This window comes from Lissotriton vulgaris, chromosome 7 (assembly GCF_964263255.1).
Source record: "Lissotriton vulgaris chromosome 7, aLisVul1.2, whole genome shotgun sequence".
NCBI lineage: Eukaryota > Metazoa > Chordata > Amphibia > Caudata > Salamandridae > Lissotriton > Lissotriton vulgaris.
In genome coordinates this window covers 778,986,413-779,130,591 of record NC_141695.1, presented here as the reverse complement: position 1 = coordinate 779,130,591, position 144,179 = coordinate 778,986,413, and the positions used below count along the sequence as shown (strand labels likewise).

The following is a 144,179-nucleotide window of genomic DNA, read 5'->3' as shown; positions in this document are numbered from 1 at the left end:
CAGGAATACCAAATTTCTGCCGTATCTCACCAAAACTAAGGATAACGTCACCTGTCATAATGTCACCCAGACACCTTACCCTGCGCTCCCTCCAAACCGTGCAGTTCAAATCATGGCCCAGGTGAGGAAATAAGCTGGACTTCCAAAGATTAGTATTGGCATTTATTTTGGGGATCTTCGGAATTTTATTTAAATTGATAGTATTGAGAGGTTGGTGCAAGATGGCGGCCGCCTAGTTATGGCCGAGCGCAGCAGAGCAGTGAGGCTTTAGTAAATAGCCCCAGCAGAAACGCGGGGATGCTCCCCTTTCACTCCGGAGGTCCCTGACCCTCCTCGCATGAAGTAAACGGCAGAATCGGGAAAAAGTAAGAAAACCGGCGAAACGACAGAAAGCCAAACGGATGCTCTCCCCACTCACCTGCCGCGGTTCCGCAACACGGTTGCTACAGGAGTTGACCCGGATCACTCTCACTGTTTGTTTCCGCACCCGTTCGAGAGCAAAGGGGCGGGGCGCCGGCGAAACTCAGCGGTTTTCGCGGAGCAGAGCGGCATCTGAAGCGGAGTCGTTGCAGTCGGCAAGACGCAGCGGGGATTGCAGCAGCGGGGATTGCAGCGCCAAGAGGCTTTGGGCGGAGAAGAGACGGAGGGCAATGGCGCCAAAAGTTACCACTAGAGGAAAATCTGCAGCAGAGAAGAAAAAGAAGATTGGAGTAGAGACAGCACCGGGTGACATTGATGGCAGCCAAAAAAACACAGACACCCCCGGTAAGGAAGCAGATCGCGGCCAGAACAAGGCAGGCTAAAGCCACAGTCCAAATTGCAGATATCTTTACTAAGACTGGTAGAGAGAAGGGGTTAAAGAGGACTATGCTAGCGAGTGAGGGAGGCGAGGTTGGACTAGAGGCAGGGGTCGATGTCACCCCCTCAGGCTTGTTTGATTTGGCCGACCTCCCTCTACCCCCAAGTACTGCAGCACAAAGTATTCCGGAAAAAGTCAATATAGCAACGGCTCCTCCAGAGACCGGTAGCAATCCCCGGAGAAGAGTAGAAGGGGGCAATGGTGCCGACGTAGGGAAGGCTGAGCCTAATGCCCCAATCAATTTGGAAAGTGTGACTGTCAGCAATCATAAGCTGTACGAGATTGAACCAGGGGATATTAAAGCCGGGCTGGCTGCACGTGCCAATCAAGGGAGCTCAACTGGTATGGATGAAGCCATGACTAAGGCAGGAGACCAAGATGGGCAGGAATCCGATCAGGCTGACAGCGAGGCGATGAAGGCTTGTCAGGAGCGTGATCTGGAGGATGCGGTGGCCCGCCCAGAAGCCGACAAGGAAAAGGAGAAAGAAAAGGTTCTGAGTGAATGCTTTTTTTCAGTGTCGGAGGGAGGCGAGTGGTCAGAGGATGATGATGAAGAAGATCATAGCTCCAATCTGGTTTCAGACCTTGATTCAGAAAGCAATTCTGAGCCTGGTTCCCCGGCAACTGCTGTCAAACCCCAAATGGGGCTGAAAAACCGTGAGCCCCCCCCAGCTCGAGCTTAGTTGGGATCACTCTTCAGCAATGCCCCTGCAGGGGAGCCCGGGGGGGGGGTAGCTGCTCAGATGGCACTCCTGGAAATCATACATAAGGAGATTCTGGCCCACAGAGAGGAAACCCGGCAGGATCGTCGGAAGTCTCAAGCCGCTGTAAGGAAGATGCAGGGTGTTGTCAGGAAGCTGTCTAAGGCCTTTATTAACCTAGGAGACAGGGTCACTAACTTTGAGGATAGAGTAGTTTCTACGGAGATGGATGCAGCGGCCGCAATCAACAAGGTCGAAGCCCAAAGCTCCCAAGTCGTGGACATCCAGTGGAAACTGAAGGACATGGAGAACCGGCTCAGGCGGAATAATCTCCGGATTCTTGGGGTACCCGAGGGAGTGGAAGGGTCAAATGTTAGAGCTTATGTTATCAAGCTATTTGAGCAGCCATTACCGGAGCTCTCAAGTTAGAGTTGGGCAGCGGAGATCCAGCGAGCGCATCGCACCCAGTTCAAAATCAAAAGAGATACCAAGGAAGGGGCAATACTAATTTTCCTGGGCAATTTCGTGTTGAGGCAGGCAATCGTGGAGTAGGCAAGACCGGAGGCCAAGAGGAACACGGAGGGGGTCTCTTTCTTCGTCCGCCCGGATTTCTGCCATGCAACTGTGGAGAGACATTGGAGACTCAGGCAACTGATCAAACCGTTTCAGGAAAAAAAGATGCAGGCCTATCTGATTAATCCGGCCCAATTAAAAATAATCAATGAAGGAAGAACACTATATTTTGCCTCAGAAATTAAAGCCAAAGAGTATTTGGACTCTTATGGGAAGTAGAGATTTATATAATATTGGGTTTACTTGTTTTAGCTATTGAAGCACCATTTGGAGGGTCACCTGACTTCGGAGTATTGTTATTTAGAAGGATGTGATAATAGGAGGTTGATACGGATTGTTGTGTTTAGGTCTTCACTGCTCTCACTGTGACCATCACACGCACAGACCAGATCTGAGCACCTCTCGAGCAAGGGCGCAGGGGTGTTGGGAAGGGGAGGACAAGGGGGGGCAAAGGGGGGTGGGGGGTAAGGGGGCGGGGAAAAAAGCAAAAAAAGAGAAAATAAGGTGTTTTGAGGTAATTAATATTGATCCGATGGCTTCATTGAAGTTTGTAGTTGTAAATCAGGCTCGTCAGGAAAATTTAGTACAAGGACATGCCAGACATTAAGATTTGTACAGCTAACGTGGGTGGCCTGAATGATTGGAGGAAACGCCAAAGGGTGGGACACGTCTCTAAATATAATAATATTGATATTCTCTGTCTACAAGAGACTCCTCTCCCTTGGGCAAAAAGAAATATGATTAACTTCAAGGGGTTTGAGATTCTGGCCTGCTCACCCCAAACGTCGACAGTTAGGGGGGTTGCCATTCTCACAAAGCCCTATTTAGGGGGGCTAAGAGACACAAGGCCGATAGGGCAGGGCGATGGGCGATAGTGGAGTTCAATTTAGGCTATACCCTTTGTGTGATCTATGGGTCTAATCAGGATGAACCAGAAGTTTATGATATTTTGGAAGAGGAGCTAGCCAACTGGCCAACACCCATTATAGTCTGTGGGGAGCTAAACATCAGTTGATTGGAATAAGTCAGACGGTTATTCTGGGCGGAAATCTACAGTGTTTTGAGCTCTGGATGTCCTTATGAAGTCTCATGGGCTCAAGGATGTGTGGGGGGTTAAGGAAACCTTAGACCCGGGTTACACCTACTTCTCTAGCCCTAATCTGAGTTATTCGAAGTTAGACTACTTTCTGATCTCCTCTTCAAGGATAAATAAAGTCCATATTAAAAAACTTCCAAAGTCAATTTCGGATCATAATCCACTAATGCTGTTTTGTGAAGCATTTAAAACAGAGAGAAAACACACTAGCTGGTCGTTTGAAAGGAAACTTATCAGACGCTAGATTTGTGGAACATCTTAGAAAATGGGCGGGTGAGTTTTATGATGCTAACAGATATAGCACGTCTCGTAACGGTGTGTGGGAAGCTTTTAAAGCTTCTCTAAGGGGAGAAACGATAAGCTGTTCAGCCAGGCTAAGGAGAGATGACAAGAGAGATCGAGAATCTTATGGAGACGTTAGTAGTGGCAGAAGAGCAGCATATTAAGGACATTGGTCAAAGAGGGGACGGACAGGAGAGCTTAAAAAGAATAACTACCATTAAAGCGGATCTCCGGAAAATAGTGACACAGAAGGAAGTCAGTGAGTACCAGGCATCTAGGGCAAGACGCTATGAAACAGGGGAACAGGCGGGTAGGGCATTGGCATTGCGGATAAGGCAAGAGAGGACCAAGAATCTGATTCCTTGCATACAGGAAGAGGGCAAGGAGTACATGGAGCCTAAGGATATTTTAAGGGTTTTTCAGAACATTTATCAAAAACTGTATGATGAGGAGGGGGCGGTGCATGAGCAAGGTCTGGGTTATGAGGATGGTGGGCCTGGCATAGACGCGCAGTGCAGAGAAGAACTTGATAGAGACCTGGATATGATTGAGCTAACCAAGGCCCTACAGGAACTAGCTGCAGGTAAGGCTGCAAGCCCTGACGGAATTCCCCTTGAGGTTTACAAATGTTTAAAAAAGGAGATAGCTCCGATCCTATTGGATTTGTTTAACGGGATCTTTTGTTCAAGTATTATTTTGGATTCTTGTAAAGAGACCAATATCATTATCTTTCATAAAAAAGAGAAACCCAAGGAACTGCCAGGGTCTTATCGCCTAATATCATTAATTATCGCGGACACTAAGTTATATTCTAAGGTCTGGGCTAACAGGTTGGGGGGGATCATTGGCCGTCTCGTTTCACCGTGGCAGCATGGGTTTACTAATCATACCAGACGGGCAATAGGGCTATTCGATGCCCACGGTGCCACGGGGGGGGGGGGGGGGGCGGATAGATGGCCATGATCCTCCTTGATGCGGAGAAAGCGTTCGACCGTGTGGTCTGGGACTTTCTCTGGGGTATCTTGGCCGGTAGAGGCTTTGGCAGTAATTTTCAGAGAGCAATTAAAGCTATGTATCTCGATCCGGTGGCTCGGGTCCTTGTTACGAAAAACTAATTAAGAGGGGGACGTGCCAGGGTTGCCCCTGCTCCCCGATTTTGTTTTCCCTATATATTGATCCTTGTATACAAAGAATCTTGCCTCTCGTCAAGTCAGCCCAGTGGGGTTTAATGGCTTTACTACAAAACTGCTTGCCTATGCCGATGATTTGGCGATAACAACCTCGGATCCTCATCAAGCAATGCCTGTCTTGATAAAATTGGCCAATGAATTCGGGTATCGATCCGGTTATCGGCGGAACGAAGGGAAAATCCAGATTATTTGTAGTAAAAATATCACGAAGACTGATCATAGGTTTGTAGATGCAGCCGTAATTCTTGGGGTCAGAGTAAGCGCATTGGTTGAGAACATTGTTGCAGATAATTATCTTCCCCTCATTGATCCCTAGTGGAGAAGTGTGGCTCAGGGGTTAGAGGCGGCAGACCTGGAGCTTGAGTTCGGCCCTGGACCAGGGTTCAATCCCCCGCCTCGGCGGGTCTTGGGCTCAATAATTCCACGGACTCGTTAATTCTCGCTCCGGTGCCTTCTCGACTCACGGGTTCACACTCTGCGACTCTGGGCAATAGCTTGCTTAATCTCCACATCGGCCCCTCGCGGTGGGATGCCTGGCTTTCACCTTGTGGATACCCTGCCAGGGTTATCTCACAGGGGAATACCAGGACGGGTTCCCTAAGCAAGCGCGGAGATGCCCCAGGGTAAGTCATGCGCTATATAAGCTTCGTACATTTACATTTACATTTACATGATTCAATCGAAACCGATTTGAAAAGAATCGATGTGCTACACCTTACCCTGATTGGGAGGGTGAACGTTCTAAAAATGATCATGTTCCCCAAGGTATTATACCTGTTTAGGGCTATCCCACTGCTGCTAGGGTAAAGTATGATTAGGAAAATCGAAGCCGCATTTGTTAGGTTTGTCTGGCAGTATGGCAAGATCAGACGATCGATTAACCACCTGTCATTACCATTGGCTAGAGGAGGCCTGGCTATGCCGAACCTTAGACTTTATCACTTGGTATGCCTCCTCACGCAAATGAATATATTGCTTCAACCTGATCCCCTACCTTCGGAAAGCCAAATTGAGAGCCAGGACCCTCCTTCTATCTTCGAGCTATTATTGGGGAGGAAGGCCTATGGGTTGTTACAGTGTGAGGCTGATCGAAGGTATTATAGGAAAGCAAGGTATAAGATTATTGAAGGGGTCTGGGGGACCTGGAAGCCCATAAGTAAAATTCTGAAGATCCCCAAAATAAATGCCAATACTAATCTTTCAATGTATATATTCCAATGTCAAAAATGTTTCTCGCATCGCTGCAGTCTACGTCCACAATTGTCACGGCCCACTTCCGACACTGGCGCTACAACGTCCTGCATAGACACCACCGAAAATGTTCGGTACTCTCACTAACCCCCCCATCTATTTTGTGGCTGGTGGCCGCACTCCCGCCAACGCAGTCGTCGCCGACCTGGTGCCACTCATACTCCAGGAACTTTTGTATAGCCCCCTCCTACCTGATATTAACATTTATACTCCCTCCTTGAAATGCCACTCGGTGCCCACCCTTTCCGTCCCAGTTTAAAAGGACAGTAATCAATCTTCTCCCAAGTCCTGGCTGACTCCTTGGATCTCGCGGATGCCCGTGGGGTAGGTAACCGCACCCGAGTGACTTGAGGTATATCACCTACCTGAAAATGGGTACGGTATCTGTGGGCATTTAATGATTACACCTGCGCCTAACTCACGTCACTGTGATTACCAGTATAGCACAGTCCCCTCAGCTAGTGGGAGTAAGGGGGGACCGGGGTGAGTGTGTAGTCTACAAGAGAATGCACGCAGGACCATTGGATTGACCAGTACATTTCTGGAAGTGTGTCATGTTTAGTACAGCTGTGATTAAAGTTCTTTCTTGTAAGAGCAAGCCCTTGGCTGAAATTTAATATTGTTGTGTATGTTGGTTGATTGTTGAGTGTTGAGCTCAGGCACTCACACACTACCTCCCTAGGAAGCCTTTGATTGCTTGCCCTCACTATACTGAGAGTTAAATGCATTGTAGTTGATTCAGTATGCAGAGACCTAGCAGGAAGGGCTCTGGGAGATCAGTGGCACATGACTTTAGCCCCCTTGGTTTAGGCTCAATCCCTTTCCCTGCCCTTTGGCCCACCGAACGGGGTCTGGCATGGCAAGTGTGGGTACTTTTGTTAATTATTTTTTGAGTATTAATGGATGTATGTATTGGTGTGAGTATGAGTAGATGTGTGCTTGGAGGAGGACTGCTTGGGTATGGGCTGATAGATGTGCAGGTATTGGCACGTGTTTGTGGAGGGTGGATGAATGTCTTATGATGGAAGGGTCGGAATAAACAGACGAGTGCATGGATAGATGAGTGAGAGTAGAAGGGTGGTTGGACATAGAAGTATGGGCAGACATATGGGCATAAAGAGGAAGGTAATGTGATGCATGGATGTCATGGCATGGGAAAATGAACTAATTACTAACTACAATACTCTGCTAGTGAATAATATGTATATTGTGATCAAGAAACCCAAATGAGCCTTGACTCCAGGTTTGACACACAATCCTACTATGTGACTCCATGAACCCTGGCTGAACAGTATTCCATGCCTTATGTCTCATGGACTGATTCATCAGACTTTCAGCTTTGCCCAGCACACCTGAGCTGCTCCCTCTGTCGCTGGACAGAAGTGACATTTAGAAAAGTGCTAAAATGACTCCATTATATAAGGGTGATTGAAGATTTAGTATCTTCAGATGTCTTGTGACCCTTTGGAAAATAGAACTCACGAGCAGAGTTTATTATCCCAGTGCTATAGTTGGGTGGGGCCAGTTAGCTTTGCTGCACAAGAGATGTGTGTTCAACAGATTTGCCTTGTAGTAACATTTACATAATAGAACCATCCATTATTTTTAGGAGGGCCCCCTCTATGAGGGATTCTCTAGTTAGAAGTAGTCCTGAGGTTAAGAACAGCAAAATATGGGTTTCCAACAAGAAAAGGCTTTCATAAGTGCATCTCGTGCAAGGCGTGTGAGTTCGGGGTTAACACCTCTGAATTTAGATCCCCATTCAACCCCACTCCAATACCTATTAGGGAGCTATATACATGTCGCACTGATTTCGCGGTATATGTTTTAGAATGCTCCTGCGGGTTGAAATATGTGGGCAGCACCAAGTTGCAGGTTTTCAATAGAATACTGCAACATTTGAGAGCCATTGTTAATTCGGATGTTACTTATCCGGTTGCCCGCCACTTCGAACTAGTACATGCCAAAAATTTGAACCATCTGAAATATTTTTTAATCGATTCTATACCCAAGAACATACGAGGCGGGGATCGAGAAAAACTTTTAGGGCAGCTAGAGAGTAAATATATTGTACTCCTCGACACTAGGATACCGAATGGGTTAAACAGGGGGGAAGACTTACAGGTCTTCCTCTAAGATATCACCTGCAACCCACAACAGTGTTAACATCAGGCCAACATAGTGGCTAAGGTTTACTATTGGGGAATGAATATTTGATGAGTAATTCAAAGGGTCAAGTTTTGTACTACCAGAGTAATGTCCCGAATCCACCGTAAGAGTACTCGGTCATGTTAGTCTCAGGAAATTAGTTTTTTCCAAACTTTGAAAAACAAAAAACCCATTTTCCATTGAGAATGTCTTATTTATTGTACATCGTTTCTCACACACCGGATTGTGGTAATTGTCAATATGAATTTAGTGTACCACAGGACAATAAGTCACTATGGCTTTAGTCGGTTCCTAGCAACAGCAGTTATGCTTTGTGTTTATAACTGTGTATATATATGAAATATTCGCGCATGTACAGTTATTTAGATTTATTATCTGTGATTGACCACATTTTATGAAAGATTATCACTGTGTACATATTGCGCTTAATTTATGCACTTTTTCTAATTTTGAGCACTTTTAGGTGACATCTTAATTTCATGTGGTTTCTTATATTCAAAGACATAGGAAGACAGAATGGTCTATGTTATTTTCACTCTAAAGTGCACATGGTTGGATAGTAAACAACATGTGAATTCACTCGAGAGATGAATTGATTTGCAGTATTAGAACTTTTGTAGGCACTTGCTTTTTATTGCATTTTTGTACAAAATGTGGGCAGTATTCGCTCAATGTCATTATTAATCCCAGTACACTGTTCTAATCACTGTATATATCGTGATTTTGCACAAGTATTTCCTTTATGTCTATTACCCACATGGTTGATGTTATCTGTAATGAACACAGTATTTAAACATCCCCATTGGTAATTTGAGGCCATGTGATCAAGGCTGTTGTGACACAGCCGAAACGAGTCATGCTGATGGTGAGAGGAGAATAAAGACACGTTAATGCACAACTTTTGGTGTTTGAGAGATCTGTACCTGGAGAAGGAGAACGGCGTTGTGAGCCAAACTCACAGGACTTTGTTTGTATATATATATATGAATATATATATATGAAACGCGTCGTCGGATGGACACTTGTCCTTTATTTTAAAATAAAGAACTTTTTTCTGCTACCTATTCGAGGAGTTGTACCTTCTTTTGGATGATTCACGCGCTGCAAAAATGAGGTTGGTTGGAGGTCCGCACCTGGAGTGATTCAGTCTTCTATTGGCGGAACAGGATTGTTGGAGATAGATAGAGATATATATATATATATATCTCACAAGTACTGAACTAGCACGTCACAGGTTGGTGATGCTCTGTGGTATGAAGACCTGTGTGTACACAGCAGGTTGGAGGCTCCAAACACAGCAGGGACGGCCTTGAACTCCTTCACATTCGATGAAGGTAAAAGAGTTACGTTGCATCTCTTTGAGGCCCAGCTAAGTCTTGTGAGCTGTATGTAAAGATTTTTCATTATTCCAAAACAACATAAGAGTGTCAAGATTTTTTTTTAAAACCACTACTCCTCTATAAATCCCCCATAAACACAATTTTGCCAGGAGGAAAAAAAAGGGGGGGGGGGTGGGTGGTGAAAAAGCACAGCGGGGAGAGATGAGACCAGAGATGGGAAAAGAACCCTCACACACCAAACAAGTAGGTGTTTATTATCATCATTGGGTTCTTAAGTGTGAGAAAGAAAAAGAAGAAGGGCCAATCATTATGCCCACGATAGAAAGTGCAAGTTTAAAAGGAAGTATAGCAGTTCCTGGTATTGATTTAATAAAGGGATAGCCTACTTCCATTAAAATCAAGTGAAAATACAGACCTATTAAGGTAATAGCAATGAAAAACCTGATGTCCTTTATGAAAGAAATATAAATGTGGTCAACATGTTTCTGCTTAAATAGAGAATCGTTCACTCAAGCATTCGTCAGGACCAATGAGCAATATAAAAAGAAAAAAAATAGAATAAATATAGACAGACAAGCTCAGGCACACACTCTAACGTGTGCCCATTCCTTGCTGCCCTGAAGGGTGATTCACCCACTCACGGTACTTCTTCCATGAGTTTCCTTAGTCTTTATTAAGGTGCTTGTATCTGTGAAGAAAAAAACAGATTTCAAATACCATTTGGCCCAAGTATAGTGTAACATGGGTACATTCAGGATCCACCCATGTTATTAATGAATAACTCGCTGGGAACTCATTTTCAATTAAACATGTTCCTCATTCTTTAAAACCATACTTTGGTGTTCCCAAACTCTAAACCCAAGGGTCCCCCTTCCACAAAACATAAGTGCTCATTTTACTAATACCATGCTTATTCGACCACAGAGCAGTTCTCTGTGGTAATCCTGGAATCGCTACCAAAGTTAACAATTCCACTCCGGTATATGAATATAAAAAACCCAGTGTACATCACCTATGACACACTGGGGTCACTCCCACCTATTTGGCTGAGGAAATTACACTGCAAATACTCATTCCGATGCGGTGTAAACAAACAAATTTAAAAACATCACTGTGAATGTGAACGCTGCCATAGTCGCAACCATTCAGAAAATGAAGGACCGTTCTGATATATATGGATAAATTTAGTTTTAACTCATCTTACAAGTAATGCGAGAAAAACGTTTTTTTTTTACAAGTAATGCGAAGAAAAAGCTTTTATGCATGCACCACTTACTTTTCAAGCGTGGCATTAAAGCATCCTGGGTGCATGGCAGGGGTATTCTTCACGCCCGCTTACAGCTAAAAAGGGAGTAAGGGGAAATCTAAGGACATACCCTTAATAACGTTACCCCTTAGAGCCCCGTGTGTACAAATAGAGAAAAAAGGGAAACAACTTTCAGGCATCAGTATCCTGGTGTTAAAGACAGGGCGCCATGCCCTTTTAGAACAAGCATTAGAAATGCAATCGGGCTCGGATTTATTTGAGTTTGAGCTAATGGCATTATAAATGCCAATGTATTTTCGCCATGTGTTATGGAGTGTGTGCATGTGGTGTGTAGTGGAATTATGTGGGTTGGATTGTAATTTTACCAATGGTGGCATGCTGTGTTTTATATGAATATGTTTAAAAGTAAAGTGTACCATACTGCGATTGCTTGGTGGAAAAGTGCACTGCCGGCTGGAGGTGTGTGTGCCTGGTGGAAGGGTGCACTGACGGCTGGTGGGTGTGTGCTTGGTAAAAGCATGCACAGATGGCTGATGGTTGTTGGTGTTTGTGCATGGTGAAAGCATTCATTGACGGCTGGGGGTGTGTTGTATTCTGTGTACTGGTGAGTGTGTGGCGGTGAGTCTGTGGGGGTGAGCCTGGGGAGTGTGGTGGTGCGTGTGTTGTGTTGAGTGGTGACGAGTGTGTGGTGTTGAGAGACTGAGGTGTGTGGTTTCTGTGTGCCTTATGTGTGTGTGGTGTGTGTGTGGTGTATGGGTCTATGGTGTGTGTGTGTGCTATGTGTGTGTGGTGTATGTGTGTGTGGTGTTTTCTGCACAATCACACACTGCCCCTACACATTCACACACTGCTCACCCGCACCTCCTACTCGAGCTCGGCGGAGAAGGGTAGGTCTGACTACGCGGACACAGGAGTATGGAGCTAAACCCCTGGGCTCATCCCTGATGTTCTGTCCCGCCGACCCCTCATGTGGCATTTAATCCTTAACCATTAGGCATAGGAGTACCCACAGAGGTAACGAATGACACACATGACATTAGCATGTTTTCCCTTGCACTTTATTAAGGTCCTGATGAATCGCGGGTGACTAGACCCATAGCGAGAAACATGTCGACCAGCATCACCTTTAGTCTCATCTAGGGTCACCCGACCTAACCTGCTGACACCTAGTGAGCTAACCCCACTTTTTTAACTGCAGCCAGGGGACCCCCAGAATAAACTGAATTCCGGTACCCCTTGCTACATTTTAATATCCCTCACACCATTACACCTAGCCCAGCCCACACACCCCCACCTCACCATAAGGCTGTTCGAAAAAGATCTCCGCCAAAGAGCCCCTCTTTGAGGTGAGCCCGTCGGGGATTGCACCGCCTCCCCGACGAGGAGCAACCGCCGATGATGAAGCATGACATCCTTCAGGGTGTGTGTGGCAATTACATCCAACAAAATGGATGCCCCAGGATGTTACTCTAACATCTGTGGTCATGCCAGTTAACTCTTCCCTCACTCTCCATAGGAACAGTTCAGCAACCCCCCTTTTGTATTCCACCCTGCATAGTCACACACTGTTTATTCTGCACCTGCACTCACCGCCACTCTGCACTCACCGCCACTCTGCAGTCACTCTGCAGTCACCGCCACTCTGCACTCAGCGCCACTCTGCACTCAGCGCCACTCTGCACTCAGCGCCACTCTGCACTCAGCGCCACTCTGCACTCAGCGCCACTCTGCACTCAGCGCCACTCTGCACTCAGCGCCACTCGGCACTCAGCGCCACTCGGCACTCACCGCCACTCGGCACTCACCGCCACTCGGCACTCACCGCCACTCTGCAGTCACTCAGCACTCACCGCCACTCTGCACTCACCGCCACTCTGCACTCACCGCCACTCACCGCCCTCTGCAGTCACCGCCACTCTGCACTCACCGCCACTCTGCACTCACCGCCACTCTGCACTCACCGCCACTCTGCACTCGCCGCCACTCTGCACTCGCCGCCACTCTGCACTCGCCGCCACTCTGCAGTCACCGCCACTCTGCAGTCACCGCCACTCTGCAGTCACCGCCACTCTGCAGTCACCGCCACTCTGCAGTCACCGCCACTCTGCAGTAGCAGAGTTTAAATGGCTCACGTTTGCCACTTTAAATGCTATGTGGTTTTGCAAAGAAGGGTTCATGGCCAAGGTCCTCTTTAGGGTGTCTGGTATAACCTCCTGCCAATTTATTGCCAGTACCCAGGTTTCAACGGCCTCCCATAGGGGAAAACTTCTAAGTGTTAGCTGCCAGGGCATGAACCTTACCCTTCCTCTTAAGTGCTCAAATGATTATTAGAGTGACAAGAAAAATTGAAAACCTTTCTTGTTTTTGTAGCCCTTGCGTCTGTTCTCCATCTGTCCAGTTCTTTTCTCTTTCACGCATCGTGTGTCCTTTTTTTTCGCCCTGAACCTGGCAAAGAAAGAGTTCACCGACGCACGGTTCAACCTTTGGAATTGTTTGCATTTTTCATGCTGCAAATTGGCGGCCCGTCTCTGGCTGCGGGCTTCTTGGTTCCTTCTGCTGCGTCGGAGGCAGACACACTTGTATAATTATTTTGGCGCGGCAAACTCGGCCTGACAGATTTTATCTATGTGATGTAATTAACAACAGGAGAGCCAGGGATTTTCAACAAATGCCTGTTCACATTTTCCTCAGTGGGCCTCGGATAGTAAATGCTGCGTGCTGTGGCCTAAACTACCGCCATTTTATCACTTCGCCTTGACATCTTTCATATCCCCGCTCTCATTAAACAGCGGGAGCCAAGCTCGGACCAGGCTCACGAGATCAGCGTCATGGGCTGCTTCCGATGCCTGCCAATGGTCTTTTCCGCGTACACAGACCCCTAAAGACATTCAATGAAACAGGGGTACAATTCCGTCTCTGGAAATGGAAGGAAGAATTGCACTTTGAAACCTATTTTTCGTTTCTGCGTGGGGGGTATTTCCACTGTTGATAAACTGATATCCCCTGCACCCGAACAAAGTACCTGAGTCACAGAATCCTCTATAAATAAAAAATACACATAGCCGCAAACGCAGTTAGGCAGTTCATCAATGCCTGTGTGCACGTGAGGAGGACGCGCGCCCGACAAACTCACTGCTCTATGGTGAACGCGCGCACACCATCTGGAATGCATTACACGGCCAGCCTGACAGCTCCCCGCTCGTCACCTACAGAGTTCACATCCATGCCCCGGAAGGTAACTGGATGACTGGCTGGCTGACGTTTTGTAAAGTCAATGATTCCGATCACGTGATCGGGACTCTCTCGAGTCTTAAAGGGACATTACTCTCAATGAAGGTCAGAACTGGGGATTTTAACTAACTTAATTGAAAGTTCACGATAAATGGGCAAAAAAAGTGACTGGGCTCATGTTTTTATGCTAAATGAGTGTCTGCCTGAGATTCATGTTTCTGCCTTGATTAAATGGCACCCCGTTATATTAAAACTAGTCGTGAAACATCTAAAAAGAAGATGAGCATCTAAAAAGAAATCGGAATGTTCATGGGTTACAAAATGCTCTTTATCTATAAAGCTAATATTTATCCTTTTGATCTATTATTGAGGTGAAAGGCAAACACTACACACATTAATTTCAAGCACAATTCAAATATACAGCGTCAGTGTATTTGGTGCTGTATATGCCCTATTACCTTGGCAGTTCTAGATGTGTCTGGTTAGCAAGATGTCAACTCCATTACCATATATCATTCGTCATTTTTTGAGAATAGAACCCCAGGGTATCGCATCATTAAGCCCCGAATCAGGAGTGGACAAACGATATATCCACCTTTGTTCCTTTTCATATAATTGTGATTCTGAGCCATTTCTCAGCTGCTCAATGATTTTCCATCTTGTGTCGTTCGGGGTATGGTTGGCTTCCAAGAAATGTCTCGTTAGTTTTGTCGTATTCTTCCGGCACCGAATATTACTGCGGTGCTCTCCAATCCTCAGTTTAATTTTTCTAGTTGTCATACCCACATATTTCAATCCACATGGGCAGACTATGAGATAAATGACGTTGCTGGAGTTGCAGTTTGTATGGCATCTTTGCTCCCAAATTTTCCTGGCTTCCAAGGCCAGTGTTTTAGAACTGGCGGTCAGATGGCATACAGCGCAGTCGCCGCACGGAAAGTGTCCCGTGATTGGTGGGAGGCCCCAAGCCGACAGTACATTATGCTCGATGTTAGACGCTTGTTCTCTCGGCCTGGTATGTACTAGGGCATCATGTAGACTTCTTTCTCTTTTATATGAGAAAAGAGGCTTTTCCCAATCCTGTTGATTACTCGTCAGGATTTTCCAATGTTTCGTGATACAGCGACTAACTGCATTTGAAATACTACTGTAAGTAGTTACGCAGGTCAATGGGGGCTTCTCTACTTGATTCTTGGGGTAAGTCTCAAGGAGGGCCTCTCGATGTTGATTTTTTGCCCTCTTAAAACTCTTGATTAGCATGTTCTTAGGATAGCCACGTTTCTGCAATTTTGATGTCAGGGCCCCTGATAGTTTCTTAAAATCACTGAGGTTACTACAATTTCTCCGTATACGGAGGTATTGTCCAAAAGGTAGATTTTCGCGGAGGGAGCGAGGATGAAAACTCGCAAAGTGGAGTACGTTGTTCTTGGGGGTCGGCTTATAATAGGTCTTAGTTTGCAGATGGTTCGCCTCTCGTTATTATTACATCCAAAAACACAATGGTCTTGGCCGAATATTCATGGGTGAACCTCGGATGGGGGTCACACGTTTTGGCCCAATCAAAGAAGGCCTGCAAAGTTTCTTCTGAGCCCTTCCAAATGAGCAGCACATCGTCAATGTACCTTTGCCAGAGGATTACATTGTCATTGTATGGATTTGAGTCTCCAAGGATATGCGTGTACTGTATGTCAAGATGCCTCGTTCTGCGTCATATCCTGCCTCCCGTCTGTGGCTGTGACGGTGAACTCTGAGCACCACCCCCTCTATTTACCTCATATCCAGCCCTGTTTGCCCAGTCAGGCCTGAACCTTAAACCCTCTAAGGATCGTGGGAAATCTGATCGTACTGGTATGCCCTGACCCCTGGGGAGAGAGCTGCCCCTGGGCAGCAGGTCCGAGACAAACAGGCTGCCTGCGAGGCGGAGCACGCAAAGTGCAGACCCAGGGACATTCCTAGTAAAGGGCGTCAGCGCTGTATCTTGTGGGGAGATGATCCCTTCACCTCTCCGCTTCTGCTTAATCCATATCACGAGGGAGCAAGGATCTCATTTCAAGAGGCGGCGAGGAGGCGGGATGGACATTAGCTGGGAAGGACAGGAGAGGGTGAGGGCAGATAAGAAAGGCAGCAGGAGGCCGAAAGGTGAAGCCTGTCTTTCTCTCAGACGGACAACATCGGAGAAACTTGAAACCGAATCTTGTTAGTGACCTGCAAAGTGCATTTTCCATGCCACTGGCCTCGCGCACTGCGAGTGGTACATCGCACATGAATGTTAAATTAGTATTTGTTCACAGAGGTCCACAGAGAATACAGGGACATTTTACACCTGCAGTTTTGTATTTACACTGGTAACTGCAGTTTATATTTGAATATTGACTGGAATATTGTTGCAGCGCACGGTCAAAAGATAAGTCTAGTGCACCAGTGACGTGTATAGCAGCCAATGTAATATACTGTCATACATACCTACCTACCTATAGGGCTGTAAGAAGTAAGGATGGAAAGTGCCTGATGCGGAGAGAGGAATGCAGGAAGGAAAACTGGGGAAACAAGAATCGAGGCCCCAGGTTCTGTCTCCTGCCCCACACTGACACCCACAAAGTTTGGAACCCAGACAAACATGATCCCTGCATCCCCATTTCATGCTGTTGATGGTTGTGGGTGGGTAGCTCTGTGTGTGTGGGGGCTCTGTGTGTGGGTGGGTGGCTCTGTGTGTGGGTGGGTGGCTGTGTGGGTGGGTGGCTGGCTGTGTGTGTGTGGGTGGGTGACTGTGTGTGTGTGGGTGGGTGACTGTGTGTGTGGGTGGCTGTGTGTGTGGGTGGGTGGGTGGCTGTGTGTGTGGGTGGGTGGGTGGCTGTGTGTGTGGGTGGCTCTGTGTGGGTGGCTGTGTGTGTGGGTGGCTGTGTGTGTGTGGGTGGCTCTGTGTGTGTGTGGGTGGCTCTGTGTGTGTGTGTCTCTGTGTGTGTGTGTCTCTGTGTGTGTGTGTGTGGGTGGCTCTGTGTGTGTGTGTGGGTGGCTCTGTGTGGGTGTGGGTGGCTCTGTGTGTGTGTGGGTGGCTCTGTATGTGTGTGTGGGTGGCTCTGTATGTGTGTGTGGGTGGGTGGCTCTGTATGTGTGTGTGGGTGGCTTTGTGTGTGTGTGTGGCTCTGTGTGGGTGCAAATGCAATAGGTCTCGCATTTGCGAGCGATTAAGCTATTGGCATTGTAAATGACAATGCCATTTATGTTTTAAAAACAAAAACATAAATAAAAATAATGTCATGAGCAATGCCAATAGCTCTAACTTTAAGAATGCCGAGACCATTGCATTGTAAATGCTTGTTATGTTATTGCTTTGTTTTTACCTCCCAGGTTTTCTGCTGTTTTTATATAGTGTGAACTCCACCTGGAGATATTTAAATGCTTCACATGAACACTAGTTACATTATACAGGGTCACATTAATTTCTTTTAGTCACTGGAGATTTGCCCAGAATCAAACCTAGCTTGTTCACTTGCAAAGTTGGAAGCTCTCGCCGTAACGTCACATACGGAGTATGAGTACTGAGTAGATTGAGGGTGGCACTCAGAAGGTACATAATAGCTTGGCTTATTGGGGGCTCAAATTTCCAACAGGACCTCAAGCTGAGGCATGCTTAAAGGCTCAAGTCCGGATGAAGATTTCAGGCCAGCCTTCCTAGTGGGAAATGCCAAGGCTTAGGTATGGTAAAAGGGAGATCCTTAACCTTGAACTACTATTACAGTCTGCTAGGAATCCTGGTGCTGATGCTAAAGCCTAGCCTGCTGGAAATTATAAGAGTTGGGCTGTTGAGTACAGACATCCGCTCTTACTCTTAAATGACTCTAGATGCTCTGTATGCCTGTTTGGAAAAAAATATGAAGTTAACCTTGAGGTTGTAGGCTATCTTAAAGAATGTGGGGCGTGCATTCCCTAAAAATTAGGTGAGTGGAAACTACAAACAAAATTTCTTTTGCCTAAATAGTAATATGGCATCCAATAGGTTACGCAAATAGAATCATTGACCAGTAAAATGAGTTGGCAAATGAAATATAATACATATGTTGTGGATGTATTGTTACTATCTAAATTTTCTGTGTATTTATTCATATTTTTTCATATATTCGTCTACTAACACTGGGTGACCTTTGGACCATCATAACAGGCGAATCTTAGGTGATATTGTTTATTTCTTTTCACCATTATTCACTTTACGCAGTAGCAGAAACTAAGGTCCTGAGGAAGCAGTAGGAACCCAAAAAGGCTTCATATTCACTGCAGAAACATGTCGACCAAACATCAATTCTAGTAGTTATTGGTTTACACCACTATGCACTGTTTTTAGTTTTGGGAGTGGATAGGACTCTATTAAAATTGTTTTTCCATTTCCACTACCCAATTTTAACAACTTCTTGCACTTAGCACATATTATTTTCATCACATTTTGCACTGCTAGTCAGTTTACCCCCTGATGCTATAGTACACCACACTCACATTTGAGGCATTTTCATTAGACTAGGCTACGACCTGCCTAATCTACTGTGGGTAAAACCACTTTCCTTCAGGGTGAAGGATCCCAAATGATGTAGGGTGGTACAGGTTGGTAATCTGATGGGAACAATTATTTCACCACGATATACTCTCAGTGGATTTCGAGGTTGTACCCTTTAGATACAGAGATAGTTTATAGACACCGTATCTCACCTGACAGAGGCATCACAGACCAGGCGTTGTTCGACAAGGCAAACCGACCCACTTCTCGCCCCACCCGCTTCGCGGGTGCCGCTTCGCACAGGAGTGCGTGGGGCTACGTTATCCAAGGAAGAGGAACAGTAAGGCGGGGCGTGAGGCTTGGGCGTGAGGCTCGGCGGGGCTGCGAGCGTGCGGGGACTCCAGCAACCAGGAGTCCCTGCGAGACCGGTGAGCCAGCATCCGGTCCGCTCTCCCTGCTGGCCCGCCCTCCGCCCACCTGAGGCTTGTAAAGGCGCCCTCCACCTTCCCTTGTTGGGACACCGTATCTCACCTGACAGAGGCATCACAGACCAGGCGTTGTTTGACAAGGCAAACCGACCCACTTCTCGCCGCACCCGCTTCGCGGGTGCCGCTTCGCACAGGAGTGCGTGGGGCTACGTTATCCAAGGAAGAGGAACAGTAAGGCGTCGGTGGCTTGGGCGTGAGGCTCGGCGGGGCTGCGAGCGTGCGGGGACTCCAGCAACCAGGAGTCCCTGCGAGACCGGTGAGCCAGCATCCGGTCCGCTCTCCCTGCTGGCCCGCCCTCCGCCCACCTGAGGCTTGTAAAGGCGCCCTCTACCTTCCCTTGTTGGGACACCATATAGATAGTTTGCTCTTTGACCCATTGTTATCCCAGTTGTTGGTATCTTAAAGAACGGACAAAATTGGACACACATTGGCCCACCCAAACAAACCCTTGTCCCATCCAGACGAAAATTACTTGAAACAGGCCTGCTCTACACCCTATCAGAGGGAAAAGAACACAATCTATCCACCTCAAGCATTTCTTTCACCCTCATGCACACATCCTGAGTATTTAACTGAAAAACAAAATAAGTTTGTCTGCACAATGCTCTGCCCATTGAATATGATAACTATTATACAAAACCTATATTGACCGAAAAGGGTATATTATCTGAGCAATCAATGCACATTTTTAAGACTACAGTCCCACTAAGTATATGGGTCAGCTCTTTGCAATCCTGCTTTTTTACAAGATCTCAAATCACTTTCAGTAAGCACAGATTTCCTAAAGTGTATAATCTATAGAAAAACACAGTAGTTCCATTTCATATCAGACTCCATAACAAAAAATTACAGGTACATTTACTGTTAATTGGGATCAAACCAGACCGACATCTTTTATTGACATTCTAGCAAATATCCTCTGTTTCCAAAACATGCACCATAGTTTCTTCCCAAATAGCATATTTCGTAAAGGGCAGGGACCCTTATGACTACACAGCATATGCCAATAAATTATTGAAAACCCATGAATCCAACAACATACAGCTGACTTCAGCAGTCTGATCAGCAAAACGAGCTTAGGGCACAAATGGCTGGTCCAAACTAACAGTTGTGGCTTATACAGTTAACTATGATGCACCTGTTTAGTAAGTCAACCATAGGCAGTATGCTACCAAGTTGGGCCTGGGTCAAGAAAAGAATCTCTGGTAAATTAGAGGGTTTAATCAATAAATTAATCAGCTGAGTAAGAGACCCACAGGTGCGGACACAAAGTATGGGCACAAAACACAGTTGATGGACAGAATGTAGAACAATGTCATACATTCACCCCAGTACAAGGATCTGGGCCTAAATCCATAGTTTTTTTGCACTCCACACCACCCTGGGTTAGACACTGGCAATATGCAAATCAGCTCTGACCCTGTGCCTTGTGGGAACAGTCCAGTCCGAACTACCAAGCCATGTCTTTCCCAGACCGGAATCAAGCATCCAAGGACCGGTTTCTGGCTATCAGCCTTCATCAGCCTGGATAGCTTGACTCCTGGGTTGAATGTGTGACATTGATCCACATTCGGTCCATCACCTGTTTTGTTTGCAAATTCGCCATAAGTGCGCTGGGGATGCTCAGACGTGGGTCCCAGGCACTCCACACCACTGGAGTCAAGCTAGCCGGGCTGATGAGAGGTGTTACCTCGAAACCGGTCCGGTCCTCGGATGCTTGATTCCGTTCTGGGAAGGACATGGCTTTTGTAGTTCGGACTGGACAGTTCCCATGGGGCACAGGGTCAGAGCTGATTTGCATATCGCCATTGTCTAACCCAGGGTGGTGTGGAGTGCAAAAAAACGATGGATTTGGGCCCAGATCTTTGGACTGGGTTGAATGTGTGACATTGATCCACATTCGGTCCATCACCTGTTTTGTTTGCAAATTCGCCATAAGTGCGCTGGGGATGCTCAGACGTGGGTCCCAGGCACTCCACACCACTGGAGTCAAGCTAGCCGGGCTGATGAGAGGTGTTACCTCGAAACCAGTCCGGTCCTCGGATGCTTGATTCCGTTCTGGGAAGGACATGGCTTTTGTAGTTCGTTCTGGACTGTTCCCATGGGGCACAGGGTCAGAGCTGATTTGCATATCGCCATTGTCTAACCCAGGGTGGTGTGGAGTGCAAAAAAACGATGGATTTGGGCCCAGATCTTTGGACTGGGTTGAATGTGTGACATTGATCCACATTCGGTCCATCACCTGTTTTGTTTGCAAATTCGCCATAAGTGCGCTTGGGATGCTCAGACGTGGGTCCCAGGCACTCCACACCACTGGAGTCAAGCTAGCCGGGCTGATGAGAGGTGTTACCTCGAAACCGGTCCGGTCCTCGGATGCTTGATTCCGTTCTGGGAAGGACATGGCTTTTGTAGTTCGGACTGGACTGTTCCCATGGGGCACAGGGTCAGAGCTGATTTGCATATCGCCATTGTCTAACCCAGGGTGGTGTGAAGTGCAAAAACACGATGGATTTGGGCCCAGATCTTTGGACTGGGTTGAATGTGTGACATTGATCCACATTCGGTCCATCACCTGTTTTGTTTGCAAATTCGCCATAAGTGCGCTGGGGATGCTCAGACGTGGGTCCCAGGCACTCCACACCACTGGAGTCAAGCTAGCCGGGCTGATGAGAGGTGTTACCTCGAAACCAGTCCGGTCCTCGGATGCTTGATTCCGTTCTGGGAAGGACATGGCTTTTGTAGTTCGGACTGGACTGTTCCCATGGGGCACAGGGTCAGAGCTGATTTGCATATCGCCATTGTCTAACCCAGGGTGGTGTGGAGTGCAAAAAAAACGATGGATTTGGGCCCAGATCTTTGGACTGGGTTGAATGTGTGACATTGATCCACATTCGGTCCATCACCTGTTTTGTTTGCAAATTCGCCATAAGTGCGCTGGGGATGCTCAGACGTGGGTCCCAGGCACTCCACACCACTGGAGTCAAGCTAGCCGGGCTGATGAGAGGTGTTACCTCGAAACCGGTCCGGTCCTCGGATGCTTGATTCCGTTCTGGGAAGGACACGGCTTTTGTAGTTCGGACTGGACTGTTCCCATGGGGCAAAGGGTCAGAGCTGATTTGCATATCGCCATTGTCTAACCCAGGGTGGTGTGGAGTGTAAAAAAACGATGGATTTGGGCCCAGATCTTTGGACTGGGTTGAATGTGTGACATTGATCCACATTCGGTCCATCACCTGTTTTGTTTGCAAATTCGCCATAAGTGCGCTGGGGATGCTCAGACGTGGGTCCCAGGCACTCCACACCACAGGAGTCAAGCTAGCCGGGCTGATGAGAGGTGTTACCTCGAAACCGGTCCGGTCCTCGGATGCTTGATTCCGTTCTGGGAAGGACATGGCTTTTGTAGTTCGGACTGGACTGTTCCCATGGGGCACAGGGTCAGAGCTGATTTGCATATCGCCATTGTCTAACCCAGGGTGGTGTGGAGTGCAAAAAAACGATGGATTTGGGCCCAGATCTTTGGACTGGGTTGAATGTGTGACATTGATCCACATTCGGTCCATCACCTGTTTTGTTTGCAAATTCGCCATAAGTGCGCTGGGGATGCTCAGACGTGGGTCCCAGGCACTCCACACCACTGGAGTCAAGCTAGCCGGGCTGATGAGAGGTGTTACCTCGAAACCGGTCCGGTCCTCGGATGCTTGATTCCGTCCTGGGAAGGACATGGCTTTTGTAGTTCGGACTGGACTGTTCCCATGGGGCACAGGGTCAGAGCTGATTTGCATATCGCCATTGTCTAACCCAGGGTGGTGTGAAGTGCAAATAAACGATGGATTTGGGCCCAGATCTTTGGACTGGGTTGAATGTGTGACATTGATCCACATTTGGTCCATCACCTGTTTTGTTTACAAAGTATGGGCACAACATATTACATTTGGATGGCTCTGAAACATACTTCAAAATTGGGGACCTCTAATCCTTCCATGTCATATGCAAATTTCAAAGTTGACATACCCACATGAGCTCTTTAGCATGCCAAATAAGGTTTAATAATAATCCCCTAAAGGTATTCAATCCACTCTGGATCACAACAGCCTTTATTACAGCATTTCCCGTAACGGGCACAGGGAATTTAAGCCATAAATTCACTGGCACTCCACCCACTTAAATAGCCTTTCCACATTACAATTAAACAAATCAAATCCACTTTGTTAGCAGTGATCTGAATCTCAAGGAATCTGAAAGGAGTGCATCAAATACTGTAGTAAAGGTAGATCACTAATAGATCTGATCAAAGCAAATCAATCTGCTGCTCATTTTGCTAAAGCTGTAGTCCAGAAAGAACAATTGTTATTTACCTGTAAACAGGTGGTTCTCCAGTATTGGTGTCTTTCATAGATTCACATGCTTGAATATTCCCTGTCGTCGAAGTGGGAGTCCCACGGTAAATAAAATAGCAATAATGCTAAATATAAATATAGAAATATATATATAAATACATAATACCAGAAAAGAAGGAAATACATAGACAACCTCTAAAAACAAATCCTACATAGGAATGCATGGTAGAGAGAAAAAAACATTTGTAACACCTTAGTGTCATTATGTTAGTCCAAACTGCGGCCAATCAGGCGCCAGCACCCTCTAGAACCTTCTCCTCAAAAGCTCAAGCCCTCAGATTTTCGTAGCACAAGTAATAAAGAGCGCATGAGGAGAAAAGAGCCTCTGAGGGGAGGAGGGTGGGTCGCGTGTGAATCTATGAAAGACACCAATACTGGAGAACCACCTGTTTACAGGTAAGTAACAATTGTTCTTCTCCAGTATTAGGGGTGTCTTTCATAGCTTCACATGCTTGAATAGAATAGTAAGCAGTAACCTCCTAGAAAACTGAGATTGCTAAGCATAGAAGAAAAAATCAAGACAGTACTAGAATAATAATACAGTCATATAAGGCATCATAGCAATCACAGGAAAATACTAAGGAGGAGGGAACAGAGGCTCATCTTACTTGAAAAGATGGCAAAGCACTGCCTGTCCCACTGCGGTATCCGCTTCATTGATGGCATCCAAACAGTAATGTTTGGTGAAGGTGTGCCTGCTGGACCATGTCGCTGCACGGCAGATCTGATGAAGTGGCACACCAGCAAACAAGGCGGTGGAAGAAGACATCGCCCTCGTAGAATGAGCCCTCACTGAAGATTGCAATGGTTTGCCCGCTTGTTGGTGGCAGAAAGCAATGACTGAGGAAAGCCACCGGGCAATAGTCGGTTTAGAAATTGGATGTCCCTTGCGCAGTCGTCCGTAGGCAATGAAAAGTTGGTCGGACTTGCGGAAAGGGGCAGTTCTGGCAATGTAAAATTTAAGACATCGTTTGATGTCCAGAGAATGTAAGCGCTGCTCCGCCGGAGATTTTGGATCCGGAAAGAAAGTCTTGAGGAATACAGGCTCATTCAAATGAGAATCCGTAGGTACTTTAGGCATGAAAGAGGGGTTGGTCTGAAGTGCCACCCAGTCAGGTTTGAACTGTAGATAAGGCGGCTTGACAGTAAAAGTATGCGACGAGAGGAGGTCAAAGCCAGCAGAAGTGCAACCTTCCAAGTGATGAACTTGATATCCGCCCTGTGGATAGGCTCAAAAGGTGATTTCATAAGTTGAGATAGTACAACATTGAGGTGCCAAGCTGGAGGAGGGCGACGCACAGGTGGAAACTTGCGGAAAAGCCCTTCGAAGAATTGACGTATAATTCAGAAGGACGAAGAGCCATCATGTCGGAAACGAGATATAGCAGCTAAGAAAACTCTCAGTGTAGCATGAGAGAGACCAGACTGAGCGAGGCTCAAAAAGAATGGAAGGCGCTGCTCAGGAGTGGAACGGATGGGATGGATATTGGCCGTAGCGCACCAATGACTGAATCTCTTCCATTTAAGTTTGTAAGTCTTGATGGTAGACGGAGCTCTGGCATGAGCTAGGATGTCTCTGCACTCCTGGGATATGTTTAAACCAGTGAACTCAAGGTGCTCAGGTTCCAAGCCCACAATTGTAGCGTTGAGGGATCTGGATGACACACTAAGCCCTTGTCCTAGGTTAGAAGGTCCGGACGAGGACGTAGAGGAATGGGCTCGCACAGGGACAGTAGGAGTAGTTCCGAAAACCATGCCTGTCTGGGCCAACGAGGAGCAATCAGCAGGATGTGGCAGGGCTGCCCCCGCATCTTCCACAGTACCCGCGGTATCAATGGGAGCGGCGGAAAAGCGTAAGCGAATAGACCGTTCCAGTTGATCAAAAGAGCTTTCCCGCGGGACTTTGGGTGGGGATGCCAACTTGCATAAGACGGGCATTTCCGGTTCTCCGGTGTCGCAAAGAGATCCAGATCCGGGTGACCCCATTTGCGGATCACACGATCCAGAGTTGGTTGGTGCAGTTCCCATTAGTGTGTCGAGGAAGTGGACCTGCTTAGAGAGTCGGCCAGGAAGTTGGACACGCCCGGAAGGTGGACAGCTGTCAAGGTGATGTGATGGCGAAGAGCCCAATCCCAGATTGACTGGGCCAAGCGGGACAGAAGCGGAGACCTGGTCCCCCCCTGCTTGTTCACGTAGTGCATACTGGTGGTATTGTCCGTTTGGATTAGCACTGACTCCCCGTGAACAACTGGGAGGAAGGACTTGAGCGCCAGAAAAATCGCCATCAATTCCAGCCTGTTGATATGCCACGTGCGTTGCGTCGGCGACCACTTGCCCGTGATGGATAGGCCCTGAAGATGAGCGCCCCACCCCTCTAAGGAGGCGTCCGTCGTCAACGTAAGGTCTGGAGCATGATCGAGGAAGGACACACCCATTCCAGGCTGCGTCCACCAAAGCAGGTCTGTTTCATGCGAGCTGTGACGGCAACAAGGTCGTTGAAGGATCCGGAGACCTGACGCCACTGTAAGTCCAGTTCTTCCTGAATGGGACGGGCGCGCAACCTGCAATTTGGGATCAGTGCGATGCAAGATGAAGCCATTCCCAAGAATGATTTTAACGTCCGAACAGAAACGGACTGTTTTCTTCGAATAAGGGAGACTAGACGAAGAATCTTCAGACGTCGTTCGTCCGAGACGAACGCTTTTGAGAGCTGCGTGTCTAGGATTGCTCCCAGGAAAGATCTGATCCGCAGAGGTGCAAACTGACTTTTCTTTGTTGATGGTCAACCCTAGAGACCGAAACACTTTCTGGCAAAGGTGCGTGTCCCGATCCAGCTGATGGTGGCATTGAGACTTGAGAAGGCAATCGTCAAAGTAGGGAAAGATCTGAACTCCTTGTAGACGCAAGTGAGCCACCACCGGGGCCAGTACCTTCGTGAACACACGAGGAGCTGAACGCAGTCCGAAGGGAAGCACCTTGAACTGGAAATGTATTGGCCCCACTTTGAAACGCAGGTACTGACAATGTCGTTTGATTATTGGGACATGAAAGTATGCATCTTGAAGAAGATCTATGGTGGTCATAAAATCCTCGCTGGATAGAAGACGCAGGACCTCCAGTAGTGTCAGCATACGGAATGACTGAGACTTCAGGAACTGGTTGAGAGCCCTCAAATCCAGAATGGTTTGCCTATCTCCGTTCTTCTTGAGTATGAGGAAGAATCGAGAGTAAAAACCTCTCCATCTTTGATGTATTGGGACCACTTCGACTGCACCCTTTAACACAAGAAGACGGACCTGATGGAAGAGCTCCTCGAGATGTGGAGGAGGTGGGCCACGAGGTGGAGTGCAAGGAGGAATCTCTGTAAACTCCAGGGTGTGACCCCGTTTGACAATGTCCAATACCCAGCGGTTCGAGGTGATCGAGGACCATTGGGAATAAAACAGACAGATTCGCCCTCTAACAGTTTGAGAATGGCAAAAGTCGTTGGCGTTTCTGAGTGGTGCCACGATAGGAAGACTTTCCTCTGTAAGGTCTGGAGGGTTGCTGACGAGACTGCTGGTTGGACGTGTAACATTGGCCGCTCTGAGTGTAGGAGCGGTATTCTTGCCCTCCTCGAAAGTTGGAAGTAGTGCCACGTCCGCGCGCACCTCGAAAGGACTGTTTCCGAAATTGGAGCGTGCCCAAGGACTTCGCCGTATCGGTGTCCTTCTTGATGGACTCAAGGGCATCATCGATATGGGATCCTGTTGGACAGGCCTCGTGGCATGCCCGACCCCTCCCCGCATGGCGGGTCCCGGACTACTGCTACCCCTGTTCCCCGGACAGGAACCACACCTGCAGCCCTCCTGGCAACCCCCAGCTCTTCCCCAACGGAACCCAGACTCGTAACCCCAACCTTCTCGGCTGGCCAGGGCCCTGTGCCGAACCACCGTTCCCGGCCCAGCCGCCATTTTGGACCCTCCACGGCCAGGCCTCGTGGCCTCGAGGCGACCTCCGCCTCAGGCCCAGCCAGGCCCCGACATCGAGGCACCACCATCCACCCAGGGGGTAAAGAGACCACTTGGCGAGTCAATGGAAGAAGGAGTGTTGATGGCTCCCCTCCGCCTGGTTTCGATCCCCCCCAGCCTCCCTGGGCGCTGGCTCCACCCCCCTGCTGGGTGTCTGGACTCCCTCATCCCGGACCCCCCGACCTCCAAGTGCGAGGGTCCGGACATCAAAGGGCGCCAGACCTATAACTGAGGTAGCTCCAGAGCAGGAAGACAGTTGTATCCTGGAGTCGAGAGACACCTAGACGAACTCATCCTGGGAGGCCTGCTGGCGCTGCCGCGGCTCCTCTTCGTGAACCATCTTTGAAGGCCTGCTGGCGCTGCCGCGCCCATCTTCGTGGACCATCCTTGAAGGCCTGCTGGCGCTGCCGCGGCTCATCCTCGTGAACCATCCTTGAAGGCCTGCTGGCGCTGCCGCGGCTCATCTTCGTGAACCATCCTTGAAGGCCTGCTGGCGCTGCCGCGGCTCATCCTCGTGAACCATCCTTGAAGGCCTGCTGGCGCTGCTGCGGCTCATCTTCGTAAACCATCCTTGAAGAGACTGTCCCTCTACTCCCTTTCCCTCAGAGACTAGAATTGAAGGGATCACCGTATCCTGGTCCTGCTGTATCGTCAAGTTTAACCTGCTTAAGAATACCGATAAAAGTGTATAGAACCTATCTTTGTGTGGCGTCCATCTGTGGGGGGGGTAGTTGCTCGTCCGTACGATCTAAGGAGAGGGCCCTCGCCAGGAGGCCTCACTCTCTTGCTCGGCCGACCCTTCGGGTCCCCGTCTAACATTGGTGGCCAGCGGCGCGATCCGAGCCGACGCATAATCGTACGGAGAGTAACTCGCCCCACTACACACCGCAACAATGTCGACGAAAGAGACCGGAACAACCGCAAAATTCCAGATGGAACGGCTGGAAGAATACAGCCACAAGGAATTGAAACAATTCTGCATAGACTTGGGCATCGCTACCACGGGACTGAGCACCAAAGACGACCTCAAGCACGCCTTGGAGTCTTGGGTGGAGACGGGAGCGTCCCCACCCCAAAACGAAAGCATCGAGACCACAGAAACAATTGCAACCCCCGAAGAAGAAAGAAGAGCGGGCCTCTCTTCCGAGGAGGCCCGAGAACGGGAGAGGAGCCCGCTCCACGAGTTGGAACTGGTTCGACTCCGCTTAGATGGGGAACTGAAACTAGCGGGAAAAAAGATAGCCCTCGAACACTTACGGCTACGGGAAGAACGAGAAGAAAAAAAAAGCCAGAGGGAGCTGGAAGAGAAGAAACTAGCGTACGAACACGAGCGCAGTTTAAAAGCACTAGAGATTCGAAGACAAAACAAGGACCTCGGCGACCCCGAGAACCGGAGCTCTGCTCCCCCTACGGACAACAAGGTCCACATTCCCAAAGACGTCGTCCGAGAGTACTACCGGAACGACGATATCCAGCAATGGTTCAAGGCCTACGAGGTAGCCATGATCTCACACCGTATTCCACGAAAAGACTGGGGAGCCGGGTTGTGGGGGAGATTCGTCAACGAAGGAAGAGATGCCCTGCTACAACTCCCCGACGCAGAGATGACCTCCTACGAGCACATAAAAGCCGCCCTTCTCACTCGCTATGGGCTCACCCCCGAGATGTACCGGCAGCGATTCTGAGACTGTAAAAGAATCCCCGGTACCACCTGGGTGGAATATGTGAACTATTTTAGCCGGGCCTTAGAGGGGTGGATCAAAGGCAGCCAGGTCACCACCTAAGAGCAATTGGTCGATCTCATCGTGTGGGAACACCTCTCCAATAATTGTTTCGTGGAACTAAGGCAGCAGCTCCTCGACAGCAAGCTGACCGAACCCCGGAAACTAGCCATCGAAGCGGATCGATGGGAGAGCACCCGGGTCCCCCGGAATTGGCCGGGCGAACAAAACAGAGCCTCCCAGGGATCCCACCGTCCGCGAGGGGGAGGAGGAGGCCAGGGTCGGGGCAGGGACACCGCCATGGTGCCCCCCACTAGCAACCCCCTGTCTCCGGCCGGAAGAGGAAGCCCTCCGACGCGACCGGGATTCCGCTCCAACCTTGTCTGCCACAAATGCCAGCGGCCCAGCCATTACGCCAATGATCCCAACTGTCCGAGAAACCAGTCAGTCCATGCCCCGGGTCCAATGAACTGCCAGATCACCGCCGTCGCCCTCGGAGAAGAGCAAGGCGAAGAAGAAGCCGAAGAATGCGAACAATACCAGACAGAGTGGGAACCGGCAGCCATGTCCCTGGAATGTCTAGGAGAAAGGGACATGGTCCCGCGGGCCCCCATCCCAGCCAACACGCAGAAGTACAGCCAGTGGGTCACCATTAATGGACACCGGGCCGAAGCCCTCCGCGACACGGGGGCCAGTGTGACTGCAGTCCGTTGCCATCTGGTGCCCCCGATCAAATCTTGCCCAACGTACTTTGTCCAGTACGGTCTGCGGACAACCCCGAAAGCCTGTGCCAGATGGCCCGCGTCCCCTTCGAGTGGGGGAGGGGGGGGGTGTGGGGGGGGGGGGAGGGGGAGTGTCGGGCATGCTGAAAGTGACCGTCCGAGACGATGCCCCCGTGGACTGCCTCCTGGGGAACGATCTCGAGAGCTCCCCCTGGGCAGCCGTTGAACGAAGAGAGCACCTGGGGATGCTTGGTCTTCCTGAATGGGTCTGTGCGACGACCCGATCCATGGCCGCCCGCGCCATCCCATCCACTGAAGAACCCGAGTTACCCGAACCTCCACCACCTGTCGTCACGGAAGAGACCACCCCTGAACCCGGTCCACCGGGGCCCGACAACGAAGAACCTGACCCACTCCAAGACCTCCCGGAGCTGGCCCAGTGGCGCCAAGAAGGTGGCCCCACTCGGGAACAGTTCCGCCAAGAACAAAGAACGTGTCCCTCCCTCGAGGGGCTCCGACAGCAAGCCATAGCCCAGAGCGCAGAAGATGCCTCGGGGGCCCACTGGATCTATTGGGACAATGAGCTCCTCTACAGTGAGCAGAAGATTGCCGAACTGGGGGCCAGCCGGGTGCTGGTGGTCCCCCTCCGATTCAGAGACTTCCTCTTGAACCTGGCACACGATGTGCCTCTCGCCGGGCACCTGGGGCAGGACAAGACTTACAGCCGCCTGGTGACCCATTTCTACTGGCCTAAGATGCGGAGCGATGTGATAAACCACTGCCGGGCCTGCCCCACCTGCCAGGCCAGCGGGAAGAGCGGCCGGAAACTAAAAGTCCCCTGCAACACTTTCCCATCGTCACCACTCCCTTTGAGCGGGTGGGGATCGACATTGTGGGGCCCCTGGAGCCCCGGACAGTGCAAGGTCACCGGTTCATACTCGTCCTGGTGGACCATGCCACCCGCTATCCCGAGGCAATACCTCTCCGGACCGTGACAGCGCCCGTGGTGGGCCGAGTCCTGATGGAGATCTTCTCGCGGGTGGGCTTCCCCCGAGAGGTCGTCAGTGATCGGGGCACGAACTTCATCTCCAAATACATGAAGTCCCTATGGCAGCAGTGTGGGGTCACCTACAAATTTACGACCCCCTACCACCCGCAAGGAAACGGACTAGTGGAACGATTCAATCGCACCCTCAAGGGTATGATCATGGGCCTGGAAGAGCCCCTACGCCACCAATGGGACGTGCTGCTACCCTGCCTCCTGTTTGCCTACCGGGAGGTCCCACAGAAGTCCCTGGGATTCAGCCCCATCGAGCTCCTGTATGGGCACCCCGTCCGGGGTCCCCTCAGCCTGGTCAAGGAAGGGTGGGAGGTGACCCCCCAAAAGGCTCCCCCGATGTGTACAGGTACCTCTTGACCCTCCGGAATCAGACTCAGAGGTTCCGGGAACTCGCCAAGGCCAACCTCGAAGCCAGTCAAGAGGACATGAAACGCTGGTATGATCAAAACGCCTCGTCCATTGAGTTCGAGCCGGAACAACAGGTCTGGGTCATGTCCCCGGTCGAACCTTGCGCCCTCCAGGACAAATGGACCGGGCCCTTTAAGGTGGTGGAACGCAAGGGCCCCGTCACCTACCTGGTGGACCTGGAGTCCCCCAGGAACCCGCTCCGGGTCCTCCTTGCCAACAGACTTAAGAAGCACTTTGTGCGATCAGAACTTAGCCTCCTGATGGCTACCGACAGTGGGGCTGAAGAGGACTCCGAGCCCCTCCCCGACCTCCTGAAAACTCTAGCACAAGACGGCTCCGTGGAAGGGGTCAACCTCTCTTCCACCCTGACCCCAGCACAACGCCACAGCTGCCAAGACTTGTTGCAACAATTCGCCAATCTATTCTCCCTCACGCCCGGGGTCACCCCCTGGTGCCTCCACGATGTCGACACCGGGGATAGTCCCCCTATCCGGCACAGGGCCTACAGAGTGCCCGATCGGGTACGCGCCTGCATCCAATCGGAGGTCTCCAAGATGCTGGCCCTAGGAGTGATCGAGCCCTTCGACAGCCCGGTCGTGCTGGTCCCCAAGGCCGCCGCCCCTGGCGTCGCCCCAGAACTCAGATTTTGTGTGGACTACCGGGGCTTGAACGCCGTCACCCGAACAGACGCTCACCCCATCCCCCCAGCTGATGAATTGATCGACCGTCTGGGGGCCGCCCGCTACCTGAGCATCTTTGACTTGACCGCGGGCTATTGGCAGATCGGCCTCACCCCAGGCGCCCAGGAGCGATCCGCCTTCTCCACCCCGGATGGCCACTACCACTTCAAAGTGATGCCCTTCGGAATGAAAAACGCCCCCGCCCCCTTCCAGAGGCTCGTGAACAAAGTATTGGCGGGGTTGGAGGAGTTCAGCGCCGCCTATCTGGACGATATTGCCGTGTACAGTCTCCACTGGGCAGAACACCTCCGGGAGGTCCTGACCGCCCTCTGGCGGGCAGGACTAACAATCAAGGCCAGCAAGTGCCAAATCGGCCAAGGGTCCGTGACCTACCTGGGGCACCAGGTAGGAAGTGGCCAGGTGGCCCCTCTCCAACTCAAGATCGCAGCCATCCGGGCTTGGGAGCCCCCGGTCACCCAAACAGAGGTCCGAGCCTTCCTGGGGCTCAACGGATACTACCGGTGCTTCGTGAAGGACTATGGCAGCATTGTGGGGCCCCTTACAGAACTCACGTCCAAGAAGAACCCCCCGAAAGTACACTGGACCCCTGAGTGTCAGGCCGCCTTTGAGAACCTCAAGACCGCAATGTGCACCGCCCCAGTGCTCCAAGCCCCCGACTACAGCTGGGAATTTATAGTACAGACCGATGCCTCCGATCACGGCATTGGGGCCGTCCTCTCCCAAATCAACACAGAGGGAGTTGACCAGCCAGTGGCCTTCATCAGCCGACGCCTGCTGGCCCGAGAACAGCGCTGGAGCACCATAGAGCGAGAGGCCTTCGCCGTGGTGTGGGCCCTCAAGAAGCTCCAGCCCTATCTCTTCGGTACCTACTTCTGGGTGCAAACAGACCACCGACCTCTGAAATGGCTGATGCAGATGCGGGGAGAGAATCCGAAGCTGTTGCGTTGGTCCATCTCCCTGCAAGGGATGGACTTCACTGTGGAGCATCGCCCAGGCCAAGACCCCGCCAACGCAGACGGCCTGTCCCGCTTCTTCCGCCTCGGCGAGGAGATTACCCAAGAGGATGGGTGACTCTCCTTGCCTTCAGCTGGGGGGACGCATGTTAGACAGGCCTCGTGGCATGCCCGACCCCTCCCCGCATGGCGGGTCCCGGACTACTGCTACCCCTGTTCCCCGGACAGGAACCACACCTGCAGCCCTCCGGGGCAACCCCCAGCTCTTCCCCGACGGAACCCAGACTCGTAACCCCAACCTTCTCGGCTGGTCCGGGCCCTGTGCCGAACCACCGTTCCCAGCCCAGCCGCCATTTTGGACCATCCACGGCCAGGCCTCGTGGCCTCGGGTCGACCTCCGCCTCAGGCCCAGCCAGGCCCCGACATCGAGGCACCACCATCCACCCAGGGGGTAAAGAGACCACTTGGCGAGTCAATGGAAGGAGTGTCGATGGCTCCCCTCCGCCTGGTTTCGATCACCCCCAGCCTCCCTGGGGGCTGGCTCCACCCCCCTGCTGGGTGTCTGGACTCCCTCATCCCAGACCCCCCGACCTCCAAGTGCGAGGGTCCGGACATCAAAGGGCGCCAGACCTATAACTGGGGTAGCTCCAGAGCAGGAAGACAGTTGTATCCTGGAGTCGAGAGACACCTAGACGAACTCATCCTGGGAGGCCTGCTGGCGCTTCCGCGGCTCCTCTTCGTGAACCATCTTTGAAGGCCTGCTGGCGCTGCCGCGGCTCATCCTCGTGAACCATCCTGGAAGGCCTGCTGGCGCTGCCGCGGCCCATCTTCGTGAACCATCCTTGAAGGCCTGCTGGCGCTGCCGCGGCTCATCCTCGTGAACCATGCTTGAAGGCCTGCTGGCGCTGCCGCGGCTCATCCTCGTGAACCATCCTTGAAGGCCTGCTGGCGCTGCCGCGGCCCTTACTTGCGAACCCTCCAGCTCGAGGATTGAGAGCTATACACCAGCTACCCCTGTACCGGACCGGTACCGAGACTGTCCCGCTACTCCCTTTCCCTCAGAGACTAGAATTGAAGGGATCACCGTATCCTGGTCCTGCTGTATCATCAAGTTTAACCTGCTTAAGAATACCGATAAAAGTGTACAGAACCTATCTTTGTGTGGTGTCCATCTGTGGGGGGGGGGGGGGGGGTAGTTGCTCGTCCGTACGATTTAAGGAGAGGGCCCTCGCCAGGAGGCCTCTCCCTCTTGCTCGGCCGACCCTCCGGGTCCCCGTCTAACAGATCGAACAGTGATTCCCCATCATAAGGCATATCCAATATTTTGCCTTGGACTTCCTGCCGGAAGGAGGTGGACTTCAGCCAACCCTGTCTTCGGAGTGCAGCTGCACTTGCCAGGAGGCGGAAACCTGTGTTAGCGATATCGACTGCACAGTCGAGGATTTCTTCCGCTGCCCTTTGACCATCGCGGAGAATCTGTTGTGCGTCAGTCTTGGATGCATCAGGAATGAGTGCCATGAAATCTGCAATATCTGACCACATCTGCCGGTCATAGCATCCCATGATGGCTAAAGCATTGGCTGCTCGGACAGAAGTTGAAGCCATCGTTGAGAACTTGCGGCCAATAGCATCTAGGCGTCGACCCTCTCTATCTGGAGGAGCTGTGATTTGGGATGCTGGATTCCGAGCTCTACGCTGTGCGGCCTAAGTCACGACAGAATCCGGGTTGGGATGAGAAGTCAGGCAAGCTGGAGAACCAGTGGGGGCCTTGTACTTCTTCTTAAGGCGTGGAATTTGAGCAGGTAAGGAGTTTGGAGCTTTCATTAGTTTAATTCCCTCTTTCCACACGAAATCAATAATAGGAATAGTGTGTACCTGCTTATAAGCTTTATCTTTAAAGTCATAAAGAAAGCAATCATCCTCGTGTTGTGACCGTGGAAGTTTGAAACGCTGAGCCGCTTTATCCATTAAAAGATGGAAACTGGCAATATCAACCGGTGGCGAGTCACTTGAAGTACCAGGTTGAGGAGAAGGCGTTTGAGTCCGATAATCATCCGATTCGGCCATATCCTGGTCGTTTGCTTCATCATCTGTCTCATCAGGAACTTCACCATCCTCCCGTTCTGCGTTCGCTTCATCATCCGCATCCTGCGGATATACAGTGGTATGGATGCTAATAGCTATGAATCCGAGACGAAGTTGTAGTTGGTACGACAGGCGGCAATGATGGTGGAGGTAGCACCACAGGAGCGGGAGATTGTGCAGGTGTAGTTTGCGGACTAGCCGGGAAACAGCGGTTGTAATCGTCCAGCATATGTTGGAGATTTGAAATTAAGGTCAAAGGAATGGTGGCCACAGGGGCTTGAATGAACTGTTCCTCCTGTTGAAATGCTGGCTCACTGCCATCATCAGAGTCTGTGTCGTGACATTTAATTATTAAATCAGAGGGACTATGTGCTGCCCCAAACGAGTCTTCTTCATGCTCAGAGTCTGATGTAGTTGCAAACATCGGAGAAGGTGGTTGAAGCTCTGGTTCTGAGATCTGTTGGCAGGGTACTGTAGTGCGAGAATGTGAAGATTTAGAGGTCTTCAAGGGCACTAACAGTACAGATGCAAATGAAATTGGTGCTGTCGTCGACGGAGCCATCACCGACAACGAGGCTGAGTTAACTGTTGTGGCCGGTAACTTTGAAGAAACCTGCGTCGACGGAGTGGTCGTGGACGAGGCCGTCGACGGTGTCACCGTCGACGAGCGATCCAATGTTGAAGCAGCCGTCGACGGGTTCGTCGTCGGGCGTGTCGCCGTCGACTGGTTCGCTGTCGATGCTGGTACTGACTCCGTCGACGGAGCCCTCGTCGACGGGCCTGTCTTCGTCAACGAGATCTTCGTCGACGAGATCTTGGTCTTCGGATCCTTTGTCGACGAGGATTCTCTCTTCTTCGTCGACGAGATTAGAATCGTCGACGGAACAGGTTTAGACGGCAACGAAACCCTCGTCGACATGAAGGCCGTCGACGAAACCATCGTCGATTATGAGAAAGCTGAAGTGGTAGTCAGCGTAGTCGTCGAAGATGCAGGCAAAGCCGTTTTCGTCGACGGAGCGCTCGTAGACCCTCTCGTCGACGGCGGGACTGTAAGAGGTGTGAAGACACCTCGAGAGGTAGCCAAAGACGCCTGAGAGCCAGGTCTCGTGGGCGGAGAGGTGTAGGAATGGCAGTAGAGACTGCAGGAGCCACAGACAGGGCTAATTTTGGCTTCTTGAGGAAAGGAGAAGGAACCTCCTGGACACTACCCCTCTTTGAGGCTGCTGAGGAGAAACCAGAATGTAAACTCTCTGCGTCGGACACTAAAGAGTCCTTGTCTTTAAGACGCTGCAGCCAAAGAAGAAGACGGCCTTCCCTGTCCTTAAGAGTTTTGGTAGAAAAGGTTCTACAAAACTTGCAGCTGCCAGCCTCATGATCCGGATATAAACAATAAATACACTTCTGGTGGGGGTCCTTTTCAAAAAGACGAAGCTTCCCACAAGAAGAACATGGTCTGAATAAAGACTTCTTACTGGACATTGTAGAATTTCTGGAGAAGTAGAAGATAGAGTTCTGAAAACTGAGCAGAGCTCAGGGAGACTCCCTTCACACGACGTGCGGTAGAAAATCTGAGGGCTTGAGCTTCTGAGGAGAAGGTTCTAGAGGGTGCTGGCGCCTGATTGGCCGCAGTTTGGACTAACATAATGACACTAAGGTGTTACACATGTTTTTTTCTCTCTACCATGCATTCCTATGTAGGATTTGTTTTTAGAGGTTTTCTATGTATTTCCTTCTTTTCTGGTATTATGTATATATATATTTCTATATTTATATTTAGCATTATTGCTATTTACCGTGGGACTCCCACTTCGACGACGGGGAATATTCAAGCATGTGAATCTATGAAAGACACCCCTAATACTGGATAACTAATCCACAACTCTTAAACCAACTCTAAAACAGCAGGGAAGATAATGATGATGAGCTACTTCCTTAAATACAATAGAAGATTGTCAGTATACAACACAATCACGTTTCATTGACCCCCAGCTTCTATCTCATGTTCAGCAAACCTCTTCATGAGAAAGCATGCCTAATGGTTAACTGCAAACACAAGGAGATGATGGACGGAGTGCTGAAACTGAAACTTTTCAGACACTCACCCCAGTCACAGATCTGGGTTGAATCCATCATCCTTCTTCAGCTCACTTCACCACCTCAGTTCAGACCCAGCTATATGCAAACCAGTCTTGATCCTGTGACTCATGGGAACAGTCCAGCTCAAACTGCCAAGCCAGGTCTTCCCTGAACCGGAAACATGCATCCTGGAACCGGTTTTGGGGTACCACCCCTCATCAGCCAGGCTAGCTTGAATCCAGTGGCACAGGGAGCAAGGGACCCACGTCTGGGCATACCCTGACAACTTAGAGCGAACAAAGCAAATACAAGGAGATGATGGGCGGACTCCTGAAACTTTTCAGACATTCACCCCCTCATGGATTTAACCCAGATCTCTTGACTGTGGTGAATGTTTTGATTTGTTCAGCATTCTGTCCATCTATTGTGTGGCTTTTGCTAACTCGCCCTAATGGTTAACTAACTGGTCATGGTAAAAATAAATGGAGATAGAGGGCACCTTCACTAGTACCACAGCATATCACCCATTGGGAAGAGGTTACACCATTTCTTATTAAACTACATAACAATAAACATACTGTGCCTCTCTCTTTCCTGAAGAATCTCTGAAACTCTTGAAGAGACTCCAAAAAATCCACAAGCATAGCAATAGACACTAGGTTATGGAAGCATATCAGACCAGATCTGTGTTATGCAAAGGTCATTGGCTTTGCATTACAGAATGAGTGAAATTCAGAGTTTTGGCAGTGTTCTACTATGTAATCCATCATGCAAAAACCAATACTTTTGCTCTCAGACCGGCACCGCTTCCTCAGATGTTGTCTGAGGTCTCAAAATCAGGCACTGTTACCCCCTTACTTTTTTTGGAGACCTATGCTGGGAAGGAACAGACTAGTTCCTTGGAGTGAAATGGTCTAATAAATTCCCTCTGGAGCCCAAAATGACCTCGAGCATTACAAAGTTAGGAAAAGCCTATAAAATCCCATCTCTTTTTAGGTGGAGCCTAGCCGCAGCGCGCATGCGCTGCTCTAGGAGATGACCTTTAGAAATTGGACTACTCTTTTCCACACACTCGTGCATCAGGCGGCATCCACTTTGCGGGAGCGAGCAGCGGCGCCCAGGGGCCATCTGTTTCCAATTAGCGTGGCCATGCGCACTTGTTGACATTCCCCTACTCTGGATACCACCCTAGCCCTGCCTTGTTTGTTAATGTTGCGCTTTCATGTCTGCTGTGTTGGTAATATATTTTTGGGGTGAATGTTTCGCCTTTGTGTCCACTATACTGGTAATATGTTTTTTGGGTTGATATCACGCTTATGCATACCTGCTACATTGGTAATATTGTTTTTTATGTGACTGCGAGTTTCCTTGTCATGAAATGTGGGGAGTTCTAATGCTGAGACCCTGTCCTCGCCCTTCGCAGACGGCATAATAAGGCTTGTTGCAGAATTATGGCGTGATGTCAAAACATTTTTTTAAAATAAATTTGCATTGCGTTTTTGGGACATATTTGGCTCCAAGTTGTATTACTCTCTATATTACGAGTAACAAAATGTGTGCATGTGAAGGGCATCGGGCAGGTTCCATATTAACTCAAATAATTATGCTTTACTGCAATGCAGGCCGCTCTCATATGTTTTACTCTTTAGAACAATCTGACATTGAATGTGGCAATGGATAATGTGATATAACATACATGTAATTGTTCTGAGGGGCAGTTGCAAGAACAGAGACATAAAAGTGCAGAGAGCAAGTTCAGGGCATTTCAAATATGTGCAAAGCTCTCACGCGCAGCACATGGCGCCTCAGAGCAGGAATACAGAACTGTTCCAGAGGGTGAATGCAATATCTAATTAGCAAACTTCATATAATAGCAATCGACCTTTAGAAAAGAAAAAAGCTTTTCCAATATGGAATCAAAAACAAGGCCACTAAGCTAACTCGTCTAATAGGGCACCTTTTGCTATTAAGTGAGCAAAGTATGGTCTCTGATGCCCCAATATACAAAATGAGAGCCAACGAAACGCATTAATGACTTCTTGGTGTGTCCCTATTGTTTAATTCCTGCCTTCTGCAAATTAGGGCAACAAACAGCCTGATCTGAAAGGCCAATCAATCTCATGTTTCACAATTAAAATCCACCAGACGCACATGTCAGAACTAGGAATACAATTCATGGACCTTTGCAAAAACAAAGATTCACATACCTTATGTACCAGCAAAGATTCACACACAATATCTGCTAAATTACGGTTAACGTAATAAGTTTTGGATTATGAGACACATGAAATATGTGCCACGCTACGATTCACCTGTTTGCTTTATTAGGATTCAAATACATGTACCAAATTTAGAATCACTCCTAATGTGTTCTAGAGTCACATACACCACCACATGCTGTGCTGCCATTGAAATGCAACCAGTGTCGAGCTCCAATTGCAACCCAATGTACTCTGGGCTACTATTTAAAAGCAATCAGAATTAACATGGCACCCATCACTCAACATTAGGGGTGACTGAGAACTGAATCTGTAGCAGAGGGACGCCAAGAAAAAACAAGCATTGGCATAGCCAATAGGTCTCGCCTTTGGGACCTTATAAGTGCTTAGCCATGCAACAGTTGATGTTGTTGCACCAAGGATATTGTGCTGCACAACTGAATACTTATAAGGTCCCAAAAGCGAGACCTATTGGCTATGCCAATGCTCGTTTGGTCTGTTTTTGGTAAGTAGAAATTGTACGGGAGCCTGGATACTCCAGTTTTTTGCGCCCTACAAACCGAATTGGCATAGGTCCTGCCTCATTAAAGGAGGAAGTAATCATTGCCTTAATTAAAACAAGGCTGCATACGAAACTCTTACTGGGTCAACTCTATTCCGACCAATTATAGACTTCTCTTACAACTTTACAAAGCAGAAGTAAATCAGCATTTTGATACTGATTGAAGCTAATCAGTGTCCTATTCTCAGTTACTAATGAAGACTGAGCTAATACATTTACCAGACAATCGAAGAAAGCAGGCTGATCGTGGCAGTGTTGCTGCTTTGGTCCTAATGGAGAGAGTTCCTCGCTGTTAACCATCAGCTGCTCCTCAGAAGATTTAATGTGACTGCTTTCAATGATACAGCGTTATCCAGTTTTACTCCTTTTCTGTCTAAATGAGATCAGCAAGTGGCACTCTTTCCCTTGAAAGCATCATTATTGCTGCTGTGTGGGTTTACTCAGGCTTGTGCTCTGTCTGGAAAAAAGACCCAACCACTAGCACCAAGAACGCCTTCAAAAACGCCACCCGCACACACCACCAATTAATCCGTAAGGCCAAAAAAACAGCATTCAAGGATCGACTAGACAACAACGCCCACAACAGCAAGGAACTTTTCAACATCGTCAAGGAATTTACCAACCCCTCGGCCAACTCCAACGACATCACCCCTTCTCAAGCCCTCTGCGACTCCCTGGCTTTATTCTTCCACAACAAAATTGCAGACATCCACAACAGCTTCGACAACCAACCCGGAGACCAACCCACCCGACCATATGCCGAACACTCTCCCCCCTTGAACACCCTTAACGACTGGAACCCAATCTCCACTGAGGACACCATCCGCCTGATGAACTCCATCCACTCAGGATCCCCCACAGACCCATGTCCTCACCACATCTTCAACAAAGCAGACTCCGTCATAGCACCGCACCTCCGAGACGTCATCAACTGCTCCTTCAATTCCGCCACCTTCCCGGAAAGCTGGAAACACGCTGAACTCACCGCCCTTCTGAAAAAACCCACAGCGGACCCCACCGAACTCAAAAATTATCGCCCCATTTCGCTCCTTCCTTTCCCAGCCAAAGTCATCGAGAAAGCTGTCAACAACCAACTCTCCGCTTTCCTCGAAGCCAACAAATCCCTCGACTCCTCACAATCTGGCTTCCGAGCAAAACACAGCACTGAGACCGCCCTCATCGCTGCAACAGACGACATTCGAACTCTACTGGACAATGGAGACACAGTCGCCCTCATCCTCCTCGACCTCTCTGCAGCCTTCGACACAGTCTGCCACAGCACTCTTTTACAACGCCTCAGAAACATCGGAATACAAGGAAAAGCACTTGAATGGATCACCTCGTTCCTCACCGGAAGAACCCAGAGAGTCCGCCTTCCACCATTCAAGTCCGAGGCCACTGAAGTCATCTGTGGCGTACCACAAGGATCCTCACTCAGTCCCACCCTCTTCAACGTATACATGAGCCCCCTTGCGACCATCGCTCGCCAACACAACCTCAACATCATCTCCTACGCGGATGACACTCAACTGATCCTTTCCCTCACCAATGACCCCAGCACCGCCAAAACCAACCTACACGAAGGAATGAAAGAAGTTGCCGAATGGATGAAACAAAGCCGTCTGAAACTGAACTCAGATAAAACAGAAGTCCTCATCTTAGGTACATCCCCCTTTGCATGGGACGACTCCTGGTGGCCGGAAGCCCTTGGAAAAGCACCCATCCCGACAGACCACGCACTGAACCTAGGCGTTATCCTGGATTCTTCACTCTCAATGAACAGACAAGTCAACGCCGTATCCTCATCCTGCTTCAACATTCTTCGCATGCTCAAAAAAACATTTCGCTGGATCCCCACCGAAACCAGAAAAACAGTCACCCATGCTCTGGTCACGAGCCGACTGGACTACGGAAATACCCTCTACGCAGGTACTACCGCTAAACTCCAGAAGAAACTCCAACGAATACAAAACGCCTCAGCCAGGATCATATTAGACATCCCGCGTAACGAACACATCTCTGGCCACCTGAAAGACCTCCACTGGCTACCCGTCAATAAGAGGATCACTTTCCGACTGCTAACCCACGCACACAAATCACTCTACGACATCGGACCAGAATGCCTCAACTCACGACTGTCCTTCTACACCCCCTCCCGCCAACTGCGCTCTTCCAGCCAAGCCCTCGCCACAGTACCCCGCATCAACAAGACCACCATGGGAGGCAGATCCTTCTCATACCTGGCAGCTAAAACATGGAACTCACTCCCCACCTACCTTCGCCTTACCCAGAACCACCTAGCATTTAGAAAGCAACTTAAAACGTGGATATTTGACAAGTAATCCTCCTCCCCTCCCTAAGCGCCTTGAGACCCTCTGGGTATGTAGTGCGCTATATAAATTCTCTGACTTGACTTGACTTGACTCTCCCCTGTTTTGACAATATGCCACATCTTTGACACACTTGGTAACATTTTTCCAAGGTAAAGTTTCTACTTGTACACCGATGACACAGAATGTACTAAACGAGGGGCGAGAACCATAAACAACGACATTCAGCATTCTTATGCGCAATTGACAAATACATGAATTATAACTGACCCAGTTTAAATATAAAGTAAACAAAAAGCATGCTGTTCTATTCCATATAGGTACCCTATATCCTTCCCTACATTACGTACATAACGGTTCATAGGGACTGACCTTTTATCTAGATACAACTCTGCATTCAGAACGCGGGTTTTTTGTTCACTTGTTTGGAGCTCACACGCTCCTCTATCTCGCGTGAATGGATTAGTGCTGCCCCCCCCCTCTTTTGAGACTTGCCGTGCGGGGTTACTCGCCAAGTACAATTTAGAGCTGGCTATATACAGGACCAAGGGCAGTAGGAAAAAGAGAATAGGAATGAAAATGTGGGCACCTGTAATGGAATGGTGCAAAGTGTAAAACTCGGTATTGCTTTTTCCTTTCTCTTCTCTTTCTTTCTTACTTTAGGGCCGTTTGTTTTGATCGGTTTTTTACTATTCCACATTATGTATATATATTTCATTTCTTTTTTGTATTAATGTATAATATGATGCTCGGTTTGCTTTTGTAATATATGTCATAAGCTGCTCTGCTTGTTACTTGTCTGCATAAAATGATAAAATTATTCGATTAAAGTATATATATTTTTTAAAACAGAACGCAGGTTTTTCCCTAGTTCGAAACTCATACATTATTTATGCATGAGGCTTCTTGGAAGCACAGCAGGACTGACAGCAGGACAAACATCTCCTGTATAATATCTATGTATAAAGTTCAAGCCCGACGTCATCCTTTAGGCCGACACAGTAACACAGCGAGGTAGGAGCCCTGGGTAGACCTGTGGGTATATATACATCATGGCTTGCTTAGACAGAGGAGACTGTGACTTCCCGGCTGACACACTGACCAGAGACGATGAGGTTCCTGCATGCAGACACTCCAGCTCGCAGTGGTCTAACATCCCTCACGGGGTGTCCAACTCGAGACCAGGACGGAGTCCCATATTCTCTCCTTTCTCAGGTAATGGGGTTGACTAGACCTTAGAGGGATTCTTGGCATAACACCTACACAGATGCTAGGTACATCTAGTTAGGGAGGCATCGTAGGAGTATGCACTTTTATCTTGTGTTTTATATATGTGTAAGTAATCATGATTATTGCAAAATGGTAGAACTATACCATCCCTTTACTTTCGTAGTACTGCTAATCATATATCTCTGCTACTGTCTAATGGTGGTTACAGCACATCTATTTTACACTAGAATAACTGTTCAATAAATCCTTATTTAAACGCCCAGACTGTTTATTCTGTGTATCCCAGAGACAAACTACGTGAGCACGAGTGACTGAGCGAAAGGTAGTATATTGTTTCCACAATCAGGTTTGTCATGTTCTGAGGTTGCCAGAAAACTATTCTCGCCCCGATAAGAGGAGATTCTAGAGGCACTGTGAGCTAGCTGATACAGACAGGCTCACATATCCGGTGGGGATGCACAGAACCAGTCTGCCACCAATCCCACAGTTTATGTTATCCAAACGCGTAGATCCTGTATAGGGTATATAGGAATTACACGACAATGCCCGTCATTTGGTCGGCATTATGGCCATAATATTCACGTCAGCTGGTTTCCCCTAATCCTGCATCTACTCCTGCCACTTGAGTTGGTAAAGAATCTGAGTCTCAAAATACACTCTGAACAGACCCAGGGACCTTCAGACATGCAGTTTCCCAATCTTGTCCTTTCCACCTTTGCACTCAGAAAATCATCTACTTATCCCCATATAGGGATAACCAAATAGAAGATTACAATTACTACCTTACCAGAAGTGTATAATTTTCAAGCAGCAGCCCATTCAAAATTGACACTGGACTGTTGAGAAGTCCCATAAAAAATGAGCATTTTATTAAATATCCGGCACAACTACAATGGGTTCCGGTAATAGTACAATTGATCCCTAAATCTTTATGCAAAGCGCACCAACACACGAGTGCATGGAAGCTGTGAAATAAAAGTTACATTAGGAGGCTGTGCTCAAAGGTACGACTAGTCCTACTACCCTTATCCTTTCAGAGTAATTCTTAATGCAGCATCTATCCCGACTCTCGTCTACGACTTGCCTTTTTCTCCTGTGCCGGTCCTGCTCCCCTACTTCCCACTGCTCCCTCAAATGCTAGCCCAGAAGTTCTGCACCAGTCAAGCAGCCCATGGCTAACCATGCTGCTCTCAGTACTAGCCCTAACCCCTCCACTCTTACCCCTTATACGAACTAACTCCATTCACCTTAGTTAGTATCCCTGTTTCTTTCCATTGCTTTCCCTGCATGCCTACTACTAGCCCTCACACTGGAACACCCAAAGCATCTATGCCTAGTCCTGCTGTCCCCAGTGGGCATAACAAAACTGGAGCCCCCCCTACAAAGTACATAGAGATCCCCTGCGGGGGCTATTGTTAGTCCTCTGGGTGTCCCACTATAAGCCATGCGTCAACCATCTTAGCCCTCCTGGTAGCCACCGTTAAGCCTGCCACCTCCACTACGTGCCTTTTCTATCTCGTTGCTGAGGCTGCTCTCCTCTTATATTGTGCAATACTAACCCCATTGCTAGCCATGCTCTGCCACTATTAGAGTAGTGGAGCTCTGCCCTCTTGCACCTATGGCACTATTATGCCACAGCTATTCTTGCATTCCCATTACAGCCACACACCCCTCAACTGCTACTATCACCTGAGCTTCACTTGTCAAACAGCTAATTTACATTTCATTACATTCTCCTAGTAACCTTAATCCCCATTCCCTCTTTGCCCTGCAGCTCTAAGCTTCCCCCCATTCTCTATTTGTGGAGCATCAAGGTATCCGCAATTACCAACACTAGGGAGGTGCTCCTCTTTGACACTGAAGGTACAGACAGACCGGTAGGTTAATCAAACCAAATGTAGGGAGGTGGCCAGTAGGCTAGATGCCACCACTTTATAAAAGAAAACACAAATACATTTAGGGCTATTAGAGAAAAACAATTTGATACATAAATATAGCAAACCCATCAGACTCACTGGTAGAATGTCAACTGGAAAAAAATACATAAATTCATCCCATGATTTATCATAACTGGTAGGACAGTATTCTGAGTTTAGTCCAACATTACCAGCTGTATAAACCATCTCATTCGCATTGGAAACGTCCCAGTAGTTAGCTGTTAGCCACATTGCTTTAAAGCCTTTCAATCAGTGCATCATCAGGCACAAAAGAGGACAAAGTAAGGCCATTTCTTTGGAGTCCAAATCTTATGTGCAGTAAATTCAACAGGCGCTTTAGTCCCATCCTGTTTAGACTGTCTTTTTTCAGGAACAGCAGGTGGGAGAACACATCCTCAAGATGTGGGTATGGGACTGGAAGAGTCAGCAACATCTTGAATGCACCTAAGGCTATTTCCTGAAAACGGTGGTTTCCATCCGAGTCTGTGGAGTCATAGACTTCAACCCAAAAGCTCTCCATGCTCTCCTCTTCTGTGAAATGGCACGAAGACAGATTTGTCCACTGTAATTCCAAAACTTCAGCGGGGCATGTGAAAAAAATACCCGGGAGCTCAATAACAGTTTTTTTATCTGCTAAAGCCTTCTTTGGGCTTAAAAATTCAAGTTTCTCTACAGCACTCACTAATTCCAAAAGACGAATTTGGTACTGCATGAGCAGCAGCCTTATGAAGTCAAAGCACCTTTGGGTAATTTCTCCTTTGGAATCAGCAGGGAGTTCACTAGTGTCCATCTTCTTTTGGAATTCAACTCCAAGATCCCTCCTCTCTTGAATGCGGTAGATCGTGAGATTCTGAAAGTCCAAGCTCTGAAGTTGTTGTCCATTTTCTAAAAAGCTTGGCTCTACAATTCTTTCCAAAGTGGAAAAGAACAGCTTTTGCAAATGATGAAATTTTTCTACAACGTCACTAGATTTATTCAGAAAAACCTGGTTGGCTATTTTAATATCCTGCAAAAAAGGCTTCAAAAAAGTGAGGTACAGAAAGTTGGCATCATCATTGTACATTACGTGCAGCAACCGTGCAATGTAGCGCTGATCCACACACACTTCTTGGCAAAAGTGCAATTTTAAAGTGACATAATGCTCTAAAATCTTTTCCACAAGATCAACCATAAATAGCCAATGGGTTCCAGATTGTGAAATCAGAGTCAATGGAGAATCTCCAATTAGCGTCTGATACAACTTATTGCCATCAGCTTTACAGTTTGCCAAATACTGCAAGCAGTTGTAGGTTTCCATGATCATAAATTCGAGGTTGCTGGGAAGACTCTGAAATCCTTTCTTGGCAATGTTCTCAAGTGAGTGGCAGCCACAACTCACAAGTTGTAAAGAGGGCAGCTTTTCCTTTAAACCAACGAACACAGAGTGATCCTGACTACATATCACACTTGCCCCATCTGCAGCCAGTCCAACAAGGTTTTTGGTTTGAAGGTGGTTTTCATCCAGTAAGTCTAAAATAACTTGTGCCACATTTTCAGCAGGTGGTAATTCAATGATACCAAGGAAACTAATCACAAACTTCCTATGTAATTGACTAAAGTACCTAACATGAATGTACATAAGTGGTTTCACAAAAACATCAGTTGATTGTTCGACAAGTAAAGAGTATGGTGACTGCCCCACATCATTCAGTAGCTGCTCCTTGAAATAGGGCCCCAAAAGGGAATTGACGATTTCCGTACAATGTGTGTCATGCATTCTAATAGCTCCAAATTCATCACCAAGAATGCCTGCTAAGTCTTTTAAAGCATTAATTTGTACATTGCATGCTGCATATGCTGCAATCCGTAGTTCTCTCCTTTTCTGGACGTCAGATATTGGCTCAGCAGCCACTACATTGGGTGTCACAGCCTCATCAGCAAGCATACTACGGGAAAGGTGTTTACTGGTTTCACCATGAACCTTTAGATTATTGTAATGTGCACGGATTTCTATATGGCAGTATTTACATAACACTTTTGTTTTATCTGTTCGCACGGGAGCGATCCATTTTTCTAATTTGGGGTCAGACTCCCATTCTTTTCTGTAACACTGTTTATACTGTGACAATTTGCCCATTTTAAAATCAACTGATCTCTCGAATGTGTCCAATGCAGGTTAATGAGTTGGGTCCAATTGATTCAGAGCACACCTGTCAAATATTAATAAAGAAACAAGAGTTATATTACGTTCCACAATAATCAGAGCTACCAAATTAAATAAGCATTGCCATACATTCATACCATCAGCATAGGTTTGGGGTAAAATCTTAACTATAAAGTCAGAACGCAGTACACATATTCCAATGCCATAACCATGTATTGCCTAGTGAGGACACAATCCGTGTGCACAAATACTACTCATCAGTGGTGAATAAAAATACCTGGTGACTTGACAAAAATAAACAAGCATTTGCAATGCAACAGGTCTCGCATTTACGCAAGTTTGAGCTATTGGCATTGTACATGACAATACCTTTTATTTATGTTTTTTTTTAACAAATAAAAAGCATTGTCATTTACAATGCCTAGAGTTTAAACTCGCGCAAATGAGAGACCTATTGCATTGCAAATGCTTGTTTTAAACTGCAACGTTATTTAAAACTTTTGTGGTTCTTGTTTTTTTCTCTCATTTCACTGCACAGTATTTGAATGAAACTCCCAGTCGCAATCCAAGAAAGCTGGCAGCAGGCACCTGCGGGTTGGCTGTAGGATCGTGGTGTCCAGCCCCCCCTCACCCCTCCCACACACACACACCAAAGACTTGTTCCTGTTGCTGCTTATAGACTATCTCCCTCCTAGGCTCGCTGCTCCCGCCTGGAGTCCGGGGCGGGAGGGAGGTCACCACATGATGTGCATCCTCAGGCCCCCAATTGTCATCCTGCAGATAATTAATGGGGCTAATACATGGCTTGCTCAGGCCCCCTCTCACCTGCAGCTGGTGCAGTCTATTGTGTAGAAGAACCAGCCCAGGTATGTGGGGGCTTGATCCACAGAGGGGAAAAAGGGCCCATACCTCTCCTCTGCCACCGGCCCCTTTGGCACCGACCCCGCCCTCAGGATTCACAGGTAATTAAACGCGGAGGTGCGTGGGGGCGCCTGGGCTGGAAGGGCGATGGGAACCCCCATTCCAGGAAGTCAACCATTCACAAGCACATCCTGGAACGAGGAAACAAAACAGAGGCACGTCCTTCACCGCCTTCCAGCGGTGCCAGCTGTTCACTTCCGGTGGAGGTGGTGGGTGAGCCGTGTGTCACCACGTGCAGCTGGATTACTTCATCGTGGAAAATGAACATTAGTCTTGGAGGCTGCACCCACCGTGTGCGCTGAAGCGATGCTCTTTTCATGCCCTCAGCGACCCCACCAAAGGACGCACGTTAAGGCTTAACCTTGGAATTATGCGGCAGTCGAGGCTCACGCTATGCGGTAGTGTGGAGTAAATTACGTGGCAAGAAAAGTCAAACCATGTGGCATAATGCTGCACAATTTGTAATAGTATTACTTCATTATTTCATCATTTTCAAACTTGGTAACTACGTGATTAAACAGTGTCTTGCCAAGTATAGCATAGGTCACCTCTTGCAGTGCAAAGCAGCACGCCAACGGTGAGCTGACCTATGGGAGCGGTGTCGCAGCGGCCAAGGCGGCGGACCCCAGAGCGCAGGACTCACGGCGGCAGCCCTGTTCTGCTGATCTTTTCAAGCTGCTTTTTTCAAAACAATGCAACAGCGCCAGATAAGACGTGCCCAGCAATTAAGTAACCGGCAGTTTGCTTCTGCAGTAAACCCCTTCCCTGCTCTTATCCTGCTAGTGTCTAAAATGCATCGAATGCATGGATACCTGGTAGTTTTTTTTAATAATTATACACAATTAAATTATTTTTAGGAATGAATAAAATTAGCAGTGTAGACATTTTAGTTGGTACGGGAACATTTGCAATAGAACACATGGGGGTTGGCGGTGGAAGTGCTCCAACACCCAGGTGAGAACCATTTGCCCCAGGCGGGTATTAATCTGTCACGTCCGTTGTGCTGTCTGGGGGCGAGATGAGAAAGACGGGGAGGGAGGTTTTCGGCAGTAGCTGGAGGGGGGCTTGAACCGCTCCAATACTCGGGACTCGGGGGGGATCCGGTCTTTCATTGCGCTGCCTGGGGCAAAAGCCAAAAGAAGTGAGCCAGATGCCGTAGCCTGCTATTGTGTAGATTGCCGGTCCTCGGCTGTGCCCCGTTTCGCTTTCTGTCTCCGTAGTCATTTTGTTGTTGTTGTGCCCTCTCCTGGCCCGTGTCGCCTCCCCGCTCCCGCCTCCCAGCTGAGCCTTCCTCGCCCCTCCCCCCCACTATCCATTTATGACAGATGCTTTAGCGCGCAGCGCCCCATGCGCATCGAAGGTGCGCCAAAGGTTAGCCCGTCTGCGCCCGTTCGCGCCTGGACCGCGCCCAGCGCCAGACCCCCTGGTCCCCGCAAACCGCACTCCCCCCGCATAACGTATGACGCCGCCGCCCTCCTAGCCCTTAACCCCGGACGCACACCACAATGCTACGAAGCTACCCCTGGACGTGCCCACGGTCCCTTCGCCTGCCACTCCTGCAAGTTCACCTGCATCAAGACCCACAACAAATCTACGCCCTTTAAACACAGCTCCGACTCGAACCACCTGAAGTATATCCTGCTGAACACCAGCTCGGTCCACAGACACGCAACTGAACTCTGGGACCTACTCGACACTGCGTCACCGGACATCGCCTTCCCTACAGAAACCTGGACGAACGCATCATCAGCACCCGACATCGCCATAGCCGTCCCGGACGCTAACAAGATCATCCGAAAAGACCGTACCAACCAAACAAGTGGAGGCATCGCCATCGTCCACAAGAACACCATCAGAATAACGACCAGCTCCGACGATAACCTCGCTACCGCCGAACACCTTCACTTCCAAATCCACACTGACCCCAGGACCACACTTAGAGGCACCCTCATCTACAGACCACCAGGAACCCGTAAACAATTCAGCGAAGACATCACTGACTTCATCAGCCCACATGCACTCGCCTCCGAGAACTACATTCTACTAGGAGACCTCAACTTCCACCTGGAAAACAAAAACGACAGCAACACCACCACCCTTCTGGACAACCTGGCCAATCTTGGATTCAAACAACTTGTTGACTCCCCCACCCATGTAGCCGGACATACGCTCGACCCAATCTTCATCTCCAGCAAACATATTTCCTTCGATCGCACCACAGCTCTCCATTGGACAGACCACAGTTGTGTTCACTTCAGCTACAAAACCACATCGACCCACAACCCCCCACAACCCATTCCTCGAAGAAACTGGAACAAAATCACCACCGACCAACTCCTCACATCGCTCAACCAAAATGCTCCCACCCTCTCATTGGACCCAAACCAAGCAGCCACCAAATTCAAACAATGGATCACTCACAGCGCTGACGAATTAGCACCCTTGAGAAACCACCAGATCAAATCAGGCAACAAAAAGGCCCCCTATGCCGTACTCTAGAGAAAACATGGAGAAAAAACCAAACCACCGACAACATGACCACCTTCAAGGCAGCAACCCGCAAACACCACCAACTGATTCGATCCACCAAGAAATCAGCACTTAAGGATCGACTCGACAACAACGCCCATAACAGCAAGGAACTTTTCAACATCGTCAAAGAATTCACCAACCCCACCGCAGCCTCAAACGACATCACTCCCTCCCAAGACCTCTGCGATTCGTTATCCTCCTTCTTCTACAACAAAATTGCCGACATACATAACAGCTTCGAGAACCTTTCCAAAGCATAATCCTCCCCACCCACCTCCGAACCTACACCGCCCGCTAACAACCTCATAGCCTGGAACTCAATCACCACTGAAGACACCATCCGCCTAATGAACTCCATCCATTCTGGCTCGCCTACCGACCCCTGCCCCACCACATCTTCAACAAAGCAGACTCCATCATCGCAGCCCATCTCCGTGATGTCATCAACTGCTCTTTCAACTCTGCTACCTTCCCAGAAAGCTGGAAACACGCCGATCTCAGCGCCCTCCTGAAGAAAGCCACAGCAGACCCCGCTGAACTTAAAAACTACCGCCCCATATCCCTCCTCCCATTCCCTGCCAAAGTCATTGAGAAAGCCGTCAATAGCCAGCTCGCCGCCTTCCTTGAATCCAACAACTCTCTCGATCCCTCTCAGTCCGGATTTCGGGCCAAACACAGCACCGAAACCGCCCTCATTGCAGCGACAGACGACATCCGAACACTACTGGACAACGGAGAAACAGTTGCCCTCATTCTACTCGACCTCTCCGCCGCTTTCGACACAGTCTGTCACAACACCCTCATACAACGCCTCAGCAACATCGGAATACAAGGAAAAGCCTTGGACTGGATCATCTCGTTCCTCGCTGGGAGAACTCAGAGAGTCCGACTTCCCCCATTCAAATCAGAGGCCTTCGAAGTCATCTGCGGTGTACCACAAGGATCATCACTCAGCCCCACTCTCTTCAACGTTTACATGAGTCCACTCGCATCCATCGCGCGTCAACACAACCTTAAGTTGATCCTTTCCCTCACCAAAGACCCTAACACCGCCAAAACCAATCTTCACGAAGGCAAGAAAGAAGTAGCCGAATGGATGAAAAACAGCCGCCTAAAACTTAACTCCGACAAAACGGAGGTGCTCATCCTAGGATCATCCCCCTCTGCCTGGGACGACTCATGGTGGCCTTCGGCTCTGGGCACAGCACCCATACCCACAGACCACGCACGTAACCTTGGCTTCATCCTAGACTCCTCACTCTCGATGACCAGACAAGTCAACGCAGTCTCATCATCCTGCTTCAACGTACTTCGTATACTCAAAAAAATCTTCAGTTGGATCCCCCCCGCAACAAGAAAGACTGTCACCCACGCACTGGTCACGAGTCGACTGGACTATGGAAACACACTATACGCCGGAATCACAGCCAAACTACAGAAAAAACTCCAACGCATCCAAAACATATCAGCGAGACTCATTTTGGACATCCCTCGCCAAGATCACATTACAGGACACCTGAAAGACCTCCATTGGCTTCCCGTCAACAAGAGAATAACGTTCCGTCTCCTCACCCACGCACACAAAGCCCTTTACAAACTAGGACCCGAATGCCTCAACACTCGTCTGTACTTCTACACACCCACCCGCCAACTAAAATCCTCCAATCAAGCCCTCGCCGCAGTTCCACGTATCCAAAGATCCACCATGGAAGGTAGATCCTTCTCCTACTTGGCGACCAAGACCAAGACTCACCTCCGCCTTACACAGAACCACATCTCCTTCAGAAAAGAACTTAAAACCTGGTTATTCGACAAATAATGAACCCCCCCAAGCGCCTTGAGACCCTCTGGGTGAGTAGTGCGCTATACAAATTCTTAAACTTGAACTTGGGAGTGGAGTCCTCTATCCGCCAGCCTGCGCAAGTTCGCCCCTTCGCATTTCGTCCACCCAAGAACCTCTGCTCGTCAGTGTGCGATGTCCGGACCTATGGGGGCCGTCCTGGAGACACGCGGAGCCGCCTCAAGGATCTTGACCTAGTCTGCACCTGTACGTAGGGTAGTGACGTGCCTCCACCCCCCCCCCCCCACCAGAGAGTTCAGTGGTTCTGTAAGTGTATCTTAGCGTGTTGTACCAGCGCATTATTTAGGGGTTCGTTATCTGAGGGGCTCCGGGCCAAATTTACAGCGCTGCTGAAAGCGCTGACAAAGACTTTTATCTTTTTCTGCCGTCCCACTGGGTCAGCCTGCTTTCCTTCTGCTGCAAAAGGTTTGTGTTTGGCCCCCATAACGATAAGAAACGTTTTGCAGAAGAAGGAGAGCAGGCCAGGCCGTCCAAGTGGGACGGCCAAAAATAGGGAAAAGTGTACGTCACACAAACCTCTTTTCCAATGGCTGGCCACCGTTTAGCATAAACGGTGACGCCGACCAATGGAAAAGAGGGACGGGGCTTAAAGCCTGTAACAGAAGCTCTTCTAAAACATAAAATCTCGCCAGCGTGACTGCGCGTGTGCGGCCTACGCAGACGAGATCTAAAAAGGCATGAGGGCCAGATTAGAGCCCTGCGCTTTTTGTTCTCTCTCCCCAGTAAAGATGCCCATTGGTTTGAGTTGAAAATAGGGTCAGGTTATTAGGTTCTTTAGAACCTACACTCAGCAGAAAGGTTTTTATAAGGCAAGAACAGGCAAACATAATTTTGTACCTCAAACATGTGACTACCTTTCATAAAAAGAGCATTTCCTGCGTTTTCACTCACTTCTCTGTCTATATTCTCTCTACTCATATGCTCAGTCTCTTCAATCTTCTCATTCCTGTGGCATACCCGTTTTGCTTTTTCTCCCTTTCTCTTTCCCATTCATTTCTTTTTTCTCCAATTCCTTGTGCATATCCCTGCCTCCCTTTTCATCTTCCTTTTCATCTTCCTGCACTGTCCTCATCCCTTTAACCGCCATCTTCCCCCTTCTTTCCCTTATTGTTACATACTTCCACACTTCCCACTCCTCTTTTATTCCTTCCTCGTCAAGAGATCACTCCAAGCTCTCTCCTCATTTTCTGTCACACTCCATAGAGATAAAAGTCCTTTCCTAATTCAGGAATCTGTACCACCAAGCCGCAGTTACACCTTTTGTGGCCTGCGACTGTCTACCAGTAAACTACACAATGTGCAAGTCCACTGGAGGTGCCCAGTGTTTTCACAATGTTCATAAGCAAAAACAAAAGACTCTTCTAGTAACGGGGTGCACTCAAAGTAGTCTCCCACTCCTAATTGAGTGTGAATACTATTTACACATGCCAGTCTCCATGGGAGACTGGCAGTGGCATATGATTCTAGTGCATAGGTACAGACTTTTTTACGTGTACTTTGGATTGGGTCATCGCCTACCGGAATTCTGCGCAAATTATGGGCAGTCACCCAATAAGGGTCTACAATTCCTCCACCAGTGTACCGTGTATAGCATGTTACTCGTAAGGTAAGAGACTAGAAGACTATGTGCATGGTGACTGGCTTCTTAAAGAGGACACAGCAAGTGCCTGCACCAAACTGTGGTTTGCTTCCAGATTAATTTTGTCCATCTTGCATATACGACAACCAGCCCATGGAACCTTTAACCAGGGATCCCAAAGATAACTAGTGAGGTGGATGAATATACTTCCACATCATGCTAGCCAGAACAGAACATCTGCATTGCAACAGTACCCGAGTTAGTCTTCTTTGTTTTTGTTGTGCTGGACGTTACGCAGCTTCTTTTCTTCCTTTGTGTTTTGGTGGCATCACCTAGCATTGAGGAGATCTCTGCTAATAAAGTTTGGTATCAATCCAGCCTATACACATAGCTTTACCAAATGATAACACCTCCTCCTCTGCCTGTTCGAAAAGAAGGGAGAAACTTTGAGAAAATGTTCACTACACCGATTTGTTTTTTTTTCCTGAGTAATCTGCCCGTTTCCCTCAAAGCAGTCTAAATACTGAGCTCATCCAGCCAGAAACTATTCTCAGTCTGAACTTCAAGAAGCACCTCTTGGCTAACAGCCTGTAACGCAGTCCTGTTCATGGTTTAGTACTTTGGACATAGTCATGCTGCTGTGAACTGGAAGAAGTGGATGTTTTACGGCCTGGTGTTGAAAGGCACAGTCTTGTTGAACAAGATCCAGAAGTAAGGCTTGGTTGACAAACCTGCATGAAGATGGCCTTGGGGAATTGCACTACACGGACGTGCAGGCCATTTGGAGGACAGCTTTTGTGAGCACAGGGTAAAGTATCTGCTGAGAACATTTAAGGACTGTGAGTTTTGTTTAAGTGCATCATCCCCAAACTACCTCATTGAAGAAGGATTTTGTACAGTCTAGGTTTGTGGGTTTTTAGCTTGAGACACACAGATTTTCCTCTTCATCAAAGGCTGTAAGAAGCGGCCTGCAGCTGCAATCGTTTGCCCCTGTTCCAGTTATCTTGGTTTCGGTCGTATGACCATTTACAATCATGATTGGATTCCAACTCTAAATCCCAGTCTCACAGCCCTAATGAAAAGCTAGTAAGACCAGACAATGCACTGCCAGCAGAAAAAACTCAATCATGACAACCCTTAAAATGTTTTAGCACTGCAAATGATGTATTCTGAATTCTAGGCCAAGACCAACAGATCTTCGTGCATTAGCTTTGAGTCTGGACCCATTTGACAGCTGCCATCTTGGAACTCTGTACCGTTCATGGATACAGCAGACCATTGGACACTGCGAATTTCTGTTAACTGGACACCAATAGTCCATGTCAATGGTTAGTAGCCACTAACATTTCACCTTTAGCTTTAATGGGAACTTTGTCAAAGCGGGTGACTATTTTTTAATTGTTTTTGCAGACTATCGCCCGCCAAGGCACAAACTCACTGGATATTTTGGTCTTAGCCCAAGAGTTGCTGATAAACTAAAGCAAAGCTATATAGCGTCATAGCCAACATGATATATTACAACACTTGTCCTATCACCACTGCCTCATTGACGTAAAAAGTGCGCTCTGTAAAAGATTTGCGATCAAACGTTCACCCATGTAACTTGAATTGTAGCACTAACTGCATATGCTCAAGAACTGTGTATAGGGGCCTTTATCTCTTGCCCAAGACAGTGCTAGAACTTTAGGGCGGTTTGTGTTCTGAATTTTTAACGTACCCATTTCTCTTTAAATCAAAGCAGTCTAATTATTGTTTTCCTACATAGTGGTCTCGAGTGTAAATACTTTGAAATATTGTATCTGAATATCAATCCACTTTCAAATTAAGCCTGGGCTGGTTGGCCTTGCTGCCCACATACAAAGGGAATTTACCTGGTTATCCAACTGAAATGTAATACTAACAGAGACCCTAGGAAATTCAGGGTACGTTTTGTCATCCACCACAGATACCTTTCAGAACACGCCAATGGCCCCAAACCCAAGCAAAACTCCTTTCACAATACTCTGACATCCCTTTACCCTTGTGCCCGCTCTCTAACCCTGATAGAAAGGGTATGGTCCTATTGGGAATGATAGGGTTCAAAAGGGGTATGGGCTTTGGATGTGCAAGTGTATGGATAGAATAATGTTTCCAGGGATTTTACGAAAGGGGGTCCTGATCGTATAATGTAGCCAAGTGGGGGTGGGGGGATAGGTGAGGAGGAGAGATTGAGAGAGAAATAAAACAGACCAGTTAGACAGGTCTCCTAGAAAAAAATGTATTTGTAAGGGATCACAACACCAGGCCCTTATACTTATCATAGCAATAAATGTGAGTAACCTAACTAAACTATACACAAATGCAACAATAGTCAAATGTAAACAACAACTGATTTCTATGCAAAGGAAAGACAAGATTTGGAGGTGCATTTGCACTATAAAGGCCCTTCTTAGATAGGAAGCATTCTTCAGTGTTAAATGTTCTGGGAAACTGTGCAAAGTTTGGCCCACAGAGTGCATTCCGAAAAGTTCTATATATTGAGACATAGTATCAGGGTTGGTGATTGGTTATGGTGAAATACTCACCACTGACTACTGAAGACTGCTCCCCCAAAACAGAAGTGCGCCACAAAGCGGGTCTGATACCAGACGGCAAGGTCAGCAGGGCCACTCTGATGGAAGAGTAAGCTGTGTCTCTAAGCAACCATTACACTCTGAGTGAAGGGGGTGGTGAAGCAGCCTGGCTGATGGCAACTAGAGCTGTGAAAATAATCAAGTCTGATGTCATTTTTAAAATATGGAGAAAGTGGGAAGACAAGCCTATGGCAGTTTTGTGTGTATGGAAAGCAAGCAGAAATGGTCCAAATGGAAAATAAAAAAGTAACTGGAATCCCAAAGTGCAGGTGACCTGTCAAATTGGTGAAGTGTCTTAGTATACGTCTTGTCCCTCCCCACTGGCCTCCTAAAATGGTGAGAAAAATAAATAGTCCTCTCTGTGGAGCAGACTGTTTAGAAGTGGAGGAGTAAGGATAGCAGATGCAGATTGGAGAGAGAAGCAGATGCTCTCAGGCCTCCCAATTGAATGGGGAAGTGATGGAGTGCAGTGGTGCATACTCCTCAGCAAGTGCAGAGTGAGAGTGAGTGCAGAGTGAGAGTGAGTGGAAAATGTGAATTACTAAAGATTGACAGAAGTGAGTGCAGAATAACTGCAGAGGGAAAGTAGAATGACTGCTGAGTGACAGTGAGTAAGTTGAGTGTGAGTTACTGCAGAGCGCATGCAGAGTGAGTGCAGAGTGACAGTGAGTGTAGAGTGTGTGCAGAGTGACAGTGAGTGCAGAGTGACAGTGAGTGCAGAGTGAGTGCAGAGTGACAGTGAGTGCAGAGGGACAGAGTGACAGTGAGTGCAGAGTGAGTGCAGACTGAGTGCAGAGTGAGGTGAGTGCAGAGTGAGTGCAGAGTGAGTGCAGTGTAACAGTGAGTGCAGAGTGGCTGAGTGCAGTGACAGTGAGTGCAGTGACAGTGAGTGCAGAGTGACAGTGAGTGCAGAGTGACAGTGAGTGCAGAGTGACAGTGAGTGCAGAGTGACAGTGAGTGCAGAGTGACAGTGAGTACAGAGTGACAGTGAGTACAGAGTGAGTGCAGAGACAGTGAGTGCAGAGTGACAGTGAGTGCTGAGTGAGTGCAATGACAGTGAGTGCAGAGTGAGTGCAGAGTGACTGAGTGCAGAGTGACTGAGTGCAGAGCCAGTGCAGAGACAGTGAGTGCAGATTGACGGTGATTGCAGAGCGAGTGCAGAGACAGTGAGTGCAGATTGACGGTGAGTGCAGAGCGAGTGCAGAGACAGTGAGTGCAGATTGACGGTGAGTGCAAAGCGAGTGCAGAGACAGTATGTATGTATGTATGTTTGTATAGGCATTTATATAGCGCACTACTTACCCGTAGGGTCCCAAGGCGCTTCGACCGCTGCGAAACCCTTCCTGGCTTCCCTGAGAGATGGTCCCTTAAGGGGTATCTCCAGGGTGAGACCAGGCATCCCCAGCGGTCTGGTGGGGCCGTTAGTGAAGATGAGGCAAGCTAATGCCCAGAGTTGCCGAGTGTGATCGCTGATCAGAGTGGGCACCGAGGCGAGAGAATTATCAAGTCCGCTGACCCTGGTCCAGAAACCTGCCGCGCCGGGAATCGAACCCTGGTCCCGGGCCGTCCTCTGCTCTCGGGTCTGCCGCCTCTAACCAGTGAGCCACACTACTTCACTCAGTGAGTGCAAAGTGAGTGCAGAGTGACAGTGAGTGCAGAGTGAGTGCAGAGTGAGTGCAGAGTGACAGTGAGTGCAGAGTGAGTGCAGAGTGACAGTGAGTGCAGAGTGAGTGCAGAGTGACAGTGAGTGCAGAGTGACAGTGAGTGCAGAGTGAGTGTGACTGCAGAGTAACAGTGACTGCAGAGTGACAGTGTGTGAGTGTGCAAGATCAGTGTGCAGGATGAACAGTGTGTGACTATGCAGGGTGAACAATGTGAGTGTGCAGGGTGAGCAGTGTGTGAATGTGTAGGGGCAGCGTGTGAGTGTGCAGGAAACTAACACTCAAACTAAGTCCACCACACACATACATAACACCACACCACACACAAAAGACCACACACACACCATACACACACATACACCACACACACATACCACACACACACACACACACAGATACCACACACACACCACTCTCTCACCACCACACACTCACCACAACACACTCACTACCACACACTCACCCCCACAGACTCACCCCCCACAGACTCACCACTAGACACACAACCACACACACAACAACACACCACCAGCTGTCAGTGCACGCTTTCACCAGGGCCAAACACCACCAGCCATCAATGCACTCTTTCACCAAGCACAAACACCACCAGGCGTACAACAGCAGCCGTCAGTGCATGCTTTTACAAGGCGCACTCACCAGCAACCGCCAGTGCACGCTTTCACCAAACACACACACCATCAGCCATCTGTGCACGCTTTTACCAAGCACAAACCCACCAGCTGTCAGTGCACCCTTCCACCAGGCACACACACCTCCAGCCAGCAGAGCACTCTTCCACCAAGCACACCCACCACCAGCCATCAGTGCACGCATCAATTGTTAACGCATCCACAATTAACTATTGTAGCAATCGCAGTATGGTACACTTTACTTTTAAACATATTCATCTAAAGCACAGCATGCCACCATTGCTAAAATTACAATCCAACCCACATAATTCCACTACACACCACATGCACACACTCCATAACACATGGCGAAAAGACATTGCCATTTACAATGCCATTAGCTCAAACTCAAATAAATCCGAGCCCGATTGCATTTCTAATGCTTGTTTTTAACGGTACACAGTCTTAATTATGATGCAGTGGGCCCCTGAAACTTCTGGACCCCAGTCCTGCCTCAATTGCTTCCTTAATGATAACCAGCAGTGGCCACTTACACACCTGGCAGCAGTTCCAGCTTCACTAATGAATGGCCCTTTAAAACAAAAAAAGAGACCACTTATATTGTCCCCTACTTTGGAGTATCTCTCTGAAGAAGATGTCTCTGCCCATTTGGAAACATAAAAATGAGCCCCCATACAGTGCGCCCTATTCTGGGCATTCTCTTTGACAATATCTAGTATCTCAATCCTTTCCTCTGTCTCATAGACCATTACTGTGAGGCTCCACGTGTTGAGAGGAGTAGGGCTTTGCATCTGAATGCAACCCTGCTGGCCTGCCACCCATGGACTCTGCTTTCACAAAAAAACTGCCCCTGAATGGTTGATGCTGACTTTGAGGAGACTCTGCCTGAAAGTGAAAGGTGTGGTGGTAGTGCAGAAAGTTAATGAAGAAACCAACCTTCTTACCAGCCATTAATTGGCTAAGTCCCTTAACCCCTTCCACACAAATGACGAGCCAAGCTCGTTATGGAGCAGGGCGCTCGCACGCTGATGCCGAGCTGGGCTCGTCATGAATAAAGGAAAATAGCAATTCCCAGCACAGCAGGGGAAAACGCCTAGCAGCCAGGGCAACAGGAACTATGGGTTTCTGCAGCAGTAGCGTTTTCCACATAATTATTAAGCTGTTATTACATTATTTTATGCTCACTTAAATGACTGTGAAAACATAAAAACCTTTGTATTGTAATTGCATTTACATAGCGTTTGCTACCCATGGTGGGGTGCTGAAGTGTTTTTTTCATCGAGTAGTACGCTACTCTGGAACCCATACAGCATTAGTGGTGAATTAGTATAATGAAATATGAAAGTAATTTGAGTGGTGGGCTGTTAGTCAGTGATTTGGATTGAGAAGGATAGCGAAGGGGTAGAAGAGTGTAACACAGCGGGGTCAACAAGAAGCAATGTCTGTAATGAATATACGAATAGACAAATGAGAAACACTACCTCTCCCTCTCCACAGAACGTTGAAACGGAGGTAGACACGCAATCCACGCACTGGCCCTTTAACTCAGAATGGGCTTCGGAATGGGAGGAGTCTCGTCAGGACACGGAAACCTCATATGCCGGTCTGGACGAATCAAGGGTGTGCTTGTTCACCCAGGACGACGAAGGAGACGCGGAGGAGGACGGAAGCGGAGCGGAGTTGAGTGGAGACTTGTATGCGGAGCGAGAAGGGAGCGAGAGGAAAGTCGAAGAAACCCCTGCAGTCCGGAGGAAGACCGGGTCCGAGGAGAGTCCACAGAGGGACGGAGCCGAGGACGCTGAAAAGGAGACGCCAGGAGGCCACCGACACCACGAGCCGCCCAGCCATACACCCGGGGGAGGTGTATGGCTTAACCAGGTGCGTGACAAGTTGAGGGGTTGGGTCACTCGTAAGTTTGCAGCGTCGGACTGAACCCGGGATCCCCAACTCCTTGGTGTGTTTTTCCCTACCCCGAGCACAACTCCCTTTCACCTCGGCAGCTTAAATACAGTGTGCATCACGCGTGTTTGGTCCCTCACTCCCTCCCCTATGTCAGCAAAGTAGAACAAGTACTGATACTCCGTTTTCTTGCCTTTCTCTTCCCGGTAACCCTCGAGCACCACGGAAGTCGACGGAGACATCCCGCGACGGACAACCGACCGGGGACGCAAACAAACCTCCCCCGAGTCAGGCAGCAGAAAGGCAGCACGGAGCCGATCTCCCCGACTTTCACGGACTATCAGGAAGAAAAGCTCTGATACTTTGTATAGTAAAATAAAACCCAGAACAACTCGAATCAGTGTATTGCCTATCCTTCCCCAGCCCGCTACAGTGGTGGAGAATGCGGGCATTGGCACCATCTGCGGAATCAAGATGGAGACCGTTGTAGATCAGTTAGTCAAGGGTCAAGGACGAATTGAGTGGGTGCTAGAACAACACCTGGTATCCGCACAAGCCGACAGAGAGATACTAAAGAAAGCTATTGAAGAAAAACAACCATGGGTAGACCCAGTACAGAGGAGTGGAAACACAGAGAGAACTCTAACCCATGGCGCACCGGCCGTGTCTCTGCAAAAATATAGACAAGGAGAAGACCCCGACGCTTTCTTGTTAAATTTCGAGAGGGCAGCAAGGGCCTGTGGTTGGCCAGTGGCAAAATGGCCGTTCTTCTTGGCACCGCTCTTAGGGGGAGAGGCCCAGGCGGCGTACCAAGTAGCAAATCCAAGAGGAGACACCACCTATGTCGAAATTAAAAAAATAATCCTAGATCATTTAGGATTAGACCCCGAGGCATATCGCCTAAAATTCAGAAAAGAGAGAGGTGCAGTGGGGGAAAATCCCAAAACTCTATTCGTGAGATTAAAAATGGCGGCAGATAAATGGCTAACCCCCACTACCAGCACGAAAGAAGAAATACTTGATCGAATCTACTTAGAACAATTTCTTGAGGCCCTCCCATACGCTACTCAAAAGTGGCTTCGCCAACATAACGATCTAACAACCACACAAGCAGTGGAGATGGCCTCATCCTTTACCCGGGCTCAACCTAAAAATTTTCCCTTTGAAATGGAGAAGAAAGGAGTTGGACGACTGGAGAAGCCGGCGGCAACGGGAAAAGAGACCACTCGTCCCCGTACATGGAGGACTGAGAACATGACCAACCCAGGGCCACAATGCTTCGACTGTGGGCAATGGGGACACATTGCACGGATGTGCCCCAAGAAAAGGAATGAAGAGGAGCCAATGGAGGTAGGGTACCTCCCCAGGGCGGTACTCTTTTCAGCAGAGATGGGCGGCTCTTTTAGAGTAAGTGTAAACGTCAATGGTCACTCATTATCAGCTTTGTTGGATTCAGGTTGCCGACAGTCGGTAGTACAATCCCCCTATGTCAGGACAGGACAATATGTTCCCCAGGGGATAGTAAACATTAAATGTGTTCATGGGGATATCCGGCCATACCCCATTGCTGACATTGTGCTTGAACAGATTGGGGCGCCTCCACAAACTGTAAGAGTAGGAGTAATGTCCAACCTCCCCGAGGATATAATAATTGGGACCGATAACCCTAGTTTCTTGAACATGTTTAAGGATAAACTGAAAACAGTGTGCCACACAAGGGGGGGGGGTAATACCATTATGGAACGTCCGCCTAGACTTAGCCTCCAAGTTGTGAAGTTGTCTAATAACGCAATGTCCCCCACTAAAGGTTCGGTAAGAGCAGCGGGTTATGACCTTCACAGTGCATATGATTATGTGGTTCCTGCAAAAGGGAAGTCACTGGTCAAAACAGACCTACAAGTTGCAGTCCCTACAGGGTGCTATGGGAGAATTGCTCCACGTTCAGGCCTTGCAGCGAAACATTTTATTGATGTAGGGGCGGGTGTGATTGACGAAGATTATAGAGGTAACGTTGGCATCCTACTATTTAATTTTGGTACAGAACCCTTCCAAGTAAGAAAAGGAGATAGAGTGGCACAATTACTTTGTGAGCGCATAGCAGAAACCAGGCTGGAGGTGCTCCACCAGCTGGACGACACAGAGAGAGGCGCTAGGGGTTTTGGTTCGTCAGGGTCACGTCCACCAACAGTGAATTCGCTCCTGACACAAGATCCTTGGGTTATGGATAGAAGCTTCAAATTTGCACAAATCAGTGATCCCACGCTGCTCAACGCATGGGAACAAGCACATCAGAGGGAGGAAAACTCGAAAATTTTTCCAGGGTTCATAATCGATAATGACCTGTTGTATCGCATAAGTGGAGAGGGTCAGCCGGCTCAACTATTGGTGCCGGTCTCCTTCAGAGAGCAGGTCCTTTTTTTCGCCCACAGCCATCTCATCGCTGGGCACTCAGGCGCCGAGAAAACCACCCAAAACATCCTCAGGCAATTTTTTTGGCCCGGTATTTATAAAGATACCGAAGCTTACTGCAAGTCCTGTGACATTTGCCAAATGAAGAATATGGTTAGACCACAGGCAGTTCCTTTGCAACCTTTACCTGTCATTGGCAAACCTTTTGAAAGGGTTGGCATGGACCTTATCGGTCCACTGCCTAAAACTAAAAAGGGGTTCCAACACATTTTGGTTGTTGTTGACTATGCCACACGCTTCCCCGAGGCCTTTCCGTTGTCAGTGGCCACTTCCAGACAGGTCGGAGACAAAATGATTGAGCTGTTTAGTCGGGTTGGGTTTCCGAAGGAGATTTTGACCGACCAGGGCACGCCCTTTGTGTCGAAGTTAATGAAGGAGATTTGTGCCACCCTGAACGTCCACCAGATCCGTACCTCAGTTTACCATCCTCAAACGGACGGACTGGTGGAACGCTACAACAGGACCATAAAATCCACCCTTCGTAAAATGATGGAGGTTAGTGGGGAGGACTGGGACCGGATGTTGCCTTTGGCACTTTACGCCATTAGGGCGCAGAGACAAAGTAGTCTGGGAGTGTCAGCCTTTGAAATGCTCTATGGCCGACAACCTCGGTCGTTACTAGAGATGACTCGGGATGCCTGGGTTAGTGAACAAGAAGAGGAGGCTAAAGCTACTCTTGACTACGCCAGGGACCTAAAGGCTAAACTGGCTAAATTAAGGGAATTGGCGTTGGACCATCTGGAGCTTAGTCAGCATAGACAACAAACTAGTTACAACAAAGGAAAAAAATGGAGACGCCTTGAAATAGGGGACTGGGCTTTGGTGCTGCTCCCAACATCGTCCCACAAATTCAAGGCAGAGTGGACGGGCCCGTTTCAGGTGGTCGGGGTCATTGGCAGTACTAGTTATCAATTGCAGGTGACACCACGAAAGCGGCAATCTTATCACATAAATCTGCTGAAAAAGTGGTTAGGTCCTCCTCCTGTGGACATCCATGTGACAGAGACACCAGGGGGTGAGGGTTCTACTATTGACATGCTTGTTCATAATGAGGAACTCAAGGCCCGCCAACAGGAAGAATTGAGGGGAACTTTGGAGATGTATGGGGATGTTTTTTCCAACAAACCCGGAAGGACCTCACTAGCGGAACATTGCATTGATACCCCACCCAACAAAAAGGTTAGGGTTAAACCTTACAGGGTCCCCGAAGCCAGAAGAGCGGCGATTAAGGCTGAAGTTGAGGAAATGCTGCGATTGGGGGTGATTCGGCCATCGAAAAGCGATTGGTCCAGCCCCATTGTAATGGTCCCTAAACCAGATGGCAGCCGAAGGTTTTGCATGGACTTTCGCGCACTTAATGACATTTCACTCTTCGACGCGTATCCCATCCCTAGGGTGGACGAGTTAATTGAGCGCCTGGGTCAGGCCAAATACATCTCCACCCTGGACTTGACAAAAGGGTATTGGCAGGTGCCTCTACGTCCTGAAGACATCAAAAAAACGGCGTTCTCTACGGAGCAGGGTCATTTTGAGTTCACGGTCCTTCCTTTTGGCCTTCACGGGGCGCCTGCCACCTTTCAGCGCCTCATGAACTCCGTTCTCGCAGGTTTGTCGGATTTTACGTCAGCTTATCTGGATGACATTGTCATTTACAGTCCGGATTGGCAGTCTCATCTACGACACCTGTCGGTCGTGTTAAAGGCGCTTCGGGAGGCTGGCCTCACTGTCAACGCTAAGAAGTGCAAACTAGCTTTTCACAAAGTCAAATACCTTGGATATGTATTGGGACATGGCTTGATTGAACCTCAAATCGAGAAGGTTAGGGCCATTGCTGATACCCCATTCCCATCCACAAGACGGGAATTGCGTTCCTTTTTGGGCCTGGTGGGCTACTACAGACGCTTTATCCCACAGTTTGCGGACATTGCCGCCCCCCTAACTGACGCACTGAAAAACGCAGGGCGAGCATCTTCACCAGTACATCCCACCGTGCCGATGCAGGAGGCATTTAGAGTTCTGAAGTCGGTGATTACATCTACACCTGTTTTGGCTTCCCCTGATTTCACTCGTCCGTTCTCATTGCACACTGATGCTTCGGACTATGGAATTGGGGCAGTGCTCTCCCAGACCGGGCAAGATGGTCTGGATCACCCAATTTTATATGTCAGCCGAAAATTGTTTCCTCGCGAATTAAAATATGCAACAGTCGAGAAGGAGTGCCTGGCAATTAAATGGGCCATTGATAAACTGGCATATTACCTGGAAGGCCGGAGGTTTGAACTGTTTACAGACCACGCTCCCTTACTATGGATGGCACGCAATAAAGCTAATAATGCGAGGGTTTTGCGGTGGTTCCTCTCACTGCAACCATACTCCTTTTCCATCCATCACCGAAAAGGCTGTGACAATATTGGGGCGGACTTCTTATCCCGTCATCCACTCCCCGATCGTGAGTGTCCGGAGGGGGAGGTGTGTAACACAGCGGGGTCAACAAGAAGCAATGTCTGTAATGAATATACGAATAGACAAATGAGAAACACTACCTCTCCCTCTCCACAGAACGTTGAAACGGAGGTAGACACGCAATCCACGCACTGGCCCTTTAACTCAGAATGGGCTTCGGAATGGGAGGAGTCTCGTCAGGACACGGAAACCTCATATGCCGGTCTGGACGAATCAAGGGTGTGCTTGTTCACCCAGGACGACGAAGGAGACGCGGAGGAGGACGGAAGCGGAGCGGAGTTGAGTGGAGACTTGTATGCGGAGCGAGAAGGGAGCGAGAGGAAAGTCGAAGAAACCCCTGCAGTCCGGAGGAAGACCGGGTCCGAGGAGAGTCCACAGAGGGACGGAGCCGAGGACGCTGAAAAGGAGACGCCAGGAGGCCACCGACACCACGAGCCGCCCAGCCATACACCCGGGGGAGGTGTATGGCTTAACCAGGTGCGTGACAAGTTGAGGGGTTGGGTCACTCGTAAGTTTGCAGCGTCGGACTGAACCCGGGATCCCCAACTCCTTGGTGTGTTTTTCCCTACCCCGAGCACAACTCCCTTTCACCTCGGCAGCTTAAATACAGTGTGCATCACGCGTGTTTGGTCCCTCACTCCCTCCCCTATGTCAGCAAAGTAGAACAAGTACTGATACTCCGTTTTCTTGCCTTTCTCTTCCCGGTAACCCTCGAGCACCACGGAAGTCGACGGAGACATCCCGCGACGGACAACCGACCGGGGACGCAAACAAACCTCCCCCGAGTCAGGCAGCAGAAAGGCAGCACGGAGCCGATCTCCCCGACTTTCACGGACTATCAGGAAGAAAAGCTCTGATACTTTGTATAGTAAAATAAAACCCAGAACAACTCGAATCAGTGTATTGCCTATCCTTCCCCAGCCCGCTACAAAGAGGGAAAAAGGTTTGTATTTATATAGCGCTTGCTACACCTCATGAGGTGTTGTAGTGCTTTTTCGGCAGTAGCACATTACCCTGAAAGCCATAAAGGATTACTGGTGAATTAGTATAGTGAAATATGAAATTAATTTGAGTGGTAGACATGTTACTCTGTTATTTGGATTGAAAAGGATAGTGGAGGGATAGAAGATGGAAGGATTGAATTTTTTGTTTTTGTTTTTTTGTTTTGGAGCTCATAGCAGTAGGAGGCTAGGTATGAGTAAAAGGGAGGTGGAGGGGGATGAGGGCAAACACATGCCCTCGCAGAGAACGCACTAGTCCACCAAGCCACCAGACCCAGCATTGCTTTCCGGAGGGAGCGATTTGCATTTTACATATTTCTAAATCCACCGATTCTCCCCACACAATCCACCACTCCTCCGTCACCCCCCACCCCTTGCTAGCTTACTCATGGCAGGAAACAAGCAGAAGTTACCCCGGTGTGCCCCCAATGTGCGCCAACTCTGCCACTTCCAATGAAATACACAGGTGAGTTTGGTAAAACCATGGAAAATTCACACTTGCTTAGTTTGCATTCAGATGTGGAGCACTGAAAAAGGCCTAGAGTTGATTACAGTTGTAGAAGAGCACCTAGAGAAGGTGGTATTTAATTTTACAGAACATTCGATATAATATTACTGTTTCGGTCATAAACAAAAAAAAAGAAAACATTTGACATGGAACAGACACTGGTGATACAATCATCAAGCGCTATATGAAACTTTATAAATAAACTAGCAGCCCGCCCCAGCGTTGCCTGGGGCAGAAAGGGGCTGGGGGCAGTACACCCGCTCCCGCCCCTACACCCTCCCGCACCGACTCTCTCCCGCCCGACTCACTCGCACTCCGACATGTTCCTTTACTGCTGCCTCCTTCTTGCCTCCCCCTGCATCACACAGTCTCGCACTGAACTTTCCCTTTCCTTACCATTGCCGCCGCTCCTCACTGCACCGCCGCTCCTCCTTCGTCATCACGCACGTTGCGTCGCGGTCATCACGCACGTCGCGGCCAGCGCTAGGTCCCGGCCGGCGCTACTTTCAGGGGACTACTTTGTTTACAAACTTAATTTTTTTAATTTACTTTTTTAAAAATTTATATAGCCTATGTTCATCTACACACCCTGACATTTTCATAGATGTATCGGGTGTGTAGATTGGCGCTGTGGTTCCCGAGTTTACCTGGCCAAAAGGTGCAAGTTCTCTCTTTATAATAGTAGTATAGATAAATAAGCTGGAAGCTTTGGCGTATGAAGGAAGCCGGTAAATATGTAATATTCGTTTTCTACCAGCAAATTCGTATGGTGATTGCAGCTCAGTTTACTCAAGTCAGTAATATTCTAGGTTAGTTTAATCACACTCCAATTATTCCATGGGTCAAATGTTTTCTGTCACGAATGGAAAACCTCTGGCACACAGTTAATTATTTTTGCCAATAATCAAAAAATAATATTTTTCATTTTGAAGAGCCCAAAATAATGCTCACAAATTAGTGCAATGAGGTCCCAAACAAAACGCAGTGGCTAGAATATTCTTTTTTAATGGAATAACAATGTTCCAGACTCTCACCAAATAACCGTAGACTCATTTGCTGAAAGAAACACACTGTTTTCCATTAGTTCAAAATGTGTTTTTCACATGCAACCACTGACTGTGGGCCTGCTCACGCCCTCCAGTGATGGCCCTCTGGAGTGAGACAGAACATGCAGATGAGGCCTTGGACTCCCTGGTGAGTGCTCCTCTCACGACATGCAGGGCATGAATCTGCTCTAAACAGCTGCACCACATCGAGGGGCACCTATGAAGATTATTAGGCGCTAAATAGCTTGTTTGGATTGCACCCACTAAACAGACTTCACCTCTGCGACACCTTGGAATCTCAGACCCCTTTTAACTACCACATTACACTACAATCGAAAAAAAATAAAGCACACGCAGCTAACATTCTACCTTTTTCAGAGCGTATCAATACAAAAATAGCCTACACTGCTACAGCTTGGAGGCTAGATAGGGCTTTTTAGGTCTCGCCTGTCGATGCGCATGCGCATCGAGCAAGCGAGAGTATTGCGACTTATCCACTCTTTATCTACACTGCAAGGAATCGTGGCGATTCCTTGCAGTGCCCGTGACTTTTAAGGTCAATGCGCATGCGCATTGAGCTTATGCGCATGCGCATTGACCTTAAAAGCGCGTGCGCGTGCACGTCCGTCTTTGTTTACCCGCTCCGCCCCCTCCCGCCGTGTCGCATTTCTCCTCCCCCTCCCCTCTCTTCCTTCCGTCTAACGCCGTCTAACTTCCTTCCGTGTAACATCGCCGCAACGGTCACATCACTCGTCTTTCCTAACACTAAGGCTAACCCTCCGTCCTCCAAGCCCACCCCCCCCTCCCCCGGTAAGACTCCACGCGGTTTGCGTCCCTCGCGCAGCTCACCCGCTCCGCCCCCTCCCCTTCCCGCCGTGTCGCAGCCTACAGCAAGACTACGTCTCAGTCCGCCGCGAGCCATGCTCATCTACCGGGCTGCAGGCACACTGATCCTGCCAGTCATTCCCACAGGCCGGTCGCAGCTCCCTCGGTGCCGCCCGTCCTCCAGCTGCAGAGCACAGCGTCACACGTATCTTGTGTGTGTAAAGGTGCCCCTCCGATCCCTAATATAACCATTTGAGGGTAAAGGGCTTCTCTCGGGTCACCATTTAGAGGTTAGTGGTGCCGAAGTTTAATTTTAGATAAAGAGAGGCCCCCAAAGATAAGGCAGTCAAGGCGCCCCCAGTGACCCGCTCACCGCGATGAGCCGCTTCCGCTCTTCACTCACCGGTTCAGGGAACGTTCAGGAGCTTTCAGGGCCTCGGGCGCAGGCCTCCTGACTACGTTGTTGAATGTGCCTGCCATCTCCATCAATCACCCCCTGTGTTCCCCGGCACTCTCCACTGTTACTGGAGGGACACACGGGAGATTGTGTGGCTCACAGGTCTTCCCCTTCGCTCTGAGTCTCCGCTGCCACTTCAGTGCAGTGATGTCAGGTAGAGGACCCTTGCCAGGCTCACCTCCAACACAGTGTCTTGGCTCCCTGGGGGCTTGCAGTTCTCCGCCACCCTCCCGATGCTGCAGCAGGTCCTCCGCGTCGCCCCGGCAACGGGCCCTCCACCTACGCCCTCTCCGACGCCATCTTGATTCCACGGCGGCCACCAGTCTGGAGTCTGATTCACGGCAATCCTCACCACTGGGGTATATCCCTCGCAGCGCCGACTGTTCCGCTGATTCCCTCAATCATTGAGAATTGAATCACGTGTTTTGGAGGTGGCAAGCGCTATGGATGCGCTCTCCTCAGGCTGTTTGGAATGCTTTTAAGATGGCAGCCTCACAATGGTCAGTCAGACTTCCAGCTGTCCCGCAGTCAGCATTTCTTCAAAACGGACAATGCGGGCATGTTTTGAAAGGTGCTGTGTTCCAATGCAGTGGGTCATCTGCCAAGTCAGATGATAGAAGCGTGGGTCCCGACATTTAGTCGTGAAGCTCCCAAGCAACACAGAGCTCTACAGAGCTGCGGCCATCTCACTCACCCTCAACCCCTCACTCACCCTCAACATCAACCCCTCACTCACCCTCACTCACCCTCACTCACCCTCACTCTCCCTCACTCACCCTCACCCACCCTCACCCTCACTCACCCTCACTCACCCTCACTCACCCTCACTCACCCTCACTCACCCTCACTCACCCTCACTCACACTCACCCTCACTCACCCTCACTCTCACTCTCACTCACCCTCACTCACTCACCCTCACTCTCACTCACCCTCACTCACCCTCACTCACCCTCACTCACCCTCACCCTCAACCCCTCACCCTCACTCACCCTCAACCCCTCACCCTCAACCCCTCACCCTCCCTCACCCTCAACCCCTCACCCTCACTCACCCTCAACCCCTCACCCTCACTCACCCTCAACCCCTCACCCTCAATCCCTCACCCACACTCACCCACACTCACCCTCACACTCACCCACCCTCACTCACCCTCACCCTCACCCACCCTCACTCACCCTCACCCTCACTCACCCTCACTCACCCTCAACCCCTCACCCTCACTCACCCTCAACCCCTCACCCACCCTCAACCCCTCACCCTCACTCACCCTCAACCCCTCACTCACCCTCACTCACCCTCACCCTCAACCCCTCAGCCTCACCCTCACTCACCCTCAACCCCTCACCCTCACTCACCCTAAAGATTTACAAAAAAACCCATAAACAATTCTAAAAGCACTAACTCTAATGCTGCGAGACCTATTGCATTTCTAATGCTTGTTTTTATAGCAACCTCTTGACCCTGCCAGCACCCTCACTGACCCCCGCCCCCACGCCACTCTGATCGCCATTCACACTTCTCGGCTCCAAGTAAATGAAGATAGCCTGGAAATGCACCAAATAAACATCGCTGCACTTCCAGGCCATCTTCATTTACATATATTTGCAGAGGCATCTGCGCCCCCCCCCCCCCCCCTGGGAACCCATCGGCGCCCCCCCCCCCCCAGGGGGGCGCGCCCCACAGTTTGAAGACCTCTGCTCTAGCCTGCCAGCAGTGCCTGGTCGCCAAGAGGGCCCCCATGGGCACAGAAAATGACCCAACACCCACTGGTTTGCTCAACATCAGAAATGTCGCGTATCTGGGTTGGCAGGCTTTGCCATGGAGGGTGGGAACACACAAAAAAAAAAAAAAAACCTTGGTGACAATGATGCTCTAAAAATAAAATATTCAATTCATTCTTACATTAAATGCCTGCCCAGCTTCAGATGGAGATCCGGAGAGGTTGCCCATTGAGCCCCCACTCATGCAAAAGGTGGTGAGGGTCATTTAGGGTGGCGTGGTGTGGCTGAGGGTAAAGGAATATAGGTGCTAGCGGGCAGATTATGAGCAGACAACTCACTAACAGCCTCAGCCATGACCACCTCCAGCTTTCCCTTGCTTGGTGAAAACCAGTGCAAACTAAGCCATCCACCGTCTGGAGCTCAATACTCACAGGCATGCCGAAGAGGAGTGAGAGACCCATGTCAGTAGTTACACGTAAAATTAAGTAGCGGGATAGAGCGACTGATTTTTGCTCTATCTACATGATTTTATTACAAATATATTAGAAACTGATGTGGACATACAAAGCGATGCCTTTTGCAAAAATCCATGCGTTATGTACAGTTTACTGAAAGATTATTTGCTGTTTGGAGTATTCATTTTGAGCTGATACATATTTTACCACATCTCTAAACAAGTAACTATGTTGCAATTGTCTCCTTCAGGACACTTTGTATTGCTCAAGTAGTGACACGTGAGGCACACTGGCAGGGGAACATGGTGCTCCCCTCTGCTTGTAAGAAATAGCACACTGTTGGTGAATATAAGGGAGCAGCCTCCTATGCCTTGTACTACGAAAAGCCTTTTTTACCTGAGAAAAATGTCAAACCATCAGTTAACCTGACCACTATCGCACATATTTTAGGCAATACGTCCTAGAATTAACAGAATATTTGAGACACTATTTAAGACAGTGGGCCAGCTACTCTAATCTCGGGCATAATTTTCTGCTTGCCTTGATCAGACGAGAGGGGACTACCTCCATTTAAACAAGAGACACATTAAGCCCACATGTAAGAGCACAGTTCTTGAAGTGTGACTTACTTTTGCCAATATTGGCTCTGGGAAATAGAGGCCCCCATCAAAGGACAGAGCTCATGCACCTACAGAGCAATAACAAATACTTAGTGAATCAGATTGCGAGAGGCTTGCAGTCTCAGATCTATCAACTAATGCAATTTTCCCAGTTTCCATAGTAAGTCAAAATAGAATTCCTGATTTGGGGTGCATATGTATCAGAAATAAATGGCAAATGTCATTAATTTAATTCCACTGCCCCTGCATATTATCAGTTTCTGGTATCTATCTACACTCTGTGTCTTGCCTCACAAAGCTGCTTTTCGGGCTTGCTACTGAGAGTCTGGGATGGGGAACTTGATAAGTCAAATTCACAGGACGAACCTTCTTTTGGTGTCGTGATTCGGTAACACCAGGGAGCAGTCAATTTGTGAATACTATACACAAGAATGATTATGTAGCGCAGTGCTTCCCAAACTTTGTGGAACTCCGACCCAATTTTAAGAACAACAAACTTTCGCGACCAACCTTTCTTTAATGGACAGTGTGCACAGTGGACCAGCTGGCTGGGTTTTGCAGCAACATAGTTAAGTGTTTTGGTCCCTTCTGCAGTCACAAAGAATTTCTTCTTTTCCCCAAAGACTAACATTCTCAACTCTTCTGTAATGAAGGCTAGGCCAGGACCAGAGCAAGGGCTTTGCTGCTCTTTGACCATTACATTTATAGATGCTCTGGCGTCTACTAATGCATTACTCATTAATACACTGCTTCTGCTTTACATCTCTAGACCTTGAAGTGACAAGTGTCATGGGCTGGTGGTCAATAATCAGCACATTCGGCATGTCCGTTTTGCATGCTTTACAGAGCTGACAAAGTACTCTTTTAAGTTTAAAGTATTTTATTCAGCACAACATACAAGGACAAACATACATCATCAAGGAGCGACCAGGTAGGGCGGGCAAAGCCGCAGCCCCGGCGAAGAACTACCAGGTGCAGTTCGTGTGTGCCAGTCCAGTACAGCAGTACATAGTATGCATTGTCGCAGCATGAGGTGACATTTCCATTGCACCCCCCCCCCAAAACCCCAACTACCCAACTCCCTGGCCCCGACCTCCCCCACCCTTCGTCCAGTGCACAGACCATAACCAAAAAGTACACCAAAGCCACCTCCTACAGGGAAAGCGAATCTCTCATCAATTCACGGGGCTGGCGCTGTCGGGCTCTTGAGCCGCAGTAGGCGGAGGTATTTGGGACAGGTAAGTTCTTTAAATTCTGAAAGCAGTAAGGAATGAAATGGTTGCCAAAGCTCATTAAACTGCGCTATATCTCCCGCCGCTGTGAGCGACAATTTCTCCATGCCCAACACGTGCCACAATCTCTGGAGCCAGCCAGTGATAGAGGGTGTAGTGGAAGTGCGCCAATGTATCAGAATGTTTTGGACAGCTGAATCCAGCGCGATGGCTATTTGCCTACCCCTACGGGATCTGAGTGGGTACATCAGTCCATTTGGGAGTCCTAGCAGGGTGTATGCTGGAAAGCGTGGTAGTTCAATGCCAAAATTGGAATCAACCTCGTCCAGCACTTCCTTCCAATAGTTTTCCAGGAGTGGGCAGTCCCATAGAATGTGCGTAAGTGTTCCCCGGTGCCCGCACCCTCGCCAACACATGTCCTCTTTGCTACGGTCAAATTCGTGAACCCGCTCCGGTGTATAGTTCCAATAGGTGGAGACCTTAGTCAGCGTGTCAGTAAGACCCACGTGGTATGCCGAATGCCGCGCTCTATAGGATATGTGCTCCCATTCTTTAGGGCTCAATGTCCTTCCCAGCTCCCGTTCCCAGCGTTCCCTCCCCGGGTTATAGAGGTGTGTTGAAGGCGGTTGTAGCAATCTATAGAGATCCGTAATCAATTTCGAATCCGATGTACGCGACAGTAGCCATTTTTCATACGGTAGGAAGGGCCTATCGGCTGTCTCTCGCACCTGTGGCCTTAAGAGCCCAATGTCGAGCTTGCATATAGCGGTGTCTCTCAGTCTCCGGGAGTGAAAACTCCTGGCGGAACTGCGGGAAGGGGACAACCCCCTCTGGGCCATACATGTGACACAGGGCCCTACACCCTGCCCGCCTCCAGTGGGGGAATGCTCCTTTTTCCATTCCTGGGATAAAGTCCGGGTTGTCCACCAACGGTGTGAGTGGTGACGGGAACGATTTGAGGCCATACGCAGTGCTAGTGGCATCCCAGACCCGCAGGGGTACTCTTGTAACAAAAGAGGCGCACAAGTTTTTGGGTCGGTGAGTCCGGCGTAGAAATGGGATTTCCTGCAGGGGTCTGCCTGCCACTGCCTGGTCCTGAAAGAGCCAGTGCTTGTCGGACTCCCACCTACTCCATTCCACGAGATAACGCAACTGCGATGCTTGGAAATATTTACGGAAATCAGGTATTCCCAAACTTCCCGCTTCAGGGGCCAACAGTGAGAGGGCCCTGCACATCCTGGGCTTTTCCCCCTGCCATATAAAGCGCGAGACATCCGTCTGTAGTTGCGGGATCCATCCGACCGGTGGCTAGAGCGGTAGTGCCCGGAACAAGTAAAGCACTTGAGGCAGGACCGTCATTTTAACGGCAGCTATCCTGCCCAACCAGGAGAGGGTGCCGCGGTTCCATCGGCCCAATTCCTCCCTGATCTTCGTGCCCAAAGCCGTGTAGTTGGCTGATACCATGGCCGGCAAAGTGGGGGCTATCTGGATCCCCAGATAGGGTACCGCCTCTGATGACCAAACCATGGGGAATTGGTTCTGTAGATGGGCCCTAGTGGTCGGTTCAAGGAAGATATCCAGAGCAACCGACTTTCCCATGTTCATTTTAAACCCCGCGACCGCGCCAAAGGAGGCCAGCTCCTCAATGCAGGCCGGCAGGGCCGTTCTGGGCTCGTCAAGCGACAAGATGACATCGCCAGCGTAGAGGCTTATAGCGTGTGTGAATCCTCCCATCCGCACCCCCTTCACCGCCGGATTGTCGCGGACCCGTTGGGCGAATGGCTCCATATAAAGCGCGAAGAGTAAGGGCGAGAGCGGGCATCCCTGCCTAGTGCCTCTTTCGATGTTAAAGTTCCTAGAGTTATACCCATTCACGCGAACTATAGCGGTCGGTTGTCTGTAGCAATTGAGGATCATGGAGCGGAACTTATCCCCTATGCCCGCCTTCACCAGAACTCGTTCCAGGTAAGGCCAGTGCACCCGGTCGAACGCCTTCTCCGCGTCCACCGCCAGCATCATTCTTTCCCCCGGAATCCGGGAGGCTTTCTCTAGCAGGTGGACGATCCGTTTCGTGTTGTCAACCGTCTGCCTCCCCGGGACAAAACCAGCCTGATCAGGATCTATGAGACCGGGTAAGTGAGGGGCTAATCGGGCGGCCAGGATTCCCGTGTATAATTTTAAAATCGACATTCAGAAGAGATATCGGTCTATAAGATCACAGTGCTTCGGGTCCTTCCCAGGTTTGGGGATAACTGTAATGGAGGCCCGTAGAAGATCAGGCGGGATGGCCCCCGATTCAGCAAACGAGTTGAAAAGACGAGTAAGGATAGGGGCCAGTGACGCGCAAAACGTTTTGTAAAAGAGCAAGGTGTATCCATCCGGGCCTGGCGCTTTACCATGTTTAAGCCTGGCGATGGCAGAGATCACCTCTATCTTAATATCCCGATTGAGGTGCTCCGCCTGCAAGGGATCAAGGGAAGGCAAGGAGACCGAATCCAAATAAGCGGCCATGGCCGTCTCATCCGGTGGCTGGCTAGTGTAGAGATCCGTGTAAAACCTGCGGAATACGGCTGCAATGTCAGCGTCTTCCGTCTTCACCATCCCTGTAGGGTCAGAGATCTCCTTCACCAGCTGACTCTGGCGCGCTACTCAGAGCCTGTTGGCCAACAATTTGCCGCAGCGGTCCCCCCCTGTGTAAAAGGTATGGCGCAACCGGAGTGCAACGTACTCCACTCGGTCCAGGGCCGCCAGGAGCTTTCTCGCTTCCCTGAGCTGCCGCCAGATTCTGGGGGCTCCTGTCCGTCGATGTATCTGTTCGAGCTCACAGACCCCATTGGTGAGTTCTTCCCTCTTGGCCTGTCGCTCTTTATTTTCGGCAGAGGAGATCGCCAAAAGTTCCCCCCGGAGGACTGCTTTCCAAGGCTGCCCACTGTGTGGCCCGGGCGGTGTCAGAGTTGTCATTGCGAGTTAGATATTCCCGGATCGCGTCTTCAATGCCGTCCACCACAACCTTCCTGTGCAACAGGGGGTCGCGGAGGCGCCATGTTCTGGGAGGGCGAGCTGTCGGAGGCAGACACAATGTAGCATCGACCGGGGCGTGATCCGATAGAGACAACACGCCCATATCCGACCCAGAGACCAGCGCTTGCACCGGGGACGTGACCAAAAGGTGGTCTAGCCTCGCATACGCCTTGTGTGCGTGGGAATAATATGAATAATCCCTGTCCATGGGGTGCATGTGTTGCCAAAGATCAAGGAGGTCTACCTCCGCCAGCCGCGCCCTACAGCCAGCCGAGAACTCCCCGACCTGCGGGGAGCGCTGCGCCGACCTATCCATAGCGGAATCAAAAACCATGTTGAGATCTCCCCCGAGAATAATATGTCTATCTTGCGAGGCAGTAATATTCTCAACCGCCGATTGTAGGAAACGTTCTTGCCGTTCATTAGGGCTGTACAAGGACCCGATCGTAAAAGTAAGACCCCCAATCCTAAACCGGTATGCCAACAGCCTGCCTTTCTGTTCGGTGAGCTTGTAAAGGATCTCCCCTTTAAAGTGTCTGGCCACCAGTATCGCCACTCCCGCTGTCTTAGTGGCACAGGAAGAAAAGAATTGGGACGGGAACTTATGGGAGCGCATTCTGTGTGTGTCCTGTGGCAGCAGGTGTGTCTCCTGAAGGAGACACATGTCCGCACATGTATTCTCCAGGAGAGAGAGCACTGCCCGCCACTTGACGGGATTATTCAAACTCCTGACGTTCAGGGTCACAACCTTAAAAGTATCAGGAGGCATCAGGAATGATGCGGCAGAAGGCGTGAAGACCCCGCTCAGATAAGGCAGCGTGTATAAGCGCCTCCAACGGTACCAGAGGCTGCAAAGCAAAGAAGAGAGTGTAGGTGTTTGCGCAGCTTCCCCGTTCAGGCAGACCAGGGTGTATGAAATTCGCTAGATTATCTAATAGCCGCACAGTGCACTGGACGACCCACCCCCCCTTCCCAACTCCCGGATCCCCTCCCCCCCTCCTCCCCTCCATCCCGACTCCCCAACTGTCCCCAACCCCGACCCGCAACTGCAACCACCCCAATGACCCCCTCCCCTCCCCCCCTGCTCCCCCAACTGTTCCCAAGATTCCATTGTCCCAGTCCGGTCCTCAACGGACAAGTCTGCGGAAAGTTACTCAAGTGGACGTCCAGCCACTGCCCGCCTCCCCCTCCCCCCCCCCCACTCACCCCAAGCCCCCAAACCTGCATTGTCAGAATGGCTATGTTGATCTCCCCCCGGAGAATATTCAGGCCGTCAGAGCGACTTCAGTAGGCGCCGTGTCTCTAGCCACTCCTTGAACTGCATTGGCCATGTCCGCTCGGATAGTGGGTGAGTCTGGACGAGCAGAAGAGGTAGAAGACCTGCGTGCTGGGATCGATTGCCAACCGTCTCTGGTAGCACGCCGTCGACGGGGAGTGGGAGTCGCGTCGTCTGTCGCGGTAATGCCAAGCACCCCGCAGGTGTCCTGGAGGGAGCGAAGTTGATGCAGAGTCCCGTTCCATCGGAAAATCAAGCGGAAGGGATGGCCCCATGAGTACTGCGTATTGTGCTCCCTCAGGAAGTCCATAGCGATTTTGAACCCCTTACGCTTCTGGAGAGTTATTATCGAGAGGTCCTGATAGAGAGCAACCTGGTGCCCCCGGAAGCGCAGGGACTGCTGCTGACGTGCTTCACGAATGATCTGCTCCTTCAGGGGAAAGTCCGGTAGGAAAGCCAATATGTCTGGAGGAGGCGCAGAGGCCCTGCGAGCCGGGCCTACCCTGTGAGCCCTGTCTATTCTGATGACAAAGTCATCCGGCTCTCCCAGTATCTCTCTGAAGAGTTCCCTGAGATACCCAGCAACGTCCTTGCCCTCGTCTCCGGATGGAATTCCCCGGACCTGTATGTTGTTGCGACGGGACCGGTTCTCGAGGTCTTCGTTATGCGATTGGAGGTCGAGTTGCTGATCCCGTAGGCGCAGCACCTCCTGCTGCAGCTGCGCAATCTCCTCGTCCCTGGAGTGACCGGCTTCTTCCATAGTGGCCACTCGCTCGCCAAGACCATCAACCTCTCTTCGCACCTCACGGACCTCCCCTGCGACTTCCTGCTTTAGCGTTTGGAAATCTTCCCATAGCGAGCTGAAGAGGGATTCAAGGAAGGATCTAGTCATTGGGGTTCTCCCCCCGCTGCCCCTTGGGAGCTGCTCGAGTGGCCCGGTGATTGTTGCCCCCTTTCTTGTCGCACTGGGCCTCTGGTCAACATTTCAGGCAGTGTCCGGTCCCCCTTCCTGTTACCTCTGTTACCGGCCATATCGCCGGTGAGGGAGCGCGCTGTCGCCTTCCAAGCTCCATAGGTAGCCTCACTCCTGGTATCGGGCGTCTCAAGCCCGGCTTGCCGCAGGTCCCACTGATCAAACCGGTGGCTGGGTGGGTAACCCTCGCGTCGGAGTAGCTCCGGACTAGGCCCGATATCACGTGTGGGTCGTTCTGGCGCTCCGAACCAAATTCAGTCGTGTCCCAGCGGCAGACACACGTGCCCCCAACCAATTGTGCAGCCTGCTCTGTTCCTCTAATGGCCTCGCGTAGCGATCAGCGCCACATTCTCGGGCCCAGACTCTTACACTTACAACCCCCCCCCCCCCCCCCCCACCCACACCCACCACCACCACCACCACCACCACCACCACCACCACCACCACCAGCACCCCCCCCCCCCAACCCCCCCTCTCACCTCCCCACCTCCCTACCCCCCCTACCCCCCCAGGCCCTGGCTAGTCGCACTTCCCCAGTCGGTGCGGCAGTCAGTGGCGAAAGTCCCAAGTCCAATCTATCGGCCAGCTGCCGCCGTCGGGAGGGGTCTGCCTCAAAGGAGCCAGCCGCTAGGTCTCACACGGTGGTCCTCCTCGATACTCCGGGGTCCGGTCTCCCTCCTCTGGGGGCTGGGCCTCTGCGCCTCTCCACTGGGCACTGTACTCTGCCACAGGAGATTCCGCTCCGGCTCCGCAACAACCTCCGCTGTCGGAAGAAGCGCGCGTCAAGGGCGTGTACCGCTAGGCCTCATCCCCGGCCTCGCATAGTTTCTTGCGTCGGCCTTCTGGTTCCCATTCGCACACCTCCGGGCATCCGCACTTAGCCGCTCAGAGCCGTGGCCAGCTACAGGGACTCCAACTCCGGACCTCGAACACGTCGCCGCCACCGGTGAAACTTCGCTTCAGGAGAGTTTGCCGCTGGGCCTCAACCCCGGTCTCACGTGAAGATCCGACCCAGGTACCTCGGTTAACAGCCTATTGCCACCGAGCACTGGATATATGCACCTCTCCGTGCGCTACTGGGGGTCCGCTGAGGCGAGTCCTGCCACAATACTCCAGCCAGCCGCTCCACCGCAGGACTTCCTCGGGCCGATTCGGGCCTCGTGGCCGCGGCCTGCAGTCTACTCGCGGAGCCGGCTCAACCTCCGCACACACTCCTCGGGCTCTCAGGCAGCGGTTCTAAGGGCTACCAGCACCGCTGATGTCCTAGCAGGAAGATCTCGCAATCCCTTAGCAGATCCCCGGTCTTTTGGGGGGAGATCTGCAAATAAAGGCGGTAAAGGGGCTCTGGTTCACAGGAGCTCGAAGAGAGTGCGACCGCTCACTCCACCATCTTGGCCACGCCCCCAAAGTACTCTTTTAGGTTTAAAGTATTTTATTCATCATGACACACCAAGACAAATACACAGTATCACGGAGCAATCTGTGAGGACGGGAGGAGCCCCGTCCCTGGCGAAGAGCTATTAGGCGCAGTCCATATGTGTTAATCGATCACAGCAGTAGAAGGAATGCATTGTCCTGGTATGAGATGACATTTTCATGCAAACACCCCCCCAAACCCCAGCTTCCAACTCCCCTAACCCAGCCCCCCGCCACCCTCCCCACCCGTCGTCCAGTGCACAAGCTCTATCCAAAGCGTACATCAAAGCCACCTCTCACGGGGAAAATGAGTCTCGTATCAAATCACTGGTCTGGCGCTGCTGGGCTCGTGAGTTGCATGAGGCGGAGGTACTTGGGGCAGGTAAGCTCCCTAAACTCTGTGAGCAGTAAGGAATGGAATGGTTGCCAGAGTTCGTTAAATTGCGCTATGTCCCCCGCCACCATTAGGGACAATTTCTCCATACCCAGCACATGCCACAGTCTATGGAGCCAGCTCGTGATGGTGGGTATTGTGGTAGTGCGCCAATGTATTAAGATGTTCTGGACTGCGGAACCAAGGGCGATGGCTATTTGCCTACCTCTACGGGATCTGAGGGGGTACATCAGTCCATTCGGAAGCCCCAGCAGGGTGTATGCAGGGAAGCGCGGGAGCTCAATGCCGAAATGAGAGTCTATTTCGTCCAGCACCTCCTTCCAATAGGCGTCTAAGAGAGGGCAATCCCATAAAATGTGTGTAAGTGTACCCCGGTGCCCACACCCTCGCCAACATGTGTCCTCTTTACTACGGTCAAATTCGTGAATCCGCTCTGGTGTGTAGTACCAATAGGTGGAAACCTTGGTCAGTGTGTCAGTGAGGCCCATGTGATATGCCGAGTGCCGCGCTCTATAGGAAACGTGTTCCCACTCCCTAGGGCTTAATGTCCTTCCGAGCTCTCGCTCCCAGCGTTCTCTCCCCGGGTTGTAGAAGTGCGTCGAAGGCTGTTGTAAGAACCTATAGAGATCCGTGATCAGTTTCGAGTCTGATGTACGTGACAGTAGCCATCTCTCATATGGTGAGAAATGTCTATCTGCCGTCTCTTTCACCTGTGGTTGAAGAGCCCAGTGGCGGGCTTGCATATAGCGGTGCCTCTCGGTCTCGGGGAGGGAAAACTCCTGACGAAACTGCGGAAAGGAGACAACCCCTTCAGGGCCATACATATGACACAGAACTCTACACCCCGCCTACCTCCAGTGTGTGAATGTCCCCTTTTCCATTCCCGGGGTAAAGTCTGGGTTGTCCACTAACGTCGTGAGCGGCGACGGGAACGAGGTGAGGTCAAACTTGATGCAAGTAGCATCCCAGACCTTCAGCGGCACCCTAGTGATAAAAGAGGCGTACAGATTCTTAGGCCGGTGAGACCGGCGCAGGAACGGGACCTCCTGCAAAGGTCTACCCGCCACCGCCTGATCCTGGAAGAGCCAATGCTTATCAGACTCCCATCTACACCATTCCACGAAATACCACAGCTGCGCTGCCTGGAAATACTTACAGAAGTCAGGGATTCCCAGATCTCCTGCCTCAGGGGCCAGAAGTGAGAGGGCCCTGCGCATTCTGGGCTTTTTCCCTTGCCAAATGAAATGCGCCACATCCGACTGCAGTTGCGGGATCCACCCGACCGGCGGCTGGAGCGGCAGAGCCTGGAACAAGTAAAGAACCTGCGGTAAGACCGTCATTTTAATGGCTGCAATTCTGCCCAACCAAGAGAGGGTGCCGCGATTCCATCGACCTAAATCCTCCCTGATCTTCGCTCCCAGGGCTGTGTAATTGGCCAAAACCATAGCCGGTAACGTAGGGGCTATCTTGATCCCCAGGTAAGGTACCGCCTCCGACGACCAGAGCATGTATGTATTTATTGCTTATTGAGCGCAGCTGTCACCCAAAGGGTATCCTGGCGCTGAGACCTAACCGTGCATCTATTAAAAAGCATGGGGAATCTATTCTGCAGGTACATCCTAGTGGCCGGCTCCAGGGAGATATCTAGAGCCACCGACTTCCCCGTGTTCATCTTAAAGCCCGCGACCGCACCAAAGGAAGCCAGCTCCTCTATGCAGGCTGGTAAGGCTGTCCGGGGCTCAGCCAACGAGAAGATGACATCGTCAGCATAGAGGCTGATAGCGTGTGCGAAGCCTCCCATCCGTATTCCCGCCACAACCGGGTTGTCACGGACCCGTTGAGCAAACGGCTCCATGTATAGGGCGAAGAGCAAGGGCGAGAGTGGGCATCCCTGCCTAGTGCCCCTTTCGATGTTAAAGGCCCTGGAAGTGTACCCATTCACGCGGACCACAGCTGTCGGTTCCCTGTAGCAGTTGAGGATCATGGAGCGGAACTTTTCCCCTATGCCCGCCTTCACCAGGACTCGTTCCAGGTAAGGCCAATGCACTCAGTCGAACGCCTTCTCCGCGTCCACTGCTAGCATCATTCTTTCCCCCGGGATCCGGGAGGCTTTCTCTAGCAGGTGGACTACCCGTTTCGTATTGTCGACCGTCTGCCTCCCCGGGACAAAGCCAGCTTGATCAGGGTCAATAAGACCGGGCAGTTGAGGGGCTAGTCGACTGGCCAAGATCCCCGTGCAGAGTTTTAAGTCCACGTTCAGAAGGGATATCGGTCTGTAAGACCCACAGTGCTTCGGATCTTTCCCTGGTTTAGGGATGACTGTAATGGAAGCCCGGAGGAGATCAGGTGGAATGGCCCCGGGTTCCGCAAACGAGTTAATAAGACGAGTAAGGATAGGGGCTAGCGACGTGCAAAACGTTTTATAAAAGAGCGCTGTATAACCATCTGGTCCTGGTGCCTTGCCATGTTTAAGCCTGGCAATGGCAGACACCACCTCCTCTATTCTAATATCCCTATTCAGGTGTTCCGCCTGCAAAGGATCCAGGGAGGGCAAGGTGACCGAATCCAGATAGGAAGCCATGGCCGCCTCGTCCGGTGGGTCACTGGTGTAAAGGTCCGCGTAAAACCCGCGGAACACGGCCGAGATACGATCATCCTCTGTTTCCACTGCCCCTGCAGGGTCAGAAATCTCCCTCACTAGCTGGCTCTGGCGCGCAACTCGGAGCCTGTTGGCCAGCAACTTGCCACAACGGTCTCCCCCTGTATAGAAGACGTGGCGCAGCCGGAGCGCTGCGTATTCCGTCCGATCCAGCTTTCTCGCTTCCTTGAGCTGCCGCCAGATCCTGGGTGCCCCAGTCCTGCGGTGTATCAGTTCAAGCTCACTAACTCTATCAGTAAGTTCTTCCCTCTTGGCCCGTCGTTCTTTGTTTTCGGCTGCAGAGATCGCCAAAAATTCCCCCCTGAGGACCGCCTTCAGGGCCACCCACTGTGTGGCCCGGGTGGTGTCGGAGTTATCATTATGGGCCAGATAGTCCCGGAGCGCATCCTCAATACGGTCCACCACCATTTTCCTGTGCAGCAGGGTATCCCGGAGACACCATGTCGTAGGAGGATGAGCTGCCGGGGGTAGACACAGCGTGGCCTCAACTGGAGCGTGGTCCGACAGGGATAACACACCCATGTCCGACCCAGAGCCAAGCGCTAGCACCGGTGACGTAACCAAAAGGTGGTCAAGCCTCGCATATGTCTTATGTGCGTGGGAATAATATGAGTAATCCCTGTCTGTGGGGTGCATATGACGCCAAAGTTCAAGAAGGGCTACCTCCGCCAGTCAGCGCTTTACAGCAGGCTGAGAATTCCCCGACCTGCGGGGAGCGCTGCGCCGATCTGTCCGCAGCAGAATCGAAAACCATATTAAAATCTCCACCGAGAATAATATGCCTGTCTGGCGAGGCAGTGATATCCTCCACCGCTGATTGCAGGAAACGTTCCTGTCGATCATTAGGGCTATAGAGGGATCCGATCGTGAAGGTGAGTCCCCCAATCCTGAACCTGTGCGCTAGCAATCTGCCCTTCTGTTCGGCGAACTTATGGAGATTTCCCCCCTTAAAGTGTCTAGCTACCAGAATCGCCACCCCTGCTGTCTTAGTGGTGCACGAGGAGAAGAATTGGATGGGGAACTTATGTGAGCGTAGTCTATGTGTGTCCTGTGGCAGTAGGTGCGTCTCCTGGAGGAGGCATGAGTATTCTCCAAAAGGGAAAGCACTGCCCGCCGCTTGACAGGATTATTCAAACCCCGGACATTCAAGGTCCCAACCTTAAAAGTGTAAGGAGGCATAATGGACTGTATGTGTGAAAGCGTAACTTCTCTGTTCGGATGCTGCGAAAGGTGTGAGTACCCCCCCCCCCCTCCCCAGTGTCAGAGGCAAAAGGGCAAAGAAGAGACAGTATATGGTCATGCAGCTTCTCCGGCTAGGCAAACTGCGATGTGTGGCTGACTCCAGAGTATCCCTTAGCTGCGCAGCACATTGTGCAAACTTTTCCCATCTCCCCGCAAGCGCGCCATGTCCCCATCTGGCCAAAACAAGGTGAATTAAGGCCGCTAAAGCAGCTAGTACCTGCATGGTGCACCGGACAACCCCCCCCCCTTCAACCAACTCCCGGATCCCTCCCTGGAACCCCCACTCCCCAACTACCACCCACCCCCTCCACCCCGAAACTGTCCCAGCCTCCCTCCCCCCCAAACAGCCTCCTAACCAGTTGTGCAACGAGCACCATTGTCCCAGTCTGGTCCCAATGGACAAGTCCGTGGAAAGTTATTCAAGTGGACGCCCAGCCACAATGCCCCCTCCCACCGCCCCCTTCCCCCGGAACCCTCGAACCTGCAGCCATGTTGATCATCCCCCCGGAGTACGCTCAGGCCGTCAGGGCCACATCACCATTCGCTGCGACTCTGGCCACCGCATGCACTGCACTGTCCATTGCGGCCCGAACAGTGCGCGAGTCCGGTCTCACTGGCGCATGTGGGGATTGCCGCTCCTGAATCGTTTGCCAACCATCTCTCGTGCCGCGCCGGCGGCGGGGGCCAGGCGTGTCCTCCTCCGCCGCGGTGATGCCTAGCACTCCACAGGTGTCCTGGAGGGACCGGAGTTGGTGCAAGGTCCCATTCCAGCCGAAGATAAGCCGAAAGGGGTGACCCCAGGAGTATTGCGTGCCATGCTCCCGTAGAAAATCTGTAGCTATCTTGAACGCTTTGCGTTTTTGCAGGGTAATGGCTGATAAGTCCTGGAACAGAGCCACTGAATGACCCCGAAAATGCAGGGATTGCTGCCTCCGCGCCTCTCGAAGAATCCGCTCCTTCAGGGGGTAGTCTGGCAAGAAGGCCAAGATGTCAGGAGGTGGCGCCGAGGCTCGGCGTGGTAGGCCCACCCTGTGTGCTCTGTCTATGCGAACAGGGAAGTCGCCTGGCTCCCCCAATATGTCTCTGAACAAATCCCTTAAGTACGCCGTAATGTCATCTCCTTCTTCTTTCGATGGGACGCCTCGGATCCTGATGTTATTGCGTCTGGATCTATTCTCCAAGTCCTCAGCGTGGGCCTGGAGATCTAGCTGCTGGTCCTTGAGCCGGAGCACTTCCTGTTGTATCTGTACAATCTCTTCATCCCGGGAGTGTCCAGCTTCCTCCACCGAGACCACTCACTCACCCAGGGAGTCGACCTCTCTGCGCACCTCCCGGCCACCTCCTGCTTCAGCGTTTGGATATCGTCTTGGAGGGAACTGAATAATGACTCCAGGAAGGATCTAGTGACCGGAGGTTCCCCTCCTTCTGCTCCTCTGGAGGTGTTCGCGGGGCTTGAGGCGGATTGAGTCCTGTCCGATCTGGGGGCACCCCTGCCCAGCATCTCCGTTAGTGTGCGGTCTCCTTTCTTACCTCCTTTATTTCCGGCCATCGCGTGAGCAGAGGTTGCGGCGTTTGGCACAATGTCCGGAGGGCCCGCGTATCCCGTCTCTGCTTCTGCAAGCGAGTCACTCCGCGGCCTCCGCACGTCAAGTCACTCAAATGGGTAGTGCCGCTAAGTCACTCCACTCCCCTGCTTTGCAAATATCCCAAGACCCCAAGGACGCTGACCCGGAGGAAGCAAGCACTGATTGCTCACCGGCCTTTACTGCGATATCCTGGGGCCTTTATGGTGGCGGGCTCCAAGCAATCTGGGCCCCAGGGGCGGGTCAGGTCCCCCGCGTTCCAAGCGTCTATTGGGGGGCCACCCTCGTGGTGTTGGTGTGTCCTGCCGCAAGCCTGGGGCGTCCCCCCTCCAGTGGTGGTGCTCCCCGGGAGGTCGGGTCCTCAAGCACAGCAATCCCGATCCCAGCCGGCTCACTCCCTTGTCTTCGGGTCCCTCAGAGACACCCCGAGCCCCGACTCCCTAGGGGGCGGCGGAGGTCCCTTCCACTAGGAGGTCACAGCACCCCCTCTGATTCCGCTATGGCAGGCTTGCAGGATCTTCACCGCACTGGCGGTACAGCTAGGGCACCCCGCTCACCCGGGGCCGTCCGTTTGGTGTGCATTGGGAGGCCTCGTGATCAGAGGCCTACTTCCGGATGCAGCTGGGGACTTGCGTTGTGATCCCTCTTCGGCATGGCACTGCCGCTACTGGGACCCCAGTCAATGCGTGCTTCAGGTCAGCCCCAAGCGGCGTCTGACTGCCGCCTCCGGCTAGGCTGTGCCTCGTGGTTGCCCGCTCACCTTCCTCCTCCGCGCCAGTTGTGGGACCGCCAGCAGGTCGGACCGCAGTCGGGCTCGGCGAACCAACGTGACGCTCTCTCCGCTGTAGTGCCGGTCTCGGGTTTCAGGAGAGCCGACGCCCCCCTTCGGGCATCAGCGGGCCGGGCAGGGCTCACCTGTCGCCCCAGGGCGGCCCGTGCGTCTCCAAGTCCGCTCCTCTCCAGCTCCGTCGCGCTCGGCTTCGGCCTTCTCAGCGCTCAGTCGGCCCTCTCCTCCGGCTTCCTCCGGAGCCTCGTATCAGCGTCCGCTGGGTCTCTCGGTGCTCCAAGTTGAGCCGCCGTATACTCTTCGCTACTGGCGCCAATCCCCAGGCATTGGGGGGGGGGGGGGGGGGGGGGGGGAGATCAGCGCTAATCAACGGTCCGAGGGCCCTGGCTTACGGGAGCTCACGGAGGGCACGTCTTCTCAGCCCGCCATCTTGGCCACGCCCCCCCAAAGTACTCTTTTAAAGGGTGGGGGTCTGACATTGCAACCTATTAGATCTGTAACCGAGCACTGTATGTTACTACTTCAAGCCTAACATAAGGCTATATGTCACACTAACAGCCAGAAAAGGCATTATTGCGGCTACCAAACAGTTTTACACACAGCCTGCAACATTGCAAGATATGCAACTGGAAATTGGTGAGCAGAGGATTTGGGTCTGCGGGAGAGGCATGGTAGCCAATAGTATGTATTAAAAAAAAAAGTTTAGAATGCTGCTGGTGTGTGTATATATGTGCGTGTGTGTGTCTGTCTGTCTCTGTCTGGTGTACCCAACCTTGGAATAATACTGCCTCCGATATAATGGTTGTAACCTGGGCCTATTGTCAGCATCAAGAGAATTATAGGGCAAAGCTACGATAAAAAAGGCTGGCCCTGGCATGATGGTGGCAATGTTTGGCAAATTCTGGACATGCATGGCATGATGGTGCACACACCAGCTAAAATACTGGTCCGGACATAATGGCCGCAATTCTTAGCATATTGGGGCCATCCAGAAGATGATGATGATCCCACTGCTTACCCTTGTAAAAGTGCTGACCTTGGCAGAACTGTGACAATGCTTGATATATTGAGAGTATCAGCAAAATGATGGCGCCCAACCTAGATTTGGCTGACTGACATAAAAGTAATAATGTCTAGGATATTGTAGGCACACACTCTTTGGAGGTCCCCCCTGCCTCACAAATGTAATTCTTTAAATTCTCAAAAATGCATGCATTTAAATTAACTGTCGAATTTTTGTTTGAAAACAAAATATTAGCATTCCGAAATACATTTTTAGGTTGCTATTCGGGTGGCAGTCACTACAGCAATGAAGGACTGTAGTCCACAAAATTAGTGCAACCCCTACACAATCTCAGCCAGTCAGGTCTCCATAACGAGAGCAAAAGCTCCGCTGACTGTGCCTGCATAATTTGTCAAGCTCTGTTGTGTATTGTCCAAGATAGCAAGATGCCCTATTTTTCCCCCACTCTATTCCTTCAAAGGATAGCCTCGTTCTCAACATCCGATCATGGCTACTGGTATAACCAAGCAATGGATGGCAATTTTCAACCAAATTATGCATCAACAAAAGGCAAATCATGCAGCATTGCGTGGCCTATTCTATGACCGTATTATTTTGCAGCTTCAACAAGTGGTACCAATTTAGCATCAAAATACTGTAATCAGCAACTAGACAGTGACCGGTTAACCTTTGCAAAGGGTCTGACATAAAACAGCACCACATATGGATTTTTTAGGTCTCGTTGCGTTAACCGCGGTCTCGAGAGAGACCTATTGTCACTGGCTTTGCTTTCCAGGAGACAAGACCTGCCTGCGCGCATCGTCAAGAGAGGGATCGGAGCGGGTGGCGCGCACAACCACGCGCTCCGATTCCGGCAGGCTAGTCACACACACATACCCACACAGAGACGCGTGCATACACACACACAGGCATACATGCAGAGACATACACGCATGCACACACACACTAGCGCACATACACGCACGCATACACACGAGCGCTCACATACAGACACACACCACCCCCCCGCCGCATACACACAAGAGCGCGCGCACACACACACGAGCGCACACAGACATCCCCCCCCACTACAACTAAGCCTCACTCACCTCATCGGCGACACTCCGGACTTCAGCCGCCACCGTGGGTCTCTCCCTCGGGTATGGAAGCCCCGCGTCACCACTGCTCCTCTCCTGACTGCTCCTCTCCTGGCCAGCCACGCCGTGGGCGCGAGCTTCCAGCAGGAAATGCAAGTCCCGCCCCACAGTAGTTTTCGTCACGCGCACCACAGCACCAGGGGTAAGCGGGCTTCGTTTTTTTTTTGGTGTATTTTCTTTGCTCTTGTTTAGGTAGCCTTTTAACCACTTAAAGGGACATTTCTGAGACAGTGAAACGAAGTAAACATGCAGCTGAGGCAGCAAAGTCTTTACATTGAGAAACTTCATTGCATTTATCCAGCGAGGTTGCCCCCAGTAAAAAGAAGGAAGCACTGTAACAGCTGTGAGCCCGTGCGTGAGGTGCATCATCAGAGCTGTGTGAATAATAACAGCTGTGAGCCTGTACCGGAGGTGCATCATCAGACCTGTGTGAATAATAACTGCTGTGAGCCCGTGCGTGAGGTGCATCATCAGAGATGTGTGAATAATAACTGCTTCAGCCCATGCCTACGGTGCATCATCAGAGCTGTGTGAATAATAACTGCGTCAGCACCGTGCGTGAGGTGCATCATCAGAGCTGTGTGAATAATAACAGCTGTGAGCCCGTGCTGGAGGTGCATCATCAGAGCTGTGTGAATAATAACAGCTGTTGCACCCCAAACACACCCAAACACACCCTAAACCCTAAAAGTAACCCTGGCACCCTAAAACCCAAACACACCCTGAACCCCCAAATTAACTCTTGCACCCCAAACACACCCTTGTTACATTCTGTTATCTCTTTCCTTAATGTTTTCTATGTGTGCTTTCTTGTTAAAGGTTTTTCTAAGTTTTCCCTCCCATCAAAGTGGTCAAAGTTTTTAAAAGTAGTGTGGTCACGCAGGATGGTAGAGTGTGGAATGTTCGTAGCGTGGCAAGATGTAGTGATTTTGGCAATGTACATAATTCTCCTATTTCTGTTTCTGGAAATAGCCAATGTGGACCAAATATTGATTTCACAAAATGTCCTCAGAATTTGGTTCAAGATGGTTTATCTGTTGCTTCTAGAGTTAAAGATTGCAATAGACAAAGGAAAGTTCCTAGCAGATTTTTGGATTAATGTTCTTTTGTTTAGGGATAAGATGTGTTACATTCTGTTATCTCTTTCCTTAATGTTTTCTATGTCTATTATTTTAGTATGGATCTGATGCCTGGAATGTATGATGCGTGCCTGCATCTTACATCCAGGGTTCCAGATTCCATACTTGACTGTTATGCTTCAGACCTTCTTTGATAACTGATGTGCTGTGCTTCAACTTTATATCTTCACAATAAATCTATGGATTTTCTTCAATAAATTGTCTTCTCTGCATTTAATATTGGCGACGAGGACATCTGACGATTTCTGCCACATCTTAAAAGAAGCACAGAAGCAGAAATTTGAAGATTTCGTGAATCCAGCAAAAAAGAGCTTGAAAACGAGTCATTTTACCTTCACTAGCAAGGCGGTGTCATGCTATCAAGGGACGTCTTGCTCCGGCGGATTGGTGATGAACAAGTCAAAAGTTATTAAGTTTTAAAACCTTTTAGTTATTTGCGTGGTTGAGAGCTAGAGACTAGGTAAGCGTCATTGCCTGTGACGGCGGTATCTCCACGCGTCAGTGCGCAATACTCCCTCAATACGTATTGCACTGTCATCACGCACTAAGTAACAGCACCATCTTGTGTCTCCATGGTAACGGTCAACACGGAGTTACCGGAGATCGTGAAAGACTTATGAATGTGTGCTACGGTGCGCGAAAGTTGCAAAAGGTACTGTTACACGCCGGAGGATATTGTAAAAGAATTTATTTAAAAGCGCTTTGAATTGGTGGCAAGTTTTACCCCCCCAAAAAAAAAAAGAAAAAAGGAATAGTGAAAGTTCGTGTTCGAGCTACATATATTTCACACGCTTTGGGTAATCGTAATAACTGTGAGCTGTTGGAAACATCTATGCTAATATTTTAAGCTTTAAAAGGAGATTTTGAACTACAAATTCGTCACGTGACTGCCATCTTGTGGATCTTTGAAGTATCTATTTGTAATTTTTTTTTTTTAGTGCTGGTTTAAGATTTTCATTTGGGGAAACTCAACTATTTATTAGTTTCTGCTGCAGTTTTATACTGTTTTATTCCTTGTGAAGAACTGCAATTTCTAATTAGGTCTATACTTATATCCATATCTCAGTATATTGTGGTTTGAAGATTTTGCATAAAACATGCAATTTGATCCTCCGTCAAAGTTTTTGCAGACGAAAGTAGATCCGCCAATTCCATGGACTAGATGGAAAGAAGAATTTTTTACGTACCTTAAAGCTATGGATGGAGAAAGAATGTCAGTGGAGAGAAAAAAAAATATCTTTTTACATTGTCTTGGGTCAGAGGGACAACTTGTTTTTAGAACTTTGCCTCCTGTTAGGTCTGGGGGTGACACTAATGTGTATGATGAAGCTGTACAGAGGATAGAAGGTAGATTTAAACCTGTGACTAGTGTTGCTTTAAATAGGTTTAAATTTTATACTAGGGTACAGGATGAAAATGAATGTTTTGACGATTTTCTGACTGCTTTGCGTGCACTTTCTTTACATTGTAATTTCGGTTTGATAACTGATGAGATGATCAGAGATCAAATTGTTGTGCATGTGAAGAGCAAGAAAGTACAGGAACAGTTGTGGATTTTGGGGGATCCAAGTTTAGAAACGGCTATAAGTACAGCTAAAGCTCTGGAACAGTCAGATAAATGGATCAAGTCTTTAGATAAGGTATCTGTTCATACCACTCCTACTTCTGGCAGTGAGGTTAGCACTGTAAATACGCAGGAAGCAAAAACTCAAGGTCCTAATAAGTATGATAGCAAAGGAAAGCAGTTTTATTGTTTCAGATGTGGGAATCCTGATCATATTGCCTCCTTCCCACAGTGTCCTGCTATCAACAGACAATGTAATAAATGTGGACGTACAGAGCATTTTTCAACAAGCATTTGCAATGCAATAGGTCTTGCAGCATTAAGGTTCGAGTTACTGGCATTGTAAATGACAATGCTTTGCATTACATTTTTTTTTGGTGTCCGTGTGTGCATGGCAGTGGTGGTGTCCGTGTGTGTATGGCAGTGGTGGTGTCCGTGTGTGTATGGCAGTGGTGGTGTCCGTGTGTGTATGGCAGTGGTGGTGTCTGTGTGTGTATGGCAGTGGTGGTGTCCGTGTGTGCATGGCAGTGGTGGTGTCCGTGTGTGCATGGCAGTGGTGGTTTCCGTGTGTGCATGGCAGTGGTGGTTTCCGTGTGTGCATGGCAGTGGTGGTTTCCGTGTGTGCATGGCAGTGGTGGTTTCCGTGTGTGCATGGCAGTGGTGGTTTCCGTGTGTGCATGGCAGTGGTGGTGTCTGTGTGTGCATGGCAGTGGTGGTGTCTGTGTGTGCATGGCAGTGGTGGTGTGTATGGCAGTGGTGGTGTCCGTGTGTGCATGACAGTGGTGGTGTCTGTGTGTGCATGGCAGTGGTGGTGTCTGTGTGTGCATGGCTGTGGTGGTGTCTGTGTGTGCGTGGCTGTGGTGGTGTCTGTGTGTGCATGACAGTGGTGGTGTCTGTGTGTGCATGACAGTGGTGGTGTCTGTGTTTGCATGGCAGTGGTGGTTTCCGTGAGTGCATGGCAGTGGTGGTTTCCGTGAGTGCATGGCAGTGGTGGTTTCCGTGAGTGCATGGCAGTGGTGGTTTCCGTGTGTGCATGGCAGTGGTGGTGTCTGTGTGTGCATTGCGGTCTCCCGTTAACCAGCACTGCACCCCTAAGAGCCTCTCTAAACGCTGCAGCCAGACTCATCACTGGATCAAAAAAACACTCGCACATCACCCCTGATCTGAAAACACTGGACTGGCTGCCCTTTGAAGCCAGAATACATTTGAAAATCGCCTGCATGACACACAAGGCTCTACATCTGAGCTCTCCCGGATACCTCACTCAGAAGCTGTCAATCTCTGGCGGCTCTAGAAACACTAAAGGCACAGACAATCTTCTGCTAAAACCTCGAAGATTCCGGAAGGTAAAAACCTATAAACGCTCTCTCAGGAATGGCACCCAGGATCTGGAACTCACTCCCTCCTGAAACCAGGCTCATCTCCTCCTTCACACTTTTTAAGAAAGAAGTAAAAGCTATTTTTATGGCCAAATACACTTGACCTATTAGCGTGGATTTGGAAAGACCCTACTCCGACCTGTATTACTTTGTTCGAACTCTATGACTATGTATTTCACCTGAATTATTGTTGCTACTAACTATCTACGCACACATTTAACTCGCTGTTCGAACTCTATGACTATGTATCTCACCTGTATTATTGATGCTACTGACTATCTATTTAACTGTTTAACTGTTATATTTGTATTATTGATGTGCTGTACTACTTATGTGTAACCCCACTCTCTTGCTGGCATTCCCAGCCGTGTAAAGCGCTCTGATATCTGCAAAGATCATGCTCGCGCTATATAAAACTTTCAAAATAAATAATAAATAAATGGCAGTGGTTGTGTCTGTGTGTGCATGGCAGTGGTGGTGTGTATGGCAGTGGTGGTGTCCGTGTGTGCATGACAGTGGTGGTGTCTGTGTGTGCATGGCAGTGGTGGTGTCTGTGTGTGCATGGCTGTGGTGGTGTCTGTGTGTGCATGGCTGTGGTGGTGTCTGTGTGTGCATGGCAGTGGTGGTGTCTGTGTGTGCATGGCAGTGGTGGTTTCCGTGTGTGTATGGCTGTGGTGGTGTCCGTGCGTGCACGACAGTGGTGGTGTCTGTGTGTGCATGGCAGTGGTGGTGTCTGTGTGTGCATGGCAGTGGTGGTGTCTGTGTGTGCATGGCTGTGGTGGTGTCTGTGTGTGCATGGCTGTGGTGGTGTCTGTGTGTGCATGGCAGTGGTGGTGTCTGTGTGTGCATGGCAGTGGTGGTTTCCGTGTGTGTATGGCAGTGGTGGTGTCCGTGCGTGCACGACAGTGGTGGTGTCCGTGTGTGCATGACAGTGGTGGTGTCTGTGTGTGCATGGCAGTGGTGTTGTGTGCGTGTGCATGGCAGTGGTGGTGTCTGTGTGTGCATGGCAGTGGTGGTGTCTGTGTGTGCATGACAGTGGTGGTGTCTGTGTGTGCATGGTAGTGGTGGTTTCCGTGTGTGTATGGCAGTGGTGGTGTCCGTGTGTGCATGGCAGTGGTGGTGTCCGTGTGTGCATGGCAGTGGTGGTGTCCGTGTGTGCATGGCAGTGGTGGTGTCCATGTGTGGCAAAGAACCTCCTCCTCCACGTCACTTTCACCAGTCGCATGATCAGCAGTGAAAGGAAAACATAATGCTTTTTCTCCCACTGCCCAGGATGTGGCCTCAGGGCAGGAAGCTGCAGACTGTGGAACTGGGGGAACCGGGTTCAGGTCAACATCCTGTGATTCTGGGTAGATCACTTAATCTCCCCATGCCTATAAACAGCATGTGTGACCTTGTGTAATGTAAATTGAACTCATGTAAAGCACTCGAAATACCTTTGGTTGATTTTTTGCGCTATATTTAATAAACAAAAAAATACACTAAAAAGTAAACAAATAAAAAAGCATTAACATAAGTGGAGTGACAAATATATACAGTTATGTGCCTTCACGATCTGGATGCTCTTGGTAAGCCGAAGCTGCAAACCTCACATCCGGCACACATTTCGTTTGTTTGATGAGAAAAACGTTAAACCCAGACAGACTGCCGGAACAGCACTGCTTGAGCGTAGCTGAGAAGGCAATGTTCACGGTTTACAGGCAGGGTACACGGCTATGCAAGTGAGCGACTTTACACCAGCATCCCCCCTTGAGCAATGGTAGCAGGCACGCCATCTATTTCAGGCAAGGAAAACGTCAAGGTAAGAAGATTCAACCCCAGATTAACTAAAAGACCTTCAAAACCACTCTATTGGATCAAAATGTCAACATTTTCTACTTTAAAAGAGACAAATCGGTCGTTCCCCCTACACGTGAATGTTCCTGCGACTAATAGCACGTTTTTGTCCAAGTTGCACAAAAGAGTTAAAACAAGCGCTAGATAAATAAAAACAAGGTTTACAATCCCGGGCGGAAGTCAGGCAGGCCGGGGGCGGGACGTCAAGACACAACGGAAGCCCATGAGAGCCTCGCACGCACAGAAGGATGAGACCGCCGCCGCCTGCAACGAGCCCTCGCCTGGAGACGAGTACCGGTGAGTGGGGGCCTTTGCTGAGCTGCGAGGGCGGGGGGCATGTGTGTGTGCGACGGGCGGCGTGGGCTCTGTATGTGTGTGAGCGTGCGTGTGTGTATGTGTCTTGGAGTCTGTGTGTATGTGTGTGTGTGTGTGTTTAAAAGAGCCGGATGACTGCGGCGGCGGGGGGGGGGGGGGGGGGGGAGTGTGTGTGTGAGCGAGCGAGCGTCTGTCTGTGTGTATGCGCACGCATGGGTGTATGTGTGGGGATGTGCACGGCGCGGGAATTGCTGCGAATGTGGACGGAGCCGACGTGCGCGTGCACGAGGTCAAATACACAGGTTAATGCGCGTGGCACCCTCTTGTCAGTCATTCCCCCGAAGTCGATGACTATAGTTGTCGAACTTGGACAGCATCCTACGGATGCTAGTCCAGCTCGACCTAAAAATGTGTAAAACTCCTGCCAAACCTTTTAATCATTATAAAAAGCCTTCTTTTACTAGTTCTAAACGTTCTAGTAGGAATGTATCTTATGTTGCTGAAGAAGGGAAGGATGATGATTCTTGTCTTAAAGAATCAGGGATTGTTGTCTCTGTACAAACTCCATTTGATATGGCACAAGCTGATAATTTATCATCTCCAAAAAGTTTGGTAAACATTTTGGGCAAAGTTCTAGAGCTCATGGTGGACTCTTGTTCTCCGTGGACTATAATCACTTGTGATTATTGTTTGGAATCATTTGGAGACTTGGTGGATATCAATTCTTTGTGCAAACCGAATATCATTGCCTATAATTTTGATAAATCAGAAATCAATTTTATGGGTTTTAAGGAGGTTCCCATAACTATTAAAAATAATTCTGCAATTATCAAAATGTATGTTGCATGGAAAGGTGTGAATGTTTAGGATGGAGGGATCAGGCAAAGTTGGGAGTTACGTTGAATCCCAGGTTAAAAGATCCTGTCTCTGTTCTTGCTGTATCAGATGGGGAGTGTGATATTTTATCCATGTCCAAGGGGATTTCAGAGTCTTTCCCAAAAGTTTTTTCTGACAAACTAGGAAAATTGAATGGTTTTACTCATAGGATTAAGGTCAAACCTAATACAGTCCCGGTTAAACAAAGGTTAAGAGGCGTTCCCATTAGTGTTAGGGAGGAACTTAGGATTATGTTGGATACAATGGTGAAGGATGGTATTATTGAGGAAGTAGAGTCTTCGGAGTGGGTTTCGCCCATTGTTTTGGTGATTAAACCTGATAAAACTATTAGGTTGTGTGTGGACCTGAGAGCCCTGAACAAGTGTTTGGTCACAGACTGTCACCCGCTACCTAACATCAATGAAATGTTGTGTATGTTGGATGGGGCGTGTGTATTTTCTACGTTAGATCTCAGGTCTGCATATCATCAGATCGAACTCACGGAAGACTCAAAGCAATTCACAGCTTTTATCACCCCTCATGGGTTGTTTCAGTTTAAGAGAATGCCATTTGGTTTCGCTTCGGCCGCTTCGGTCTTTCAAAGGGCAATGTACCAAATATTTAAGGATCTAGGTGTTTTCGTTAAGTGTTTCCAGGATGACATACTTGTTTTTTCGAAAAATGTGTCAGAGCATGATGTTCATCTTAATGAGGTATGTTCCAGGTTGGAGCAATATGGTTTGACTAGTAAAGCCAGTAAGTGCAAGTTTTGTTGCAAAACAGTGGAGTATTTAGGACATTCTCCTTCAGGAGAGGGTGTTGTGCCGAAAAAAAACCTTGTGGATGAAATTGTGAAAGCTCCGGCTCCCGATAATACGGAAAAACTACTCTCGTTTGAGGGATTGTATGAGTACTATAGCAAGTTTATTCAAAACTTTGCTAGTAAGATGGAGCCTCTTAGGGAGCTAACACGGAATTCTGCTAAGTTCATTTGGACGGAAAAACAGGAACAGGCCTTTAAGCAAATTAAGGAGGAAATTGTTAATGCACCTACTTTAAAATCTTACTGTGTTAATAAGAAATGCATTATTACTGTTGATGCTAGTCTGTATGGCATTGGTGGTGTTTTGAGTCAATCATCTGGTAAGGATGAATGGTGTGTTGCATTTTCTTCTAGGACTTTGTCGTCTACGGAAAGAAGATACTCTGTTATTGAAAAGGAGCTTCTTGCCTGTATTTGGGCTGTTGAGCATTTCAGAAATTATGTGTGGGGCAATCGATTTGTGCTAAGAACAGATCCTAAACCATTGGTTGGGATTTTGTCTCCTGGTGGTGGATGGAATTCAACAGCGCGTATAGCTCGTTTGTCTTCACGTCTTCAGGAGTATGACGTTGAGATTATTTATGTTCCTGGTAAGAGTAATGTCACAGCCGATTTTCTATTGAGATTTCCTTGTGAGAATGTTCCTAGTGTGGACGATGAGGTTGATGTTGTGGCTTCTATTGGTGATTGTGTTTCTGAGGAATTTCTTACTTTAAGTGAAGAAGAATGTTTTTTTGAATTGAATAAGGATGTTGTTTGTCAACAGCTTCTTGATTTTGTAAGGAAAGGTTGGCCGGCCAATAGGGGTATCTCAGCTGATTTGGCTTCATATTGTCAAGTCTCATCTGAAATTGAAGAGTTTAGTGGTCTGTTGTTTAAGGCTGGCAAGTTAATTCCTCCTCAGTCTTTGCAGAAGAAGATCTTACTACTCTCTCATCAGGGTCACATTGGCATGTCTTCAATGAAACGTCTTTTCAGAGAAAACTTCTGGTGGCCTGGTGTTGATAAGATGGTGGATAGGCTAGTAAGGGATTGTTCGCACTGTATTAGTAGTGATAAAATGCTTCATTTGGCTTCTGCTCCTCTCAAGTCTGTGAGTTGGCCCAATTTTCCTTGGCAGAAGGTGGCATTTGACATATCTGGCCCTTTCAAACAGTTGCCTTACAATGCTCGTTATGCTTTAGTTCTAGTGGATTACCACTCGAAGTGGCCTGAAGTGAAATTTGTTAGCACTGCTTCTTCTCAGTCTGTTATTCTTTTCCTAAAGGAAGTTTTTGCGAGGGAAGGTTTTCCAGAGACCTGTGTTACGGACAATGGTACTCAGCTTATTTCTGCTGATGTTGAAAAGTTTCTTAGCGGTTTTGGTATTAAACATTATACTACGTCCTTGTATGAACCCAGGGAAAATGGCCAAGTCGAGCGTTTTAATCGCGTTCTTAAGGATTGTATTAGTGGTGTGCATGCTTCTGATGATGGGTGGTTGGATGTGGTGAGGAAGAGGTTATGGACATATCGCATTACACCTCACTCTGTTACTGGTGTCAGTCCTTTCAAGCTTCTTAAGGGAAGAGAGCCGTCATCTGATATTTGTCCCTGGTGGATTAGAAAACTTGACAAAGGAAATAATTCTGTTGTGGATCTTGCGTGTGTGGCCAAACGTGTTGAAGGCAAACAACTGAAAATGAAAACTTTGTTTGATTCCAAGATGAAGACCAAGGTTAATGATTTTGTGGTGGGGGAATGGGTGCGAATTAAAAAACCTGGCTTTCTTGTTAAAGGTTTTTCTAAGTTTTTCCCTCCCATCAAAGTGGTCAAAGTTTTTAAAAGTAGTGTGGTCACGCAGGATGGTAGAGTGTGGAATGTTCGTAGCGTGGCAAGATGTAGTGATTTTGGCAATGTACATAATTCTCCTATTTCTGTTTCTGGAAATAGCCAATGTGGACCAAATATTGATTTCACAAAATGTCCTCAGAATTTGGTTCAAGATGGTTTATCTGTTGCTTCTAGAGTTAAAGATTGCAATAGACAAAGGAAAGTTCCTAGCAGATTTTTGGATTAATGTTCTTTTGTTTAGGGATAAGATGTGTTACATTCTGTTATCTCTTTCCTTAATGTTTTCTATGTCTATTATTTTAGTATGGATCTGATGCCTGGAATGTATGATGCGTGCCTGCATCTTACATCCAGGGTTCCAGATTCCATACTTGACTGTTATGCTTCAGACCTTCTTTGATAACTGATGTGCTGTGCTTCAACTTTATATCTTCACAATAAATCTATGGATTTTCTTCAATAAATTGTCTTCTCTGCATTTAATAACCCTAAACCCTAAAATTAACACTGGCACCCCAAAACCCAAACACACCCTGAACCCCCAAATTAACGCTTGCACACCAAACCCAAACACACCCTAAACCCTAATATTAAGCCTTGTACCCTAAAACCCAAACACACCCTAAACCCTAAAACTAACCCTGGCACCCCAAAACCCAAACACACCCTGAACCCCCAAATTAACCCTTTCACCCCAAAACCCAAACACAGCCTGAACCCCCAAATTAACCCCTGCACACCAAACACAAACACACCCTAAACCCTAATATTAACCCTTGTACCCTAAAACCCAAACAAGCTCTTAACCCTTAAATTACACCTGGCCCCCCAAAACACAAACCCCCATCAACCCTAAAATGACCATGTACGCCCTAAAATCCAAAAGCCCTACAAACCCCCCATGCGGAATGCCAGGAGGCGCTGCTGTGATTGCAAATTATACTTTCTGTACCCCCAGGCTGCACTTCCTTCATAGAGTATTTCCATAAACACATAGTTTAGTGGAATCCGATTGTTAGACTCATTAAACAACTGCGGACTGATCTGCTCATGGCCCGAGGAATAGGTCTTGCAAAGGAACAAACAAGCTTTGTCGTCATGGTGACTGCCGAATTCACTTCATCACAATACTAAAATACATTTTTAAAAAGCACAGCTGCCTCGAACACAATGCCAAAATCACCTACTGTAAACCATCAGTCTGCCGGCTGGCTGGTACTCGAACCGCACATCCTCAATGGAGAGCAACTCTCTAACCTTTGCATATACCTGAAGCCGGAGGATTCTTCTTGCAAAAGCCTACGCACATCCGGGAGCGCCGGAAGTGACGTCATTGTTCTGCGGCAAGAACGAAGACCGCCGTGAGTGCAAAAAGGGACAAATGTATTGGCATCAGCTCAGGTAAGTGCTGCAGTTGCTACCAGGGGGTAGAAGTTAGTCCATCGGGGCAAGCTCCCACGCTATATCTGCAAGCGCCCATCCTGGGTCAGAGCTCCCTATTCATAACGCTGCCTTTCTTAAAAAAGAGCAGCATCGATCCTCCGCTCTCTGTCCCAGCTGCTCAATTTCCGTCCCAGACCAGCCCTCATTTTTCGGAAAGCACGAGTTTTCATTAAGGGACCAAATTCAGACGCAGCTCCCTGCATGTGTGTGCTTCGTATGTGTTATAATGAATGCCTGCGTTGCAATGTGTGTGCATTATGTGTGTTTGATGTTTGTCCGTATCACCCTGCCTGCTTGTTTAATATGCACCTTTTGTGTTTGAGCATGTGTATTTTGGTGTATGTGTGACGTAGTTCATGCCTGTGTAAGTTGTGGAAAATTGCAAAAAGCATAAAAAATGTTTTACAGCAAGGTCTTCGCCGTAAGGAAAAATACATTACTGCCCGTGTATTGTAGGTCTCCCATGTTGGTTCCAAGTGCACCTGCGTGTATTCAAGATTCTCGACCAAATGGAACAGTTTTCGATCTACTGAAAAGTTGTCAATCAAAGAAGGCTAAACACGTTTATTTATGTGAATACTGTATATTGTTGTTTTACGGGCCGTGGATGTGCGCTGAATAGGTGCTCCTGTGGGGAGTCGTTCAGATGAAATTTTTCTGAACGCGAAGGTTTCCCCTGCCACGTGCCTATGGGGCAATTCTCCTGCTATTGTGAAATTAATCATCCTTCAACTGTGGAGGGGTTTTGCGCGGAAGTTTGCGTGCATGACATTACAGATAAGTTTGTAATTTTAATTCTTTTTTCACCCCGCCTCTTATGGAGTTGGCGCCTTAGTGAGCGCTTCTCATGAGGCTAGGGTTTATGTGGTCCTGAGGAATGCTGAGCTGATGTTAGGTTTTTGCAAGAAACATGTCGACCTTTTAGGACATTTGGTTCAAATTAACTCAACCTCTTACATGTCCGACTTTGCACTATTGTTTTTAATAGAGTTAGAGCTACCCCTATATTAAAAGAATTATGTAGTCTAGGGAGTAGTCCATACTCTTTTTAATCGTGCACCCTTTTTTCTGCTACGTAGTATCTCGCGTACTGACAATAAGGACCCAATGAAGGCAACTGGCAACCAACTATCTAGTTGGTGCCTGAGGGTTCATTTTCCTCACCGAGTTTTCTTTACCTCTCTCTTTTTACATTCTTTGGTATATCTCTTCCATTCTATGGTGGTGGTAATTAGCTTTTTATCCCTCCATTTTCAGTTTTAGTCTGAGCTTGTCTCTACTTTTTGGGTACTCTTATGTTGTTTTGATATACTGTATATTGTTGAGCATCTCTCTTTCTTTCTCCCTCTCTCTTTCGCGCGCTCTGTCCCTTCTCGCTTCTAGCATTCAACTGCCACGGTTCATGTGTTAAATATTTATACAGTGAAAGCAGTAACACGTGCCTTCCCCATTGATTGAGATCTTATAAGAGGTTTCCCCATGCCCTCTTCTCGTTTGAACTGCGGGTATTGCATGTGTCAACGAGGTATGGGATCCCTTTATGTTAAATTGCATCTCTTACCAAACTTCCAAACATCTCTGGCAAAACACTTATAAGGTCCCAGAGGGGAGACCTATTGGCTATGCCAATGCTTTTGCTTTATGTATTTGCCATTGTAATGCCTTTTGTTACATTTATAAAGCCATTACATATTGCACAATTAACGTACAATACTACTAGCAAAGCTAATATCTTTAGCTTAATAAAAGGTGAAACCTATTGCATTTTTAACGCTTGTCCTTTCATGTTGGGGGTGCTGGTGGGCAGAGGGTAGCAGGCATCTGACTCCCTATGCATCTGTGGGGATAGGTAACTTGAATTCCCGTCACAAACCCCAGTGTGAAAGTTCACTTATTGATAGTTCTTCTATTTCTCTCATAATGCCTCTACTTTGCTATTACTATTTGCCCTGAGCAGCAAGACCTAAGCATACACTCTGGCTCTCCAAAAATACATTTTATTATTAGGTAATTTCCTCATTGGCCTTCAGTGCATGCCCAAACACTTCTTTGTAGTCCAAAATCTAGGCATATTAGATAGAAATTGCACCAGGTCAGTGTACTTTTTGGCATGCTTTTCTCCAATTAAATCTGTTAATCAGTTTGATATGCTTTTGTATTTTACCTCTGAAACTTAAACCACACACAAACTAATTCCTGATTTTTACATCTAGCAGGACATAATCAAGGACTGAGCCATGTCTGCTGAGGTGGCGAATTCAGGAGCTCGTGGGCGGCTTGCCAGGATCACAAGACTGATGGCCGAGTGTGGGCCGGAGGTGGGACTTCATGATATTTCACGGTAGGGGTGCGAAGTGGCTGGTACGAACGGAGGGGTTGCACTGGGAAAGCACCCCCGGTGCCACCTGAGAAGTGTAAGGGATAACACGCAGTCTTCTGATGTTGCGTAATGATGATGTGTAGTTGCTAGGTGCTGCCGTCTTCCGCCCCATCTTGAGGCGCAGTAGTGTTGCAGTGCCTGTAAAAAAAAAATAATAAATGCTCTCCGGCTGTAGAGTACAAGTAAGTTCTTATTTTATGTGTTCCTTGGCACGCACTGGCGCGCACTATGAGTTTCTTTCATGATGTTACTCAATTCCATGGCGCGCACTTTTGAAGAGAATGTTTCTCTTCAAAAGTGCATCGCTCGTGGAACATGCCTCATCTGAATGCTTAACTGTGTTTATCGGCATTCAGCTGTTGGTCCCCATCCTGTTTGGTCGTGCTCCCATATTCTGCTGCCTAACTTTGGAATAAACTATTTTAAATAGTTTCATCAACTTTACTGCCTTGTTTTCATTCCTGCATCGATACGTTACATATTGGCGACAAGGAGTTATTCTTTTGGCGGCATTTTACCATTTTTTGCACAACTTAAAATACCTTTTTAAAAGAAACGACTCGCACCGGAACCTCGCCAAGAATCTTTACATGTTCACGTCGGAACTCCGCTCACTCTGAGCACAAAGACGACCTCACGACGTATTTTAAGCAGATTTCGGGACTTGAGCAAGCAATTGGAGCGAGCGATTGGTTCGATGTTGAGTCTGTCATGACGCAAATGACAGCGTCGGTGCAATGACTCATAACGTCACCACGCTCATTTACGCTCCGGCGGCCATCTTGTATTTACAGTAGAAGTTGTTTCCATGGCAATGGTTCACGGTGAGCGTTTCTGATTGTGATTTCTACAAGAAGAAAATGTATTGAGTTTTAAAGCTTTTTTAGGTTTAAAGCATTTTATTAAGACAAAAACATAGGGAGAGGTAACAGGAGGTTAGAGGTACATACATCATAGCAAAAAAATGAGCCAATATCAAGAGTGCGACGGTGGACCAGGTCGCTGTGAAAAGGATGCAACAGCAAATAAAAAAGGTTCAACAGAAGCAATACTTCAATTCCAAGAATGGTCAACACCATCAGTCTGAGCATGGAAAATACCAAGCAGTAACAAACAGAAACCCTACCCCCCATCCCCTAGAACCCTCCCCCAAACACCCCAACTCCCCCCAACGCCCCCGTCCAATGTACCGCTAGAAACCCTACCTGCACCCCACCGCACCTCACTCCTCCAGGGACCCCGTCCCTCTACACCCCTAATCAGCTGGAATCACCGGTGGCGTCAACCTTAGGAGCCTGAGGTACCTCGGACAGGTGAGTTCCCTAAATTCCGTAGTTAATAACGCCCGGAAGGGTTGCCACAGCTCGTCAAATTGGTCTATATCCCCTGCCACCGTGAGTGACAATTTTTCCATACCTAGCACATGCCAAAGCCTGTGCAACCAGCCAGTGATGGAGGGGATCGTGGTAGTGCGCCAGTGGATGAGGATGTTCTGGACCGCTGAGCCCAGCGCAATCGCGATCTGCCGGTCCCTACGGGACTTCAGCGGGTACATCAGGCCATTAGGAAGGCCCAGTAATACATACGCCGGAAAGCGCGGTAGCTCAATTTCAAAGTGTGCATCCACCTCATCAAGAACCTCCAATATGAGACCATCAAGGGACAATCCCAAAGAATGTGTGTGAGGGTCCCCACCTGACCACAACCCCTCCAGCACTCCTTCTCAATATGCCTATTCATCTCGTGCAATCTCTCAGGGGTGTAATACCAGTACGTGGACACTTTGGTGAATGTCTCAGTGAGGCCGGTGTGATACGCAGAGTGTCTCGCCCGGTGTGCAATCTGGTCCCACTCCTTGTGGCTAAGCGTCCTGCCCAATTCCCTGTGCCATCGTTCCCTGCCCGGGTTATAATAGTGAAACGGAGGAGGCTGTAAGAATTTATAAAGATCAGTAATCAATTTAGCATCCGAGGCACGGGTCACCAGCCACCGCTCATAAGGTGTTATCTGACGATCTGCGGTGTCCCGTACCTGGGGTTGAAGCGCCCAGTGCCGGACCTGCATATATCGCAATCTATCAGACTCTGTCAGGCGGAACTCCTGTCGGAGCTGCTGAAAGGAGACCACCCCCTCCGGCCCGTAAATCTGAAAGAGCGCCCGGCAGCCCGCCAGCCGCCAATGGGAGAACGCGCCCGGTTCCATCCCTGGGGAAAAATCCGGGTTGTCCATAATGGGTGTAAACGGCGAGGGGAACGTGGTGAGGTCCCGAGTCTCGCAGACCGTGTCCCACACCCTCAGGGGGACCCTCGTGACAAAGGAGGCATAAAGATTGGGAGGCCGGTGAGCACGGCGCAAGAATGGAACTTTCTGGAGGGTGCGCCCCGCCACCGCCTGGTCCTAAAAGAGCCAGTGCTTGTCGGATTCCCACCTGCTCCACTCCACAAGGTATCGCAACTGCGCCGCTTGAAAATATTTCCGGAGGTCCGGGATTCCAAGACCCCCCGCCTCCGGAGCAAGCGTGGAGAGAACTCTCTTCATCCGTGGCTTGCGACCCTGCCAGACAAAGCGCGCGATGTCAGCTTGCATCTGTCTGATCCAACCCACCGGAGGCTGGAGCGGCAAGGCTCGGAAAAGATATAGGATCTGGGGTAGGACCGTCATCTTGACCGCCGCAATCCTGCCAAGCCAAGACAACAGGCCCTTGCCCCAATGGCCAAGTTCCTCCTTGATCTTCTTACTGAGAGAGGTGTAGTTAGCCGTCACCATCGCAGGCAGCGTCGGCGCCAGCAGAATCCCCAAGTATGGCACCAGGGACGATGACCACTGCATAGGGAAGAGCCGCTGAAGGTCCCGTCTAGTGTCCGCAGCCAGAGACACGTCCAAAGCCACCGACTTGCCCATATTCATTTTGAAACCGGCCACACGTGAAAAAGCATCCAACTCGTGGATGCAGGCGGGAAGGGATCTCCTGGGGTCATCCAGAGTTAGCAGGACATCATCCGCGTAGAGGCTAACCGCGTGGACATACTGCCCCATCTTGACCCCAACAGCGTCTGGGTTTTGGCGGATCCTTTGGGCAAACGGCTCCATGTATAGAGCAAAGAGGAGTGGGGAAAGGGGGCACCCCAGCCTCGTGCTTCGCTCGATCGCAAAACTACGGGAGCTGCACCCGTTGACCCTCACCACTGCGGAAGGGTGCCTATAGCAGTTGAAAACCATCGAGCAGAATTTTTGAGTACCTGCTCCAGATAAGGCCAGTGAACTCTGTCGAAGGCCTTCTCGGCATCCACCGACAGCAGCATCCGCTCGCCCGGGATTCGAGAAGCCTTCTCCAGAATATGTGCTACGCGTTTGGTATTGTCGACAGTTTGCCTGCCGGGCACAAATCCAGCTTGATCGGCCTCCACCAGGCCCGGGAGGTGCAGAGCCAGCCTGGACGCCAGAATCCCCGTGTACAGCTTGAGGTCAACATTCAAGAGCGAGATGGGCCTATATGAGCCGCATAAGGCCCGATCCTTCCCTGGTTTCGGAATCACCGAGACCGTCGCTCGTAGGAGATCCGGTGGGATGGCTCCCGTCTTGGAGAAGGAGTTAAATAACCGAGCGAGGATAGGGGCCACAACCGGGCAAAAGGTTTTGTAAAACAGGGACGTGTAACCGTCCGGGCCCGGGGCCTTCCCATGCTTGAGCCTGGCAATCGCAGAGATCACCTCCTCAACATGGATATCGCGCTCAAGATGTTCCGCCTGAGCGTAGTCAAGCGCCGGAAGGGTCACAGATTCCAAGTAGTCCGCGGTGTCCCGCGGCGAGGAGGGCTCCCCGGTATACAACGCCTCATAGAAACCACAAAAGGCCTCCGCCACCTCCGCATCACCCGAGACAGCCACCCCATCCGTACCCAAGAGCTCCTTCACCACATTCCGCTGTTGCACGACTCGTAGCCTATGCGCCAGAAGCTTGCCACACCTATCCCCTCCCGTGTAGAATGCATGCTTTAAACGTAACGCTGCGTACTCTGCTCTGTCCATGTCCAGTGCCGACAGTAACTTCCTGGCAGCCTTCAGTTGCCTCCAGACCCTCGGGGCACCCGTACGGCGGTGGACCTGTTCAAGCTCCCTGACCTGGGAAGTCAGCTCCTCCCTCTTCCGTTGCCGCTCCCTATTATCTGCCGAGGAGATGGAGATGAATTCCCCCCTGAGGACCGCCTTCAGTGCCGCCCACTGTGTCGCCAACGAAGTGTCCGAGTTACTATTGTGTGCCTGGTAGTCCCGTATCGCCTCCTCAATGTGTTTCACCACCGTCTTCTTGTGCAGAAGGGTGTCTCTAAGGCGCCACACTCCTCGAGAGGGGGAGGACGCCGGCCACGCAAACTCACTCACGACTGGCGCGTGATCAGACAGTGTCAGGACCCCAATGTCCGCTGCCGTAGCAGCGGCACGCATCGGTCCACTAACCAGAAAGTAGTCCAACCGTGCGTAGGTCCGGTGCGCGTGCGAATAGTAGGAGTAATCCCTATCTGTATGGTGAAGGGTGCGCCAAAGGTCATGCAAATCCAGTTCGGCCATACGGGCCTTCCCGGCCTGGGAAAGTTCCCCAGTCTGCGGGGACCGCTGCGCCGACCTGTCCACTGCAGAATCGAAGACAATATTCAGGTCACCCCCCAAGTATGACATGACGATCGGGGGTAGCAGTTACATCCACCAGCACCGAATCCAAAAAACGTTCCTGATGGTCATTCGGGCTATATAAGGAGCCAACAGTAAACGATATGCCCCCCAGGTGGAGGCGGTATGCCAAAAGCCTCCCTTTTTGTTCAGCAAATTTATACAACACCTCCCCCTTAAAGGAGCTCGCTAGCAGAATAGCCACCCCTCAGTTTTGGACGCAGCAGAGGAGAAAAACTGGGTGGGGAACCTGGCAGAGCGCAGTCTGTGGCAGTCGCGGGACAGCAAATGGGTTTCTTGCAGGAGGCATATATCAGCTTGCGTCCCCTCTAGCAAAGACAAAATCGCCCTACGCTTAACAGGGTTATTCAGGCCCTTAACATTAAGGGTCACTACCTTCAGGGACGACATATCCTCCAGAGGCCAGAGACGCTACGCCGTGGGCAGGCAACCTGAGGGGGAGGGGCGCAGGGCCGCAGCGCAGGACAAGCAGAAGTAAGCCAAGTGTGTACACAGGAAACATCGGACGGTTCTTCCCCAACCCCAAAACAACACCCAATCCCACCCCGGACAACCCAGCGGCAACTAGCCAAATACCAACTCAAACAACCCATTGTCTCAGTCATGCCCCAAAACGCACAGGTCTGTAGAAAATAACAAAAGTGGACGTCCGGCCACTCACTTCTCCTGCTCCCCCCCAACCCCCTCCCCTCCAACCCCTGAACCTGGCACCGAAGAAGCTATGTTCATCTCCCCCCGGAGTGAGTTCTGGCCGTCATGGCCACACCGTTCGAGTCAGCTGAGTCCCTGGCCGCTTCTCTCAGGGCACTAGCCATGTCAGCTCTGATGGTGGGCGAGTCAGGCCGCCCAACGCTCGCCGCCGATCTCCGTCTCGCCGACCTCCGTCGTCCTCTCCGATCCGAGCGCCTCCAAGACGGCGTCGCCCCGTCCTCCTCTGTGGCCGTGAGCCCCAAGACTCCGCAAATGTCTTGCAAGGAACGCAGCTGGTGCAGCACTCCATTCCAACGGAATATTAAACGAAAGGGATGACCCCAGGAGTACGGCGTCTCGTGCTCACGCAGGAAATCGGTCGCAATCTTGAAGGACCTGCGCTTTTGCAGTGTGATGGCAGATAGGTCCTGATACAGCGCCACAGGCCGCTCTCTAAACATCAGGGGCTGTTTCCTGCGAGTCTCGGACATGATGCGCTCCTTCATCGGAAAGTCAGGAAGGTAGGCCAAGATGTCTGGCGGGGGTGCCGCCGACTGTCGCTGTCGGCCAACCCTGTGGGCTCTATCAATGCGGATCGGAAAGTCCGCGGCTTCTCCCAGAACGTCCCGGAATAGGACTTGTAAGTAGCCCACCAGGTCTGTCCCCTCATCTGCAGACGGCACACCCCGGACCCGAATGTTATTCCGCCTCGACCTGTTCTCCAGGTCCTCGGTGTGGGCCTGGAGTTCAACACACTGTTCCCAGAGACGGAGAACATCCTGTTGCAGGTGGACAATCTCGTCGTCCCGACGTTGGGTCGCTGTCTCCACCGTCTCTATCCGCTCTCCAAGACCCTCCACTTCCCTGCGGACCTCGCGCACCTCGCTGGCCACCTCCTGCTTCAGAGTCTGGAAGTCCGCTTTAAGCGAGCTGAACAGTTCCTCCATGAAGGTTCTCGTGACGGGGGGGCTCACCCCCGCCCGTGTCCGCCACGGCCCGGGAAGAGCTCGGGGACGGTTGCGCTCTGTCCCGTTGTTGCTGGGCCCTGCCAAGCATGTCCGGCAGGGTACGGTCCCCCTTCCTTGATCCTCCTTTCCCGGCCATCCGTATCTCGTGTCGTGTCGCGACCAATCGAAGCCAGGACACGGGCTCCGGCCACTTCGAGGAGGTCCCAGCGGCCAATGGAGTCCCTCAGGAAGGAACTCCAGGCCCGATAGGGGACCTGCGCCACCGATGACAAAATGGCGGGCCAGTTCAGTCACTGAGGGTCGATCAGCGCCCAGCTAAGAGTTCAACAGGGGCCCACAACGGGGGAACCTCAGCCGGAGTGTCCCGCAGGAAGGGAGAGGCGTGCAGGAACGTAGGTGCAATAGGCGACTACAAGCGACTTCGTCGGAGGCCTCCTCTCCTACGCTGTGAAGACAAGATGGCGGTTGGGCGGGGCCGGGAAGATCGGCCAAGCCCGGTGATGGCTTGGCACTCCAGAAGCCAGGCCCGCGGGGAAAGTTCCAACCAGGGCTGTCGGGCAAAGAAGGAGAAACAGCTGATCTGGCCCCAATTCCAAGCGTTATCTTCTACTGGCCCGGGACCGGTGCTCGCCCCTCCGAAGGCCACCACCGCCAGACTGGCACCACCTTGCTCACACGGCAGGGTCCCCGTGCAGGGAAGTCACACAGCCGATACTCTTCAGGCGATCCCCGTCGAGCATCTATTCAAAATGTCAAGACAATTATAGGTATATTTGAAGATGTATTTTAGTGCCCTGCACGATATGTCACATAACGTACTCTTTTGCTTAACTCAATGTTTTTACTTAGTAGCCTTGCATTATTAACTATTGCAGGCTTATGTTTTAATAGTTGCTAACACACTATTCCAAGATGGCCGCGGGCTCACGCCAAGCGTTGCTCCGCTATCTCCTTTCGATGTCTATGACTTGCAGAGACAGTGCCGCTCAGCTGGAAGTTTCTAGTTGGTGCTCTGTGCATTTTTGCTGTAAGAGGCCCTGCAGCCTCCGGTATCCTGATCTGTGTGCCACGTCACAACAAACTACACCTGACAAATTATGGATGACGATCAGCACACCGGCAAGGCAGGAAATCAACCTTCCGGAGCCAGCAAGCAGGACAGCGAAGAATCCAAACAGGTATTTAAAACCGCGTGGGGTGTACAGGTAGGGTGTCCTGGGACAAAGTTAATGTATCACGAGTGCCCAAGAGGGACTACCCTTCCATCGGATTGTGGTTGATTAGGTATTCACAAAAGCAACGATGCAGTTTGGTCAATATTTGTGCACATGGCAAGCTGAAAGTACATAGTTTGATCGGTAGTGCAGTGTCTCAAATGTAGCTGTCACCTCATTGAAATGGACTAATAAGCTGGTGATGTCTTTCAGATACTTTTAGCCATGAAAGTAGCATGAGGGCATAGCCAGACACTCCAGGGGTTCTCCTATTTCCGACCTTGTGGGTAGGGCTGCCTTCCTTGGATGATTGACCACCCATACATCGCCGTATTCAAGGCCATTCAACAAGGATCTGACGTTTTACAGAAAACGCTTTGTTTTGCATCGACTTGTTTCCCGTCAATTTCAGATTTTTAAAAAATCTGTTATTATTCAAAGTTATGCCTCAAATGAACCTCTTGCACATTGCCTGCCATGATACACCGATATGTACAGCAATTAAATACTTACCCATAGGTTAGTCTCCAGTTTATTGTCTGCTCTCGCAATATTGCTAGGCACATACAGTTTCGTAGCCAGCCCCATATTCATTTCAGAAAGAACACTTGAACCTCTTTACATAACATGCCGGCAAACAGTAGAGATTTAACCGATCTTCAAAATACAATGATTTTTCTCATCAACCTGTCTGTTTCTAAAAAGCACACACAGATTATTAAGAAACAAAACGTTTCCTTTTAGATACATTATTTCCACCAAACAACAACGTCGCTTTCGAGAAAAAAAACACGTGTTACCCTGAAAATTTCGCTCATTATGTTTTTTTAATTAATAAATACGTGCTGCCAGTCTGTTCCTGTCTGTCATTTCAGTCTGTGTGTGTTGTGTTCAGTCTGTGTTTTGCTGTCAGTCTATCTCGTGTTGTGAAGGTGCCTCTGTCAGCCTTTGTCCCTCGTGTGTTGACAGACCTTTCCTTTCTGTGTTGTCAGTCTGTGATATTATCCTGTGGGTGTCGGGTGCGTCTGCTGTTTTGTCAGTCTGTGACTGGTCTGTGAGTCTGTGTTGTCACCCGTTGTATCTCCTCGGAGATTGCCTCTCCTGTATCACCAGTCTGTCTGCCTTGGTTTGTCAGTTCGTTTCTCTGCTGTGTTGTTCGCCCCTGTCTCTTGTGGTTCTGTCTTGTGCAGTGTTGTTGGCCTGTCCGTTTGTGTGCGCATCAGCCTTCTTTCTCTCTGGCGTTGTCAGCCTGTCACTCTGTGTCAAGAATTCCCGTCGAGCGGGGGAACGCCGTAACCAGCGAAAACGGACTACGACTCCCAGGATGCTTAGCGTGTGAGATGTTGTGCAAACGAGAGGGCCGTTGCATGACTCAAGGAAAACACGCCCATAAAAGGAGGAACCTGGGGAAGGAATGCTGTCGGATATTGAGTTTACACCGACATCCCCGCTTCGCGGAGAGCAGCGTTCCGGAGTAAAGAAACAAAGTCCTGCAAGAACGGAGGTAGGTCGAGTCGTTACTCCCTGGGCCGCGTCTTGCCAAGCTCACCCTGTTTCAAGTCCCGGAAGCTCTACCGGACATTCATTGGGCTCCGCATTGACTCGGCTGAGTCAAAGCGCTATTGCACTTACGCTGGTAGGAGCCGTAGCTCCCAGCCGCAGTGGAACCATTTACATCGGGTACGGTTGGTGTGAGCCGAAGCTCCCAGCCCGACCCGAGATTCAGGGACGACCAACTGTGACGCACGCCGGGAGGTGTTTGCCGCGTCACAGTCAAGGGGGGTCCCCAGGGTCGATCGAGCGGCTGCTCTCGATCCCATCACTACATTTTGATTTGGGCATCGGTGACGCAGCACCAGGAGGTGACTCCGCGTCCCGGTGCAGTCAGAGGAAGAGGTAGAGCGGCTGCTCCCTTCAGGTAGAGACCCCGGCTGGGTGTCTCCCTTACTCCTCTGTTCTCCCACACACTCTTCGTGCCCCTCACAGCATATCGAGTGGCATTTTCGGCCATTGCGTTATCTGCCCTCTGTTGGCATACGCCGGGACCGGCGTATTTGCAGAGGACGGTCAGGACCATCCGTGCTGTGGGTTGGTAACGTATCAAGACTGGAGGATTCCAGTGACTCTTTTTCGTTGAACTATTGTATTTCTTTTTCCGTCATTAAAGTACCAAAACGTATTCAAGTGGTAGTGTCCTCATTGTAATTGTCTGTTAAAGATCCTGAGACCTCCAGGACGTTACAAAATATCCGACCTCACAACATTAACTGTCTCCTGGTCGATAACAGACATGGCAACACTTGATGACGTACTGGCCGCTTTAGCTGCCATGCAAGTAGAGTTGACGGCCTCAAGGCAAGAAACTGCCGATGTACGGGCCAGGCTGGATGCCCTACAGAGTGACCCTCTCACGCCCAGCACCTCCCACACGAACCAAAACCCAGCCGTAGTGGTGGAAATGCCGGTTGCCATACCCTTGGCGACACTGTAGAGATACAGTGGGGATCCCAACACATTGCAGGTCTTCCTCACGTAGGTGGCGCTACATCTATCGTGCAAACCTAAGGCGTTCCCTACAAGTCAAGCCCGGGTGGCATTCCTTATTTCCTATTTGGCTGGAAACGTGGCACAGTGGGCCGTACCTCTGGTGAGCAGGGACGACCCCATCCTATGCGACTGGGGGGCATTTCGCGAAGAATTCCTGAAGGTGTTCGACCGAAGGGCGGATTCGTACACTGCGGACCGTGAAATGCTAGAGTTGAGACAGGGATCCAACGATCTGGTGCAGTATCTCAACGCGTTCCGTAGGTTGGTTGCGGAAACCAAGTGGCCTGTCGCGAAACAAACGGCGCTCTTTCATCAAGGGCTGAGCGATGAGCTCAAGGATGTCGTGGCTCAGATAGACCCTCAACCCAAGACATGTGAAGGCCTTATCAACCTGGTGTTGCGGTTGGAACATCGGCTAAGCGAACGAAAAGGTGATCATAGGAGAAAAGGAAGAGCCCTTCCATCCTACGTGACGGTGGGAAGTCCTGAAACCTCAACCGCAGCCAAGGGAGAACCCATGGACATCAGCGTGATACGAGCGAGTCTCACGGCCACGGAGAAAGAATCCCGCCGTAAACAGGGATTGTGCCTGTATTGTGGCAAGAAAGGTCACTACGTGCGTGAGTGTCCTGCCAAACCGAAGACCTCACGTTATCGGGCCAACCGGTCGGTAACAGCCGTGGTGGATGTCCCGGCGGAAAACTAGAGGACTCCCATATCAATGAAGGGGCATCTCGGAGTCACGCATACATCCCTTCACTATCTAACTCAGTCACTAAGGGACAACGACATCTATTCCTCACGGTGCATGTGGGGGTGCACGACCAGTGGATACCCGTTGTAGCCATGGTGGATTCGGGGGCCACAGGCATGTTCATGGATTACAACGAGGCGTGTAGGTTGGGGCTAGTGCTTCTTCCCAAGGCCATACCCGAAGATGTCTACGCTGTAGACGGGAGGCGACTGTTGACGGGGCCCATCGGGCAGCACACAGGGGTCCTTCCGGTGAAGTACGGAAGGAGCCATTTGGAACAAATTGATTTCAACATCATCAGAGCACCCCAATACGGTGTCATATTGGGACTGCCTTGGCTGCAGAAGCATAACCCCTCTGTGGACTGGCCAACGCATAGCATTGAAATGACGTCACCGTATTGCAAACAGCATTGTGGAATGCGACCAGAACCCCCTGACGCAGAAGAGAGCGGGAGGCAGACGGTGGCTACAGCGGCAGAAAAGGATGTGGCACTCCCTCGGGCTTATCACAGTTTTGAGGACGTGTTTGATGAAGTGAAGGCCGAGGTGCTAACTCCACATAGACTGTTTGACTGCCAGATCGACCTGGTGCCAGGGGCAAGCGTTCCCAGTGGCCGGCTGTATGCCCTGACGGAACCTGAAAATGTGCATCTCCGGGGGTATCCGGATAAGCTCCTAAAGCTGGGATTCATCCGCCCGTCCAAATCTCCGGCCGCCTCACCACTTTTCTTCATCCCAAAGGCCAACGGGGAGCTGAGAGCCTGTGTGGACTTCAGGGCGTTGAATGCGATAACAATAAAGAATCGATACCCTTTGCCTCTCATCAGTGTTCTCTTGGAACAGGTCAAGAAGGCTCGTATATACACAAAGTTGGATCTGAAGGGGGCATACCATCTTGTGCGCATGAGGGACGGGGACGAGTGGAAGACCGCCTTTAAGGCCAGGTTTGGCCTTTTTGAGTACCTCGTCATGCCGTTCGACCTGTGCAACGCCCCAGCGGCCTTTCAGTACTATCTAAATGAAGTATTTAGAGATGTGATGGATATATACGTAGTCGTATATATCGACGACATCCTCATATATTCGTCCAATGTGGAGGAGCACGTAAACCACGTCAAGACAGTACTCCAGAAGCTGAGGGAGAATATGCTGTTTTGCAAACTCAGCAAGTGCGATTTCCACGTCACAACCGTGGAATTCCTCGGAGTGATGCGGAGTCCGGACGGACAAGAGATGGCGGAACGCAAGATCAAGGCGGTGAAAGAGTGGCCGGTGCCTCAAGGAGTGAAAGACGTCCAAAGCTTCATAGGCTTCGCCAATTTTTACAGGCGGTTTATAGATGGATTTTCGGGGTTGGTGGCCCCAATCACACAACTACTGAGGAAGTCCAAGGAGTTCGTCTGGTCCCCGGAAGCGCACGCAGCCTTTGAGGCCCTGAAAAGCGCCTTTGGTAAAGCACCGGTGTTTGCTCACCCTGATCCGGATCTCCCCTACGTGGTAGAAGCGGACACGTCGGATGTGGCACTGGGGGCAATCCTGTCCCAACGTGATCAAGACACGGGGGTGCTTCATCCAGTAGCGCAGTGGTTCCCAAACTTTCGACTCCTGAGGACCCCCATTGAATGACCACTGGAAGCCGGGGACCCCCAAGCAATCTGTATGATTTAAATTTCAAACATTAAAACAGTAATTCCAAATAAATAAACACAGGTGTGCACACAAAACAAAGGATTTTAGTATTTTATATTGAAAGAATGTGCAAAAAAAAGAAACTGTATTGGGAAGGTTGGTGCTGCATCTCTGTGACTAACTTTTAAATGTTTTTTTTTTTTTCGCAGGATGAGGTTACTGTTCCTGCCAGGGCCAGACTGGAAACCCAAAGCAGTCCTTGCAAATGTTTTCAGACCAGTCCCCATACGCTGCACACCAGGACCTCATTTATGAAAAGTTACGCATCACTGCGTGAAAACAGCGATGCGTCACTTTTCATTACGTCCTCCTTGCGACACCAATGATGCGTCCTATTTACAGTATGAGGCATCATGTCGCAAGGAGTTTGATAGGTCAGTATTGCTGACGTATCTGTAGGCGCAAAAATGACGCCTTTCTGGAGTGTCCCACAAAAGTGACACAACTCCATCAATGGGACATTTCACCTGGGCAAGTCCCATTTCAAATGTGCCTGTGTCAGTCTTAGCCTACTGTGAGGCAGGTGTAAGATTTTGACGCATTTGCGTCTTAGAAGTGACACAGTGAAATCTAATAGATTTCACTGTGTCACTTCTACGAGGCTTACTTGCGTCAGAACGCCCCCCCCCCTGCATACATTATACATGACGCAGGTATAATGTGGTGCAGGGGTTTACAAAATGATGCATCTACCTAGATGCATTACTTTGTAATTACGATGCAACATGGCCCATTTTTTACGCTGCGGGTGCTTCTCAAAAAGTGACGCACCAGCGGCATAAAAGTGACGCAAGGGCTCATAAATAAGCGTGGGTGCGCCTAACCACTACAAAGGGGGCTTTGGGAGGCCCCCCCCCAAGAAAATGTAGGAAACAATAGTGCATTCTACAACACATTCATCATTATATATTGAATTGAATTAGCTTTTAAAGATAGTAAATGATAACCTTACAATGCACCAGGATACAACAATCTTTTTTGGAGTTCTTCAATGATTCCCTTATTATCACCCTCCAACAGGGCCGCTCATCTCTCCATAGTCCCTCTGTTACATGCATTTCATTTGTTTCATTTATAGCAGCTCCATACCATTATAGGACATCAGAGCACTTTACAATACACGCATATAGGGGCAAATTTACAAGTCCCTTGCGCAACCAGTGCATCACAAAAAGTGACGCTCTGGCGGAGCATTTTAGTGGCCATTATTTACAAGGACAAGAAAAGCCACCCTGCGTGACTTTTCCTGTTCTTGCAAATATGGCCCCTTCGCACGCAGCACTTTGCGTGAAAGTTGCGTTCCATGGGTTTTGCTGTGAGTGTTCCCAGACAACACCCATGAAACCAGAGACATTTCCAGATTTACAAGAAAATGCAAATCTGGAAATGCGTCTGAATGCTACGCCTCTCCAGGGAAGGCATAGTGAGGCGCAACGAGGAGAAATTGATTAATTTCTCCTTGTTTTTTTCCTCTTTCTATGCGTGCTGCATTCTGCAGCACGTGTAGGAAGATGAAATCCCCTCTGGTGATTGTTTATGTGCAGAAAGGGAACCTTTACTGCACATAAAAAATCTCCCCAAAACGCAGGCATCCTTGCACCATGGTGCAAGGATGCCTGTGCCGGCGCATGGTAGCAGCTTTTTGCACCAGCGCAGGTGGGGCACAGAGATTCAACATATTGTTGTAAATATGTTGCATCCCTGTGCTTTGAAAGAGCCTAAGTGCGGTGCAGCCAAATGGCTTGCAGCACTCCCTGAGTACTTTCCTTGTAAATCTGCCCCATAGAGAAAATTAATCATACATGTAAATCCGTGTAAAGAAAATGTTACATAAGGCAAGGGTGACTACAAGTTGTAAGATCCACATGTCATTCGGAGTAGCACAAACTCAGGATTCAGGACATAACACAGTGGTTAGCATTGACTTTACCAATAAAAATGTATTTCCACCCAAGTAAACCTTTTTAGCAGCATCAGGATGATGAAAGACTTGGAAAAACATAGGTTACTAACTTGTACCATGCAGTTTGCAAGCATCTTTTTGATTCCAGTCTATAGGTCACTGTGCTAGATCACGATTGCCACTTATAAACTGCAAAGTAACAAAAGAATCTCTGTGACAAAAGCAGTAACCCACTGATCTATGCAGATAAAACACAGTTTTTAAAAATGCAAGAGGAATATTAACCCTCTGTGCTACATTAGGTAAGTCAAAGCTGCCCAAGACTCATCTCTCTCCAGCAGGAACATTAATCACTTGAGTTATCTTGACACTTTTATTGTTGCTCGAAAACTGCTAAGTATACAAGGAACTTAGCAGTGCTTTTAAAACTGCTGCCTGAGGACCCCCTTGGAATGTGTCACGGACCCCTGGGGGTCCGCGGACCACAGTTTGGGAAACACTGCTGTAGCGTACATGTCCCGCAAACTCAACGACGCTGAACGCAACTATCACATTGCGGAGAAGGAGCTTCTCGCGATCAAGGATGCCTTCGCTGAATGGAGGCATTGGTTGATGGGGGCCAGGCATGTAGTTTCGGTGTATACGGACCATCGGAACCTGCAGTTCATGACGGCCCCACAACACCTTTCTCCCAGGCAGTTGCGGTGGATGATATTCTTTGCAGGGTTTAACTTCCACATCACTTATCGGCCTGGGTCGGAAAACCGGAAGGCGGATGCCCTGTCGCGTCAGTCTGCAGTTAAGGCACCAACGCCTGTGGCCGAGCATTCCATCATTCCCCCTCAGATGTTGTTGGGGGTTATCCAGCCGGATACCTTCCTTAGGGGAATCCAGAGAGGGATCCGTTCGTTCGCATGGAGGAGGTGGCTCCTCAGTCACAAAGAATGGCAGATGAAGGATGGTATACCCCTGAAAGGCAGGTGCCTGCTGATACCCACGCCTAGACTGAGGAAACAAGCATTTGTCTGGTGTCATGACTCTCCATGTGCAGGTCATTTGGGCTTCGAAAAAACGGTGGCTAGCATGGGACGACATTTCTGGTGGCCAGCCATGAGGGCGGATGTCCGGAGGTGGGGACAGGCATGTCCTACATGTGCTACAATGAAGGCCGACCACGGCCAAACCCAAGGGCTCCTCAATCCGCTTCCTACCCCGGATAGACCATGGGATAATATATCATTAGACTTCGTGGTGGGTCTGCCGGTAGACCAAGGGATGACGGCGATCCTGGTGGTTGTGGACTATTTAACGAAGATGGGGCACTTTATCCCTTGCAAAAGAGTCCCTACAGCTGGGGAATTAGCGTCATTACTCCTGAAGAATGTGGTACGATTGCATGGCTTGCCAGGGGTGATTGTGTCAGACCGGGGGTCCCAATTTACTGCTCAATTTTGGAAAACTTGGTGCACGGCGCTGCACGTCAAGACTGCCCTGTCCACCAGCTACCACCCTCAATTGGACGGCCAGACCGAGCGCCTGAACCAAACGCTCAAGCAGTATCTGCGATGTTTTGTGGACCAGGGTAGGGAAGAATGGGTCGACTTGTTATGGGTGGCGGAGATAGCGTACAACAACGCCACACACAGCTCCACCCAGTCATCTCCGTTCTACAGCAACTATGGCCATCATCCTAGGTTCTTGCCATTTCTCCATCCTCTCAAAGAGTACAAGATTCCCGCCACGGCGGACAGGGTGGCACACATTAAGGACGCTTTGCTGCGTTCGAGGGCTGTCCTGATAGAGGCCAAGAAGAAGTACAAGGCAACGGCTGACAGGAAGAGAAGACCAGGGCCACTGTACCGAACTGGAGACTACGTCTGGATATCCACGAGGAACATGAGATTTCGAAAGAACAGTGTGTTCATCCCAAGTTCATGGGCCCCTATCGGATTACCAAGTGTATGGGTCCAGTGAACGTGTGCTTACCCCAGTCGTTGCGTATTCACCCAGTTTTTCACGTATCACTGCTCAAACCAGCGACCTCCAAGCAGACTGTGACACCTAGGCCGGTATGCGTGGAGTCGGAGGTGGAGTACGAAGTATCGGGCATACTGGCTTCCAAATGGCGTAGGGGCAAGCTGTGGTACCTGGTGGCGTGGAAAGGCTATGGCCCTGAGGAGCAATCATGGGAACCTGCTGAGGGGGTTCACGCTCCGCGCTTGGTCTCGTTGTTTCATCGCCGTTTTCCTTCCAGCGCTGGCCCCGTGGGGAGCCGCTGAGAGAGGGAGGATCTACTGTCAAGAATTCCCATCGTGCGGGGGAACGCCGTAACCAGCGAAAACGGACTACGACTCCCAGGATGCTTAGCGTGTGAGATGTTGTGCAAACGGGAGAGCCGTTGCATGACTCAAGGAAAACACGCCCATAAAAGGAGGAACCTGGGGAAGGAACGCTGTCGGATATTGAGTTTACACCGACATCCCCGCTTCGTGGAGAGCAGCGTTCCGGAGTAAAGAAACAAAGTCCTGCAAGAACGGAGGTAGGTCGAGTCGTTACTCCCTGGGCCGTGTCTTGCCAAGCTCACTGTGTTTCAAGTCCCGGAAGCTCTACCGGACATTCATTGGGCTCCGCATTGACTCGGCTGAGTCAAAGCGCTATTGCACTTACGCTGGTAGGAGCCGTAGCTCCCAGCCACAGTGGAACCATTTACATCGGGTACGGTTGGTGTGAGCCGAAGCTCCCAGCCCGACCCGAGATTCAGGGACGACCAACTGTGACGCACGCTGGGAGGTGTTTGCCGCGTCACAGTCAAGGGGGGTCCCCAGGGTCGATCGAGCGGCTGCTCTCGATCCCATCACTACATTTTGATTTGGGCATCGGTGACGCAGCACCAGGAGGGGACTCCGCGTCCCGGTGCAGTCAGAGGAAGAGGTAGAGCGGCTGCTCCCTTCAGGTAGAGACCCCGGCTGGGTGTCTCCCTTACTCCTCTGTTCTCCCACACACTCTTTGTGCCCCTCACAGCATATCGAGTGGCATTTTCGGCCATTGCGTTATCTGCCCTCTGTTGGCATACGCCGGGACCGGCGTATTTGCAGAGGACGGTCAGGACCATCCGTGCTGTGGGTTGGTAACGTATCAAGACTGGAGGATTCCAGTGACTATTTTTCGTTGAACTATTGTATTTCTTTTTCCGTCATTAAAGTACCAAAACGTATTCAAGTGGTAGTGTCCTTATTGTAATTGTCTGTTAAAGATCCTGAGGCCTCCACGACGTTACACTCTGTATTTGTCTAATGCTGTCTGTCTGCTTGTATTGCTCATCAGCCTCTGTATGTATGTCTGTCCTTTGTGTCGGTCTCTCTTGCCTCCTGACTGTTGTACTGTGCATGTCTGCATCTTTGGCCAGCTTGTGTTTTTGCTTGTTAGTCGCTCACTGTGTGTCAGCATCTCTCGTGTGTCAGTCTGCCTTTCTGGCACTCTGTCTTCCCGATAGGTGCAGTGCACTCTTCACCCCCCCCCACCCCTCCCCCCCCTTCTCTTAACCCTCACCAAAACCCCCTCTCTCAAGGCGCCCTGACTCTTCTATTTACCTTTGTGATCCGTTTTAGGTCTGGCGGTAGCCATACCACATGAACGTTCTTGGCATTAAATCAGTTACCTTTATGGATGCATTGATTACAGAAATAACCATTTTTTGTTCCTTTTTTCACAGTAGCAGACTTAAAAAACGTATTTGAGTCGGTATTGAATTTGCAAGCCAGACCTATTCGCTTTGTAAATTGCATTTCTGTTCCTCTTCAAGTGCTGGGTGTGGGTGGCTCTGTCTGTGTGAAGGTGGCTCTGTCTGTGTGAGGGTGGCTCTGTGTAGGTGGCTCTATGTGTGTGTGGGTGGCTTTGTATGTGTGGCTCTGTGTGGGTGTAAATGCAATAGGTCATGCATTTGCGAGCGATTAAGCTATTGGCATTGTAGATGACAATGCCATTTATTTAACGATTAAGCTATTGGCAATGTAAATGACAATGCCATTTATTGATGATTAAAAAAAAAGTCATGAGCAATGCGTATAGCTCTACCTTTAAAATGCCAAGACCATTGCATTGTAAATGCTTGTTAAGTATGTTGCAGACAAATCTGTTTTAAGTAGAAAGTTTGAGCATTGGCACAAACCCACTGAAAAAAGCCCAACTGAGGGAGTGATGCTCCGTGGTTCCTGCTGCCCCAACCCTCTCACTCACCTCTCAGGGTAAAGGCACTTACTGCTACACTCCACGTAGCGCTTCAGGTCCGACAACCTCTGTCACAGAGTGATTCTTGTTGCCCAGGCTGGGACAGCAGCAGAGCAGTGCGGCCAGGAGGCAGAGTAGGCGCCGGCTGCAGCCATCTTGCCAGCAGTGCCGGCTGGAGCGTGTAAGTATGGAAGGAGACTATCTCCAGTCCACAGAGTCATTCTTCTTGCCCAGGCTGGGACAGCAGCAGAGCACTGCAGCCAGGAGGCAGAGGAGGCACCGGCTGCAGCCATCTTTGCGCAGAAACACGGGGAAGCGCATACAGACGGGTACCTGGGAACGACAGAACACCGGCTGAAGCGTGTATGTGTGGTTGGAGCAGGGAGACACGCATACGTGCCGAGGGGCAGCCACGTCAGCAGGACACAGCAGAGCACGGGTAGCGTTGAAAGTGAAAGAGCGCACATCGCACTGAATATAAACAAAGCATGTTGCACGTAAAAAAAAACAAGTCCCATTAAAAAAAGCACTCTGGAGGGGATCTCTTGTCTTGTCTTTTGAAACACGTGGCCCCATAATGATAAGAAAACTTTTACAACGAACGGAAAGCAGGCGAGCCGGTCCAAGTGGGACGGCACAAAAAGCCAAAGGGAGGCAACACACATAGCTCTTTTCCAATGGCTGGCCACCGTTTAGCATAAACAGTGACGCCATCCAATGGAAATGAGGGGCGGGACTTAAAGCCCTTTTGTAAAAGTACTCTTCTGCAATATATCTCGCAGAGCCAGCTGCGCATGTGCGCAGTCACGCTAGCCGAGACCAAAAACATTGGCATTTACAATGCCATTAGCTCCAACTCCAACGAACGTGAGGTTCCGTGACGTTCGTAAGTGGTGTTTTCGACTCGCACGAATATGGTCGAGTCTGCTATCTATGAACCGCAAATGACGAGTTTAGTGGGTGTACGCGTTTTCGCTATACTATCTTATACCGTTAGTTTGTTTCGTGGGTTTCTTCATCTGTACCCACGGGTTCCATCTTAGATAGGGCATCCATTTTGTTTCTTGCCCTCAAGTAGCCAGCGAACGGACGTTGTCCGTTTCGCGACCCTGGGATTCCCAAGCTCTTGCGGAAGACACGTTTCTTTTGAAAGTGTCTTTATGATGAGGGGGATGACGCTGCAAGGCAGCTGGCCCCGCTCGAGGCTCATCTTGCCGTGCCGGACTATTGTCTTAGTTGTGCATCTCATTAGGCACGTCCCTTTGATGCCTACAGCTCGTGTTTCCCGATACCACCCCTTTTACACCCTTTTTGATCTCCCCACTGTTTCTGTCTTCCTCCGCACCTGTTTCTGTCCCTTCCTCGATCTGTTTACTGCTGATTGGAATGTACTAATGGTGGGAAGACGGGTTTTTACAGTTGGGAGCTATCAAATGTTTCTGTACTTATGTTCCGGGCCTTGAATACATGAAAGCAACCCCTTATGGTCTTTACGATGGGAACCGAGTTGTAAACCTTTATGTACTATGATATTCTATGCATGAAAACTGTATAAAAGGAGCGATCCACAGAGGCAAGTCGAATCAGACTCCTCGAACCTACACGTGTTGTACTTCCTGTGACTTCTGTGTTCCCTGCAGTAAATAAACCTCGAATCTTTGACGCCGAAGGAAGTGTCCCGTGTCTCTGTTATTTGTACGCCGGAACAGGTAACCCACGAAGGTTTCAGGTGTTATCCCTGGCACCGCTGGGTCTTAAATTAACCCAGTCCTTCAGTTGGCGCCCAATGTGGGGCTGCATCAGCGGTACCGGTCCAAGCCCGATGATCGTGAGGAACTTCGTGTGAAATCTCCGAGGGAAGGTGCACCCCGCTTCATCGATCCTGTTGTCGAAACAAGTGGCCCGACGACCTTTCCTGCGAAGATCCCCGCCTCCTGACGGCTGCGACGGACTGCTGCCCTGACTGTAGACCTGTTTTGGCGCCTGGCGTAGACCTTGGTACAGCGAGACGATAGACGGGCCTTCCTGGTGACGCCATCGATTTTTGAGTTAAGTATTTGTGGGTCGCTCCCAGAGTCCTTTGTTGTGGGTGCTTAGTTGTTGCATGGTTCCATTGCATTTGTGGTTCTTAGTACTTTGTTCTTTGTTGTGATATTTGACGTCTGCAGTCGCAAAAAACCGAGGGTTTTTGCTCATTGCTGGGATAATAGTGTAATCCCGTAACCCTTGACGTTTGTGAAACTCGGTTAGTGTGCACGATGCCTGGCTGTAGTACTTTGTTTAGTTGCTTTAAGGGTTGTGGTATGGATTCCCGACTGGAGGACTCGTGTCCGATACCTCCGGTTGGAACTCCAACTTATGAGCTGTACAGTAAGCATGGTTTAGGTCCAATTACATTCAATGAGTGTTGGGTTCGCTATACTAAAAAAGACGGTGTCCTTAGTTGGCCACCTCATGGTAGTTTTGAGACTCCGATTTTAGATAATCTAGAAGCTAAATTGTTCCAAAGAAAAGCAAGGCCGGCCATGTTTGATTCCTTTCGGTTGTGGCGTAAAGAAGCCAAACAGAGAGAAATCAGACAGATTAAACGTAATAAGAGAGAAGGAGTTGTTACAACGGTAAGAAATGCAGAACAGTTCCAGCGAGAAAAGGAAAAGGAAGTTTTCGATAGATTGCAGCATATGTCTGTAGATAAGTGTTACCCCGCTTTACCGACGGGTACGGATAAGAAGGAGGAATCAGTAGAGGACCCCTTGTTGTACTATCTCTTGAAGTCACCACCTCCGTATGCACAGGGTACTGTAGCTCCAGTGGTTCCCCCTGTCCCTGTTCCTCCACCTGCTCCTGTTCCACAACCTGTCCCTGTTCCTCAACCCGTTCCTGCTCCTCTACCTGCTTCCGTCCCTACTGCTCCTTCGCTTGTACTTCCTCATACTCCTGCTCCTGCTGCTCCTACTGTTCTGGTTACTTCTGCTGTTTCTTCTGCTTCTGACACTTCTCTTATTACTCCATTGAGTTACTCTTCTTCTCCATCTGTTCGACGTCGTACCCCTTCTGTTGCTGCTAACTTCTTTAATTCTCTTGGACATATTCTTGAGTCCGCTGGTTCGGACGGTCCTCAAAGACGAAGTCAGCTTCCCGGTGGTAGGGAACGTGACTCGCTGTATAACATGGCGATCGGTTGGATGAAATATCCCCTTAGAAATCCTCCACGTGCGGTGCTTGATACGTTTTGTCAATTCAATGTACCGACACAAAGGTTCGTGTTCGAAGAAATGTGCAAGCATTTACGTGACCTAATATCGGCTGATGCATCTGATGATGTAATGACTGCTCTCACTAATCTCCAGCTCTAGTTTGCGAGCGGAATAATGGTGGGTAGCAATGTTCGGCGTGCTGTCGAGCAGTTGTTGTCTTTTCGTCCTACTATAATGCCTAGGGCATTGTTTTTAGAAGATATTGAGGGACCGCTTTCAGCGCCTGGTCAGTATCCCATGCGCGAGGTTCCACCAGTGTGGATGCCGGGTGATGCTAATGCCGTTCCTATCGTCCTGCCGCACTTTCAGAGAGTGTGGATACATCTTCCATGGAAACGGTCGGAAGTTTTACAGGTAAAGCAATCTTTGCCTGACCCTCGCAAAAATCCTGCAGGGTATTATAAAGAATTATCGCAGCTTGTGGATGCTACGATAATGAATCTTGCCGATATCGATATGCTGTTTGGCAATGTCGTACCGCAAACGGTATGGGCAAAGATTCGACAGGAAGACCATGCGGCGGAACTAGGCGGTGATTGGAATGCATTGCGGGCTGCTGACGCTTTACAAGTTGGTGGGGCCAAGCCTGACCAGTTAATTACGGCCTTGCCTCAGAGAATTATCGCTCTGATGAAGACGCTTATGCCAGCTATCGAGGTGAATTGGGACAAACTGTCCGCTTGCAAACAAAAGAAGGATGAGAGTGTCTCTGATTTCTTTACGAGATTTGAGGAGGCTTTCATTGATCACAGTGGTCAGGATATGGGTACTGAGGGAGGTCAGCGATTGTTTGTGGATAAGTTTGTCTCAAATTTGTTGCCTGACTTAAGCAACAAATTACGAAATTCAGAAAGTGCGTGGGCTGTTTCCACTTCTGCTCAAATATTGGCCACGGCCCAATATTATGAGAATAGAGAGAAAGAGGAGAATGATCGTGCCGATAAGAAGACAAAAGAACTCAAAACTAAAGTGTTGTTGCAGCAAGCGTATCCTCCACGTTCGAATCAGAATGATTCGCAACAACGGAATAGGTCTCAGTCGAATAGGTCACAATCGCGAAATGACTCCTCTTCGCAGAGATCTTCGTTAGGGTACAATCAGTGTGCCTATTGTAGGGGAGAGGTTTTACAAAAAGGGGGTGGTGATGAACAGAGTGTCTGAGTTAAACAGACCACTCTTACCCAGTCCAAAGATCAGGGCTTGATCCATCACCGTTATTTATCTCACTGCCCCATCCCAGCTCAGAACCTGGCTATATGCAAATCAGTCTGTCCCTGGCCCAGTGCATCATGGGAACAGGGCAGACTAAACTACCAAGCCAATTCTTCACCAGGAAGGAGACAAGCTACCGGGGACCGGTTTCTGGCATTTCAGCCTTCTTCGGCCCGGCTTGCTTGAATCCTGATGGAGCAGTGAGAAAGGGACTCATGTCTGAGTATACCCTGCCACACCTAAACGGTGTTGGATCTAGCCCTGATCTCTTGACTGGGTGAGAGCTTTCTGCTTAATTCAGAGACTCTGTCCCTCACCACCCCTTGTTGTAAATATTGTAGGGGAGAGGGTCATTTGAAATTCGATTGTCCAATTTTGCTTGATCGTAATAGTGGTAATTCATCTAGAGGAGGTCGTGGTGGTTCTCAACAGACATCACGTGGTAGTGGTCGTGGTGCTCAAAATGATCGTTCTAACAATTCTTCTGACTCTAATAATTGTTTCGATCAGCGTGGATCGTCGCAAGGGCGATCTGCTCAGTACAATGTGGACGATTACTACGTCGATCAGGATGCTGACGACGGTAATTACTAGGACAGCCATAGACAAGGAGAGGGAGTAGTATCAGTTCCGGTTGATCAGAGAGGGCCTTACGTCGCAGTTGCCACCTCGGGCGTCGTTGAGCCTTTTCTGTTGGACACTGGTGCAGCGAAAAGTTCCATCATGCATTCGAAACTCCCTGGCGCACCTTTGTCTGGCTTAACAAATGTTTCCGTTGGATTCTCTGGCGCCCCTGTTAGCAATCCGGTTTCTTGTCCTTTGCCCCTTACAATTGGACCACGTGAGCTGAAAGCTCCGTTGATTTTGACTACTGGTTGTGGTGAAAATCTTTTGGGCCTGGATTTGCTAAAACGTCTGTATGCGACTTTGTATTGTTCTCCTGCGGGAGTGAAGCTTACGTTGGGTGAAAGAGTTGTCTCTCCTATGTACTTGTCTCTCGATAAACTTCCACCGGAATTGAGTTCTCTTCCTGCATCTTTGTGGGCAACAGGTCCTAATGACGTGGGCCTGCTTGACATCTCCCCTTATGTTGTTCACTTGACATCGAATGTACGATTGCCACGTATTCCCCAGTATCGTATCTCCCTTGATGGTGAGCGAGCGCTGTTAGCGATCATTTACGATTTGATCGAAAAAGATGTTATTGAGGAGACTCAGGGAAACGTGTGCAATAGCCCTGTACTGCCCATCTTGAAACGCACTGATCCATCAAAACCACCTGTTTATCGTTTTGTTATCGATCTACGGGAGGTGAATAAAATTGTGATTCCTCAGTTCCCAGTGGTGCCTGACATTACGGCTCTACTGACTCTGATTCCAGCCTCTGCATCTTGGTTCTCGGTGATCGATCTGAAGAATGCTTTCTTCAGCATTCCGATTGCTGAGGAAAGTAGAGACTTTTTCGGTTTCTCTCTTGGTGGCCGCAGGTTCAGGTTTAAACGCGCTCCTCAGGGCTACTGTGAAAGTCCATCCATATACAGTCAAGCCTTGAAGGGCCAACTAGATGCGTTTGTGTTGCCGGCCGGTGCGGCCTTCATCCAATATGTCGATGACTTATTGGTGGCTGCAGATACTCAGGACATTTGCAAAACTGCTACGGTGTCGTTGTTGCAACATCTCTGTGACTTACATCATAAGGTGTCACCTTCTAAACTACAATATTGTTGTCAAGAAGTAACCTATCTAGGTCACTTATTGTCAAAGGAGGGAAGAAGGTTGACCCCAGAGAGAATTGCAGCGATTGCTCGAATGACTGTGCCAACAACTCAGAGAGATGTGCGTGCCTTTTTAGGTATCACGTCATACTGCAGGCAATGGATCCCGAATTTTTCATTGCTAGCGAAACCATTGGTGGCTCTTACGTGTAAGGATTTTCCAACTCCTTTACCATGGACGGAAGAATGTCAGAAAAGTTTTTCTGAATTGCGTGATGCGTTGTGTTCGGCCCCTGTGTTTGGTACTCCTGACTACAGTAAGCCGTTTACACTATACGTTCACGAGAGAGACGGTTGTGCGTTGAGTGTTTTGACGCAACAATTCGGCGGTAAGCAACGTCCATGTGCATATTTTTCCTCCACCTTGGATCCGGTAGCTAGAGCATTGCCGAGTTGTTTGAGAGCAACAGCGGCAGCTGCGGTGTCCATCCGACAATCTGCCGGATTGGTCATGGATAATATGCTTACGGTGATGGTTCCGCATGCAGTTGACACTCTCTTGAATCGTACGAAAACTCAACATCTGACGAGTGCAAGGTTGTCTGGTTATGAGTTGACGCTTTTGGCAAGTCACATTCAAATAAAACGTTGCAACGTCCCGAACCCGGCGACTTTGTTGCCAATCAGTATGGAATCAGATGAAGTAGCACCTCATGACTGCTACTTACGAACGGAGGAGGAAACAAAAGGTCGTGTCGACCTGAAAAATACTCCATTGGAAGATCCCGATGGGACTTTGTATGTGGATGGGTCGTGTTTTAAGTTGCCGAATGGCGATGTAACGACTGCGTATGCTGTGGTGACGTTGAATACTGTTGTGGAAAGTGCGAGATTGAATCAGAATTCTGCTCAGGCGGCAGAGCTGATTGCCTTGACTAGAGCGTGTGTGTTGTCGAAAGGGAAACGGGTGAATGTGTTTACTGACAGCCAATACGCATTTGGCGTGGCACATAGCTTCGGACGTTTGTGGAGAGAGAGAGGTTTTATGACATCGCATGGTACGAAGATCCAGCATGGACAGCTCGTGAATGATCTTTTGGATGCACTTACATTGCCCAAGCAGGTGGCGATTATTAAATGTAGTGCACACCGTAAGGTGACGGATGATGTTGGTCGTAGCAATGCGTTTGCGGATGAGATTGCTAAGGAGACTGCCGGGAATCTTAGTACTAGAATGTATGTGACGAGTTCGGTTAGGTGGTCTACAGAGACTGGTATGTGTGAGGACACTATCGAGAGTGTGAAAGCGATACAGAACGAGGCCACTGAATCTGAAAAGACGAAATGGAAAGAGAGTACGGGAAAGTTGGATGCGAATGGCTGTTGGATTGATTTGTCGGAGAATAAGAGGTGGATGTTGCCGGATGCGTATGTACTAGCTGTTGTGACGATGGCACACGGCTTGGCACATATTAGCGTGAAAGGTATCTGTAAGTTGTTGTCCCCTGTATGGAAGAATGAGGGTATTACTAAGTGTGCTGAGAGATTGGTTAAGAATTGTATGATATGTTTGATGTACAATCCTGGTAAGGGAACCCCTACACCTCCTGGCCATTTTGCTCCCCCTTCATGTCCCTTTGAGGTGATTCAGCTAGACTTCATCCATATGGAGCGATGCAATAACCTGAAATACGTTTTGGTTGTGGTTTGCGCATTCTCCCGATGGATCGAAGCCTACCCTCTCAAAGATAACACTGCTTTGTCCACAGCGAAAATCCTACTGAAGGAATACTTTCCTCGGTATGGAATGCCACGGATTGTATGGTCTGATAACGGAAGTGAGTTTGTGGGGAGTGTGATGAAGTGTGTGTGTAAGGGCCTTGGAATTACACAGAAATTCCACAGCGCCAATCATCCCCAGTCAGCAGGTTTGGTTGAAGGGTATAATGGCACCCTTAAGTTGAAGTTAGCGAAGATTCAGGCTACGACTGGTCTCTCGTGGCCTGACGCTTTGCCTTTAGCTCTGTTGTCAACAAGGGCGACTGTACACTCCCGAGTAGGGCTTAGCCCCTACGAGATTGTGTTCGGCCGCCCTGCAAATGTTTGGGGGGTCCCTAGACCGAGTGTGCTCTCTGATCTTGAGTACCCAATGTTGATCGATTATCTGCATGATCTGACTGCTAAACTGAGGTTAATTCACCAACAGGTCTTTGAAGCACTGCCGACGCAGACGGAGGGTCCAGGCCACCAGCTCCAGCCTGGAGACTGGGTGGTAACGCGGAATTTCGGACGAAAGCGTAACCTTGAACCCCGCTTTACTGGACCCTATCAAGTACTTCTTGCCACGAGGACTGCTGTTCGATTGGAAGGACGGAAAAACTGGGTGCACGCCACCCATACTAAAAAGGTACCTATACCTTTACCAGCAGACTCGTGGGTGAAGAAGGGTATTGCCTCGTCCGAAACGGAAACTGTGCAGACCTTCGTCCCTTTTAGCGACGCTCAGCCTGTTGGAGAGCCCTCAGTGCGGCAGAACGACATTGTTGAACATTTGCCATCACAAAACTCAAGATCTGAAAAATTGACTGATCAGCAGAACTCTGTTTTATCATCGGATCAGCTGTTTGACGAACAGACACGTCCTGGGAGAAGCCGCTATTTTCTGCGATCCAGTACGAAAGACTAATAAAGTTCTGTTTGCTCCCTTGACATTCACGTTACCCCATTGCTACCGTTCAGTCTGAACACACTCGTAAAATTGTGTTTTTTTGTAATATTGTGTGCCTTTTTCCATATATATGTGTTTTTGCTTCCACAGCTAGGAGATTTTGTATATATTTGTAAATTAAAAATACCTTGCATCCGGGTGCGCCGTAGGGCCGCGCGTGTACTTCCTTCTGGTTAGTAGGTCTTGACACTAGGTCGAAGACCGTCGGTTCCTGGGAACTCCTGGGGATTGACTACTGCTATACAGAACGAAGTGCGTCAAGAAACGTTGCGGACGGTTTTAGAGGATGGCTTTCTCAAAGCTGTTGGATTTGGAAAAAGCTCAGGCCCAAAGATTCAAGCTGCAGTAAATTGCTCGTACAAAATGCTTCATGTTTCAAGTGTTCCTTCTATTCCTAACTGTTTCTTCTTTATTGGTGGGTGGGGTGTATTATATGATATTGACGTTCTTGCCTACTGCCTCACCTACCCCTTCTTCTGAACCTAAACCTATCTCCACTGTTTCTCCTCATTCCTTCCACATCTTACCACAACACGAGCAGGCTAGACGTGCGGAGTTCATGAACAATTCCTTCGTTCAGCTCCTTCATCAGCATCAGTTGGTCGTAAACACTACCAATTGTTGGGTGTGTGGGTTAATGCCACATACCACCGATAAGGGAATTCCGTACTTGGTTCTGCCTTACAGTTCCCAGGGTTCAGCTTGAGCATTTCAAACAATGTTTCGAAGCGCACTAGATTCTTACCCCAATCGAGAGCCACGTTCTCCCCACTTTGGTCCTGGTCCGTACCATAAGCCTTTAGCAATAGCGATTGCTGATTTAGATAGGGATATCTATGAGCCGTCGCTTATCCCAGATGAAGAGGTGCGAGCCTATAGGGATCTAAGTGAGGTTGAGTATAATGCGCTCGTGGGTGAAAGACAGCTTAAAAGCTCGTCTCCAATATGGATCGTACCCCACCTTGGTAATTTCTGTCTAAAAGGTCGTGGCCGAAGCCCGAGAGCTCACCTTGGAGAGAGTGCTTGCTCCGAGACGTATGTCTTACCAATGCTCTCTTCCCCTGTTCTTCTGACTGCCAAGGGTACATACTTTGTCTGTTATGACCGTGCATATACATGGTTGCCCCTTGACTTTGCGGGCACCTGTTATATTGCAAACTTGTTGCCTCCAACTTTTACGGTTGCCGCAGATTATCATAAGACCAGAGTTGTGAGGGGCGTGATTAGCGAAGAGGACACTGCCGGTCAAGAGGCAGGAGACTTTTTCAAGGGTTTCTTTCCGTTTTGGGGACCTATGGTCAATAGTAGGAACCTGAGACAGTTGACTCGAGTGGTGGAATCGACCGCTAATATCACTGCCAGTGCTCTTGGTAACATCACAGCAGAGCTTCAGGCGGATAGGCTTATGACGTTACAAAACCGTACGGTTTTAGACGTTGTCTTAGCAGATCGAGGTGGAGTATGTAAGGTGATCCATTCGAGCTGCTGTATTTTCATTTCAGATAACGCTCCGACTGTCTATCAAGCCATCTCGAAGTTGCATAAGATCTCTGAGTCCATACACGTGGACGTAGGGGATTGGACGCTACTTGGGTGGTTTTGGGGCCTAATGTCGACTTGGGGTTGGAAGATTCTGATGATTATCGGGGCTGTTGTAGCATTCCTGTTCACGTGTTGCCTTTGTGTGCAGTGTGGTCCTGCCTACGACGTGTATGAGACAGCCGCCTGTTACCAAGGGAACTCTGATGGATAGAATTATGTTGCAGCAGCATCTAGATGGTCTGATGAATATCGAATACGATTCCGACTAGTGCTTGCCTACATGAGGGCAAAAGGAGCGTCTGAGGTTCCGTGACGTTCGTAAGTGGTGTTTTCGACTCGCACGAATATGGTCGAGTCTGGTATCTATGAACCGCAAATGACTAGTTTAGTGGGTGTACGCGTTTTCGCTGTACTATCTTATACCGTTCGTTTGTTTCGTGGGTTTCTTCATCTGTACCCACGGGTTCCATCTTAGATACGGCATCCATTTTGTTTCTTGCCCTCAAGTAGCCAGCGAACGGACGTTGTCCGTTTCGCGACCCTGGGATTCCCAAGCTCTTGCGGAAGACACGTTTCTTTTGAAAGTGTCTTTATGATGAGGGGGATGACACTGCAAGGCAGCTGGCCCCGCTCGAGGCTCATCTTGCCGTGCCGGACTATTGTCTTAGTTGTGCATCTCATTAGGCTCGTGTTTCCCGATACCACCCCTTTTACACCCTTTTCGATCTCCCCACTGTTTCTGTCTTCCTCCGCACCTGTTTCTGTCCCTTCCTCGATCTGTTTACTGCTGATTGGAATGTACTAATGGTGGGAAGACGGGTTTTTACAGTTGGGAGCTATCAAATGTTTCTGTACTTATGTTCCGGGCCTTGAATACATGAAAGCAACCCCTTATGGTCTTTACGATGGGAACCGAGTTGTAAACCTTTGTGTACTATGAAATTCTATGCATGAAAACTGTATAAAAGGAGCGATCCACAGAGGCAAGTCGAATCAGACTCCTCGAACCTACACGTGTTGTACTTCCTGTGACTTCTGTGTTCCCTGCAGTAAATAAACCTCGAATCTTTGACGCCGAAGGAAGTGTCCCGTGTCTCTGTTATTTGTACGCCGGAACAGGTAACCCACGAAGGTTTCAGGTGTTATCCCTGGCACCGCTGGGTCTTAAATTAACCCAGTCCTTCAAACGCAAGACCTATTGTATTTCCAATGCTCGTTCATTTAGATGTTTAAACGGTAAAAGTGACATTTTGTCCTAATGCATCTGTTTATTCTGCTTCCCGTGGCATGCTGTAGGATTGGAAAAACGGGTGATGAGAAAAAACATCTATTGGGCAGCTTTCTGTACAAATGAGAGATCACGTTTGATAATCAACCTATACTTCCGCTATCTCTTTTCTAAGAATTCAGGCACCACTTACAATTACACAGGATATGTTAAGGCATGTGTGTACGGTCAAATTATATACAGTAAAGAAAAAATGACACCATTATGAAAAAAGGCTATTTAAAGGATTTCTGGATACCTTTTCCATCAACATGCACACCGACACGGCCACCCAGCAGGTTCTGCGAAGTGTTTTTCTCTGTTGGTTGTGTGGGTCTGCATGCAAGTATGGCCTATGGAAAATACGGTGTGTGCTAGAAATGTGTATTTATCCCTTAAAAATGACTAGCATCTATACTAATATAAACGTGGCCATCTTGCCATCGATTACCGTTGTGAAAGGCACTTTACCATCCAACAATGGCCTGGGGCACTCTGCCCGTAGTTAGCCCTTAACCTTCTTATCCATGGGTTTGCAAATCCTGCTACCAAATTATTGGCCTACTTTGGCTGTCGGAACCCAGTCTGCTGATCAAGGGTGATAGTATTTGCTGGATCATACATTCCTTCGGATTCTACTAGCTCTGGCTCTCCTGAGGTAGGAGAAGAGTCCAGACCGGGACTTTTGAGGCAACCCTCCGGCTTCCATGTTCTATAGGCATAGAGGGATTTTTAAACTTTCCTCACCATTCCTGATCACTACTGTGAATAACCAGTTGGTCTGCCTCCTGGTGGAGGAAAGCTCAACGAAGACCCAATGATGATTCTGTTCCTGTAAAAGATTGAAGTGGACAATCAAGATATACCGCTGTTACGACTACCACGTGAATGAGGGTCTTTATTAGGCCTGGGTGGTGAACTTTGCAGAGTTTTCTGCACCCCACGCTTCGCGGAGTGCCGAAAACTCCGCTTTGCGATGTGCAGCAGAGATTTTTTCCGGCTCGCGATCGGTAAGTTTGTGAGCGCGAGCTGCCGCTCTGGTAGAATTTCTACCCGAGCTGTAGGAATACCAGCACAAACTGCAGTACGCACTGCACTCCGCCACTCGTGGAATTTGAGTTTTTTTGTAACTTCACAGAATTCCATGTAGCAAAACACAGCGAACTACACCCAGACCTAGTTTTTATAGACCCCTATACCCTGGAATAAACAGGACAAGTGATCCATTCCTCTTTGATTATTCATCTGTTGAATGGAAGCCGAATGGATCCCAGCTTCTCAATCCCCTAGCTGATCAAAAGATACCTTTAGACTACGTCAGCTGGCTTTCATAGAACCATGCCCCTTTAATACTAGTGAGAGAAAAGACGTTGGCGCAGGCTGTACCCTTGTAATCCTATCATGAGAATTGTGGATGAATAAAATATGCTGTTTTACACTTGAGCTTTTTATGCGCTTCACTTCTTTATCTTCTCTGAGACTTCTATTTTCACTTTGCAAGTATGCACTGGTGCCTTCCCACTCGCCTTACCTGACTAATTTCAATGAAGCAACCTCAATTACTAAAGCATCGATTATGACTAAAAAAGGTCAGACTCTCACTTTATTAGACCCCTTTAGAGATGGCTTCGAGCAAGCAGGTAAACCAGGAATTAATAATTCCCAGCACTTTAATCTGGAATTTGTGACAAGCCATTTTTCCATGCTGTGAATGTTATAGTAAAAAGGATTGTTGTTCACACTTTAGCTTCAACTGAATGTTTAAACTGTGTGCTTGTCTTGTAGGTCATATCCTATGGAAAGTGTGTGGCTGCCACAACAACAGGGAAAGCGGAGTTGCAAAAAGATGCGTGTGCAAAGCAATTTGAAGCGCTGAAGAACTGTTTTAAAAAAGCAGTATGTGATTTTAGTTTTACTTATTTGTAGTCTATAAAATCATTTCCTTTAAACACATCCTTAACTATTTCTTGTGTGTAAAAGATTGCCAATATGTTTCTAGAAAAGTGGTGTTGGTTTTATAAATAATTGTGTTACTCCAGTTTTACCATCAGAAATTCATTTAGTGTCTGGGGGTAGGAAAGTATTGGCCTACACCATAGTGTCCAAATGTGATTTTCAGGACTGTCATCACACAAGATTTTATGACATCATCATGACGTACATTTGTGTACAATGAATGAAGAGAAGTAATTTATGTAGCTGGGAGTTATCCTGAAATCCTGGTCTGATTATGACTTCTGGTGACTGTGATTTTAGACCCTTTGCCGTATTAAGCTACATTGTCTGCGATCTGGTGACGTTTGTGTGCATCAACAAACCTAAACAGTTCTAGAATCTTATGTCAGTTTGTCACGGTATATTTTGACCAAATCATGGCAAACAAAAAAACTGTAGATGAAGTTCTTCTTTTGTCCAGGAATACTAATATGTTTGCAGCTTGTGCTTATTGTACATTGTTGGCATCTAGAATTGGGCCCAGAAAAATGAGTTACTTTTCTTCAAGTTTTCTGTTCTTACGTACATATGTATGTGCACTGGGATGACTGTAATGATTCATTGTTAAGTCACAAAGAATCCCCCATTGCCCTTTTACACAGACTCTATCTTTGATTCATTTTTTAGGTCTCGCCAGAGATCTTTTGTTGCTGACTCTGCTTCCCAGGAGACAGTGCCGGCCGCGAGCATCTCGCAAAAGGCGATCGGCGCAGGCCACGCGCGCGCGAACGCGCTGGCCGTGGCTGTCTCCTGGGAAGCATACATACACAGGCACACCTCCCCCTGCACGCATGCGCACACAGCACCACACACATACACAAGCGCACATACACGCATGGGGAGACGTCACCCCCACCCCTCCGCCATCGCATACACACACTCACACATACAGGCATTCCCCCCTTCCCCTGAGGGGGTCACATAGCTCCCCCAAGCTCCCACAGTGCCCCGCGCGCTGCCGCAGCTCACCCCGGCTGTCTCCCATCCCGGGGGGCGGGGTCGCTCGCTGGTGCCGGGTGCCCCCCTCCCCGGTGTGAGCCGCTCCTTGCGGGCTGCCGCAGGGTCCTCCACACTCCTTTCCAGCTATCTCCCAGGGCAGGGGGGGGGGGCGGGCACCGTCAATGTGCCCCTACGCACCCCCTCACCGGGTCCTCTCGTCCTGTCCAGACTCCGCAGCCCGCTCCTTACTCCGCCCCCTTCAGGACATTGCCTACGTGTCAGGCCTCTCCTTTCCACCGGCCGGAAATCCTGTTTGCGCGTCAGGCCTCGTTTTCACTACGCATTTTTTTTGTTTTGTTGCTGGCTTGTTTCTATTTAAATCCCTTTCGGCCGCCATGAGCATAACATTTTTATTAATTTAGTCTGCTGTGTCCATTGCTCGCTGCTGCACTCTGGTGCTCTGCTGCCCCGTCTGTCCTCCACCAGCCCCACACTCGTATCTGTCCCAGGCAGATAAGACCATGAGCGATAATGATGACATCGAGGTGGAGAGCGACTAAGAGCCACAGACCTTCCACTCTGAGGATTGCAAATACTTTTTGTTTTTGACACCTGTACGGTGATTGTTTGTTATAAGTTCCACTGTGAGCCATTTCCTGTTCTTTGGTTTAGCTCCTAATTGTTGATTTTATAGTGGCGTTTTGCAGCTGCCCCAAGTTCTATTTATATTTAATGCTCTTCTAGTGAGCCGGTCTTCCTTGTATGTCTCTATTTATTGCTGCTCGTTCTACTCATGTCCCTTCGGGCGGTATGTAGGCTTCAGTATCTCTGAGATCTTTGGGTTCTGGTTTCATATATCGCTTTCGCCTAGATCTGTGTTGATCGTTTATAAGCGCAGCCGATAACGGACTTTTTTGTATTCCTGGTTTAGTAGTATTGAACCGACATTGGGAGGATGGTACCTTGAGTTGGCCATGTCGGCATTTGTATTGATGATCGTCCATGCAGCAAGCCTTTATCCATTAGCCCTGGACTTTAGCTCCGTCATTTTGAGAACGCCGCATTTTAATTTGTGAAGGCATGTGTAGAGGTTATAGAATTTGTAGTGTGTTTACTATTACAGGTTTATGATTGTAGGTGTTTACACTAAATTGAAAACACCCTTGGTGGGAAAGTCTAGCTTCGGCAGGGATATTGTACACACGTAAAACAACACTGTTTCCCAGCCCCGTAATGTAGTGGGAGCTTGAACAAAGTGTTCATTCGTGAAGTACGGTACTTCGATGTAAATCAAGGGTACCGGCTATTGTGTACTGTTACGAGTATTATCGTGGTTAGCACTCATGGCTGACTTGGAGATGCTTTGAAGTGATACATTTACTATAAACACGCTACTCTCCCCAGCGCACTACAACTCATACTGATTACATAACAGGACTGTGATTCATAGATGGAGAAGATTTTTGCAATCGAAAAACGGCCAGTCGGTTCAGGTCAAACATAATTATTTTGGCATACCGCACTGATGCATACATTATTCCAAGATCTCGAGTGTAACGCGCCTTCATCCTAATTTATAAAAAACATTTCTTAACCAAATATTGAATACACGCTATTAATCACTAAAGCCACAAAACATCAATCGCATTTCAGTGGTCGCCATTGGGAGGGATGTCTCCGGATTTCTGGTTGGCCTTCATCTACGCCCCAGCTCCCCCCCCCCCCCCACCCCCCCCCCCCCCCCATGCAAACAGGTCACCTGCAGTGAGCTGTAGCGGGATTTGCACAAAGTACCTAACCCCTTTCCCATAACAATCGATAATTGATCAGATTTTTCCTCACCTATTAACCAATAAAATATTAAATACACATTAGTCCCCAAGGACTATTGTCTTAAACTCCCTTTGTTCAGACTAGTGTAATGGTGCAAGCCTGTACTGGCAGTGCCAGCTGAGGCGACACAAATGGTTTTGTACAGCAAGAAAGTGAAGGCAATTTGGGATCCCATTGCTGAATGGTTTTACCCAGAGCTGGAACCTGCCCTGAAAATGCCTACTTCACCATACATCAGTTTAGTTTTGTGTCCATTCGTACCAAAGTTATTGTTCTACAACAAAAAATATTTGGTGTGGCAGTGATCTTAAGGAAAATGTACTTTAGGCTAGGAGTATAGGTGTATCTGGGTAAATTTATGCTTCGTAATACACCAGCTGCCCTTCAAACTGATACAGTCGGTAGTGCGCATAAAAGCAAAAGGCAAGTCCAGAATAGGCCCAGGTCTTGGAAAAATATTAAGAAATTCACAAAAGTTTTCTAAATTGTGGGTACCAGCTTTCCCAAAATGCATTTATTGCCCTTCCCCCTGAAATGTTCCACATCCTGTAATCTGGGACTCTACAAACTGTAGTGGTCTATCACGGAGCTCTTGGTTGCATTGGGTGCTATAAAAAGTGCTCATTTTCTGCTGTGCCAGACTGTCCCAAAGCCTACGCTCTCACACCATCACAAAACCTGCACTCTCACACCATCACAAAACCTGCGCTCTCACACCATCACAAAATGCATATAAGTACAACAGTAACTTACAATATTATTATAGTATAATATCACAAAAGCCAGCAAGCCCAACCCGCTCCAAAGCCTGCGCTCTCACACCATCACAAGAGCCAACAATCCCAGACTGTCCCAAAGCCTGCGCTCTCACAACATCATAAGAGACAACAATCCCAGACTGTCCCAAAGCCTGCGCTCTCACGCCATCACAAGAGCCAACAATCCCAGACTGTCCCAAAGCCTGCGCTCTCACACCATCCCAAAACCTGCACTCTCACACCATCACAAAACCTGCACTCTCACACCATCACAAAACCTGCGCTCTCACACATCACAAAATGCATATAAGTACAACAGTAACTTACAATATTATTATAGTATAATATTATTGCCAACATTGCTTAATATTTTGCAACAGCTAGCATCTTGCAAATCATCTTTATACACCAATACAGACTTTGCTAAAAATTTAAAGCAAGACATTGTCACATACAATGCCAATAACTCAAACTTTAATGCTGCGAGACCTATTGCATTGCAAATGCTTGTTAGCCATTGAGTTTGATGTCCGTTTGAATGCTTCAGAGGAGAATAATAAAGGTGACTGAAGATCTTCTTTGAGAATTCAGGAAAGAAGCAGTGGCTGATACAGTGAACTGTTTTTGACGCAACAGGCTTCTGGAACCAGCTGTCAGATTTTAAGACCGATTAGAATGACTAAAGTCAATTTTACACTCTGTGAATATGTAAAATACCTCAAAGGGTCTGCCCCTGGAGCAACATGCACTAACTTGGAATGAACACAATGCAATATGTTTATAAAATACTGGTTGTTGAGGTCAATAGTTAAAAATTCACTTAGCTCTGTATGATTTTAAGCATAATTTTTTTATGGAGAATACAACAGCCAACACGTTTTGTGAGTGAAGACCATTTATACTAATTGTCGCTTTGTCAGGGAATATTTAACTATCTTGTTTCTGTTTTTAAATCTTATACATGATATACAGTGAAACAGTTATGCCTGAAGAAGGAAAGGGGCGAGGATGGATGGGTTAAAGTCAGAGACAAGAACAAGAGATTTTAGTTAACCTGAGGTTTGTGAACCTTTGACTATCATGTTCCTGCCGACCCGCCCCCCCCCCCCCTTTGGTATTTCCTCTGTGGTGGGACTCTTCGTTTGTTGAAACTTGGACATGAACTCTGCCTTCTGGGAATTTTGGGCCTTTTCTTTGACCTCTGAGCTGCAGTCTAAATTTTGGGAGGACCTGTGTTGTTGAAAACTTCTTCCATTAAGGCTACAAGGTGTCCTCCTTCCAAGGCTCACAGGACTCTGTGAGCTGTTAGGTAGGAGGTGCTACCTCCCCGTAGTCTGGCGTGGCAAATGTTTGGTTTCTGGGTAGTTTTGTCATCATAATTAAGGTGCACTAATCAATGCTCCTTTTTTGCACATACGAGGTTTTCCTATGCTCAGTTTCCTGCCCCCTCTCTCTTCAAAGTTATTCGTCCCGTTCTCCAGTATTGGATTTTCCATAGATTTACATGGTTGAGTCATTCCCAGTTGTCGAAGTGGGAGTTCCAAGGTACCATAATAAAGCAGTATGTATCACTTTCATAGCCTATAATGGCAATGAAAAAGTCAGTTTAATAGCCTATGTATGTCTTTTTTTTTCTTCTTTTTTTTTTAAGGAGCAGACTTGAACTATAATCAATCAGGCGACAGCACCCTCTAAAACACTCCCAACAGAGGCCTAGTCCCTCAGATTTTCTACCGCACTTCGTGTGAAGAGAGCTTCCCTGAGCTCTGCTCCATTCCTTCAGCTATTACTTCTTTTTGGATCATCCAAGATTATATTTCATGTTTTATTTCTCTGACCCTGGCACTAATACGTCAGAGTAGCAGAAAACAAGGTATTGAATATGTCTAACCTTTTCCTAAAAAAATAACCTCCCGTTCAGAGAGAAGGCTATTATTGAGACTGCGCAAAAATGCGTTGAGTGTATGTTCGTAATTACACTCAACCGTCTGTGCAGGCTCTCCAGATCTGGCAACATACATTCAACTCCCACGCTAACCGACATGGCATTTAGGATTAGACTTTGGATATAATGTGCGAGCCTCTATTACTGTCCCAGTTATCAAAGGTATACAGCGGCGTGCGATGACCTTTTCCTGCTGCATCACCCTGGCGATTTTCAAATTCAGAACAGCATGGTGCACAAATCCCTATATGTATAACCCGGCCTCTAATACTGTGGAGCCCCCTCGCCTACCTGTGAGGCGTTTGTCGTCAGCAGCTGCCATTGTTTTTAATAGCCAACGCGGTGCCTGCATCAGCTTATGTCCGATCACATCTCCCCTGGCTCTTGATAGGGGTGTAGCCCTTAGAGTCACTACAGTGACACTAGTAGGAGACCCAGATGATGACAAAGCATGGCACCATCGGTGACTGATCGTCTATGACCGTCATTTGTGATGGCCTTATCTATGACTGTCTACGATGGTCCTTGTCCACGACAGCCTCGTCTACGACGGTCGTCTACAACAGCCTCATCTACAACTGTTGTCTACAACAGTCTCGTCTACGATGGCCTTGTCTATGATTATTCTCTGACAGCCCCGTCTACGATGGTCATCTACGACATCCTTGTTTACGATGGTCACAGACGACGGTCGTCGAAGACACCCTCATTCACGATGGTCATCTACGATGGCCTCATCTATGATGGTCGTCTACAACGGCCTTGTATACAATGGCCTCATCTATGACTGTCATCTACAACGGCCTTGTGTACGATGGCCCCATCTACGACTGTTATCTAAGACTGCCTCGTCTACGACGGTTGTCTATGACTAACTCGTCTAGGATGGCCATCTACAACTGTTATCTACAACAGCAGTCTACGATGGTCATCTACGACTGCCTCCTCTGTGAATGGCCTCATCGACAATGGCCTCCTCTACGACGGTCGTCTACCATGGCCTCATCTGCGATGGTTGTCTATATCAGCCTCATCTAAAATGCTCATCAATGACGGTCGTCTATGACACCCTTATCTATGAATGGCCTCATCTATAAATGGCCTCATCTACGATGGCATCGTCTAGGACGGTCGTCTACAACAGCCTCATCTGTGATAACCTTACCTACGATAACCATGTATACGACAGCTTTGTCTACGAGGGCATTGTCTATGGCGGCTTCCTCTGTGGCGGCCTCATCTATGACTGCATCCTCTACGACTGCCTCGTCTATGACGAAGGCCTCGTCGATGACAAACATTGTCAAAGTCTGCCTATTCGTCTACATCCACCTCAGTCCTTGGACCCCAAGGTTGGTTCAAGGCCACTACATTTAGAACCTGAGGTGCGAATATTTCTAATATTTTTACCTTACCATGGAGATGCTCTGTTTGGCAAGCACGTCGATGATGCCTTGCAAGCAGTCAACGCTGACTCTGATACCTCAAGATCTTTTGGTACATTCAATTTTGAAAGAAGCACCCTTTAGAGGGACCAGTGCAAGAGATACTTATCTGTATCAAGGAGGATACCTGATGAATCAGACTTAGCAATGCAATCAGTAGCCCTTAGGCTAGCTTACCTACTGTGACAACGTTCTGGTGCTGCTTACGCCATCCTGTGGGAGCAACATTCCAAAATGTTGTCATCTATGGCAGAAAATAGTTTCGGACAAATAAGTCCTGGATCTCAAAACATATGGTCAGATGTTAGCGTTCACCCAAATTCCTCCCACCAGACCAGCAAAACAAGAGCGCTCCCCCTTTTCTGCATCTGCTTCGGAAGGAGTTCTGGCTACACTAACTAAAGGTTCCATAGAGAAAGGCTTACATTCTCAGCAAGGAACAGGCTTCTATTTTCGTTTTGTTTTGTATAGACACGTAAACAAAGGATTGGCGATCCATCATAGTCTCAGGAAAGTATTTCCAAAACCAATACTGTTATGTGGTCACCCTCTTCGACACCACATGACAGCTCTGAATTTACTTGATTTATACTTCCACATTTCCTCCCACGCATCAAAGTTCTCCCATTTGGCTTCAAATTAACTTCTTACAGTTTTACCTACTGCATAGCCCCGTGGCAGCTTTTTTCAGTGCATGGGGTCCTCAGGTATTCCCTTACCTAGGCAAATGGTTGATAAAAGCACCTAAGGCATTTCAAGAATCCAAGGCCACAGATGCTTGACTAAAGTTGTTTCACAAACTAGGGCTCTTTGAGAATTATTAAAGATCATCAACTCATCCATCCAAGAAAATTGTGTTCCTAGGCAGCAACACTTGACACTGTCGAAGACCAAGACTTTCTATCACAAGCCAAATCATGAACACTCTAGGAACTGGCTCTTAAACTAAAAAAAAAAATTCAGTGCATCTGTTTAATAAGCTTCTGGAAATCATGTCCTCAGCATTCAATATGATCCCTCTTGCGCACCTGAAAATCAGACTCTTACAGGAACAGCTATAAAAACAATAGATTCAAACAGAAGAATAATTCCCCCCACAATCCCTCCACTGAAAACCAGGGTGTACTCAACTGGGCCAGTTTCCACCTCAACTACTTTGTTTGCAGAAGTGCCTCTGGAAAAGATATGTTGTGCTTCGACTTAGAAGAGTGTGCATATAATTAATTCAGCTTCAATAGGTTTTACTATACTCCTTATGGATGTTATGTATATATTTTCTACCCACCATCCTCTATTTGATCTAATACTATAAGATATACAAATACAGTACCTGCTTGCTATATTGATTCAAGCATGTTAATCTATGAAAGATCCAATACTGGAGAAGAAAATAAGTTACTTATCGGTAACTGCATCTCTCCAGTATTGGTATCTTTCGTAGATTTGCATGGTACCCGCCCTCCTCCCCTTAGCAGCTCCTCTTATAGCTCTGTATTATTTATTTCCACTTGTGCTTGAAAATCTGAGGGATTTAGCCTCTGTTGGGAATGTTCTAGAGCAGAGTTCTTCAAACTGTGGGGCGCGCCCCCCTAGGGGGGCGCGACACCATCCTTGGGGGGGCACGAACTCCTCTCTAATTTCACAACTACTCTCTAATTTCACCTTTGTTCTCTGTGGCAAGTCGAGGGAGGAGGGAGGGGAAATCGACGAGGCACGAAGTGCCCATTCTTTTATTATGTTTACCCTCCCAGGAGGGGGTTAATTC

At 49.1% G+C, this 144,179-nt stretch overlaps 2 protein-coding genes across 2 annotated transcripts; one reads left to right on the top strand and one right to left on the bottom strand.

The window, feature by feature from the left end:
* Positions 1–44,245: 44,245 nt before the first annotated feature.
* On the bottom strand, positions 44,246–100,590 carry LOC147702401 (uncharacterized). Its single transcript, XM_086931016.1, has 2 exons — positions 100,464–100,590; positions 44,246–47,533 (listed from the first exon to the last, which is right to left on the bottom strand). The coding sequence occupies exon 2, from the start codon at positions 47,458–47,460 to the stop codon at positions 45,580–45,582; it is 1,881 nt and encodes a 626-aa protein (XP_086787142.1). The 5' UTR covers positions 47,461–47,533; positions 100,464–100,590; the 3' UTR covers positions 44,246–45,579.
* On the top strand, positions 61,677–66,665 carry LOC147702402 (uncharacterized). Its single transcript, XM_086928789.1, has 2 exons — positions 61,677–62,609; positions 66,231–66,665. The coding sequence occupies exons 1-2, from the start codon at positions 61,677–61,679 to the stop codon at positions 66,663–66,665; spliced, it is 1,368 nt and encodes a 455-aa protein (XP_086784915.1).
* Positions 100,591–144,179: the final 43,589 nt, after the last annotated feature.

What these genes read in the sequence shown, in the direction of transcription:
- LOC147702401 (XM_086931016.1), bottom strand. Translation starts at nt 47,460, where the DNA reads ATGGGCAAATTGTCACAGTATAAACAGTGTTACAGAAAAGAATGGGAG.
- LOC147702402 (XM_086928789.1), top strand. Translation starts at nt 61,677, where the DNA reads ATGGAGACCGTTGTAGATCAGTTAGTCAAGGGTCAAGGACGAATTGAG. An exon ending in AGATGGGCGGCTCTTTTAGA is followed by an intron (nt 62,610 to 66,230) that starts GTAAGTGTAAAC and finishes CCCTCTCCACAG; the next exon opens with AACGTTGAAACGGAGGTAGA.